General features: G+C 41.7%; 3 protein-coding genes and 2 non-coding genes across 7 annotated transcripts; all 5 read right to left on the reverse strand.

Annotated features, from left to right (window-relative positions):
- Nucleotides 1-10,889: 10,889 nt before the first annotated feature.
- Nucleotides 10,890-10,996, reverse strand: LOC138831238 (U6 spliceosomal RNA). Its single transcript, XR_011373184.1, has one exon. It is a non-coding gene; the product is annotated as a U6 spliceosomal RNA (small nuclear RNA).
- Nucleotides 10,997-11,810: 814 nt separating this feature from the next.
- On the reverse strand, nt 11,811-11,917 carry LOC138831234 (U6 spliceosomal RNA). Its single transcript, XR_011373180.1, has one exon. It is a non-coding gene; the product is annotated as a U6 spliceosomal RNA (small nuclear RNA).
- Nucleotides 11,918-14,477: 2,560 nt separating this feature from the next.
- LOC138830581 (Golgi apparatus membrane protein TVP23 homolog B) lies at nt 14,478-45,652 on the reverse strand. 2 transcript variants are annotated; one of them, XM_070026982.1, is made up of 7 exons: nt 45,434-45,652; nt 36,501-36,583; nt 33,914-34,058; nt 26,258-26,347; nt 24,340-24,471; nt 18,830-18,958; nt 14,478-15,944 (listed from the first exon to the last, which is right to left on the reverse strand). In XM_070026982.1, the coding sequence occupies exons 1-7, from the start codon at nt 45,443-45,445 to the stop codon at nt 15,924-15,926; spliced, it is 612 nt and encodes a 203-aa protein (XP_069883083.1). In that variant the 5' UTR covers nt 45,446-45,652; the 3' UTR covers nt 14,478-15,923. The 2 variants fall into 2 exon arrangements, with proteins under 2 accessions (XP_069883083.1, XP_069883084.1); XM_070026983.1 differs by lacking the exon at nt 36,501-36,583 and having other exon boundaries at nt 45,434-45,650.
- A 1,222-nt stretch (nt 45,653-46,874) lies between these two features.
- Fbxw10 (F-box and WD repeat domain containing 10) lies at nt 46,875-90,607 on the reverse strand. 2 transcript variants are annotated; one of them, XM_070026986.1, is made up of 14 exons: nt 89,936-90,607; nt 88,744-88,911; nt 85,506-85,706; nt 85,282-85,409; nt 83,271-83,393; nt 80,333-80,442; nt 77,046-77,246; nt 74,330-74,451; nt 69,616-69,764; nt 67,465-67,607; nt 59,294-59,452; nt 57,225-57,490; nt 53,222-53,353; nt 46,875-49,433 (listed from the first exon to the last, which is right to left on the reverse strand). In XM_070026986.1, exons 1-14 carry the CDS (start codon nt 90,438-90,440, stop codon nt 48,649-48,651), a joined length of 3,192 nt encoding a protein of 1,063 aa, XP_069883087.1. In that variant the 5' UTR covers nt 90,441-90,607; the 3' UTR covers nt 46,875-48,648. The 2 variants fall into 2 exon arrangements, with proteins under 2 accessions (XP_069883087.1, XP_069883088.1); XM_070026987.1 differs by lacking the exon at nt 59,294-59,452.
- Nucleotides 90,608-96,736: 6,129 nt separating this feature from the next.
- Trim16 (tripartite motif containing 16) lies at nt 96,737-118,185 on the reverse strand. The gene is made up of 6 exons (XM_070026984.1): nt 117,667-118,185; nt 110,215-110,310; nt 106,821-107,054; nt 103,739-103,904; nt 102,927-103,022; nt 96,737-99,900 (listed from the first exon to the last, which is right to left on the reverse strand). The coding sequence occupies exons 1-6, from the start codon at nt 118,153-118,155 to the stop codon at nt 99,317-99,319; spliced, it is 1,665 nt and encodes a 554-aa protein (XP_069883085.1). The 5' UTR covers nt 118,156-118,185; the 3' UTR covers nt 96,737-99,316.
- Nucleotides 118,186-144,179: the final 25,994 nt, after the last annotated feature.

The raw sequence follows: 144,179 nt of genomic DNA on the forward strand, positions 1-144,179 counted from the left end.
GGACAAGCTGATGAATGCTGTTAGATTTCTACTACAGGCTGACATTGTCACACCTATAGACACACTGGGTGTCAGATCGCCCCATCACATGACACATGACAGGTAATCCTGGAATATAATTTATGTGCTATTTCTCTGAGCTCTCTCTTGAAAAGCTGGTGACTTCTTGGGTAGCTGCAATTTACCTTTCACACTTGGTAATAATCAAGGTGCCTGATGGCCCTGAATAACATTCCTGGCTGTCAGAGCACTTCAAGGCTGCGAATTAGCATTTCAAAACCTTTTCAAGCCAAGGGGAGGGGGCTTTTCCCCTCAGCTGAAGGTTCTGCTGGCTGCACACAGCCAGTGTGAAAGACACACCTGGAGAAGCCATCTTCAGGACATTGCACAGGGGTCACAAACAATGTGTCAAAAGCCCGAGAAACATTCCAGCTCAATACTCATACAGTGGGAAGAGCCTAGTTTCACGTATTTCATTCAGTGTCCCTACACTCAATCCAGCATCCTGGGGATGCTAGCACATTGGCTTCCCACAGAAACAACTGTCTTCTAGATGGTGTCTCCAGCCAGGAAGGGGCATGAGGGGCATGACCTCCACTCTGGAGTTGGGACAACTCCATTATCAGAAAGTCTGGGATCATCAAACACAGCATTGATCTTAAAGATTCTTCCTTAGCAGGGTGAGCATCTGGGACGAAAAACCTGAGATATGAGACTGATTGAGGAAATGCAGAAGATGGGAGGGGTTACTGCTCCCCCACCCATGTCCTGTGGCCATCATGAATACTATTTACTTGGATTTTTCCCAGATAGCCATGGCTACCTATGGTTCTCAAAGCATGATTTCCAGACCAGGAGCTTTGGCCCCATCAAGAAGCCTGCCTACCAACTTGCTCACAGCACTTCTGCTCTACCCCTGGCCACACTGCTGGCTGGTTATATCCTGGAAAGGCCAGTTCCACCCTTCCACTGGAATCGTTGTCTCGACTCAGATCCTCATGTCCTCATCATCTCCTTCTACTGCCATTTCTGTCTTCTCCTTGAAAGGAAAGGTCTTAGGACTGAGGCCTCCCCTACCTTCCCTACCAGGCCTTCTCTGCCTCCCCAGGAACGGGGGTGGTGGGGTGGGATTGAGAATGGCTCCCAACACCATATCTGAGTCATTGCAAATGTCATAATTTTATAATTAATGAATCCTCTACCCCACATGCACACACAGACACATCTTTATCTCAAAGTTGAGCATGCACATACTGAATACGAAAGCCATGGATGACAGCTGTATCACCCTACACAAGTGGCAGAGATGAGAAGGGCAAAGTGGATCTACCAGCCATCCTGTATACCTGAACTCATTTTTTGCAACTGGCCTTACCACAACCTGGCAATACTTGGGTCTGCTCTGGCTTGATTAAGGGGAGTTAATGGCAGACGCAAATGTTCACACCAATGGATCTCCTTTCCTGTTGCCTAACAAAGGGCCCAGGAAGATAGCTGGCAGTATCTGATTCTACCAAACTGATAGTTTCATATCTCTTCAGAGGATTATTTATACATTTAATAAAAGCCTCACACCCCTTCCCTCCCCCTGTAATTGTTTCTCTATTGGGCGATTTACTGTTTACTACCTAGTTCCTTTTTTGGTCACTAGATGGTGCTCTAACGGCAGATACGGTACTTAAAAGATTCATGGTCTCTGGACAGCAGCTCCCCTCAAGGAGCAGAGAGCACTCCTGACACTGAAAACCTATCCACGGAGCACTCCCAAACAGACCCAGGCCACAGGATCTGTATGCAACCAACCAGTCACTTGTAAACCCGAGGATGACTGGATGAAATGATTACAGCCATATGACCTCCCACTGTCTGGTACTTAATAGTAAACCCAGTGAGGTCCAATTTAGATTGTATCAGTTGTCCCAGGACCTTTGGGGAGGCTAGGGTAGAGTGAGCAGATGACACGCCCCCATCCAGGGGATACACATGGTGCACTTTAGCCCACCTTCAATAACACCTCCAGCCATAGAAGCTAATCTTAACTTTTGCCTTATTTTCCACAGAAAGAATCCTGAGGCTAGAAACATTGGAAACCTAAATGGGGCAAGGCAGCAGCCCAACACCTTACAAAAGGGGGCTCAGCTGGGAGGGTGGAGTGCACTGCAAGGTAAAGTCTCTCTTACTGTCTCCTCTCCAGGTTTCTTCATCTTTGTACTGGCCATCACCAAGTCCCCTTTATTCCTCCTTCAAAGGACCACTCACTCGCTCCCGATGCCACCAACCCAGGCCAGAGTGCCCTCCTCCTGCACTCTGCCATTGCCTTCCAACTGGCTCTGGTCTTCCATCCGCCCCAGAGGCCCGCCACCCTTTGCACGCTCTCTGCAGATGTCAACCGTCTTTCCCTTCACTCCCAGCAGTACCGTTGCCTCTGACAGTGTTTGACAACTGCTTTTACAATTGTCTTGTGCAGGTTCTGGGCCCCTGCTTCACCACATCTCACATGCCAGAGTTACTGGTGGGTGCCCTCAGAGGTGAAGGTCCCAGGTTCTTGGCAACTCCAGGAAAGAACTGAATGATGATACACACAAAAGTAAAGTGGCAAAACATACATGTGAAGAGAAACAGCAAGCCCCAGCATTCTCTACCAAGTTTCAGTTTTGTTAGGATTTGGAGTAGGGGAGGAGAATTCCTGGCAATATGAGTGGGTTGGGAGGAGGGATCATAATTGGGCAGAGTTTTTGAAGGGATCTAAGCGTGTACACAGTTGCCATCCCATAGTTTTAAGTATATGTATGAGTTACAACCATTTGCATGAAGCCTTACAAAGAAGTTTGTTGCGGGGCTGGGAAGGTGGCTCAGTGGTAGTGTGTTTGCCTTGCATGCATGAGGCCCTGGGTTTGATTCCTCAGCACCACATAAGCAGAAAAAGCTGGAAGTGGCGCTGTGGCTCAAGTGGTAGAGTGCTAGCCTGGAGCTGAAGAGCTGAGGGACAGCACCCAGGCCCAGAGTTCAGGCCCCAAAATGGACCAAAAAAAAGAAGTTTGTTGCACAAAGATCAGGTGAAGGATGCAAGGAGTTCCACTGTCTCTGTTTGGTTAGTTTCTCTGCCCCTATGGAGAAGTCCTAACTTTAAACTAACTACTGCTTAGCCCCAAGGAGTGGCCTTGGGAGGTACTAGGGAAGAGATAAAACTCTGTGTCTCCTAGGGTGTCAGATCCTTAGGAAAGGATGTCAGTTTCAACATTCTTTCCCCATAGCTAACCTGCCTCTGTATTTCTGGATTCTGAGCAGAGCCTACATACGCTGGGCCAAGTGCACAATCGTCGCACTCCAGGAGTGTTCCCACTGAACTGGACTAATAGCCTCTCTCATTCTGGACAGGTCCCCTCACTATAGGAGCCTCTCTCCAGTCTGGAGTCATCTACAGCACTTGAACATTGCATCTAAGGCTGGCCAGGCTCCGTGTCAGAACTACTAGCCTTAAGTCAGATCCTTTTGTGTGAGTGTGTGTGCTGCTATTAAGGCTTGAACTCAGGGCCTTGAACCCTCACTTGGCTTCTTCAGCTCAATCCTGGTGCTCTACCACTTGAGCCACACCCCCACTTCCAGTTTCTTGCTGGTTAATTGGAAATAAGCATCACAGACTTTTCTGCTCAGTCTGGCCTCCATCTGAGAGCCTCAGATCTCATTCTCTTGAGTAGAATTGTAGACATGAGTAGGATTGTAGACATGAGTCACTTGTTCACAGTAAGAGGTGCCACATCCTATTTCTCTCTGTGTTATATTGCTGTACTAAATAGACATTGCTGGCTTTTTACCTTGTGAGTTACTTCTGTTCATCATGGAATTTAAGAGCCTTGAATCCAGTAGGTGTTTGAGAAATTGAGTGGTGACAGCCCTCTTTGGGGGTCAATAACTGATTATTGGCTAAATGGGTGCACTGATGAGTTAGTAAAAGAAAGAAAGAATGAGTTGTGAATGAATGCAGAAAAAAATAGCAGAAGCATCTCCGATCAGATAAGACCCAGCAGCAGCAGACCTCATCCAGAGGAGATGAACTACACCAGACTCCAGTCCAGCCTCAGTGAGCCGTTTAACCCAAGCCAGACTCTGCCAAGATGGCATGTGTGCCCTTCTCTATTTTTTCACAACAGATATAACTTTTACACTGTCCATTTTAACCACCATTGTCTGACCCTCCCCTAAGGAAACTTCCAAACTACAATTCCTTTCTCCTCTCATTTTGCCCCTTTGTTGGAACAGAAATGCTCCACTTAGCATTCCTAAAGAGCCATTAGCATCCCAAAGCCCATGTTTGCTGCCCGGCTGGAGGCTTGTGTTCCTGCTGGATGGCTGAGTTCAGCAGAGCTGCACAAGCTGAAGGGCAACCCCTGGATGCCCAGGCCACTTGGCAGAATCTCCCTCCCCTCTAGCCAACTCCAGCCCATTCTGGATATCTAGTATTTTCCTATTCCTAAAAAAAAAAAAAGTGCCATACTGGGGCTTGACTTGACCTCTTCCTTGAAGTTTTCCAATCAAGGCTGGTGTTGGCACTTTACCACTTGAGTCATACCTCTAGTTTCAGCTTTTCTGCTGGGTGAAGTTACGAATCTCACAAGACTTTTCTGTCTCAGCTGGCTTTAAATCATGATGCTCAGATCTCAGCCTCCTCAGCAATGAGGATTGAGGTGTGAGCTATTGTGGAGCCTGAACAAAATATAGCAATTTTAGGTTTGGATTCCATTTTGTCCGGAAATATGTCAGCAACTCCCCTTGATCTCCTTGAGCCCCAATTCCAGGAACAACCCTCTTTACGGTAAATTCTACTAACTACAGCTAATCAGCAGATAACAGGGAAAACCCAAAGTTCCAGATATTCCTGCAAGTGAAAGACCACTCTGTGGCGGCTCAGACCATCTGCTTTAGCCAATCATTTTGAAGAGCATCAACCCCATGAACCAGCCAATCCCCAGTACCTGGTCAGTTCCTGCCACTGGTTATGCTAATCATCTTTTAGAATTATTTTATGATTTTCCCCACGGTGTGATAGGATTTGCTAAGTATTGCAATGATGCATAGAAGTCCCTAAAAACCCTATAAAAACCCTGCTAGAGGAAGGGGTCGGGGCTTTCAACTCTGACCTGCTGTGTTGGTGATGGTTGCGAGTCCAGGCTTGAGCTTGTAATAACGACCCTCGTGTGCTTACATCGGAATCGGCTCTGGTGGTCTCTGGGGATCCTTACCTGGGCACAAGACTACCAGTACTCAGCTCACCCCCACCCCCACCCCCACCCCAGTCTTACAAAGTTTCTCTCTCCTCTTTTTTTTTTTTTTTGTTCTGTCACGGGGTTTGAACTCAGGACCTGGCCTCTGGCCCTGAGCTCTTTTGCGAAAAGTTAGTGCTTCACCGCTTTGAGCCACAGCTCCACTTCCAGTTTTCTGGTGGTTAACTGGACTTCTCTGCCCAAGGTGGCTTTAAACTGCAATCCTCAGATCACAGCCTCCTGAGTAGCTAGGATTATGGGTGTGAGCCACCACTGTAAAGCTTATTTCTGCCTTTCAACCGTACCCCACTTGAGGGAATTTGTGGGGGAAGCTGGGGATTGACTAGCACCTGGGTGCTGCCCATGAACTTTTGTGCTCACAGCTAGCATTCTACAACTTGATTTAGTGCTCTACTTCCAGCTTTTTGCTAGTTAATTGGAGATAAGAGTATCAGGGACCAGGTACTGGTGGCTCATGCCTGTAATCCTAGCTACTCAGGAGGCTGAGATCTGAGGATCTCAGTTCAAAAGCCAGCCCGGGCAGAAAAGCTGGTGAGACTCTTTATCTCTAATAAACCACCAGAAAACCAAAAGTGGTGCTGTGGTTCAAGTGGTAGAGCACTCACTTTGAGCTGAAGAGCTCAGGCCCAGAGTTCAAGCCCCACAACTGACCAAAAAAAAAAAAAAAAGTATCAGGGACTTTCCAGTCCAGGCTTGTTTCAAACTGTAATCTTCAAATCTCAGCCTCCTCAGTAGCTATGATTACAGGCATGAGCTAATGGTACCAGGCTGAGGGGATTTTTGAATGCAAATTTTAGGGCTACCTAACACTCACAAAAATATTCATGGAAGCATTATTCATAATAGTCAAAAATGGAAATAACCCAAATGCCTGCCACTTGGTGGATGGGTAAGGAAGATGTATTATTTCTATATAGTGGACTTATTTTCAGCCACAAAAGCGAATGGAATGCTGACATGAGAGATGCAGGAATGCATCCTGAAAGCATCTTGTGAAATATTTAGGGACTTATGTAAGTAAGCTCTGTCACTTATATACAGTCTGTGAGAAAATGACAAGGATCTCAGTGAATGGACATGGATGGAGCTCCAGGGCAAAGCTTTTCTGAATGGTGTCAGCATGGGGATTTTCTAAAACAAGTACATTTCTGAGAGCAACCACGGGTGTTTGTAGCATTTTTATTATATAGTAGAGTCAAAACAAGCACTGGACCTACCTGCTTGTTGGTGTTGTTAATGACTGTTCTATGCTCTTCGTGTAAGTTTGGTACTGAAATATACTAAATCACTTAAATTAAAAAAAAAAAAAGGAAGAGAGGATGAAGACATGAGCCAGCCAAAGGAGCTTATAATGGCCACAACTGAAATACTTCCAAACAATATAAAAATGCTTTTTCATCACTTAAACAGTATCCACTGTTTAATTACTGATGCAAAGAAACCTAAGAATAATGTGATATGAAAGGAAAAGACAGAGAAAGATCAGCTTTCTCTTATAGGAGAATTACAATGACAAATGTAGATTTTAAAAAAGAAAATTACAGACTGAAGTGTTACAGTGCATGTCCAGTAAGTGCAAAGCCCTGAGTTCAAATTCCATTACTATCAAAAGAACAAAACAATGCTGGGAGCCAGTGGCTCATGCCTGTAATCCTAGCTACTCAGAAGGCTGAGATCTGAGGATCACAGTTCAAAGCCAGCCTGGGTAGTAATGTATGTGAAATTCTTACCTCCAATTAACTACCAGAAAACCAGAAGTGGCACTGTGGCTTAAGTGGTAGAAAACTAGCCTTGAGCTGAAGAGCTCAGGAACAGTGCCCAGGCCCAGAGTTCAAACCCCATGACTCACCCCCCAAAAAAGTCTCATGGTCTTTTCTGCCTGTGCTGGTATCAATTGTCAGGTCCCACTGTTGCCAAGCTATTTAAGCTGAGTCTGGCATCCACGTTAACTGAAACTATTATTGTACTGTTTGAGTAACGGTGACTGATTCTACCCCTTCCCGCCCCCCTCCCCCCCATTTCTTTTTTTCTAGTCTTACTACTGTTAATTACTAACTACAGGGTCTTGCTCTGGGGAAAAACATCTTGAGAACTTAATATTAATTTATGTTTCTCTTATTGTGAATAAATTGTTTCTTTCAAGTATTTAAAATAGCTTGTAGTTCATTTGATTTGCCTTTGATTTGCCTTTCATCCATTTCTACTGGGTTTTGCTAAACAGCTTCCCTGGAGGGGCCCAGGCTTGAAAGCAACACCTGCCAGTACTGTATAAATGACTCCTGAGTATTTGAAAATGACACCAATTCTAGGTATTCTCACACAGAAATAAGCATCTATTCAAATGCAGACTTGGCAAGTCCATCAACTGAAGGGAAAGGGCTCCTCTTGACCCCGATGTGAGATGTGACTCTGGGCAGGCAACCTTCTTGACCCTGACCTTCTGATCTGGACTCAGACACACTACCTTTACGCCACAAGGTCTCCAAAGAGTGACTTTTGATCCTTTAAGGTTCTCATACTTGCATTTTCACCGCTCCTTTGCAACTGCTGGGTTTTTTTTTTGTTGTTGTTGTTTGTTTTGTATACATTTGGCATTCATCAGAGAACATGCAGGCTAGCCGGGTACAGAGCGGGCCGAGCCTGCAGGTTGTGGGATGTAGGTAGTTGACAGGTCCGGTCAGTCATCTCCCTCCTCCCCCAGATCCTTGCAGTGTCTCCACAAATCCCCAGGGGATGCTGACCCTCAGTCCCGCCCAGTGGGGCTGGCCCTGCAGTGTAGGGAGGACTGGCAGGAGTCTGGGAGAGCCTGTGTTCCCAGGGCTACCTCCACCCCGCCGCCCTCCCCCACCCCCCAGGGATCAAGAGAAACGACTCGGCTCACAGCTAGGACATGACTTTGTAGTACAAAATCACGGACTCAGCTTGCTTTCTCTTCTGGTTATAAATCTCACACTCATGTCTGAAAAGTTGAAGTGAAAAATTGAAAAGTGTAAAAAAAAAAAAACTACAGGAAAATGGATACCTGGAGATGATGTTGAGTAGATAAACCAAGCTCAGAAATGTAAATACCGAATGCTTTTCCTCCTATGTGGAATCTAGACAAAAAAAAAAAAAAAAGACAAAGGAGATAGCAGGATTGTGATAAAAGTATATTTTATATGTATGAAAATAGCATAAAGAACCTTATTAAAAACTGCTTCAAAGTGAGGGAGGGCAATGAGGGAGAGGGATAAAGAAAGGGTAATAGGATCAAAACCTTTCTTTAAGGGTTGGGTCTCTGTGCATTATTTTTGTGCCATTACTAGAGCTTAAACTCAGGACCTCACCTCTTGTCCACAGCTGGTAACCTACTACGTGTACCTGGCTTTTGCTAGTTAATTAGAGATTTGGGTTTTTAGTACTTCTCTGCCCTGGATGGCTTCAAAATCTCTTTCAGGTCTCAGCCTCCCACGTAGCTAGAATTACAGGCATGAGCCATTGGCTCCTGTTTACATTATACTTTTTGGAAAAAACAAACTATTAACTGTTCTATTAATTACATGCAGTGCATTCTTATTCTATGATAAAATGGTTGCTTTGCTTTATCTTCAAAAGAAAGAAAGGCCAGTGTGTGGCTCACACTTGTAATCCTAGCTACTCAGGAGGCGGAGATCTGAGGATCATAGTTAGAAGCCAGCCAGGAAAGTCTATGGGACTCTTAGTTCCAATTAACCACCAGAAACCTGGCAGTGGAGAGCTATGGCTCAAAGAGGACAGTGCTCAGGCCCCGAGTTCCAACCCCAATGATTAACAGAAAATGAAAATGAACAATTATTATTATTTTTTCCTGGTCATTGGGCTTGAACTCAGGACCTAAGCACTGTTCCTGAGCTCTTTTGCTCAAGGCTAGTGTTCTACCATTTTAAGCCATGGTGCAATTTTCTGGTGGTTAATTGCTGGTAAGAGTCTCATGGATTTTCCTGCCCAGACTGGCTCTGTGATCCTCAGATTTCAGCCTCCTGAGTAGCTAAGATTAAAAAGTATGGGCCACTGGTACCTGGCTGGTGCCTCTCCATGTTATCGGCTCAGTCTGCTTTATTAGTGATAAAGATTTTTTAAAAAGCAGGCAAAATCAGGCTCTGATGGCCTGTATTCCTAGCTACTGAGGAGGCTGAGATCTAAGGATTCCAGTTCAAAGCCAGCCTGGGCAGGGAAGTCTGAGACTTTTATCTCCACTAAACTATGCCCCCAAAAAGCCAAAAATGGAGCGGTGGCTCAAGTGGTAGAGTGCTAGCCTTCAGCAAAAAAAATTCAGAGATAATGTCCAGACCAAGTTCAAGCTCCAGGACCAGCACAATCAATCAGTTAGTAGACAGGTGGTGGCAGCAGTGGTAATAGCAGTTCCAACAGTGACAGCAGCAATATCACAAGAGGCCAATAAAGTTTCAGAGAGTGGGCAAAAATGATGGGAAGTGGTGGTACAGACAAGGAATGACAGAAGAAAAGGGAGGAGACATGGCTGAAGTATATATAAGGCTATAAAAAAGCTAAGAAAAACTGTAGGACTTGGTCACTAAGAGTGAGCTGCCAAGTTTCAAGGGTTGAAGATTATGAAATCCCAGCCCTAGAGCTGTACACTTATTACAAGGCTAAGGGTCCTAGGACCCAAGGCCATTTAAGAGCTGTAAGACTCTAAGACTTTGCCTATTGCCTGCTTGTTTCTACCTGTTGCCAACACTCATTGCTTTCAAAAGTAAAAGATCACAAAAATTGCCAAAAGCCCATGATTATTAGCACTGGCACTTCTCCTCACCAAGCCACAATTCCTGTCCAGGTACAGCAAAAGGACATAGTGCTATACAGTTGGGGAAAACTAATGTGTGGGGCTTAGGGCAGTGTAAGCCTAAGATAGCTGCTCAAATTTGAATCCTGAACCCATCTTATACTAAATATAATCTGACCATGGGCCAATTCCTATATTCCCTAAGACGTCACTTCCTCATCTGTAAAATGGAAATAACATCCCCTTCGTAAGATTATTGCAAGGAATTAAGGAAATTGTATTTTTGTTTTTGAGCTGTTAAGGTCACTTCAAAGCAAGGCCCCATGCTTTCACTTGGCTTTTCTGCCGAAGGCTGGTGCTGTACCACTTGAGTCCCACTTCTACTTCTAGCTACCTGGTTAATTGGAGACTGAGTCTCACAGACTTTCCTGGGCTGGCTTTGAACCTGGAACCTCAGATAGCTTCCAGTAGCTAGGATTACAGGTATGAACCACTAGTACTTTGTTGGTTAGTGTCTTTGCCATGCCTGTCTCCAGGGCATGCCCCAACCCTGTGCCTTATGACATCTTGCTTCTTGGCAATTACAGCTCAGCTGAAATTCTCTAAGTACACCGTACACTTTTTCAACAGACAACCATGGGCTGTAATGTTTTCAACTCAGCTCTACAGAGATATTTTTCTTTTTATTTCCCCTCTTTTTTTTTTTTTGGTGCAAGTACTGGGTTTTAAACTAAGGGCTTGGGTCCTTAGCTTTTTTTTTGTTCAAGGCTAATATTCTACTTTGTAGGCCACTTCCAGTTTGGTGGTTAATTGAAGATAGGAGTGCATCAGCATTTTTTTTTTTTCAAATTATGGAACAATTCACAAATTCGTGTGTCATCCTTGCGCATCTTCTCTGCTAATCTACTCTGCATCATTCCAAGTTTAGTTTATGTGCTGCTGGAGCGAGCACAGTACTGATTTCAATTAACTATACAACAGAAGATACAGGCTTACTCCTAAGTCACTATTTGCATGCTAGATGTTGTGCATCTAGCACATCATCACTTCTCATGTAAACCCAATAGTAGTGGTGTAATTTACATCAGACACTGGTATACTGCCATCTGGTGGACTAGGGGCAAGCTATAGAAAGAACAGAATTGAGAGTTTGCAGTCAACACCTTACAAGAAATGTTAAAAAAAAAAATAGGAACTCTAATACATACAGCATTGGTTGAATTCAATAACTATCTGAAAAACATAAGGGACAAAATGTGTTTCAACTATAAAATAGATTAGAAATGACACTATAGTAGGTTACTAGCTCATAGTCTCCACTCAGCTTCCCAACATCTAACATGAAAAGCATTTCAAGGTCTCACTGAAAAACCAACAAGGAAACCCCTTGAGGCTATGGGGAGAAGCAAAAGAGATAATGCATAAAAGAACCATTTTTCAGGCTTTAAAGGACCACAGCACCTACACCCTGGTGGAACTATGCCTTCAGACACTCATATACACATACACTCACATTCACCTATTTATTCAGATGGGAGTCAAAGAACAGACACAAAGGTGGCAGTAGAATGTGATTTCACTTTTGTTTTACCTGAATCATCCAGTCAACTCACCTGTATCCAAGGCAGTCCCAGGGAAAGCAAAAACAAGCAAGCAACTTTTTGTTGGTGGGGGGCTTGAACTCAGCGCTGTCCCTGAGCTATTTTGCCAAGGCTGGCAGTCTACCACAGCTCCACTTCTCATTTTCTGATGGTTAACTGGCTTTTCAAATTATGGAACACTTCACAAATTTGTGTGTCATCCTTGCACAGAGGCAGTGCTGATCTTCTCTGTATCATTCCAATTTTAGTTTATGTGCTGCTGGTGCGAGCAAAGTACTGATTTCAATTAATTATACAACAGAAGTTATAGGCTTACTTTTTGCATGCTAGCACATTTGCATGCTTTCTTGCCCAGGATGGCTTTTAACCATGATCCTCAGATCTCAGCATCCAGAGTAGCTAGGATTACAGGTGTGAGCCACTAGAGCCCAGCACAACTGTGTGTGTGTGTATGTGTGTGTGTGCGTGTGTGTGTGTGCGCGCGTGCGTGCTGGTTTTAGGGCTTCAATGCAGGATCTAGGTAGTGTCCCTGAGCTTTTGTGCTCCACCATTTGAGCTAAACAGAGCTCCACTTCTAGACTTTTGGTAGTTAACTGGAGATAAGAGTTTCATGGACTTTCCTGCCCAGGCTGGCTTCAAACTCTGATCCTCACATCTCAGTCTTCCAAGTAGCTAGGAGTGTAGGCATGAGCCACTGTGAAGGTCACAGGAGCACAAGGGAGAAACCACACAGAAGTCACAATACAGATGTTCAAACTATCTTGAGTCTGAGGCTCAAAATGACATCCATTTATCCCCCAAATCTGTAACTGAAGATACTGCAGGTGTTTCTTGCCCCAGCTGTAGGATGAAGTCCAGCCTTCAAAATTTTCCAGCTGAGCCCCAGACACTATTTGGCAGAGAAAAGCTGTCCCAACTGTTCTCCAAATTCCTTCCCCACAGAATTTCTGAGTGTAACAAAATGACTGTTATGTACACTAAGATTTGAGATCAATTTTTATGCAACAACAGCACCTGAAACAGTGGGACTTACTAGTACCTATAGTATTCAGTTAATACTATGTAGAGAGGTCAGATAGTAAGTATATCCATCTCAAATACTGTACCAGTGAAAACAATTACAGGTGATGCTCAAAGTTCACTTCATTTATAAAAATTTAGTAAGGCCAGGTATACTGGTGCATGCCTATAATCCTAGCTATTTAGGAGGAGGCAGAGATCAGGAGGATTACGTAAACTTATTTGCCTGGGAAGATTATATCTGCCCAGGCAAATGAGTTTATGAGACCTCTTTTTTGTTGTTGTTGGTCATGGGGCTTGAATTCAGGGCTTGGGTGCTATCCCTGAGCTTTGTGGTCAAGGAGTGTGCTCTACCACTTTGAGCCACAGGCCCAGGAGGTAAGAGTCTCATGAACTTTTCTGTCTGGGCTGGCTTCGAACCACAATCCTCAGATCTCAGCCTCCTGCTAGCTAGGATTATAGGCATGAGCCACCAGTGCCCAGCTGTTATGAGACCTCTTCTTAAGCAATAAAAATTGGGCCAAGTGGCAAGTGCCTATTATACCAGCTATGTAGGAATTGTAAATAGGTGGATGGAGGTCCAGGCTGTGCTGAACATGAACATCCTAAAAACGAAAGCAAAAAGGGCTAGGACATGGCTCAAGCAGGAGAGAGCCTGCCTAGAAATTTAGAACACTTTTTTGAGTTCAAATGCCATACCACCAACAATTAAAAAAAGAAAGATAGTTCAGACAAGCCATTCAAGACTGCTATACCAGCAAATTTAAACAATCTCTACTTAATTTCTCTACCATTCATATAAGGAGGTTCCCACTCCATAGTCCAAGTGGTTGCTCCAGCTTTACTTAGTGGGTCTATATTTCTGCCAGAGAAGGAAAAGAGGAGAAGGGATAGGGATGTCTCCCTCTCTCCTTCCTAGAAATGTATCCACTGAGTCATGGCCACACTAAGACACAGTGTTATCTTTCTTGGTTGCCAGGCTCCCAGCTAGTAGTTAGAAAACATACAGGAAACATGAACATTGAGTGTACCTGATAGATCCTGCCATTGCCAGTCCAAAATTAAATTCTTATTAGGCTTAGGATTGCAGGTTCAAATAACAGAGCTACCTCAAGAACTATGACTGTATTCATGTTACAGTCCCTAAAGATGTAAAGTGTAGGTGTGATCTTTCAGATTAAGTAAAAAATTGTCTTCAGGCTGCAGATCTTTGTAATTGGCCATCTGTATCCGCTAGTGCTTAAAGACCAAAATTTGACCTCTCTCTCTCTCCAAATAAAAAAAAAAAAAAAGGAACTGTCTTCAGTGCAGTACCAACTTTCCCCACCAGATGGAATGCCACCTGAAAATAAACAAAATGGAAAACAAGCACTTAAATTAATGATTCTTTTTAAAAAAAAGTAAAAACAAGCTGGGGGCCAATGTCTCACGCCTGTAATCCTAGCTACTCAGGAGGCTGAGATCTGATGATTACCGTTCAAAGCCAGCCTGGGCAGTAAAGTCCACAAAACTCTTTATCTCCAATAAACCACCAGAAAACAGGAAATGGCGCCGTGGCTCAAATGGTAGAGTGCTGGCCTTGAGCTGAAGAGCTCAGGGACAGCACCCAAGCTCAGAGTTCAAGCCCCACAACCAAAAAAAAAAGAAAAAAAAAGTTAAAAACATTTAAACACAATTATTTCTAAAAATAGTAAGTATATCCTATTACAGGCTACAAATAATTCTGCAATCTTAATTCCCCTGGGCAGGTAGTAGTCTGAAGGTTGTTTTCATCATCTATTCATGAGGATTAATGAGATGACACACATTGAATGCTCTGGAAACAGTGGCATTTTATACAAATATAAAGTTATTTACCTTTCAACCTACAACTCTAATAAAGACAATTAAACAAATATGACTCTAAAAGTATTTTAACAATATACAAATACAATCAGGACATAATCTGTTAGTTAAAAGACTTCAAGAAAGTTTACAATACCTACAACAGAATTTATAGATGCCTATAATAATTTGCAGATTGATTTAGTTACACTATTGCTTTAAGAAATACCATTAATACAAACGTATGATTTATAATATCCCCATTATAGCAAGAAAAGATTATTATTAAAATAAAATGTCTTTTAGGTATTTATTATCCCAAGTATTTAAGTGACTCTTCTCTTATGATATCAAAACACTACCGGGGCCGGGAAGATGGCTCATGGGAAGGTGGCTTAGTGGTAGAGTGCTTGCCTTACAGGCATGAGGCCCTGGGTTTGATTCCTCAGCACCACATAAGCCGAAAAAGCTGGAAGTGGTGTGGTGGCTCAAGTCATAGAGAGCTAGTCTTGAGCTGAAGAGCTGAGGGATAGTGCTCAAGCCCAGAGTTCAGGCCCCACGACTGACCAAAAAAACAAAACAAAATGAAGAAAACTACCCTTCAGTGGTAAAAGAAGAGGCTTCATTAGCTTAAAGACCAATAGAGAACTTCCAGGCAGCTCAAAGTAAAACCTAGCTATCCTGCAAAATAAAGGGAACAGCAGCAATCTCTGAGTATCCCTACACATAGTTATGAGGATTCCACTTCTGTTTATTGGGCCTTTAGTAAATTCCTTTTTACAAAATTAAAGTAAAAACACACTTTTAGCTGGATGTGGAGGTGTGGTGGGAGGTACTTATGATCCCAGGACTTGGGAAGCTGGGACAGAAGGATCATGAGTTTGAGTCCAGCTTGCATTGTACAGTAGATAAAGACAAAACAAAAACCTTAAGAAAAATAAATTAACACTACTAGCCCCATTTGGTTTTTACCTGTTTGCATGTCTCAGATAAGAAATTTTATCATTAAATATATATTAAAAATTAACTTTTTTAACTCACAAAGTGCTCATTCTTAGCATGAATAATCTACAAGAATACTATGTAAATACAGAGCTTTGAGACAGACTAACATTTCCTATGTTCTATACATCAAAATGCAAAGATCTGTTACATATATAAATGTAAGATATAGCTATTACAAGGTAATGCATATATACACCACAGAAAATTCTGACAAGGTTTCTAATAACACCATACTTCCTAACCCAACTCAGTAGAAAGAAAATAGAAACTTAATATGGAGACAATATTTCATTTTTAAATAAAGTTCTCAAGTGGAAAAACAAACCCATCATTCCACTTTGCAATAATGATTGAGCTCTAAACCATTCAGAGTCTACAATTTCTTCGGTTCTTCCTCAACACAACAGATCACATAAACTTTTTCTCTATTCAGGAAGTCTGATCAATATTCTGCAACAAAGGAAAAAAGTCATTAATATTCACAGTTAATTTTAATTCATATACCCACATACTTCCAAGTATGCAACCTAGGAAAACATTTTGTTTTTGTAAGCAGAGCCAGCTACTATATTACCTCACACTTGACAGCCCAATCATGTTAAAAGTGGACACACGGGCTGGGAAGGTGGCTCAGTGGTAGAGCGCTTGCCTTGCATGCTCAAGGCCCTGGGTTCGATTCCTCAGCACCACATAAGCAAAAAGAAAAAAGCCGGAAGTGGCTCTGTGGCTCAAGTGGTAGAGCGCTAGCCTTGAGCTGAAGAGCTGAGGGACAGCGCCCAGGCCCAGAGTTCAGGCCCCACGACCGGACCCAAAAAAAAAAAAAAAAAAAAGTGGACACACCTGAGAAGTGAAACTTTGGATCTCGTCATCAGATATCTAGCTTGTACCATTGCAAGAACCATGAGTTGGAATCATGTAAGACACTAGGCTCTATCTATGTTAGGCCAGGCTCCATCTATGTTAGGCCAGGCTCCAAGCTCAGTTTCTGTGTCCCTCTTACCTTCAGCATGATGGACAACCTAAAGAAAAATACCTAATAAGCACATACATGCCAATTATCATAAAGTGTACCACAGCAAAAGTATACTAGAGCCATGCTAAAATTCTTCAGTGAGAATGACAAGTGAGTCCTTATAAGAATACATGTTTTCTCTATCACTTCTACAGAGAATCCCTATAGTGTAATAGAGAAAACAATGAAATTCTAGTGCATGGGCTAGGTAGTGAGTACTTATTTTATGGGAAAACATAAAATAAAAAGCCAGGCACTGGTGGCTCACAGTGTTATCTTAGCTATTTAGGAGGCTGAGATCTGAGGTTCATGGTTCCAAGCCCACCTAGGTGGTAGAGCACTAGCCTTGAGTACAAGAGGCTCAGGGACAGTGCCCAAGCCCAGAGTTTAAGCAGGGGAGTAAGGGGGGGTTTCAACCAGTAGTTTCAAAGTTGACAAGTAATTTCAGTTATATTGTTTGTAAAGGTTAAAGCAGAGTCTTCTTTATCTACTTATCAGCTTTGTATTCTTTGTGGAGATTAAATAAATCACTTGGTCTTCTCAGGGCTTTAGTTATCTAGTATATAATTCTGGAACCAAAAACTTGTAATACTCCCTATAACATCTATTGAAGAACAAATGTCAGTGGTGGAACTGAGCAATCTTGTGCTCTCTGGGTGATTCTGAGCCATGTTAAGAGTTTGAAAACTAGCATCCTATATAACACAACTTATCCAACCTAACACACTCAACAGTGGTGAGATATTACCCCTAAAAACCTAATCAAGCCAAGTGTAGTGGCTTAGCACTCAAGAGGCTCAGGCAGAAGGATCACGAGCTCAGTCTGCCTGACCTATTTAGTGTGACTTGTTTTAAGCCACTTCCCCTTCCCCAACTCTGTTCTTCCCAACAGATTTAATCAATAACTGTTTATCTATGAATATCTATCCCACAATTCTGATTTCAACCTTCATATTGGAAAACTGCAGCAAAACCTTCATGTTGTGAGAGGAAAACATCAGGGTATTTAAGAACAATCCTTTTCCTAGACATCTACCCAGAACATCACTAGCCAGGATACCATAAAGACACTTTTACATTCATGTTCATTGCTGCACTATTCACAATTGTCAAGTTATGGAAACAGCCCGGCCTTACAATAGGTAGTGGATCAAAAAAATGTGATACCTATACACCATGGAATTTTACACAGCTATTAGAAAGAATAATATGTCATTTACAGGGAAATGAATAGACCTAGAACAAATTATGTTAACTGAAATAAGCCAAGCTCATAGAGACAAATGGCACATGGCACATGTTTTCTCTCATATGCAGAAGCTATATCTAAAATACATGATAAATTTTACAGAACTCTAGGCATTCACAAATAGTGAATAGCTGTTTTTTTTTCTCTTCTTTTTGTCTTGTTTACATGTGTTTGGGAGGGTAAGGGGGGCACAGAAATGGAGGGACACAAGGTAAACAAATGCAACAGTGGTACTATATTGAAAATGGAACTATACAACTTGTGGGAGAAGATAGGAGGAAAAACTAGGAGAGAGCCAGGGAAGGGGTGACACTTTCCAAAAAGAAATGTACTCATTACCTGACTCTAACTCCTCTGTACATCACTTTATAATAACAATAATTTTTTTTAAAAGCAATCCTTTTTATCATGCTTCAACATATTCATATTATGAACTCTAAAGACATGCACTGCCAGGTGCTGGTGGTTCACATCTTATTATCATACCTTCTCAGGAATCTGACTGAGATCTGAGGATCACAGTTCAAAGCCCGCTCAGGTAGGAAAGTCTGTGAGATTCTTATCTCCAATTAACCACCCAAAGCTGTTAGTAAACTTGGCTCAAGTGGTAGAGCACTAGCTTTGAGCAAAAAAGCTCAGGGATAGTACCCAAGCCCTAGTTTAAAATCTAAGACTGGCACCCCTCCCTTCCTCCCCAAAAGAGACCAGTAAAACTCTTTATCATCATTCTTAAATAATGTCGGCAATTTTCATTTAAAAAAGCTTAAAAGATAAACCTTATGGGGTAGTTAAGAGGGGGCACAGAAATGGAGGAACACAGAGTAACCTATGCAGCAGTGTTACATAATGAAACTGTATAACTTGTGGGTGGGGATAGTAGGGAAAAACAGAGAGCAAGGGAAGGGGTGACACTGTCCAAAAAGAAACGTACTCTTTACTTATGTAATTGTAACACCTTTATACATCACCTCTATAATAATAAGAATAAAACCTCTTAAGCATTTCAAAAAACTGAATGCTAAGAGAATCAGACAACATTGTATTAGTAATCAGTCACATCCAGAAAACACTTACTTGTCTTAAAAATTGCTTTCCAAGATACGAGGTAGCCATGCTAGTCAAGTTCTTCCTGCTGCCCACTTTACACCTGATGTAACCGTACAGGTTGGCACCTTGTAGTACCACACCCATAATAACCACAGCCTGGGAGAGGAGAAAAATAATCAGTGATCACACTGCTCTAAAACTGCCTTTTCTCTAAGTTCTACATGCACATAGCAGATGAATGTAAAAAAAATTAAAAAAAGAGAAAGGAAGCTGTGCCGAGGCAGGGGTTGTGCCAATGAGACTCCACAATTTGCCCAAGCAACCTAATGTATGTTCAGCACTAATCATTCACCCAAGAATTTACTGAACACAATTGCTGTATTTGCCTGGGTGCTTTCCATGGGCCCATAAGTAAAAAACATGAGGAAAGCAAGTGAGACTTTAAAAGCTCACATGTAAATTATTCCTTTAAGAATCATAAAAGAGCAGTCAAAAGATCAAATTGAATAAACAGAGCAGGCGGAAGTGAATCTGTTCCACACAAATGTATAAGTAACAACTGCCTTCAGGGAAAGCAAACAACATGGTGGCAGCAACCACCATGAGAAAGGAGGGACTATACTTCTACACAGCTTCTCCTCCTCCCTCCTCCCCTTCCTTCTTCTCTCTCCTTCCTTCTTCTGCAGTCTTGGGGCTTGAACTCAGGGCCTAAGCTTCTTTTTCTCAAAGCTAGCACTCTACCACTTGAGACACAGCGCTACTTCCAGCTTTTTCTGTTAATGTGGTACTGAAGAATAGAACCCAGGGCTTCATGTATACTAGGAAAGCACTCTAACACTAAAGCCACATTCCCAGCCTCTGCACAGCTTTTTATTCCTGGTGGCCACAAGGACCCCACAGGTTACCCTACTAAGATTACTGAGGACTGAAAATAAGAAACTCAAGCTCACTCTTTTTTTTTTGTTTGTTTGTTTTTTTGGATCCAGTCATGGGGCCTGAACTCTGGGACTGGGCGCTGTCCCTCAGCTCTTCAGCTCAAGGCTAGCGCCCTACCACTTGAGCCACAGCACCACTTCTGGCTTTTTTTTTGCTTATGTGGTGCTGAGGAATCGAACCCAGGGCCTCAGGCATGCAAGGCAAGCGCTCTACCACTGAGCCAACTTCCCAGCCAAAAGCTCACTCTTTTTATACCCCTTCCCTTTCACAACATCCATATAGCACCTATTTGGAACATAGGATTAAATGGTTGTTTCAGTATATTTATGAGTTGTACAACTGTCACCACAATCAACTTTGACACATCTTCATCACCCTAAAAGAGACTCTCCCTATACTTGTTCTGAAATAACTATAAGCAACCAATTTAAGAGCATCCTGAGAATAGCAGAATCAAAAGGTAAGATTTCAAAGTGCCAAGTGGTATTGGTGGTTCGTGCCTGTAATCCTGGCTACTCAGGAGGCTGAGATCTACAATAATTGCAGGTCAAAGTCAGCCTGGATAGAAAAGTTTGTGAGACTCTTATATCCAGTTATCTACCAAAAAGCCAGAAGTAGAGCTGTGGCCCAAGTGGTAGTGTTAACTTTGAGCAAAAAAGCTTAGGGACAGCACCCAGGCCCTAAGTTTAAGTCCCAGAGTCAGTGTATATGTGCATGTGCATGTATGTGTACACCCACACCTGCACAGAATTCAAAGAACATGGGGGTAAAATGAAAACAGAGCTTGAAAAGCTAAGGAAACACAGACTCATATCTAACCCAGACTGTGCTGTCTCTGGTACCCACTTAACCATTTCCTGGCATCATCATCTATAACCTGCCTCTAAACTTTTTTTTACTGCTTGTCTATCCTTCCTAGAACATATCCCTTTATTGGAACTGTTATCTTGTTTGTTTGGCCTTTAACTCTATCTCCAGTGCCCATAACAACTATGATGATGAATAGAAAAAGATTGAATATTAAAGCAATTAAAAAACAGTGGATAAGAAATAATACATATGTGACTGGGTGTGGCTCACACCTATAATCCTAGCTACTAAGGAGGATGAGATCTGAGGATCACAATTCAAAGCCAGACCAGGCAGAAAAGTCTGTGAGACTCTATTGTTTCCAATAAACTACTCAGAAAAAGCTGGAAGTGGTGCTGTGGCTCAAGTGGTAGAGTGCTAGCCTTGAGCACAAAGAGGCTCAGGGACAGCACCCAGGTGGGGAGGGGGAGAAAGAATACATCTATGTTCCAACCTAAGGACAACTGGTATAGAATTAGAAGAGTGGGGAAAAAATAGAAGTAAATCCAACAATTTAACAGCAGTTATTAATACTGACATGATTAGATATCTTAAAACTTCAAAAGAAAAAAAATCCCTCAGGGAGAAAATTCAACAGTTCACATGGAGACTAGGTAAGTCCAGCCTCAGATTTCTCTGTAAATTCAATATAAAAAATGATAGACGTCCATTATGATGGCATATGCCTATCATCCCAGATCCCAGTACTTGGGAAGTAGAGACAGGAGAATGGAGAATGTAGTCCAAGCCAGCCTAAGGTACACACTGAGTCAAGGCCAGTCTAAGCTATGTAGTGATATCCTGTCACAAAACAAAAACAAAAAAGTCAATGACTAGGAATGTAGCTCAGTGGTAAGGTACGAGGCCCTGGATTTGTTAGCATCCCTAGCAAGACACACACACACACACACACACACACACACACACACACACACACACACACTCTCTCTCTCTCTCTCTCTCTCTCTCTCTCTCTCTCTCTCTCTAGGCCATCATTTGCAAAATCAATAGGTTCATGTTCACACACACACACACACACAATCTACCTAAGTCATCATTTGCAAAATCAATAGTTCATGTTCACACACACACACACACACACACACAAAATCTACGTAAGTCATCATTTGCAAAATCAATAGGTTCATGTACACACACACACACACACACACACACACACACACACACACACACACACACACACACACACACACACACACACACACACACACACACACACACACACACAATCTACCTAAGTCATCATTTGCAAAATCAATAGGTTCATGTTTCTTTTTGTGTTAGTGCTGGAGCTTGAACTCAGGGCCTGATGCCTGAGCTGTTTTGCTCAAGGCTAGCACTTTATAACTTGAGCTTTTTTGGCAGTTAATTAAAAATGAGAGTCTCAGTGTTTCCTGCCTGGGCTGGCTTTGAACTATGACTCTCAGGTCTCAGCTCCTGAGTAACTTGGATTATAGGCATAAGCCACTGGTGTGCACAACTGAGAAATCTTTTTTTTTTTAATTAATTAATTAATCAATCAATTAACTAATTATTTTTTATATCTTTCTTTTGGATAGGTAATAGGGGTTGAACTCTGGGCTGTCCCTGAGCTCTTCAGCTCAAGGCAAGAGCTCTACCACTTGGCCACAGGGCCACTTCCAGTTTTCTGGTGGTTAATTAAAGTCTGGCCTGGGCTGGCTTTAAACTGTGATCCTCCTCAGATCTCGGCCTCCTGAATAGCTAGGATTATAGGCATGAGTCACTGGGTCCCAGCTGTTTTTTATATCTTTATTGTAAAGGTGATAAACAGGGGAGTTACAGTTATATAAGATAATGAGTATATTTCTTTTCAAACACTGTTACCCCCTCCCTCTTTTTCTCTTGATTACCTCTCCCTACTCTCCCTTCCCCCGAGAAATACCATTTTTAAAGGAAAATTATTATAAATCTTGACAAACAAAAGTAACACTGGAACAAACACAAAAAAAAAAAGAAAAAGAAACAACACAGGATTGCTTATTTTTATCTTTTTCTAGATACTCTACAAGTCAATAAAAAAGATCTAAGTATATTATTCAATGACATAAAGAAAATGACTAGAAAAACTAAAATAAAACTACTAACAAAAATCCAGAAGTATGGGGCTGGGAAGGTGGCTCAGTGGTAGAGCTCTTGCCTTGCACGCATGAGGTCCTGAGTTCGATTCCCCAGCATCACATAAGCAAAAAGAAAAAAAAAAGCCAGAAGTGGCACTGTGGCTCAAGTGGTAGAGTGCTAGCCTTGAGCTGAAGAGCTGAGGGACAGCGCCCAGGCCCAGAGTTCAGGCCCCACGACCGGACCCCCCCCCCCAAAAAAAAATAAAAATCCAGAAGAGAAATCATATAGTACTAATTTTCCCATCTTTCATAGCAGGAAATTCATAAATATTGAGTAAATTCCTAATTCACGAAGCATATAAATAAAGACAACTTCTGGGTGCCAGTGGCTCACACCTTTAATACTAGCTACTCAGGAGGCAGAGATCTAAGGATCATGTTTCTAAGCCAGCTTGGGTAGGAAAGTCCATGATTCGTAACTCTAGCCACCAAACAAGCCAGATGTGGAGCTGTGGCTCAACTAGTAGAGTGCTAGCTTTGAGGGGGAAAAAAAAAGCTCAGGGATAGTGACCAGACTGAATTCAAGCCCTACGATCAACAAATGCACACACAAAAAATCACTAAAGTAACTCAGAATAAACAAAAGCATTTTCAAAATCCTAAAAAGAAAATATTATTGTGTGGGCACTAAGAAAGGTGAGCCTATAAAGCAAAAAAAATACTTAAAAAAAAAAAAAGCATAACTAAGGTCACAACAGCTTACCTGTTACAAGAATAAGGACTCATAGTTTGGAACAAGTTAAGTGACCGTTCTTCCAAAGATGACAGCAGCAAATATTTTCCGTTTCACACTCTTTTCTAGGTCTTTCTAATCCTCCCCTGACCTCCTAATAGGTAGAGGCTAATTTACATTTCCTTGAATGTGAGTGGGTAGCATTCATAATGCAGTAAGGTTTTAGGCTAGGTAGTATAAAGTGATTTAGCTTGCAAGCTAGACCACCCCAAATAGGCTGCTGACCCTCCATGTAAGCAACCCAATGGGCAAGAGGCCACCTACTGTGAGGAAGCCCAGACTAAGCCACATGGAGAGGACATCAGATAGCTTGTACCCCTCCAGTCAGTCCTACCACTGTCGGACTGAAATTACTCAAGATCCTAAACCAGAAACTCCAACAGAGGCCTACCCAAGCTCACTACCATAGAAACTGTGCCATTATGCTTTTGGCTCTTCTATTTTTATTTGGCTAAATTAGTCATATAGATGGAGATATCATTGTTACACTTCTACATGTTTACAATATGGTCTAATCAACCTTACCCCCTCCCCCTTTATCACTCTCCTTTTATTCCTTCCCTAAAACAATTAGAGGTGATCCATTATGCTGCACTAAATAACAAGTCATCAACCAATGTTTTTAGAAAATATCACTCCATAATAGGCACTAATAGCATTAATACTAGTGAAATGGGATCTTTCATAAGATCTTCTCTCTAGTAACTACAAAAAAGGAAAGGTGAGAAACACAACTTGGGAAACCTAAGATGAAGCTGCCAGTTCAAAACAGGTCCCTAATCATAAGGACACAAATGACTACTAATTGTGATTACCCAGCAGACTTCCAATAGGTTATAAAGTTCAACATGGTTACTCACCAACCACTTGACTCTGAAGGAGAAAAGAGCACTAAAGGCAAATATCACCCACAGCACTGGACAGGCAATAAGTCCTAACCAAAAGATTCTTGATTCAGCTTCTGAAACAGTTTTATTATCTTGAGGAGTTGCCTACAGAAAGAAATTAATTCAATCATGACTGTTGGGAAACTTATTAGTAAAAGGTTAGTATTCTTTTCTTTTTTCTTTATTTTTTTTTGGCAGTCCTGTGGTTTGAACTCAGGGTCTGGGCCCTGTCCCTGAGCCTCCTTGTGCTCAAGGCTAACACTCTATACCATCTGAACCACAACGCCACTTCAGCTTTTTCTGAGTAGTTCATCAGAGATAAGAGTCTCATGCAGAGGCTGGGAAGGTGGCTCAGTGGTAGAGCGCTTGCCTTGCATGCCTGAGGCCCTGGGTTCAATTCCTCAGCACCACATAAGCATAAAGAAAAAAGCCGGAAGTGGTGCTGTGGCTCAAGTGGTACAGCGCTAGCCTTGAGCTGAAGAGCTGAGGGACAGCGCCCAGGCCCAGAGTTCAGACCCCACTACCGGACCACCAAAAAAACAAAACAAAAAAAAAATGTCTCATGGATTTTTCTGCTCCACCTGGCTTCAAACCCTGATCCTCAGATCTCAGCCTCCTAAGCAGCTAAGATTACAGGCATGAACCACAGATACCCAGCTGGATTTATGATTCTTAATTAAAAAAAGAAACAAACATACTACCTCAAATTCAAAGATTAACATAAAAATCCAAGTCTCAAGTTAGAATGAAAAAAAATCAACTAGTAAGTTGATTTAGTAAGTTTCAGTATATTTTATTTCAGCTCAAGCATTTTCAGTGCAGAATGGACACTTTAGCATGGCCCCAACCAGGAATAACAGGTCTTTTATAGGCTTCTACTAAATTCTTGTACTTGTATAATTCATTCATAAAGAAGCTACTCATGATACCTTTTTGGATAAGAATCAAGGAAATCACGATCACAAGTCATCCTGGACTCTTACCATATCAAATAAGTCCAGAGAACATAAATAAGGAGGGAAGAGGGAAAATCAGGGGACTTTGGAACAAGATGTCTTAGCAAAACTCAAGAAATTCCAAGGTAGATTGTATATTTAAGGAACACAGGCTCACTGAGCATAGAACTGTTTTCTGAGGCCCAAGCAGAAGGCAAGCAGCTTAATTAGGTACTTTCTCCTAGATTCTAATCTATTTCCCAAATTGATTTTCACTGGGAAATGGAATGCTCACCATAAAGAATCAAGATAAATCAAACAGGACTTTTGAAAGCATAGGCTTAAAGAAAAAGGCTGATGGACTGGACTTGTGGATCAAATGGTAGAGGATTAGCCATGAAGTCGCTTGAGTGAGTACATGAGGCCTTGAGTTCAAGCCCCGATGCCAGCACAAAAGAGTAAGGCTGAACATTTAGATATTTCTATCCAACTGGAATTCTTTTTTCTTCCCACATGTGGAACAAAGATAGAAGAAACTGACAGCAGTTATGTGCTGGACAGAAAAGGATCTAGGGTGACGCAATAAAACTGGGGGCCAACAGAAATCCATTTTTAATCAACAACTCAATACACAGTTTAGCATGCTGTCCTCTCAGGGGATTCTGTCTCTTTCTCTCTTGTTCTCTCTCTCTCTCTCTCTCTCTCTCTCTCTCTCTCTCTCTCTCACACACACACACACACACACACACACACACACACATACACACACTTCAGTCTGAACTAGTCAGAAAATTGTATTAAGTTTTGAAAGGCCATCTGGTTTAATACATGGCAAGTGATTTTAATATATGGCATACTGCTTTTAATCTTGAATACTTCATCCTTAAATATTTGAATGTAATCTACATATAATTCATCAGCTGACAGTGTTAAAAAAAAGAAAGAAGGCAGTTTACCTCTCTGGACTCAAACACCCAGTGGCTTTTTCCATCCTCATCAATATGATTCCACCAACGGAGGCCGACCATTAGTCTACCTGTAACATTCTGGGAAACAAAACATAAACATGTATTTTTTGTTGTTTTTTTTGGTGCCATCCTGGGGCTTAAACTCAGGGTCTAGGGCTATCTCTGAGCTTTTTTTACTCAAGGATAGAGTGCTACCACTTAAGTCATGGTTTCACTTCTAGCTTTTCATAGTTTTATTGGAGATGAGTCTTACAGACTTTCCTGCCTGGGCTGGCTTCAAATCCAGATTCTCAGATCTCAGCCTCAGGAGCAGCTAGGATTATAAGCATGAGCCACTAGTGTCCAGCTAACACACATTTTTAAAGCATCATATTTTAGTGTAGCATTTTCTTCAGTTTTACCTTCATAATTGGCAAAGACCACTCCATTAGCAGGCCCTGCTAAAAAAAGACCCAACAAAATGGCTTTGACATGATCAGCAGGGTAGGGTTTAGAAAGTAAGCAACAAGTCTTCCATAAACTTTACTCTCTCTCTCTTCCCTCATAAATACTTGTCTTTTGGGCTGGGAAGGTGGCTCAGTGGTAGAGCGCTTGCCTTGCATGCATGAGGCCCTGGGTTCGATTCCCCAGCACCACATAAACAAAAAGAAAAAAAAAGCCGGAAGTGGGGCTATGGCTCAAGTGGTAGAGCGCTAGCCTTGAGCTGAAGAGCTGAGGGACAGCGCCCAGGCCCAGAGTTCAGGCCCCACAACCGGACCACCCCCCCCCCAAAATACTTGTCTTTCTTCAACTACACAGTTGTTTTTTTTTTTCCCTCCTAGGATCCTTTCTCTTTGGCCATTGTGACCTACCTTTTTTCATATATGCTGACAATAGCTAAATATATTAAATATATTTTACAGCTGCATACCCCTACAAATACTAATAGGCACCGGACTTCATGCAAATGTATCTCAAATGTATCAAGTTCTTTTTGCTTGTTAGTGTAATAAATCAGTGTGAAAATTTTTCTAATGGTTTTTAAATCTATTATCAATATTTACTATGCATCTACAAACTCACAGTTAAAAAATGATGACCAATAGGCCAATTCAAGTGTGTGGAAAAGAAATATCAACAATGCATAAATGTACCAATTAGGAAAAGTGTAGTCAGCAGAAAGTATGGAATTCTTGATCAGTACAACAGTGACATAACCCTATATCTACACTGGGTATCAGAATGCCTTCCTTAGGAATATTTGGAATGAAACTAAAAGATATGTGGGAATTAATAATACAGAGAATGTTTAATTATGTTGTCTGCTAACAGACTCAGGAGTACAGAAGTTCTTGGATTGAGAATGTTTATTTTCATTAACCTCACTAATGTTTATAACATACATTTAATTTATAAGTGAAGATAACGAGGCATGAATGTAAGGTAATAAAATAGAATTAATGAAATTAAAATAGCTCAATTAAATAGGCTCATGCCTGTAATCCTAGCTATCCAGGAGGCTAAGATCTGAGGATCATGGTTCAAATCCAGCCCAAACAGGAAAGTTTGTGAGTCTCTGATCTCCAATTAATTACCAGAAAAAAACAAGAATGAAGCTGTGGCTCAAAGTGGTAGAGCACTCGCCTTGAGCAAAAGAGCTCAGGGATAGCATCCAGAGGGATAGCATCCAGGCCCTGAGTTCAAGCCCCACAACTGACTAATTAATTAAAATTAATAAAACCTGTGATCTTGTCACATACACAAAATCAGGCGACTTTTCAATTTGTACACTTGTTATAGATAATGCCAAAGTAGTATTTATGCTTTCACCCCTCTGAAAGAAGTTATAGACTTGTTGCTAGATCTTCTAGCTAAAGTTAAACAGTTAACTACAGACCCTGTGAAAGAAACACTTTTCAAAGAGGAATATTTTGGGATGGAAGGTAACATGTTGAGTTTGAGGTACCTTCAAGATAGCCACAAACAGGGGCTGGGAATGTGGTTTAGTGGTAGAGTGCTTGCCTAGCTTACATGAAACCCTGGGTTTGGGCTGGGAATGTGGCTCAGTGGTAGAGCACTTGCCTCGCATGCATGAGGCCCTGGGTTCGATTCCTCAGCACCATATAAGCAGGAAAAAAAAAATGCCGGAGGTGGAGCTGTGGCTCAAGTGGTAGGGCGCTAGCCTTGAGCTGAAGAGCTGAGGGATAGCGCCCAGGCTCAGAGTTCAGGCCCCACAACCGGACCCCCCCCCAAAAAAAAAGAAACCCTGGGTTTCATTCCTCAATACCACATAAACAGAAAAAGCTGGAAGTGGCACTGTGGCTCAAGTGGCAGAGTGCTAGGCTTGAGCACAGAGAGGCTCAAGGACAGTGCCCAAGCCCTGAGTTCAAGCTCCAGGACCGGCGCAAAAAAAAAAAAAAAAAAAAAAAAAAGATAACCACAAACAAAAAACCAGAGAATACACGAAGACAGACAGACAGACAGACAGACAGACAGACAGACAGACAGACAGACACACACACACATACACACACACACACACACACACACACACACACACACACCCCACCCCACCCCCACCCCTATCAAGCTGGGCACCAGTGGATTATGCTGGTAATCCTAGCTACTTGGGAGGCTGAAATATAATAATAAATGCTCAACATCAGCCTGGGCAGATAATTAACCAGCAAGAAGCTGGAAGTAGAGGTATGGCTCAATTGGTAGAGTGCCAGCTTTAAGCAAAAAAGCCAAGCAAGAGCTCAAGGCCCTGAGTTCAGGCCTGAACACAAAATTAAAAAAATATATATATGCACATGTATATTTCAAGCAGAAAGATAAGGAAGCTTAAACCTGGTAGAAAACTAAAGCTGAGGATCACCATAGCTTGTAGACCAGCAACTGAAACCAGAAGTATGGCACACTTAGAAAAGAAATACAGAAAGAGAAGAAGAGATTAGAAACCATTCACACTGTAGAAATACTAAGACTTAGGTTAAGTAAAAAAAGAAGAGCTGGCATAGAAAACAGCCAGTGTCTACATGGTAGCATTTTCAGAGAAAGACCTTAGAACATTTCCAAGTTTCTTCATGTTCCCATTTTCCAATCTTTCCATTGTTGCTTTATTAGTTTATTTTTCTTGATTCTCCCCTTCCCTCTCCTCCCAGTTCTGAGGTTTGAACTCTGGGCCTCAGCACCTTTTGCTTAAGACTAGTACTCTACTACTTGAGCCATAGCACCACTTCTGGCTTTTTCTGTGATTTAATTGGAAAGAGTCTTACAGATTTTCCTGCCCAGGCTGACTTTGAACCATGATCCTCAGATCTCAGCCTCCTGAGTAGCTAGGATTACAGGTGTGAGCCACTAGTGCCTGGTTTTTAAAATTTATTTTCATTAAAAAAATTTTTTATTATAAAGGTGATGTACAAAGGGCTTACTGTGTCATATGTCAGGTAATAAGTACATTTCTTTTTGGGCAATGCCATTCATTTCTTTGCTCTCTCTTTTCCTTCCTGTCCCCACCCACAAGTTGTACAGTTCACCTTCAACATGTCTACTAAGTACCACTGCTCATTTTGTTTTTAAAACTTATTAAATGTTCATCCGTTATTTCCATAAAAGTCTGCATTGGTTTTCTCTAAATTTAGTTTTAGATGCATTTTAATAACTTATGGATGACCACTGTAAATTGTAAATAATCTGTAGTTTTTGTTTCCTATTTTTTTTTTTTTTTTTTTTTGTATTGGGGCTTGAATTTAGGACCTGGTATTATCTGAGATTTTTGCTCAAGTATAGTGCTCTATCACTGACTCACAGTTCTATTTCCATTTTTTTTTTGTTGTTGTTGATTAATTGGAGGTAAGGGTCTCATGGACCCCTAACTTTAAACTGCAATCCTGCCCAAGCAGGTAAGTCCATGAGTCTCTTATCTCAAAGTAATCACTAAAAAGCAAGAAATAGAACTGTGGCTCAAGTGACAGAGTACTAACCTTGAGGGAAAAAAAGTCCAGGGCCAGTGCCCAGATCCTGAGTTCAAGTTCCAGGACAGGCACCAAATAAGTAAATACTTTTTTGAAACTATTTTTCTCTTCTTCACTTATTCATTACTATTATAAACAGTTTACATAAAGACTGCTTTTTAAAAATTTCAACTGAGATTAGAATACATCCGTTTTTTACTCGTTTCAGAACTCTGTCAACCCTCTTTTTCAAGTTCTTTTAATAACCCTTCAATTTTTTTGTTTTTGGTCCGTCTTGGGGCTTGAACTCTGGGCCTGGGCACTGTCCCTCAGTCTTTAGCTCAAGGCCAATGCTCTACCACTTGAGCCACACACCACTTCCAGTTTTCTGGTGGTTTATTGGAGATAAGAGTCTCACAGACTTTTCCTGCCAGGGCTGGCTTTGAACCATGATCATCAGATCTCAGCCTCCTGAGTAGCCAGGATTACAGGTGTGAGCCATCCCATGAGCCGCCATCCCATGAGTCACCTTCCCACTAAGCCACCTTCCCAGCCCAACTCTATTTTTAACTGCTTGATTTTGTTTCCTATTTCAATCATTTGGATATCCACAAGCAATTCTATCAATAATCAATACATGGATTTTTTTTTGAAGCCATGGTTTAAAAATATCTCATCAGTCCAGGCAACAGTGACTCACACCTGTAATCCTAGCTACTCAGGAGGCTAAGATCTAAGAATCGTGCTTCAAGGCCAGCCCAGGCAGGAAAGTCTGTGAGACACTTATCTCCAATTAACCACCAGAAAACTGGAAGTGGTGCTATGGCTCAAGTAGTAGAGCTCTTGCCTTGAGCTGAAGAGCTGAGGGACAGCACCCAGGCCAACTTCAAGCTCCATGACTGACTGGGGGACGGGGGAGAAGGAAGGGCTGGGAAGTTGGCTCAGTGGTAGAGTGCTTGCCTCATGTGCATGAGGCCCTGGGCTCAATTCCTCATCACCACATATGCAGAAAAAGCCAGAAGTGGCACTGTGGCTCAAGTGGTAGAGCACTAATCTTGAGCTGAAGAGCTGAGGGACAACTCCCAGGCCCAGAGTTGTCAATCTTAGCAGAAAATATACCATTTGGTTATGTCTTTTAAAATTCCTCTGCATACTGGGTATTGGTAGCTCATGCCTGTAATACTATCTATACTCAGGAGGCTGAGAGAATCATGGTTCAAAACCACCCCAAGCTATAAAGTCTTCGAGATGCTTATCTCTAATTAACTAGCTAAAAATGGAAAGGAAGTGTGGCTCAAGAGGTAGAGAACTAATCTTAAGCAAAAAAGCTAAAGGAGAACATAAGGCCTAAGTTCAAGCCTTAGTACCACCACAAAATAAACAAATAAATAGATAATTTAATTAAATCTCTATTCCAAAAGGATTTAATTACAGGATGAGCATCTCTAATCTAAAAACGTGCTATATTAATTTCTCTGTTCAACTATTTTCAGCTGTTTGAACATTCCAAATGTCACACTTCCAAATTAGAAATGGTCAATAAGTAAAGTCTATGCAGATATTCCAAAATCCAAACAACTCTAAAATAAAAGTTAAGGAAGAGTCTTTAAAAAAAACTCTCTTCAATCTGTCTTAGCAGTATTATATGGCTTTGCAGAAACTAGCTGCCACCAAGTTGACTGCCTCTGCTGTGTATAAGATCTAAAAATGGTTGGGGATCAGGTGCTGGGGCTTACACCTGTAAACTTAGCTATTGAGGAGACGAAAGTCTGAGAAATCTGAGGTTGGAAGCCAGCCCAGACAGCAAAGTCTGTGAGACCTTGATCTCCAATTTCAAATGATAATAGGCCAGCCTTGAATAAAAAAGCTAAGGAGCAGAACACTTAAAGACTTGAGTTCAAACACCAGTACTGGCACAAAAATAAACAAATAACAAGAAAATCAATCAATCAATAAGTAAAATGTTTAGATAGCTGAGTTTCATACTGGTCTCCTAAAATTCTAGTTTGTCTTTGATGTTTTTTTCCTTTAATTTTTTTCTCTTCCTGAATTTACTATGAAAAATTTCAAACACACAAAAAAGTAAAAATTTACAGTGAATACTCAACTATCTACCAACTAGAGTCTACACATATTATGCTTTATTATATATTCATCTATCTGTCCATGTATCTAATATTATACTTTATTATATATTCATCTATCTGTCCATCTTTGCCTGGGAATTTGAGATCCCCGCCCTCTTCTTATATCCTTTCTAACTCCCTACAGCAGTTTCTCAGCTTAGTATGACTGACTAGCCACATAATTCTTTTTTTCTGCCAGTCCTGGGACTTGAACTCTGAGATTGACCACTGTCTCTGAGCCTATTGGTGCTCAAGGCTATTGCTCTGCCATGTGAGCCACAGTGCCTCGTCTAGCTTTTTTGAGTAGTTTATTAGAGATAAGTCTCATGGGGACTTTTCTGCCTGGACTGGCTTTGAACTACAACCCTCAGATCTCAGCCTCCTAAGTAGCTAGGATTATAGGTGCAAGACATGGATGCCAGTAATTCTTTATTGTGGGGGCTTATGTGTATATTAAGATGTTGAGCAGTATATCTGGCCTGTACAAACTAGATGAAGTCCCCTGCTCTCAGTTGTGACCATCAAAAAAAAAATTACTTTTTTTTTTTTGCATGTGGGTCCTAGAGCTTTTCTGATCAAGGCTAGCACTCTATCACTTGAGCTCTAGCTCCACTTTCAGCTTTCTGGTGGATAAGTGGAGAGAAGTCTCACAGACTTTCCTGCCCTGGGGCTTTGAACCACAATCCTCAAATCTCAGCGTCCTGAGCAGCAAGGATTACAGATATAAGCCACTGGTACCCAGCCCAAAATGTTTGTTTTGTTGGTTGTGGGGCTTGAACTCTGGGCCTGCGTGCTGTCCCTCAGCTTTTCATCTCAAGGTTAGCACTCTACCATTTGAGCCACAGCGCCACTTCCGGTTTTCTGTTGGTTTATTGGAGAGAAGAGTCTCACGGCCTTTCCTGCCAGGGCTGGCTTTGAACCTTGATCCTCAGATCTCAGCCTCCTGAGTAGCTAGAATTATAGATGTGGGCCAGCAAGGCCTGACCCAGCCCAAAATGTTGTATACATTGACAAGAATCTCCTGGAGTAGAGGCAATATTGCCCAGCTGATAAAGATTGCCGTGAGTACCAATATGTACTTTGTAGATGAACAGTTCTTAAGTGTTTGTGAACATTGGAGCTTCACATAGATATTATGCACAATACACCTGAAAAATGACTCTTTGATGACCAGTGATAAATAAATGATCCAGTGATATGTAGATCATGTGGATGATAGTAATATTTTGTAGCTTGACAAAAAGCATTGTCAACAGGTGGGAGGGTGGATAAGAATGTTAAAAGGGATGACACTTATCAAGAGCCGCTGTATTCATAAACTGATCTGTTGAATGGCAACTCCTTTGTACAACTACTTAAAGAAAATAAAATATAAAAATATATAAGAAAAAAAATTTTAAAGTAGATAACTCACTAGTATAACAACCTACATATGACCATATGTACTTTAACACAGAGAAATCCTGAAGAAACAAAGACAACTTTATAGCAATCTGAAATACTGATCTCACATTTTTTAATTGCTTATACATTACTTGAACTCACAGTAAATATAATTTTTAAATAACAAACATTGAACCTACCTTCACAGCCCAAAAGTCACATGACAACAACAAGATAATTGTCACCATACAGGCAATAAAGCTGCTGCTGAGGAATTCACAGAGAAGATAGACTACAATTGCACTGACTCGAAAGAACAAATGGAAAAAGGATGCTACTGGATGTCTGAAAACAAAAACACAATAAAAGAAATAGTTAAATTTTACAAATTCTAGCAGAGGCAGATGAAAAATGTTTTAGTCATGGTACAACTGTGAAGAGTTTTGTCAAAATACAAGAGATGAGGGGGAAAAATTGCCTACTTTACTGTTTCTTAAGTCCCTACTATTTAAGAAGAGCCTGTTGTCACAAAAAGTACACTATGAAAACATGATGTTAACATCCCACTGAATATAAACTTTCACAAAACATCTAATAAGAAACTTTACCTAGCTTTATCAATCATGCCAAAAGAATTTCAAGGCCCTGAGGAATCACTTCAGGAAGACAGGAAAGGTGGGTGAATCTAGTCACTATATTCAATGTAGACATGTGAAAATGGGTAACTTGGCAGTATGTGTAGAGTTGGGAAAGATGGTGGAGAACAATAGACGGGGCCACATAGACCAAGATACATTGCACTTATAAACTGATTTGTTGAACTGTATCTCCTTTGTACAAATACTTAAAGATGTCCCTCTAGTTCAGGCTTTTTGCTGGTCAACTAGAAATAAGCCAGATTTGTCAGCCTAGGCTGGCTTCAAACGACCATCCTGATTTTGGCCTCCCAAGTGCTATGATTATACATATGAGCCATCAGCACCCAGTCAATTCTTTTTGTTTTTGTTCTTTCTGACTTGAGACTAGATCTCAGTAGTAGCCCAAGTTGGCTTTGAGCTCATGATTTTGATAGCCACCTGAATGCTGATATTATAGGCTTCATGCTCACTAGGCAATCATTCTACCACCTAAGCCATACCCCTACCTTTTTTTGCTTTAAATAGTTTTGAGATAAGCTGTTTCTTTTGTTTGTTTTTTATTGTTGAAGCCAACTTGGGTGGGCCACAATACTCAGCTTACAGGGTTAAGATAGGGTCTTACTAGCATTTTTGCTTTAGCTGTTCTCAAGCTGAAATCCTACAAACTTCTACCTTCTGAGCAGCTGAGGTTACAGCTGTTAGCCACTGTTCTTTAAGCTTGGTTTTACCAGTCCTATTACATTTTGATTCAAATACTATACAATTCACCTGCTAAGTACAATGTACTGGAGATTATATATATATATATATATATATATATATATATATATATATATATATATAAGACACTCTGCTTATAGCAATTACTTTTTATTTGCCCCCAATCCCTTGCTCTTAGCAATTAATACTTTTTGTCTCTAGTCCTAAACTACTTTCAATCTCTTTTATAAAACCAATATTTGGTTTTTGGTGGATGGTACCTTTTGCTTAAAATAATGTTTCAAAGTTCAAGCAGAATTTTATTGTACAAAGGGAATTTCTTTAGAGAAATAAATTTATAATAATAATATCCTTGTATTGTAATTTCATGCCATTTATACAAGACAATTCTGAGCTAGTCACCAGTGGCTTACTCCTGTAATCCTAGCTACTGAGAAGGCTGAGATCTGTGATTATGGTTTAAAGCCAGCAGAGTCAGGAAAGTCACAAGACTCTTATCTCCAATTAACTGTCAAAAAGCCATAAGTGGAGCAGTAGCTCAAATGGTAGAGTGCTAGCAATGAGCAAAAAAAGATAAGGAACAGCACCCAGGCTCTGGGATCAGCCCATATACTCACACATATAAAATTCTAAAATTTGCATAATAAATTAGATGCAATGCATATATAAATTACATAAAATAGCACAAATTTAGAAAATAGCTGGCAAGGAATTTAAATTTAAAACAAATAGTTAGATTTGCTAATTTGAAAACAATATTGAATAACATTCTACATGTCAAGAAAATAAAATTATTCCCCTCTGTACAGTATTTTCACAATAAAAATAAAATAAAATAAATAAAAATTAAACATCATAGTTTATATATGGGTACAGGCTTAACCTATAAAAAAAAAAAAAAAGAAAATCAAAATGATTCCCAAGAAAATCAGAAGTTAGCTTTGCCACATACTAAATTAGAAAAGTAATACATAATTCACTACTTTACCTTAAAACCCATTATGGTTTGACTATGAAGTGTCCCCACAGGTTCATGTATTAAACCAAGGTCCCCAGCTGGTGACACTATTTTAGGAGGAGCTGCAAACTTCCAGAAGTGGGGACTAGCTGGAGAAAGCTGGTCCCTGCAGGTATGTCTTTCAGGATGTACCTTGCCCTGGCCTTCTTCTTTATTTCTGTTTCCTGGCTTCCATGAGGTAAGAGAAGCCTTCCTCTTCTACACCCTCCCATCTGTATCACTTCAGGTCCCCAAACACAAAAGCCAATTGACCCTGAACTGAAACTTCTGAAATGACAAACCAAAATAATTTTTCTGCCCTTTAAGTTGCTTTCTCAGTGATGAAAAGTCTAACATCAATCCCATCAACTGGCACCAACATACACAAAACAGTCTGAATACTAACGTAACTCATATAACTTATCACCATACCTGACTTTAGATTTTTTTGGTCTATTAGCTGTCTCCTCTTCTGCGTCAAACAGTGAAACATCTTCAGTGTCATCATTACTGTCCTATAGGAAAATTAAATGTCCATGAAGCAAAAAACCCATGGTTTTTAAATGCCTATTATGGGCTGGGTATGTGGCTTAGTGGTAGAATACTTGCCTACCATGCATGAAGCCCTAAGATCAATTCCTTAGTCAGTATCACATAAACAGAAAAAGCTGAAGTGGTGCTATGGCTAAAGTGATAGAGTGCTAGCTAGCCTTGGGCAAAAGCAGCTCAGGGACAGTGCCCAGGCCCTGAGTTCAAGCCCCAGAACTGGCAAAAAAAAAAAAAAAAGCCTATTATATGCAAAGCTGTACTTATCAAAACGGAATATGAAATTACAGCATGGTCATATCCACCAGGACCTTACATCCTAAGAAAAAGGCACTTGTAAATCCTCACCCCCACACTAATCATCTGCAAATACCCCAAGGTAATCCAAGAATCAATTGTCTCTCCTCTCCCTGGCCCCTAGACACCTGAGCCCTTGAGAGAACATTGGTACAGATCTCCTACACATTGACATCTATTCTCTATTGCTTTCTCCCAAATCACAGAGAAAGCTGAAGCTACTGGATAAACTGAATTATTTTTAGCTCCTTCTCAAAACTATGTTACATCCTTGTTTCCATGACTTCTCACAATGCTTTTTCTTTTTGTTAAGCAAAACCAAAAAGAATTCTCCTTACCTTTTTTCCTTGCTGATCCTGGGGCTTGAACTCAGGACCTATACACTAATCTCGTAAGTGTTTTGCTCAAGGGTAGTGTTCTACCACTTGAGCCATAGCTCCACGTCAGGCTTTTTGGTGGTTAACTAGAGTTAAGAGTCTTATGAACTTTCTTGCCCCAGCTAGCTTCCAACAATGATCCTTAGATCTCAGCCTCCTGAGTAGCTAGGATTACAGGCATGAGCCACTAGTGCCTAGCTTCAGAATTCCTTATCATAGTACTTCAGGGGCTTGTTCTTTTTATTTTTTTCTCACAGCATCTTTGATCTGGTCTTTACTCAACTAAGCTGTCCCATACTTTTATATAATTAAACTGATTGTAACAGTTTATGCAGCAGGCTTCTTTTCTTCTATGGTAGCTTGCTTTCAGCTGGTTTTTTGGTAGCAGCTGTCTTTTCTCCTAAAGGCTGCTCTGCTTTTTTAAAAATAAGTTTTTTTATTGTAAAAATACTGTACAGAGGGGTTACAGTTACATGAGCAAGGTAATGAGTACATTTCCTATCAAGCATTGTTGCCTCCTCCTTTGTTTTCCCCCTCCCATCCCTTCCCTCCCACCTCCACAACAACCCTCCCCTTCCTACATTGTAAAGTTCGTTTTTCAAAATAGTGTCTTGTACATCTCATGTTACAATGGGTCAATCTGTATCCCTATTTAAACATTTTGTTTTTTCCCTTCCCAACATCAAATACAGTGAAAGCAGGGGTTATACTGTGGTGAAGGAACATACAAAGCAACAAAAAAATTACATGGTACATTATAAATACATTAGAAACAATAGCAAGAAAGAAGAAATCCACTTGTGTTCCTATCTTGGGGTTCATTCCGCTTAACATCATCTTATGTGGTCATATGTACATAGCTTCTGACCTTTTCTGCTTGTCCTAGACATATACTAGTTATGGCAAATAAGGGAAACCATGGGACCTATGTTTCTTTGGGCCTGGCTTACTTCACTTAATTTTTTCCAAGTCTTTCCATTTCCTAACAAATGGGGTGATGTCATCTGCTCTGCTTTTTAACATCAGCAGCCTTCTTTCCTTTCTTACTCACAGTGGGCTTCTTCTCTCCAGCCTTCTTTTCTGCAGCTGCCTTCTCATCTAATGGCACTCATCTAATTTGGCTGTCAATGTTGCTGCTTTCTTCACTTTGATTTTGTGATTTCTTGCCTGGCAAAGAATGGTGTTTTGGTGCATGGTCTTTAGTATGGGTTTAGTTTCAACATGATTCTCAAGGTGTGATTAATCTTCCTGCGTGGTGCTCTAAGAGCTCTTTGGATCTCCAGGCTTTTCAAAATTCTGTCTGTATTCATCATCTTGAGCATAGGAAGGTTATAGTTACTCTCGAGGGAAGCATCTTCATGCCCAGTGCCATACAATTCATCCGACTTCTGGAAAACACTTTCAGTCCAAATGCAGAAACGTACCACATGACCACCAGGAGCAAGTTTTCAAATGTTCAGTTTGAAGGGATAACAACGATGGACAAGTAATGTATTCATTGCTTTACTCATGTAACTGTAACCCCTTTGTGCAATATCTTTACAATAAAAATAAAAGGAAAAAGAAGGAAAAAAAAGTTCAGTTTGCTGACATTAAACAAAGTAATTCCAGGGATGTTTCTGAAGGCCTTGATGATTCCATTGTCTTCATTATAGATGATACAGGGGCCCTTGTGCTAGATACGCTAGCAGTTTCTCATTTTGCCCTTGCCAGCTATCATTCACTGAGAGGAACAGACCTTCTTGATGTCACTTCTTAAGAAACAAAACAGCCTCCATGGTCTTCTTGTAACTCTCTTGTTCCTTTTTTTAAAAAAAATTACATTTTCTTGACCTTTCTACTAGATCTTCTAATAAACATATATAAAAGTTTTCAAAGCCGGGCGCCGGTGGCTCACACCTGTAATCCTAGCTACTCAGGAGGCTGAGATCTGAGGATTGAGGTTCAAAGCCAGCCTGGGCAAGAAAATCCAATAAACCACTAGAAAACCGAAGTGGTACTGTGGCTCAAGTGGTAGAGCACTCACCTTGAGCTGAAGAGCCCAGGGACAGCGCCCAAACCCAGAGTTCAAACCCCACGACCGACCAAAATAAAAAAGTTTTCAAGCTGGGCTCCCGTGGCTCATGCCTGTAATCCTAGCTACTCAGTTTAAATTTTAGTTACTGGCTTAAAGCCAGCTGGGGCATGAAAAATTTTTGAGACTCTTATCTCCACTACAACTGCCAAAAGTCAGTCAGAAGTGGAGCGGTAGCACAAGTGGTAGAGCACTATCCATGAATACAAAAGCTCAGGGACAGGACCCAGACTGAATTCAAGCCCCAGGACCAGGAAAAAAAAAATCGAGTGTATCTCACTGCTCAAGAGACTTAAAAACCCTGTGTCACCACCCCAATGTCCTATCTTGCCATAGTATTCCATCCTCTAGGCTTTGAACCGTTGGCTCAAAATAACCCATTCCCTTCATCTCAACCACAGCTACCCTGATCATTGTGCTCTACCTAGTTGCCACTTACCAGCCTCCTTGCCTTTTACATGGGTTTCACCCCATTCTACTCCAGCCTTTCCTGAACATTACCTACCATAATAGTCCCACTATGGAAATGGTACCATGTCACTCCCTTGCTCAAAAATTATAGTGCTCCTGCACATACAGGATCATACAGAGCACATTTCACATGTTCTGATTCCCTACTTACCTTTAACATTCCCTCCAGGTGAGCACTGCAGCAGTGTTGTTACTAATGGTCTCTCTTACCTTCCTGCCTTTTGTATTTTCTCTTCAGCTGGCTATTCCCTTCCAGGCTCCCTACCTAGCTTAATGTTTCAACTTAAATATTAAAGCAGCTGAGATTTTCCCTAAAATGCCTTTGTTCTCAAACAACTCAGACGAATCTCCATTTCCATTATTGTAGGACTGCCTGCACTATAAGAAGTGATTAGCAAAACACCCAGTCAAGTGGCACAGAATTTGTTGAATGTAAGAGAATAAACAAAGGAGGCCATTTCCTGGAATACAATACATAGTGAGCTAGGAGAAACTTAGGTGTACATGTAAACACAGGGCAGGAAGAGAATCATTTTCCATGAGAAGGTTCCAGAAAAGCTTCCTGAAAGTCTATTGGCCAGGCTTCTCTGATACACTACATTGGCCTCCTACTTACCCCAGTCCCTTACTAGGTATATTTTCAAAAGCATAGGTGGGGAATATACAAAGTACACCTAAGAACAGCCAAGCTGTCCACATAATAAGGTCAGTGGTTTCCAACTTTTAACTACTGAAATGCTTAAAAAACAAAACAATAAAAAAATCAAGTTTGAATGTAATTGCTCTCAATCAGAAATTTGGATTTATTAGTAATTTATTATTTTAACTCAAACCCCAGACCTCACACACACTAGGCAAGTGATATATCACTGATTTATAGCCCCAGCTGGATGTTTAAAGCTTCCCAGATGATCAAAGCATGCAAAGTTGAGATCCACTGTATGATTCTATGTAATAAAAACTGTCCTTGACCGAGTGGTCCAATTCTTCATCCAGCAGATAGTATTTTCCTACTTAAAACTCACAGCATTCTAAAAAACAGATTCCTTATGAGGAACTATCATGATCTGGCCCTAGTCAGCCTCCAGCAGCTTATCTAAAGCTACAACCCACTTGCCTACTAGTATAGAGTGAATGGTTCCTCTTATTTTTGCCAAAAAATACAGCCACCCTTCAATCTGAGAATATGTTAATTTATGGGGCAAGAAAAAAAGGCTTTGTGGAAGTAATTAAGGGTCTTCAGATGGAATGATTTTGAAGGGCCCAGGGATATTATCACACTGGTAGCTCATGGGCTCAATGATATAATATTTTAAAGAGGGACAGAAGAGGGTCAGTCAAAAGTGATGAAACAGGCCAGGGAAAATTTGAATGTGTTTGGGGCTGGGAAGGTGGCTCAATGGTAGAGTTCTGATCTTGCATACATGAGGCCCTGGGTTTGATTCCTCAGCACCACATACACAGAAAGTGGCATTGTAGCTCAAGTGGTAGAGTGCTAGCCTTGAACTGAAGAGCTGAGGGACAGCACCCAAGCCCAGAGTTCAGGTCCCACGACCGACAATAAAATAAATAAAAAATAAAAAAATAAGGCTCCTATTACACTGGTGTTATTATTAGTTCCTTAAACTTGTCAAATTTGTGCCGCAAAGAGTCCTTTTATGCTCATGGTTCAGTCCACCAATACCATTCTTCCTTCTTCCTTTGCTCATTGGAAAACTAAATTCCTCTTCTCATAAGCCCAGTAAATATTGAGTGCTACTAAGTTCTAGGCACTAGCATAAGAGGCACAGATGAAAAACTTTTTTTGGGTGTTGGTCCTAGGCTTGACCTCAGGACCTAGGTGCTGCCTCTGAGCTTTTGTGCTCAAGGCTAGTGCTCTATCACTTAAGGCACAGCTCCACTTCCAGTTTTTTTTGGGTTTTTTGCCAGTCCTGGGCTTGAATTCAGGGACTGGGCACTGTCCCTGAGCTTCTCTGTGCTCAAGGCTAGCACTCTACCACTTGAGCCACAGTGCCACTTCTGGCTTTTTCTGTGTATGTGGTACTGAATATTCAAACCTAGGGCTTCCTGCATGCTGGGAAAGCACTCTACCACTGAGACACATTCCCAGCCCCTCTACTTCCAGCTTTTTGGTGCTTAATTGGAGATAAAAAGTCTCATGGACTTTCTTACTTGAGTTGGCTTCAAACCTCAATCCTCAGATATCAGCCTTCAAAGTAACTAGGATTACAGGCATGAGCTACCAGCACCTATTGAAAACCAAGTTTTAAAAATACAAATTTTTTTTGGGTCCGGTTGTGGAGCCTGAACTCTGGGCCTGGGCACTGTCCCTCAGCTCTTCAGCTCAAGGCTAGCGCTCTGCCACTTGAGCCACAGTGCCTCTCCCGGCTTTTTTCTTTTTGCTTATGTGGTGCTGAGGAATCGAACCCAGGGCCTCAGGCATGCAAGGCAAGCGCTCTACCACTGAGCCACCTTCCCAGCCCCTAAAAATACAAATATTTTTATGAAGCGTATAGGCACAAAAGCTTTTGGACAAAGTCAATAGTTTGGTTTGAGTATATGAAGATGCTTGCAGAAGAAGTCTAACAAGGGTGAATAAATGCAGCAACGGTATTCACTGAACACTATATTGAAAATTAATATACAATTTGTGGGTGGGGATGGGAGGGAAAAACTTGGAGAAGCAAGGAAAGGGGTAACACTGTCTAAAACGAAATGACTTATGTAACTATAACCCCTCTGTATGTTACCTGTATAATAACAATAATTAAAAATTTTAATTAAAAAGAACTCAAAAAATTGAGAGGGGTAATCAAGAAAATTCTGGCTATTATATTAAGAATCTAGATGGGGGGAGGGACTTGGAAGGTGGCTCAGTGGTAGAGTGCTTGCCTCGCATGCATGAGGCCCTGGGTTCGATTCCTCAGCACCAAGCAGAAAGTGGTGGAGCCCTAGCTTTGAGCTAAAGAGCTGAGGGACAGCTCCCAGGCCCAGAGTTCAGGACCCACAACTTGCAAAAAAAGAAAAAGAAAAAGAAAAACAGAAAAAAAAAGAAAAAAGAATCTAGATGGGCTAGGAAGATGGTTCAGTGGTAGAGGGCTTGCCTCCCACGTATGAGGCCCTGGGTTTGATTCCTCAGCATCATATAAACAGAAAAAGCCGGAAGTGGCACTGTGGCTCAAGTGGTGGAGCACTAGCCTTAAGCTGAAGAGCTGAGGGACAGTGCCCAGACCCAGAGTTCAAACCCCATGACCAACAACAACAACAACAAAAAAGAAGAAGAAAAGAATCTAGAAGGTAATGAGGACAGGGAGGAGAAACAAAGGCACCAAGCTAGGAGACTACTCTGATACAAAGTTGGTCCAGGGTAAATGCAATAGAGATGATGAAAGTAGAGATTTTGCATCTTTTAAAGTAGATCTGACAAGATTAAATGTGGAGGTAAGAAAGTCAAAAGATTCCAAAGTTTTTATCCCAAGTAGGTAATAAGATAAAGATGGCAAAGACAGACTCTGAGCACTCCAATATTTAGATTAGAAAGGTGAGAAAGAATAAACAGTGGGAACTAGAGGATGATCTGGGGAGTGGAGAGTAACAGAAAAGAATGGTATCCTAGAAGCCTATGAAGTGTTTCCCAGAAAAGGAGCCCATTGTGTCAAATATGGCTCATGTAAAATGCAAACTGAAAAGAGACTTGTATTTTTAGCAAGTTACCACTGGCTTCAATAAAAGGAGTTTCAAAGAAGCAAGGAGAGAGGGAGAAATGTTGACCAGAACTGATGAGAGAAGACTGAAGACCAAGTATGGGCAAGTCTTTAAAAAGAAACAAAAAATAGATGGTGACTGCTAAAAGGGCATGAGGCACAGTTTTTTTTTCTTTTTTTAAATTTATTTTTATTGTGAAAATACTGTACAGAGGGGTTATTAATTACATGGGCAAGGTAATGAATACATTTCTTATCAAGCATTGTAGCCTCCTCCTTTGTTTCCCCTTCCCATCAGTTTTTTTAAGACAGAAAAATTAAAGTATGTTTACATGCCTGATAAAAACAAGAGTTTTAAAAGGAAAATGGCTCAATGCTTTCCTGTAGGCAAGTAATGGAAGCTAACATAGGAGGGGGTGACAAGAATGGAGCACATTAAGTCCAATTATAATTGAAGAATATATGGGTCACTATGAGCAAAAATACAGACAGGTAGGCAGGTGGCATGGACATTCCTTTCGGATGGCTTCCACTTGGCTGACAGAGGCAAGGGAAGAAAATGTTGCAGGTATGACAAGTTTTAATATACTAGTGGCCTAACAAGGTGTATGGGGACTATAGAAATGAAGTTTGTGATCACAAACTTAGAAAGTAGCAACCATGACAATGTTGTGTGTTCCTTCAGCCCCATTCAGCCCAGGTGAACATTCAGAGATGAATTTAAACCACCGGTGGGTTTTCTCTATTCAGATCACCTCCTTACGGTGGTCTTTTCTGAGGCTATATCCTAATCACTCCAATCTTAGGTACTTGTTAATTCACCTATCGGATTCTTTTAGTTATATAACTCACGTGTATCCTCCTCATTCCCTTTGCACCTCCTCAGGTGTTCTTCCCCCAACTGCCCAATGGAAGGCAAGAAACGTGTCTGTATTCTCCAGCCCTACTCCTGAACCTAAAACAGTGGCTTAATCATACTAATGTGTTTGCGAAATAACATTTAATTATGGAAATCCGTATGGAGATTCATCAAATCCGTAAAAAAAATGATGTAGGGGATATTATTTAAGGTAATATAAGCAAAAATACTCTATCAAGGGTAAATATCTTTTACAAAGGAAGAAAGCTTGTGCAATACAGACATACAGACACACAGACACACAGACACACACACACACAATTGGTGTAGGTCCTGGGGCTTGAACTCGGGGCCTGGCAGCGCTGTCCCTGGGCTTTTTGCTCAGGGCTAGCATGCTACCATTGGGCCACATTCTACCATTTGAGCCACAACTCCACTTGCGACTTCTTTGGGTGTTTAATGTGAAAGAGAGGAAAAAAAAAAGTCTCTCGGGCTTTCCTGCCCAGCCTGGCTTCGAACCATGATCCTCAGATCTCAGCCTCCTGAGTAGCTAGGATAGCAGGCGTGAGCCACCAGCGCCCGGTTCCCGTAATTCGTGACAACGACCCTCCAGTGTTAATTTTGGGGACAGAAACTCGAACGCAAGGCTCCGGCAACGTTTCTAACCCTGAGGGCCACGCCTTCCAAGCCAGGGCCGCAGGCTCTCCACCCCGACCCGACCCGCGCCAAGGGCTGGGGAGAGGGGGACCCCGACCGCACACCCGAGCTTTTCTGCAGTGCGGCACGGGTCCGGCCGGCTCTAGCTCCCGAGCTTCCACCGCTCGGGGCCACCGGAGTCATCCTGCTACCTGAGCCCTTGGAGCCCGCCCTTGGAGTCCCTCCACGCCCGCTAGTCCACCCCACTCCGCCTCGAGCTCAGGCGGCGAGCGGGGACACAGACACAGCGAGCTCCCGGACGCTCGCTCCTCGCCCCACGACCCTATCAGGCCGGTCCCCTCAGCGCCGCTGCCCACTCCCGACGCCCAAGTGCCCCTCACCTGCGATAACATGGCGGCCCGGCGCCAGCCTCACTTCCGGGAGCCACGTCAGCGCAGCCGCCTCCGAGTCCGGTGTGCAACTGACGCAGCCTCGTCACCACTGGTCGGGAAGGGGCTACCTACAAGCTCCAGCCCGGCCCCGCTTCCTCGCTACACTTCCGCTCCGAGCAGCGCAGCAGCAGGAACAACTCCACAGAGCTAGAAGAGCAGCCACGAGGTGGTTCCGGGGCGAGGCAAATAGTGCGCGGGGCCTTCCGGGGGCGGGGCGGGGCGAGGGCGGGGCGAGGGCGGGGCGAGGGCGGGGCGGAGGAGTGCAGAATCTATAGGAAAAGAACTCTGTTCCCAGAGAAGACATGAATCCGCTAGGAGAGGAACAACTGTGTTGAATGAGTGTCATTCATTCCTCTAGCATGGTCGTTCTGAGTGCGAGAGATGGGGCTTGAGTCCATCCTTTTCCTTTTGTTTTCTTTTGCCAGTCCTGGGGTTTGAACCCAGGGCCTGGGCTCTGTCCCTGAGCTTCTTTTGCTCAAGGCTAGCGCTCTATCACTTGAGCCACAGTACCCCTTCTGGCTTTTTCTGCTTCTGTGAACCCAGGGCTTCATACATGCTAGGCAAGCACTCTACCACTAGGTCACATTCCCAGCCCACCGTCACATTCCCAGCCCACCATCATTTAACTTTTTATATTTTATAATGACATGTATCTCTGTACAGTATTACGTTTTGCGCTTTATTTTTATTATTTTTTGGCTGAGAGTGGGACTCAAACTCGGCACCTGACGTTTTCGCTCATTAGCTGGCCCTCTACCATTTGAACCACGCCTCTAACCCCTATATTTTTTTTGGTCCGGTCGTGGGGCCTGAACTCTGGGCCTGGGCGCTGTCCCTCAGCTCTTCAGCTCAAGGCTAGCACTCTACCGCTTGAGCCACAGCACCACTTCCGGCTTTTTTCTTTATGCTTATGTGGTGCTGAGGAATTGAACCCAGGGCCTCAGGCATGCAAGGCAAGCGCTCTACCACTGAGCCACCTTCCCAGCCCCAGTCGTGGGGCTTGAACTCTGGGCCTGGGCTCTGTCCCTGAGCTCTTCAGCTCAAGCCAAGCACTCTACCACTTGAGCCACAGTACCACTTCTGGTTTTCTAGTGCCTTATTGGAGATAGGAGTCTCATGGACTTTCCTGCCCAGGCTGGCTTTGAACCATGATCTTCAGATCTCAGCCTCCTGAGTAGCTAGGATTACAGGCATGAGCCACCATCGTCCGGCTAGATTTAATTTTTTAATCAGGTAACTTAAAGAGATAGATGGAATTGGAGAGATCAAGAGAATGATGGGAGGGGTGATATTGATCAAGATGCATTGTTCTTATACATTGATACATTGAAATGAAACCCTTCCGTACAACTAAAGATAATTTAAAAAATAAGTACTGATGAACCCCCTCAAAAATTAACATTTCTTTAATGTGCTCTTGGGATGGGGTAGAAAGTTAATACAAATAAGGCAAGAGCAGTCCAGCATAAACAATGGAGATCATTCTTTTGGGAGGGAAATAACCTGACACTCCAGGAAACTAAAGAATAAAAATTGATACTGGCTAATCCAGCATTAGGGTATCTAGGTTTCAGCCCTGTCTTTTTTTTAACCAATTATATTCACCATGATATACTCCTTGATTCCAAAGTGAGGATAATGATGCTATTTTTTGCAAGATATTTAGTAAATGGGAGTTATCTTTATTGCTAATGGTATGATCATGTCTGAACCTCAAATTCAGGGACTTCAATCTTTGGAATTGTGATAATAGCAATATTCTATCTGTTCAACATAAGTCTGACTGCTGTTGGAGTGAAATAATGTGTTTTCTCACATTTCCTCAACTGGAGGACTCTTTTAATTAAAACACAGATTTTATAGCACTATTTCAGATAGTGAAGAAACAAACAAGCATACAACTACCCAAAGAAAGAAAGCTTGGTAAGGCAATTGCATGTTTGTGCTTGAAAGTAGACAGCTGAACTATTTTTTGGTGTCCTACTCAGTGTTGCAGGGTTTTATAGAGTTGTGGGAATTTTAAAAAACCTTTTATATGCATTAAATTTGTATTCATTGCCATCCTTTAAATTTTTAGAGCACTTGATTTAAAAAAAAAAAAGGCCTGAATTTCAGACTTTTGGCTTTTTCAGTAATAGAGTTTAAAAATAGCCCAGACTGGCCTCAGGCTCACCATGTAATCCAGGTTGGCCTTCAACTTTCAATTCTCTTATCCCCTTACTTTAGCCTCTCAAGTGGAGTGCAGGATCAAAAATGTATACTGTCATGCCAGGGTCTGGCCTATGTATGTGTGTTTCCATTCAGTGCCTGGCCACTATCCCTTACCTTTTTGCTCAAGGCTGGTGCTCTGCCACTTGAGCCATAGCTCTGGCTTTTTGCTGGTCATTGGAGTTAAGAGTTTCATAAGCTTTCCTGTTCAGCTGTCTTCAAACTTCAGTCCTCAGATCTCAGCCTCCTTGGTAGGTAGGATTATAGGTATGAGCCACCAGCACCTGTAGTTAGCTTTTTTTCTGGGTTAACTGAGCCTCTGAGTAGGAGATATGACTTTAGTATGTGGCTTGAGCTCTCCAATCTGCCACAGTCCCTGTGGTTGGCTACTCTCTAATAAGTTACCTGCCGGGTCCCTAACACTGCTCTTCAAGAATTTAAGTAAACTTTTGTACACTAGGTATTAGTGGCCTTCTTTGTAGAGAGGATGAATATGCTTTATTCTCTTCCAAAGGAGTTAGTTTTGACAAGGCAAAGCTCACAAAATACAATAGGTCAACCTGTTGAGGCCTTCCTACTTTTAGAACATTACCCAAACCATAGACTTCTATGCAAAAATAACAGGAAATACCAATGGGTTACCTTGCTGGTATTGATGAAAGGCAACATCTAATTTCCAATAATCACCTTCTCACTCCCTCATCAATGAAATTGGACTTACCTGAATGAGACCTGTGAGGATACAGGTGCCAATTTCTTCCTGTCTCCTTCTGTTTTCTTCCTTTAATAATTTTTTTTAGGTTCATGGGAAAATGATTAGGAATTTCTATGTTAATAACCAAGGAACTGTCAAAGAGAGAGAGAGAGAGAGAGAAAGAAAGAGAGAGAGAGAGAGAGAGAGAGACCAAACACTAACACATTTTTTTTGTAAGACATGGTAATTTCCCAAGGCTAGTTTAGATAAATACGTTTTCTCCAAGTTCAGGGGCTGCTATTTTCCCTTGCTTCATGAAGTCATCAATAGGTAGACCTTTAGTCTTCAAGATCCATGCAGCTTTGCTCTTTTTTCCTGGATCTACAACTTTAGTCGACTGACTGTCCTTAAACGCCTTTATCTTGGCTTCCTCATACTCTTTCTCTTCTTTCACAGTCATCAGCATGAATTCCGTGTTTGTGCGAAGAGGATCTAGGTTTGTGTAGAAGCGAGGCCGTTCTTTCTTGAGAGGCAGGGTGCTAGTACTTATTTGTGGAACTAGTATTCGGTTGGATTTAATGACCTGCATGCTGGTCAGAGGGGCTATACTACGGACTGCCCCGTCGATTGAACTGGTCAATGATTCTTTACTCAAGCTGCCATAGAACCTGGAGATAATCATGGGCTGGGGTATGGTAGACTGAACACTGGGACTGTGCAAAGAGTTTTTCAAGTTGGGCTGCAGTTTCTGGATTTTAAGGGGTATATTGGTTTGTTTCATATCTAGAAAAGGATTGCTTGACTTCAACTTATCAACTGCATGTTGAATTGATTTTCCTTTGAAATTTAGGACCTTCCTTGGATATGAAATTGAAGATTGCAAGTCATCAATGGTTTGGATTTGGGGCCTGTGAGGATAAGCAAATTCCTCAGAATTGTGGGCTTTTTGCAGAGCATTGACAGTCAAGAGGAACCGGTCAGGTGTCATCGGGATTTTCCACGACTTTTTCTTTGACTGATTGATCAGGTCAATGGAAGTTTTCATATCTGTATTTTCAGACAGAAAAGAAAAAAGGAAATCAGCATTCTGTAAAATATATTAAGTAATTAGTCATGAAAACTGAAGCATTCTAATTGCCTCTCATCTTGAGGTCTTGGTGCTGAACGGACATGGATCAGAAGGGCAAAAATCCCTGAAGATGTTAGACGTGAGCAGAAGAATGATCGAACAAAGTAAGTTCTTAACAAATATGCTAGCACTTATGTAAAGACTAGCCTCTAGATGTACTTTGTTTTTTTCAGTCCTGGGGCTTGAACTCAGGGCCTGGGCACTGTCCCTGAGCTCCTTTGTTCAAAGCTAGTGCTCTACCACTTTGAGCCACAGCTCTACTTCTGGTTTTTAGGTGGTTAATTGGAGATAAGATTCTCATGGACTTTCCTGCCCAGGCTGGCTTTGAATGGTCATCCTCAGATCACAGCCTCCTTAGTAGCTATGATTACAGGCATGAACCACCAGTACCCAGCTTAGATGTGCATAATTTTTTTTTTTGGTCCTGTTGTGGGGCCTGAACTCTGGGCCTGAGCACTGTCCCTCAGCTCTTCAGCTGAAGGCTAGTGCCCTATCACTTAAGCCACAGTGCCACTTCTGGCTTTTTTCTTTTTGCTTATGTGGTGTTGAGGAATCGAACCCAGGGCCTCAGGCATGCAAGGCAAGCGCTCTACCACTGAGCCAACTTCCCAGCCCCAGATGTGCATAATTTTGAAAAATCTTTCTGAAACTTCCCATGGAAATGACTTTCACATTTCATTTATGATTCACACAAAACGGACCTTTTTTTTTTTTTTTTTGTCAGTTATGGGCCTGAACTCTGGGTCTGGGTGCTGCTCCTCAGCTCTTCAGCTCAAGGCTAGCGCTCTACGACTTGAGCCACAGTGCCACTTCCGCTTTTTTTTTTCTGCTTATGTGGTGCTGAGGAATTGAACCCAGGGCCTTATGCATACAAAGCAAGCACTCTACCACTGAGCCACCTCCCCAGCCCACAAAACAGACCTTATAGATTTATAATAACATGTCTAATTTCTAACAGTAATTATATCACAAAGTTTAGGTCCCATTGGCTCATTGATTTCTTACATGTTTCAAAACTCAGACCTGCCTTTAATGAGTATGTTATACCTAGATAGTGCAGAACATAGCAACATGACTAAAGTAAGTTTTTAGAGATGAATTCCCACAATGTTTTGAGCAATAGCACTGGGTTCAAAATCAACTAGCGAAAACAAGAATTCTTTTAGTATATCACTTCATGGTCAAGGCTTCCATAATATCTAAGACCATTAAGTTAACAAGGATATCTTCACAGGTAAGCAAATCTATATTATTATCTCTGTCTCTTAGGCTCTCAATCCCTACAATAGCTCACAGAAACTCTGAAAACATTTTCTTCATTTCCAAATAGAGTTAAAAAAAAAAGTAAAAGTCATTTGCCTAAGCTGAACCCCAAGCTATGCCAGCAAATATAATGTAGCAGTGAATTATGCATATAAACTCCTTTGGCTAAATGGGTTTTATCCCAAGGTGGACAGATTAGGTGGAATGAAACTTCAAACCACCCTTCCCTGACATTTTATTTTTAATTAAACAATCATATATATGTATATATATACACGCATGAATATATACATATATATGAGTAAATTAAGATGACAACAAATTCTTATCCTCAAACACCTAGGTGTGGCCCAAGTGGAAGAGCTCTTGCCTAGAAAATGTGAGGCCCTAGGGAGCTGGGAATGTAGCTTAGTGGTAGAGTGCTTGCCTAGCATGCATGAAGCCTTGGGTTCGATTCCTCAGTACCACATAAACAGAAAAAGCCAGAAGTGCCACTGTGGCTCAAGTAGTAGAATGCTCGCCTTGAGCAAAAGAAGCTCAAGGATAGTGCCCAGGCCCTGAGTTCAAGTCCCAGGCCTGGCAAAAAGAGAAAAAAAAGGTGAGGCCCTGAGTTCAATCCCTAGTACCTCCTTTCCAAATCCCCTCTGCTTCCAAACCTGAAAAACACAGAACTCTTTTTAATGAAAAAGGAATTTTACTGAGTTATTTGGTAATTAATTTGTCTTTTTTCACAAGCTAATAAATCTTATATCTCTTTCCAAGTCAATACATAAATAGATATTAATCATTCAATTGTTAGCTGTCTTGTAATATTCCATATCCACTGATAAGCATTTATTCTTTTTTGTTGTTGTTGTCAGTTGTGGGGCCTTAACTCTAGGCTTGGACACTGTCCATCAGCTCTTCAGCTCAAGGCTAGTGCTCTACCACTTGAGCCACAGCGCCATTTCTGGCTTTTTCTGCTTATATGGTGCTGAGGAATTGAACCCAGGGCCTCATGCATGCAAGGCAAGCACTCTACCACTGAACCATCTTCCTAGCTCGATAAACATTTATTTTGTTGATGATCAACCTTAAATAAGTATAAATGTCATTACTTGATATCATTTTTACTGTTATTTTTAGATGATTATATTAATGATAGCCAGTGTTGGCATGGATGTGGGGGGGGAGCATTCCCATGCATTTTTAGTAGGAGTGTAAATTAATAACTACACTTTAAAGAACCACAGCAATATCTTTCTAGTTCGTGTGTGTGTGTGTGTGTGTGTGTGTGTGTGTGTGTATGTGTGTGCACGCGCACACGCGCCAGTCCTGGGAGTTGAGCTCAGGCCTGGGTGCTTTCCCTGAGGTTTTTTTGCCCAAAGCTAGAGTTCTACCACTTGAGCCACAGCTCCACTTTCAATTTTTTTGTAGTTAATTGGAGATAAGAGTCTCAGAGGCTTTCTTGCCCAGGTTGGCTTCAAACCACAATCCTCAGATCTCAGATTCCTGAGTAGCTAGGGTTGCAGGTTTGAGCCACTGGTGCCTGGCTTTCGTTTTTGGTATGTGTGCTGGTCCTAGGGCTTGAACTCAGGGCCTGGGCACTGTCCCTATGATTTTGTGCTCAAGGCAAGTGTCTATCACTTGAGTCACAGCTTTTTTTTGGTAGTTAATTGGAGATAAGAATCTCATGAACTTGGGCTGGGAAGGTAGCTCAGTGGTAGAGCGCTTGCCTTGCAAGCCTGAGGCCCTGGGTTCGATTCCTCAGCACCATATAAGCAAAAAGAAAAAAAAAGCCGGAAGTGGTGCTGTGGCTCAAGTGGTAGAGTGCTAGCCTTGAGCTGAAGAGCTGAGGGACAGTGCCCAGGCCCAGAGTTCAGGCCCCACGACCGGACCCCCAAAAAAATAAACAAACAAACAAAAAAAAGAATCTCATGAACTTTTCTGCCTGGGCTGGCTTTGAGCCATAATAGTTAGATCACTACCTCCTGAGTAGCCAGTAATACAGGTGTGAACCACAGGCAAACAGCTCATTGGTACTTTAAATAAAATCCCCATTGCCTTCACCCTTTCCCTTATAACAACCACTACAAATCGTTTCTCCTTTCTCATGAAGTCCCCTGTAATGAGTCTGACCCCCTTGTCTCTCTTCTACTGTGTCATTTACTCAGACCGATGATACAAAGTGGCGCCAGAAGTGAGAAGACAGGATGACAGGAAATAGAGGCAGGCTATGAGCCAGAAGCTAGAAAGGAAAGTTTTGCTGCGTGATCTCAAGCTTGTATAGGGACAAGAAACCAGTTTCTGTTAGGATAAGCGGATGGAAACCAGTTACTCTTAGAATCAGGCATTGTATACATTCTAAAAGATAAGGTATTAGTGTTGAGAACCAAGATTAAAGGTGTGAGAGGATAAAAAGGAAGAAATTAGATTTTGTTATTAATTTAGAATAAAGCATCACCAAGAATACTATCTTCATCCTTGCATTCTGCTCCCAAATTCTCTTGCACAATATCCTTGACACCTGTTTTCTTGCCATATTTAAGAGATGATTTGTCTTTTCCTTGGCTTTCAGTTGTCTCTGTTGACACAGCTAAATTAGGATAGAACAAACAATAGTCATTATATAATTCAGTTATGTCTGAACAATAGGGTAACCACTAATACAATCAGTAATACTCGGGGTTCTTAACAATTGATACTTTTACCCCAAATATCACTGGATCACTACTGTCACATGAAATTAAGTAGTAACCTAAAGTCTATGCTCTGGGTCACATCCTGACTCACCTCTCACACACTTTTCCTACTGATTATTATGTCTTAAACATCCTCCAAAACTCTTGGTTCCTCAAGTAACAGCTGACTACTTATAGTGTGATATGCTTGCAGATCATCTATTAGTGTTTTCTATAGATCTGTGGATCCAATTTCATGCAGTATATAGGGCAGGTCAAAGGAGAAACTCTTGGTAATGTAAGCCACATATAATTCAGTTGTGTGTGTGTGTGTGTGTGTGAGAGAGAGAGAGAGAGAGAGAGAGAGATTCAGAGTGACAGAGAGACAAAAGACAGAGAGACACAGTGTGTGTGTTCTTTTTTTTATTGTGAAAATACTGTACAGGGCTGGGAAGGTGGCTCAGTGGTAGAGCGCTTGCCTTGCATGCATGAGGCCCTGGGTTCAATTCCTCTGGCACCAGATCAGCAAAAAAAAAACAACGGAAGTGGCGCTGTAGCTCAAGTGGTGGAGCACTAGCCTTGAGCTGAAGAGCTGAAGGACAGCACCCAGGCCCAGAATTGAGGCCCCATGACGGGACCAAAAAAAAAAAAAGAAAGAAAATACTGTACAGAGGGGTTACAATTACATGGGCAAGATAATAAGTACATTTCTTATCAAGCATTGTAGCCTTCTCCTTTGTTTCCCCTTCCCATCCCTTCCCATCCTCCCCTCCCCCTCCCCACCCAATCCTCCTCCCCCTCCCCCACCAAAGTTGTAAAGTTCGTTTTCGACATAACAACTTGTACATCTCATTGTTGCAATGGGTCCATCTGTATCCCTATTTAAACGATTTGTTTTTTCCCTTCCCCTCCACAAATTATACCAACATCAAATACAGTGAAAGCAGGGGTTATACCTTGGGGGAGGGACATACAAAGCAACAAAGAGATAATCTTATAAATGTGTTAGAAACAATTGCATGAAAGAAAAAAAAACATTTGAATACATATGTTAGGGTTCATTTCCCTAACATCAATTTATCTGACCTTTTCTGCTTGACTCAGACATATACTAGTTATTGCAAATAAGGGAAACCATGGGACCTATGTTTCTTTGGGCCTGGCTTACTTCACTTAATATAATTTTTTCCAAGTCTTTCCATTTCCTAACAAATGGGGCAATGTCATTCTTTCTGATCGAGGCATAGAATTGCAATGTGTATATATATCACATTTTCTTGATCCATTCATCTACTGAGGGGCATCTGGGTTGGTTCCATATCTTAACTATGGTAAATAATGCTGCAATGAACATAGCCGTGCTGGTAGCTTTAGTGTGGCCTTGTTTGTGAACATTTGGGTAAATGCCCAAAAGTGGGATTGCTGGGTCATAGGGGAGCTCTATATGGAGTCTTCTGAGCAACCTCCATACTGCTTTCCAAAGTGGTTGAACAAGTTTACACTCCCACCAACAATGCAGTAAGGTTCTCTTCTGTCCACATCCCCTCCAGATTCTGTTGTTATTGGAGTTCTTGATTATAGCCATTCTAACTGGGGTGAGGTGGTATCTCAGTGTTGTTTTGATTTGCATTTCTTTTATGGCTAGGGAGGTTGAGCATTTCTTCATGTGTCTATTGGCCATCCTTCTTTCCTCTTCAGAGAAGTTTCTCTTTAAGTCTTTAGCCCACTTATTTATTGGGCAGTTGTTTCTTTGAAGATTTGTTGTTGGGGGATTTAATTTTTTGAGTTCCAGGTATATTTTAGATATGAGACCCTTGTCCGTTGTATGGCTAGTGAAGATTTTTCTCCCAACCTGTGGGCTGTCTATTGATCTTGCTAGCTATGTCCTTTGCCATGCAGAAGCTCTGCAATTTCATGCAATCCCATTTGTCAACCTTTCTTTGATTTGTTGTGTTTCTGGGTCTCTATTAAGAAAATTTCGGCCTGTGACAGTGTGTGTGTTCTGAGGCTTACTACTTGAGCCACAGCTCCACTTTTGGCTTTTTAGTGGTTAACTGAAGTTTAGTGTATGGACTTTCCTGTCCTATCTAACTTTGAACTGCAATCCTCAGATCTCAGCTTCCTAAGTAGCTAGAATTATAGGCATGAGCCACCAGCAGCCTTGTTAATTCATTCTTTAGATGCCATAAATGGAATAAATCATGTGGTCAAGACCTTAGCCCTGACCTTCCCTATACATTCACATACATACACACCTGTTTTATAACTGGTATCTTCCAGGTACATACATTATGTTTCAGAGATACAAAGAGAAAACATTCTCTAATACATTCTTAGAGCATGTTTTAACCTACAGTTTTCTGATTTTGCCTTTTGTGGTACTAATATGTGAACTCAAGGCTTTATGCTTGCTAGGCAAGTAGTCTACTATTGAGCCACACCTCCAATCTTATATTTTCACCTACTTCTTTTCTTTATCTTGAGGAAAAACTCTATGTATCTATATATAGAGAGAGTTGAATTTTGGATACGGTATTGGTTGCTTAGGATTTTAAAAATTATCTTCAAGAAGTAATATAAAGGAGGACTGGGAAGGTGGCTCAGTGGTAGAGCACTTGCCTTGCATGCCTGAGGCCCTGGGTTCGATTCCTCAGCACCACATAAGCAAAAAGAAAAAATCCGGAAGTGGAGCTGTGGCTCAAGTGGTAGAGCGCTAGCCTTGAGCCGAAGAGCTGAGGGACAGCGCCCAGGCCCAGAGTTCAGGCCCCACGACTGGACCCCCCCCCAAAAAAACCCTTATCCCATTTGAAAGAAATAAAGTTTATTAAAAAAAGAAGAAGTAATATAAAGGAGTTGCCATCCAAACGAAGAAGTTTATGGTTGCTTTTTTTATTTTGTTATTGTTTTAATGGTAAGCATTAAGGCTATTCTTATCTAACATATAAAGATTTGAATAAACTTGAAAATCTAAGGTGTGAAAATCAGATTTCCTTTAGCTACAAATTAATGGGAATGACGCCTGCTTTCCTAAAAGATTAAGATTTATAGTGCATATTCACAATAGCTAGGATATGGAAACAACCCCGATGCCCCACCACAGATGAATGGATCCAAAAATTGTGGTATCTATACACAATGGAATATTATGCAGCCATTAGAAATGATGAAATAATGGCATTTGCAGGGAAATGGATGGAGCTAGACGAAATCATGTTGAGTGAGGTAAGCCAAGAGCAAAGAGACAAACGGTACATGGTCTCCCTGATAAGTGGATGTTAAATCCAAAATGTTAGGTGATACGACAAAATTAACAGGACTTAAGAAACAAAGAACTTCCACTCATCTGGTCGAATCACTACTAAATATCCCCATGCTGCTGATCACATGTATGGTGTATATGTGTACACCGTTATATGTTATAGACCATGACAGACAATTTGCGCCAGGAAAGTTAGAATGAGCTTGTGACTTTAAATGAGCATCATTATTCCACAATACTGTGAAATTTGGGAAATTATGTAATCACTTAATCACAATTTAAAAAAAAAGAACCTCGGGGAAGGTAGGGAGGGAAGGGATAGTAGGGGGGGAAAACAATTGAGGAGGCAACAATGCTCAATAGGAAGTGTACTCATTACCTTACTCATGTAACTGTAACCCTCTGTATAGTATCTTTACAATAAAAAAATTTTTAAAAAGATTTATAGTGCAAAGAAACCCTCAGTCAATCTATACAACAAAGAAACCAATCTATCCTACTTGATAGCTATCACTAATCTCCTTTACCTGATGCTGACTTGGATAGCTTCTCCAGACCACGGGACTTAGAAGTCTTTTTTGACTGTAACTCCTGGATCTCTGTGTGTTTACTAGGTCCAGACTCTTTTAGGTTATGAAGACGAATGTTAGACTTGGAAACAATATCAAGGTTGATTTCTTCCTTTTCTTCCTCTTTCTCCTTCTTCTTCAGTTTAGTTCTTTCCTGGGCGTACTGCCACTTCACATTCTCAAAGTGGAACATGAGGATATTGTTCACTGTGTTTACCACCATCCTAGAACCAAAACAAGTTGCCCATGAAAGAGAAAGGCACATGGAGCCCTCCAAAATGTAAATTGCAAAGAGATAGAGAGAGAGAGAGAGAGAGAGAGAGAGAGAGAGAGAGAGAGAGAGAGAGAGAGATTGAAATATTATAGCTAAGTTACTTTCCGTTCCAAAGGCTGAAGTTTGAAGACCTGAATGTATACCCCAGTAAAGTTTGTATTTAGGTTGGAAACTCTGGAATAAAGGAATTGAATCCAATAAAGAGATCTCTTTCAGACTTATTTGTACTTTAGTATAAAGGAAATCATCCCGGGTGGGAGTATAATCCAAATTGAGAGGCAGAGGCTAAAGCAATAGGATTGTGAGTTAAAGGTTAGCCTGGAGGTATATACTGACACTTTGTCTCAAAAAAAAATTTTTTTGCCAGTCCTGGGGCTCGAAGTCAGGGCCTAGGCACTGTCCCTGAGCTTCTTTTGTTAAGGCTAGCATTCTACCACTTGAGCCACAGTGCCACTTCCAGCTTTTTCTGCTAACGTGGTAGGAATCGAACCCAGGGCCTCATGCATGCAAGGCAAGTACTCTACAACTGAGCCACCTTTCTAGCTCTCACTTGTGAGTTGTCAGTTGTCAGTTGTGAGGCTTGAACTCTAGGCCTGGGCACTGTTCCTGAGCTCTTCAGCTCAAGGCTAATGCTCTACCACTTGAGCCACAGTGCCACTTCTGGCCTTTTCTGTTTATATGGTGCTAAGGAATTGAATCCAGAGTCTCATGCATGAGAGGCAAGCACTCTACCACTGAGCCACCTTCCCAGCCCCCACCCATTTTTTGTTTTTGTTTTTGTTTTTTTAAGACAAATCATTTCTCTGGATGAAAAAGGGTGAGAACCAAGTGTTTTTGTTTTCATTTTGTTTGGGTATTGGGGATAGAACCGGGGCCCTCAGACATGTAGGCATGCAATATACCACAACCCTTTGTAGGATTATCACTTCTTAAATGAAAAGCAATCATTTGCTGAGCCTTATTGCCAGCATCTTGTTTTCCTTTAAGATGAACTTATAATGAACTTCCATTAAAGGTTAGGCAATATGGTTCAGAGACATTAAATGATGACTCAGGTGAGCCTGGAGAAGAGTTTGTAATTCTGTTTGGTTATTTTCTATACTGTCATGCTAAACCTATTCTTTTTTCTCTCTTTTTGTGCTTCACTGTCCCTGAACTTTTTTGCTCAAGGCTAGCACTCTACCACAGCTCCAAATCTGGCTATTTCAGGATTTTCCTGGGAGAAATCCTAGACACTCTCATCTCCAATTTGAACTGCTATTCTCATAACTCAGCCTCCTGAATAGATAGTATGACAAGTGTAAGCCACTGGTATCCTGGCTTGTAAAAGCTATCCTTATAAAACAAACACAGAAGCATATACAAGTTCAGCCAGTGTACTGGTGCACTTACTTGCTCAGCTCACCCTCACTAGACTCCCCGCTACTGTGACACAACTAGAAATTACATCAGAGACAGTTGATGGCACTCAGAGCTATTTGATATGTGATCAAATAGTATTCAGAGGCTGAGCAGAACTATGGTCTTTAAAGAAGAACTATATTATACACTCATTGATTGAACACCCAGAAAGAATTCAGAATCAAAAATGAACTCCAGTAAGTTTTGTGCAAAGCACAATAGTCTCCCAAATGACAAAATCAACAGGAAACATTGATACCTTGCTTCAGCTGATGATTCTACACTAGTGTCCCAGAAGAGAAAAAAATCACCCAGAATTGATCATGGCTTTGACCTTTGCACTACCACTCACCTGTTGCCATGATAAAAGAAGGACAGCACAGGATCACCTTTGGCTTCAACTTTTATCAGTTTCAGACAGTTTCCATTGAGAAAATTGTAAATGCGTATCTTGCCATCTGCACAGGCGCTGATAACCCGGAGATAGAGAAGGGACACTTGCAGTACCTCCCTGGCAGGGAACAACACATTTAGGCAGTACCTACCTCTGGTAAGCTTCTTAGGTTTGCTTCTACTTTGAGTATTTTTTTATGTGGCTGGGAGACAGTGGCCACAGAACTGGTGTTTCTCACATTCTACAAACTAGATATAAACCATTAACATTCAGACAGCCCTTTTCTTGTTCTGTAGTTACCGCATTTCTGCAAACTTAGTCATAGGGACACAGACGACAAAGCAAAAAAGGCTTCTGTCATTGTTTGAAGGCAAATTTGATGCCTAACTCTTTACTTACACAAAAAGTCATATGAAGAATCATTCAATAATGTTTTTGTTTTGTGCTGGTACTAGGGCTTGAACTTAGGGCCTAGACTCTGTTTCTTAGCTTTTTGCTCAAGCCTGGCACTCTACTTCAGCTACAGCTCCACTTCTGTCTTTTTCTGAGTAGTTTATTGGAGGTAAGAGTCTCAGACTTTTTTTTTTTTTTGGTTGGTTGTGGGGCTTGAACTCTGGGCTTGGACACTGTCCCTGTGCTCTTCAGCTCAAGGTAAGCGCTCACCGCTTGAGCCACAATGCCACTTCTAGTTTTCCAGTAGTTTATTGGAGATAAGAGTCTCACGGACTTTCCTGCTGGCTTTGGACCGAGATCCTTAGACCTCAGCCTCCTAAGCAGCTAGGATTACAGGTGTGAGCTACCAGCGCCTGTCTCAGACTTTTCTGCCCAGGCTGGCTTTGAACCTCTATGCTCAGATCTCATCCTTCTGAGTAGCTAGGATTACAGATAAGAACCACTGGTGCCTGTCTCATTCAGTGTTTTGATTACTTCTGAATAGGATTCCTAGAAGAAGAAATTAAAAAAGAAAACAGTAGGGAAAAGGATTATATAAAACAAAAATCTTAAACTGGGTAGTATCATTTTGGACTTAAATTATTGGCTTTAATTCTTTCAGCAAATAAATATTAATAAGAAAAATTGTACCCCAGGTTAGATTTATGGGTGTCCCCTTGACATGATCAGTAGGAAAGGGAGAGACTAGGAGAAGACTTAGAAAGATGTCTTCAATAAAATCCTTATGACAGCTGGATGCAAATTGGGACCCAGATATATGGCTTATTCAATCCTGACAAGCCTAATAACTATTTCTGGAGATGAACCCAGGTCCTCAAATATGCTAAGCAAATGCTCTACCACTAAGCTCCCCTATATTTCAGCAATATTATCACTTGTTAGCAGGCTTCAATATAACTTTACTGAGAAGGTGATTGTTTCTGTTTACAGAGTATGATCATTGGTACAGAGTGTTCAACAAAGAATGGCATCTGACTCAAACCACTGGCTTTAGCGCTAGTCAAATTTCAGAGGCAGATAAGGATTTGGCAAGGCACATACTAAGCATTCCCTGTCTTTTGCAGTCTTTGATCTTTCTCTCTTGTTAGTGGCCAAGGCCTTGCCAAATCCATATATATATATATACATATATATATATATTATATATATATATATATATATATATATATATATATATATATATATATATATACACACAGCAAGAAGCACAATGTGGCTTGAATCCTCCTTATGTAGTGGATGGATGGATGGATAAATACTTAGGTAGATAGGTAGGTAGATAGATAAGATAGATAGGATAGATAGAAATTCTGGCTTTTTCTTTTTTTTGGCAGGGTAGTTAATTTGAGATAAGGATTTCATGAATGGGCTGGGAAGGTGGCTCAGTGGTAGAGCGCTTGCCTTGCATGCTTGAGGCTCTGGGTTTGATTCCTCAGCACCACATAAGCAGAAAAAAAGAAGCCGGAAGTGGCGCTGTGGCTCAAGTGGTAGAGCTGAAGAGCTGAGGGACAGCACCCAGGCCCAGAGTTCAGGCCCCACGACCGGACCCCCCCAAAAAAAAAAACCAATTTTATGGACTTTCCCGCCCAGGCTGGTTTTGAACCATGATCCTCAGATCTCAGCCTCCTGAATAGTGAGGATTACAGGGGTGAGCTACCAATTCCCAGCAATTGGTACCTTTCCTAAGGACAGCTTATTCTTCCTATGAGGTAGTCATGTACTAGGAAAGAGACACCCTGGGAAAGAAGGGTTAACCTCTTTGTGTGTCTCTTTCATCTTTGTTGAGCTGGGCCTATACTTTACATAGGATCTTGTGACATTTGGTCATTTAATTTCTATCATTGAAAAGACTACTGATGAAAAGAACAGGCTTTGGCATCAGAAAATCTTCGATTGAGCCAGGCATGGTGGCTCATGTCTATAATCTCATCTACCAGGGCATTATTGGAACAATCAAGGCTTAAGTCCAGCTTAGGAAAAACGTAGCAAGAATCCATCTCAACCAATAGCTGGATGTGGTGGTACATACTGTCATCCCAGTTACCCAGGGAAGAATTAATAGGAATGTTGGGCTCTGGTGGCTTATATGTGTAATCCTACTCAGAAGGGTGAGATATGACAATTCAAGTTCAAAGCCAGTACAAGCAGAAAGTCCATGAGACTTTTTTTTAATTGGTTGTGGGGCTTGAACTCTGGGCCTGGGCACTGTCCCTCAGCTCTTTAGCTCAAGGCAAGCACTCTACCACTTGAGCCATAGTGCCATTTCCTGTTTTCTGGAAGTTAATTGGAGATAAGAGTCTCACAAACTTTCCTGCCCAGGCTGGGTTTGAACTGTGATCCTCAAATCTCAGCATCCTGAGTAGCTAGGATTATAGTTGTGAGCCACTGATGCTAGCATCTATGAGACTTTTATCTCTAACAAACCAGCAAAAAGCCAGAAGTAGAGGTCTGGCTCAAGTACAATGTCGGCCTTGAGCAAAAAGTGCCAAGTGAGAGCTGGAGACCTTGAATTCAAGCCCTAACACACACACACACACACACACACACACACACACACACACACACACACACACACAGAGAATTAATAGAAAGATTATGATTTGGGATAGCCAGAGCAAAAATGCTAGGCTCTATCCCTAACATAACTAAAGCAAAACTTAAATGGCTCCGGTGGTAGAACCTGTCTAGCTAGTTTGAGCCCCTGCGTTCAATTCCTAGGACCATGAGGAGGAAGAAAACCAGATCTTGAAATATGACTCTGTTATTTACAGTTAAACCTCTCAGTTTTCTCTTTCTATGAAAAGGAACAGTGACTTCTGCCTTACAAGATTGCTGACAGGATTAAAGTAATGAACATATTTTGTAAGCAGCTCAGTACCTGACACAATAGTGTTGGAATAAACTGGTCTCCTTTCAGGTTTTATCTGTCCTAGAAATAAGTTGACTCCTTCTTTGCCTTTTGTTTATCAAAGATACCTAAGAGGATGATGTTAGTGAAAATGTTGGAGTAAAGAACTACAAAATTCTACCATCAACAGCAACAAAAACGGACAAAAACTGCCAGAATAAACTTCTTCAGAATTCTAGAAAATAACTGAAGGCTTGCAACAAGTCAAGGAGCATTTAGACAGGCAAAATGGTCTTGGTGTCAGTGAAAACAGTATGTATAGGCCAATTGCCAGTGGCTCACACTTGTAATCCTAGCTACTCTGGAAGCTGAGATCTAAGGATCCCAATTTAAAGCCAGCCTTGGCAGAAAAGTCCATGAGACTTTTATCTTCAGTTACCCACCAAATTTCTAGAAGTAGAGCTATGGCTATGGTAGAGGGCCAGCTTTGAGCAGATAAGCTTTTGAGCATTTTTAAAAAATAGCACTCAAGGGGCTGGGAAGGTGGCTCAGTGGTAGAGCGCTTGCCTTGCATGCCTGAGGCCCTGGGTTCGATTCCTCAGCACCACATAAGCAAAAAGAAAAAAGCTGGAAGTGGCGCTATGGCTCAAGTGGTAGAGCGCTAGCCTTGAGCTGAAGAGCTGAGGGACAGCGCCCAGGCCCAGGCCCAGGCCCAGAGTTCATGCCCCACGACCGGACCCCCCCCAAAAAAAAAGCACTCAAGCCCTGAGTTCAAGCCCCAATACAACACACACACACACACACACACACACACACACACACACACACACACACACACACACACACACACAACCAGTATGCTTTGTGTGGCCTGTTAATTGACTGAATCCCATATACCACTTCCAAGTTCAATGGTACTGTGAAAATAAAACCCACATTCCTAGCTCCAGACAGAGCAGAACAGATCCATTCACAATGAGTTATTTGTTCTGTCTGGTGGCTTCTTGGAAGACTGGCTCAAAAGGTTTGTCTTTGTTTTGCCTAAGAATTGAAACAGTGTTCAAGCTGCTACCTGAAGGGCATGTGTTAAATAACAGGCAAAGTTTCAGTCCCTGTTACCTAAGGCAATAGAAATCTACCTGGGCAAATACACCCAACAGAAATCTTTGGAGGAAATACTGGGGAATGAAATGTACATAAATGCTATGAAAATCTCAGATATATTCCTAAGAATCTAGACAGCCAACATATATCCAAGGACGTGAACATGTTTAGGAAAGATCTGAGGAAGCCATAAACTGTCACCCCTGCCTAACCTTGATGTTCTGAGCAGGTAGGAAGGGAGGGCTAAAGCAGGTGAAAGGAATCAGAAAGATAATTAGTGAATATTTTCAGACAAAGATAAAGAAAAATAGAACATATCAAAATGTACTGACTGACTTCTGTAATCCCAGTACTCAGGAAGCGGTGGCAGGAGGATCTTGAATTCAAGACCAGCCTGGGCTACATCACAAGATCCTGTATCAAAGACAAACAAACACACACAGACACAGAATACAGTTGCACTAGTACTTGGGTAATTTTATAGACTCCAATCAATAACTTCTTACCTTAAGAAACTAGAAAAGAAGCTGGGCACTGGTGGCTCAAGCCTGTAATCCTAGCTACTCAGGAGGCTGAGATCTGAGAATCATGGTTCAAAGCCAGCCCAGGCAGAAAAGTCTGTGAGACTCTGATCTCCAATAAACCACTAGAAAACCGGAAGTGGCACTGTGGCTCTAGAGGCAGAGTGCTAGCCTTGAGCTGAAGAGCTGAGGGACAGCGCCCAAGCCCAGAGTTCAAGCCCCAAGACTGACCAAAAAAAAAGGAACTAGAAAAGATAGATCTATGGGGCTGAGAATGTGGCTTAGTGGTAAGAGTGCTTGCCTAGAATGAAGCCCTGGGTTTGATTCCTCAGTACCACATAAACAGAAAAAGCTGGAATGATGCTGTGGCTCAAGTGGTAGAGTGCTAGCCTTGATTGAGCAAGAGAAGCTCAAGGACAGTGCCCAGGCTCTGACCTCAAGCCCCAAAAATGGCAAAAGAAAAAAAAAAGGAAAGAAAAGATATATCCAAGCCCAAATCAAGAAGATGTTAAGAAATGATACAGCTTATAGCAAAATAAACAAAATAGAGAGTATATAAAATCAATGAAACGAAATGTTGATTCTTGGCCAGGCACCGCTAGCCCACACTTGTAATCCTAACATATTCAGGAAGTTGAGATCTGAGGATTGCAGTTCAAAGCCAGCCTGGGCAGGAAGTCCATGAGACTCTTATCTCCAATAAACCACTCAGAAAACTGGAAGTGGCATTGTGGCTCAAGTGGTAGAGCACTAGCTTTGAGCTGAAATGCTGAGTGACAGTGCCCAGGCCCAGAGTTCAAGCCCTACAACCAACAACAACAACAAAATGTTGATTCTTTGAAAAGGCCAACTAATCTTTAATTACACAATTGAGAAATCTTTATTTAAACTGACCAAGAAAATAAGAGAGACAAGTCTGGCTCTGGTAGCTCACGCCTGTAATTCTAGCTAATCAAGAGGCTGAGATGTGAGGATCATGGTTCAAAGGCAGCCAGACTAGGAAGAAAAGTCTGTAAAACTCTTATCTCCAATTAACAACCAGAAAATCTGAAGTGATGCTGTAGCTCAAAGTGGTAGACTGCTAGCCTTGAGCAAAATAGCTCAGGGCAGCTGGGAGCTGGTGGCTCATGCTTGTAATCCTAGCTATAGCTACTCAGGAGTCTTTGATCTGAGGATAGCAGTTCAAAGCCAGCCTGGTCAGGAAAGTCCGTAAGACTTTTTTTTTTTTTTTGGTCATGGGTCTTGAGCTCTGGCCTGGGCGCTCTCCCTCAGCTCTTCAGCTCAAGACTATTGCTCTACCACTTGAGCCACAGCTCATGCCTGTAATATCAGCTACTCAGGCATTGAGATCTTAAGGATGACAGTTTGAGGCTAACCTGGGTAGAAAAGTCCCTTAGACTCCATCTCTAATATAACCAACAGAAAGCTAACTTAGAGTCATAGCTTAAGTGGGAGAATGTAAGCTAATCAAGCAAACCAAGCAAATAGGAGGTCCTGAGTTCAAACACCAATACTATTGTAAGAAAAAAAGTTCCTATGAAGACATCTAAAGCTGTACTATATTAAACAACTGTCCTCTGGTACATTCTCCTGGGAAATCCACATATTCTTGTCATCAATGAATATACATTTAGCTTCCTAGAACTTTTTTTTTTTTTTTTTAATCGGTGGTGGGGCCTGAACTCTGGGCCTGGGCGCTGTCCCTCAGCTCTTCAGCTCAAGGTTAGCACCCTACCACTTGAGCCACAGCACCAATTCTGTTTATGTGGTGCTGAGGAATCAACCCTAGGGCCTCATGGATGGGAAGCAAGCACTTTACCACTAAGCCACCTTCCTAGCCCTCCTGGAACTTTTTTTTTTTTTTTTTTTAATTTTTTTTATTGTAGAGATACTATACAGAGGGTTACAGTTACATGAGTGAGGTAATGAGTACACTTCCACTTCCTCTTGAACATTGTTACCCCCTCCATTGTTTCCCCCCTACCATCCCCTCCCTCCCTCCCTTCCCCAAGGTTCTTTTTTTTTTTTTTTTTGATCGTGATTAAGTGATTACTTAATTTCCGGAAATTCACAGTATTGTGGAATAATGATGCTCATTTAAAGTCACAAGTTCATTCTAACTTTCCTGGAGCAAATTGTCTATCACAGTCTGTAATATATAACGGTGCTCATATGTTATATACCATATATGTGATCAGCAGCATGGGGATATTTAGTAGTGGTTCAACCAGATGAGTGGGAGTTCTTTGTTTCTTAAGTCCTGTTAGTTTTGTCATATCACCTAACATTTTGGATTCATCATCCACTTATCAGGGAGACCATGTACTGTTTGTCTCTTCGTTCTTGGCTTACCTCGCTCAACATGATTCCTTCTAGCTCCATCCATTTCCCTGCAAATGCCATTATTTTGTCATTTCTAATGGCTGCATAATATTCCATTGTGTATAGATACCACAATTTTTGGATCCATTCATCTGTCCTCCTGGAACTTTTTATAATGCACTCAGGGTAAGACGTATTATTCATATAATCTAAGAATAGCATAGAGCAGAGCCTATGAAATGGTGTCCATGACAGATTCATAACATCCTTTCTAAACAAACCAGGCTATGACCTCTGAATATTTCTTAATTGGTTCCAGGCAGCTACCACCACTAAATTTAAACTGGAATGAAAAATGAAATCCATTTGCTCTGCTGAAATAGAATCTAGTCCCCAGACTTGTAAGTATGACCTTTTCAAAAAACCTCTGTTAGCCAGGCACTGGTGTCTGATTCCTGTAATCGTAGCTATCCAAGAGTGAGATCTGAGAATAGCAGGTCAAAGCCAGCCTAAGCAGGAAAGTCAGTGAGACTATTATCCCAAGCAGGAAGATTATGAGTTCTGGATTAGCTCTAGATTAGCCTGAGTGACATTAGCAAGACCTTGTCTCAAACCCCCCACCCCCCAGGTCCTTTTTAATAACTTCTCCATATTATTTCTTAAAAGTATCAAATGAGGGTAAGAGAGAAAATGGCTGGAAGAGTGGGAGAGGAAAGAGGGTCAAGTGGAAGAGGAGGAAAGCAGAAATATATGAAATGAGCAGAGAGGACCAGAGAGCAGCCAGAAGCCACAGGGACTATTCTGCTGAAGACTTCAGTCTAAGGCACACTGGGAAAGATAGGGAATGTCACTTTGCCGGTCCCCACTTCCCTGGCACTTACTTTGGATGCTTGAAGGCCATCAGACACCTCTCGTACTTCCCCACCATGCTCCAGGCCATGACCAGGCCATCAGCACCTCCCGAGACGAGATGCCACTCATCAAAGAACAGGCACCTGACAATTCCCTCATGCCCCATGAGAGTCTAGGAGAAAAGAGGACACTGTTTTCAGACCCTCTTTAACTTGGATTTTAACTCCTCCAAGTTCAGGCCCTTTGTTCAATGAATCCCAAAGCCACCCTACCCATCAGGACTGCTACTTGCTTGGCATGTCCCTGAGCTGATTATTTCTGCTCAAAGAAGGCCAGAGGAGTCAGTCCCTGACTCCTCTCTGCAGAGCTCTCTCCCCAGCTCAGAAGGAATAGGACCAGGAAGGGGCTGGGGCAGAAATCCCTCTCTTTTGTTCTCAAGGGGTGAAGTATGATAAGGTGTCCCACCCTGGGCTCATCCTTGCCCGGGCCTAGTGGGTTCAGGGGATATTACTGTTCCTGCAGCTGAGGTTCAACCACAATGACAAAAACCCACAAGCCAAGCCAACCACTTTTTTACTGTGATCCTACATTCCTAGTCCACCAAGATCAAGGGGTTCGAATCCAGTAAAAGCAAGGTAATGAATGTCTGCAGTTGTCTGGTGTGTCTTCTGGAATTCCTGTGTTGAAAATTTAATCTCATAAGTCATATGCTAATGGTGTCTGGAGCTAGTAGGGCCTTGGGGAGATGGCTGTAAGTGAAGCTCTGTCCCCACCAGTGAATTAATCCATTCATGGATTATCACAGCAGTGGGTGGCTTTGTTACCAAAAAAAAAAGAAAGCAGTGCTGTCTCATGTGTTGTTTTTCTATCTCACTGTCTGGTGTCTTCCTCCATGACATGACCTAGCAGGAATCCCTCAAGCAGGTGCCAGTGCTGTGGTCTTGGTCTTCTATGACCCAAATAAACCTCCAATTTTTATAAATTACCCAAGCTCAGGTATGTTTTTAATGCAAAAGGAAATTATCTAGGGCTGGGAATGTGGCTCAGTGGTGGAGTGCTTGGTTCGCATGCATGAGGCCCTGGATTAGATTCCTCAACAACACATACACAGAAAAAGCTGGAAGTGGCACTGTGACTCAAGTGGCAGAGTGCTATCCTTGAGCAAAAGCAGCTCAGGGACAGTGCCCAGGCCCTGAGTTCAAGCCCCAGGACTGGCAAAAAAGAAAGAAAATGATCTAAAGTAATTTCCAATCACTTTAAGGCAGCCAATGTTCTTTCTTCATTAGAGGGTAGTGAGGAAATGATCCAATCATCCAATGTTTTCTCCTTATCAAAAGAGTAAAGGAGGGCTGGGAAGGTGGCTCAGTGGTAGAGCGCTTGCCTTGCATGCCTGAGGCCCTGGGTTTGATTCCTCAGCACCACATAAGCAAAATGAAAAAAGCCGGAAGTGGCGCTGTGGCTCAAATGGTAGAGCGCTAGCCTTGAGCTGAAGAGCTGAGGGACAGCGCACAGGCCCAGAGTTCAGACCCCATGACCAGAAAAAAAAAAAATTAAAAAAAAAAAAGAGTAAAGGATGTTGGGTACCTGTGGCACCTAGCTACTCAGGAGTCTAAGATTTGAAGATCATGGTTCATAGTTGGTCTGGGCAGGAAAGTCCCGTGAGACTTTTGTATCAAACCAGAAAACCAGAAGTGGTGCTGTGGCTCAAAGTGGTAGAGCACTAGGCTTGAGTGTAAAAGGTCAGGGACAGTGCCCAGACTCTTGAGATCAAACCCCACAACTGACCCCAAAAAAAAAAAAAAAAATGTAAAGGGAAAGAAGACAACAACGATGAAGAAACCTGTCCATCTTCTCCTTGCCCCAGCTAGGGTTAAGGTAGAATATTCTGGAAAAGAAAAAGGTACTTTACCTGTGTGACTGGAAAAAGCCCTGCGATTCATATAGGGTGCTGAGTTATAATGTAGCCTCCTCTACTTATTCCATGCCAATATGGTCATAATGGAGAGGGGACTTGTACTACTAACTGAGAATAACCCCCTGGGGAAGCTTTGTTGTTGGCTTTTGTTAGTGGCTGTAACTCAGTTGCTTCAAGTTGGTCTGGGGAGCTCCAGGGAGGAGGACAGATGATCCATCTCTTCTCATCATTCACCACCAGTGCTCCCAGCCTTCTGCCTGCTCACCTTTACCAGCTGGGTGTTAGCAATGTGCCACACTTTGATGAGCCCTTTCTCACAGGTGCTTACAATGTAGGTTTCACTTATCTTGATGGCTGAGATGGGGTCTTTGTGTTTAAATGTCTTCAGGCACTTCCCAGAATCTAATTCCCACTCTGAATGGAAGAGGGAGAGAGGGAAGGTAAGGAGGAAAGGGATAAGGGAGGGTTAGAGTGGTATTTTCCTATCACAAAAGCAAAGGCTAAGCCCAGTGCCGTGGCTCTCGCCTATAATCCTAGCTACTCTGGAAGCTGAGATCTGAGGATAGCAGTTCAAAGCCAGCCCAGGCAAGAAAGTCCGTGAGACTCTTATCTCCAATAAACCACCAGAAAACTGAAAGTGGCACTGTGGCTCAATTGGTAGAGTGCTAGCCTTGAGCTGAAGAGCTGAGGGACAGCACCCAGGTCCAGAGTTCAAGTCCCATGACTGACAAAAAAAAAAAAGAATAGACTTATTAGACATAAACCATTTATCAATTAGGTCCCAGGACTAAGTTACAGAGTCAGAGCTCCAAGGATCCAGGGAGTTCTGTGTGAGCCTGCAGAGATGGTCTTTGGGGTCTGGGCTCATCTAGACTTTGCTTTTTGGTGTTGTTGTTGTTGAGCTCTTCAGCTCAAGGCTAGCACTCTACCACTTGAGCCACAGTGCCACTTCCAGCTTTTTCTGTTTATGTGGGGCTGAGGGATTGAATGCAGGGCCTCATGTATGCAAGGCAAGCACTCTACCCCTGAGCCACCTTCCCAGCCCAATAAGCCTACTCTTTAAGCCTAAATGGAATTCATGGGGGATGTCTAGTGTTATTTCTTCCTTATCCATACCTAAGATCGCCAAAAGATACAAAAGTGGTTTATCTTCACTGGGGTTTGAATTTGTAATGCAGGTATTCTGCCACTTGAACCATGCCTTCAAACCCTCACCTGGGATATTTTCACCCCAGCTGTTGCATTCCCTAAAGCAATCAGGGAGAAGGATAAGAAATTCAAGGGTAGGATTTCCTCAGCAAATCTGATCATTTCCTATTTTTCCCCCATCTGCCTCTGACATACTGTAGCTTCCCAGGTCCCTGGCTTCTCTTCTCTTTTCAATCTTCCTTCCTGCTCTTCTGGAGGAACCCATACACATGAGTTCCACATGTTTACATTTTTTTTAACGGTTGTTGAGACAGGATCTCATTATGTAGCCCATATTAGCCTTGAATGTATGATCTTCCAGCTTCATCTTCTAGAGTGCAGAGACTATAGGTGTAGACTCCCAGGTTCAGATCACATCCTCCAATACAACCAAGCATAGATTTTAAAAAATATTGGGGGAAACAAGACAGTATCAGGCTGAAGATGTGGCTCAAGTGAAAGAGTACTTGTCTAGCAATCATGAGGCCTTGAGTTCTAATCCTAATACCACACACACACACACATGTGTATGTATATGTATATAGTATAGTGTAGAACCTATTCAAAAAGTATTTGCATTGTATTCAGCATTGTAAGTAATTTAGAGATGTTTAAATTATAGGAGAAAAGTGAATGTGTGAATGTGGGTACACAAATACTATGCCATTTTATAGAAGGGCTCTGAGTATTTATGGAGTCCTGAACACAGAGGGATGACTGTGTTTATATACTAACTGCCAAATGCATGTATCTGGAGCCCTGGATGGGGATATTCACACCTGCATCGGCTTCCAGGATACTCTTCCCTGTGTGTTCTCAGAACTTCATGCTCCTTGTGTGAGTTGTCTATGGATACGAGGACAAATTACCACAAGCATAGCAACTGAAGACAACACAAATATACCATCTTACAGAAGTCTGATATGATGCCAAAGGGCTAAAATCAAGATGTCAGTAGGACTTTGCTCTTTTATGAGGGTGGAGGTTAATTTCTTTGTCCTTCCATGTGACTTTCTGGAAGGCCCACATTCCCTGGCTCGTTGCCCCTTCCTTTACTTTCACACACAGTCAGCAATGTTGTGTATCTCTGAACATTCTTCCATAGCTACATTTCACTTTGTTCACATCAAGAATGGTTCTCTGAGTACCAAGTAAACACACAGGGCTCACCCCAATAATAATACAGGGTAATCTCCTCATTTTAGCGTTTTAGATTTAATCATATCTGTAAAGCTTCTTTTTTTTTTTTTAAATGACAACCATTGTGCTTCCCTGTAGCTTAGGGTGTCAGGGGCACACTACCACATTCAACTATAGCTTGTGAAGGAATCTGAACTTTTATGTCTTGGCTAGCCTTAAAAAATAATCCCCAAATCTCCACCTTTCAAGTAGCTAGTATTAGAGACCTAAGTCACCTTTTCAAAGCTCTTTTTGCCATGGAAATTATGTTAGTCTATTTTGCTTTACATTAACAATGTATCTGAAGAAGTCTAATTTATGAAAGTTTGGAAGTTCAAGGACATGGTGCCAGCATTGGCTCAGCTCTGATCTCTTGCTGTGTCACATGACCTTTACATGTCATGTGTGGCAGGCACACTGCCAAACCAGGAAGTCAGAAAAAGACTGGGGTCTAGAGGCAGTGCTCCAACTGGCCTAAGGACTTCCCACCAGGGGCTGGGAAGGTGGCTCAGTGGTAGAGCACTTGCCTTGCATGCCTGAGGCCCTGGGTTCGATTTCTCAGCACCACATAAGCAAAAAGAAAAAAGCCAGAAGTGGCACTGTGGGGCCTGAACTCTGGACTTGGGCACTGTCCTTCAGCTCTTCAGCTCAAGGATAGTGCTCTACCACTTGAGCCACAGCGCCACTTCCCGTTTTCTGAATGTTTTGTTGGAGATAAGAGTCTCACGCCTTTCCTGCCCAGGCTAGCTTTGAACCACAATCCTCAGGCCTCAGCCTCCTGAGTAGCTAGGATTACAAGTGTGAACCACTGGTGCCTGGCTGTAAATCAATTTTTATTAGCATATGTTAGTTATACAAGGAGGTTTCACTTGTGACATTCTCATACATGCACACAATGTATATTGATCAACCTTCTTCACAACCCCTTCTTCACTCTCTCCCTTCTTAAAACAATTTCAACAGGTTTCACTGTTCTATTTTCATACATGCAAGTAACGCACATCAGCCATATTTATCCTCATTAACCTTCTTTTTTTTTTTTTTTTTGTCGGTCGTGGGGCTTGAACTCTGGGCCTGGGCGTTGTCCCTCAGCTCTTCAGCTCAAGGCGAGCGCTCTACCACTTGAGCTACAGCGCCACTTCCGGTTTTCTGGTGGTTTATTGGAGATAGGAGTCTCACGGTCTCTCCTGCCCGGGCTGGCTTTGAACCGCGATCCTCAGATCTCAGCCTCCTGAGTAGCTAGGATTACAGGCGTGAGCCACCAGCGCCCGGCTTTCCTCATTAACCTTCTTCATTAGCCCTCCCACTCCCACTTTACCCACCCTGTATCTGAGCCTGTTTTCTTTTCCTGTCCTTCCTTCCTTCCTTCCTTCCTTCCTTCCTTCCTTCCTTCCTTCCTTCCTTCCTTCCTTCCTTCCTTCCTTTTTGCCTGAAGTTTTGAACTCAGAGCCTGGGCACTGTCCTTGAGCTTCTTTTGCTCGAAGATAGCACTCTACCACTTGAGCCACAGCACCATTTACAGTTTTTTCTGTTTATGTGGTACCAAGGAATGGAATCCAGGGCTTTATGCGTGCTAAGGAAGCACTCCACCACTAAGCCACATTCCCAGTTCCTGGCATTCATTTCTTTAGTATGCATTAAAGTACACCAAGGGTTTTTGCCTTGATATTTCAGACATGCACATATATTTCTCAGAATAATACTCTCTATTGCTTTCTCATTTCCCTTCCCTCTCAATCCTGATCAACAGTTTCCATTAAGGTTCTTTGTGCTATCTTCATAGGTAGTCATAATGTATTTCAAAATTTGTTATGCTCAATTTTTCTCTTTTTGTCTTCCCTTCCCCTCAGCCTGCTAAACAGTCACATAGCTAGCATCATGTTCTGTGTGTTTATATATATGAGAGAGTTGCCTGTCATAAAATTGATACTCCAAAACAACTGTTTTCATTCACATAATTACTATACCCTCATCATACAGTTATATGTTTTCTACCATTAAAACTCCAAGAGCCTTTGAGGAAATAAAATTTCATATTTAAAGAACCATATAATTTTTTCCTCAACAGCCCTTAGCACAAAGTCTAGTATGTAGATCTTCAATGGAATGAGTAGATTGATAGATCTATAGATGGATGAAAAAAATAAAGCAATAAATTACTACACAAGGAAATGAGCAAAATGCAAGCCAAGAGTGATGGCATACACCTGTAATCTTAGCTCTCAGGAGATTGTATGCAGGAGGATCATAAATTTGAAGCCAGCATACTAAGTTTGAGGCTAGCCTCAACTAAGTCTGAGGCTAGCTTGGGTTATGTAGGAAAACCTTATGTACAGAGAGAGAGAGAGAAAGAGAGAGAGAGGAGAAAAAAGAGAATGAAGGAGAGAGAAAGGAAGGAAGATAAGAAGGAAAAAGAAAGAAGGAAAGAGGAAAAGAGAAGAGATGGAATGAGGGAGAGAGGAAGGAAGGAAAAAAGGAAGGAAGGAAGGAGGGAGGAAGAGGAGGGAGGGAGGGAGGGAAGGAGAGAAAAGGAGAGAAAAAGGGATGGAGAAAGGGTTTTGATAACTCACAGTTTTGGAGACATTTTTTAGAAAATTTAAAGCAGTTCTCACCTTTCACCTGGCCATCTTTTGCTCCAGATGCAAGCTTGTTCTTATAGACATCCATGCAAGTGATTGTCCCCTGGTGGCCATAGAAGATTTTTATGCAACTCCCAGTTTTCAGATCCCAGTATCTGCAGGAATTTTTTTTTTAAATATTGAGAATTTTCTGAAAGCCCAAAAAATCCTTTAGATCAATAGTTGCTTAAAAGGCAGCCAAGTTCCCTGTTGCAGCACTATTTGTCTAATTTCTGTGTCAACTCCATGTCCACATTGGTAATGATAGTAGTAGTAGTAACATTATAGTTTTTTCTGTGAATAATTAAATGCACAAATAGTGGTTGTCAATCAGAGATGATGTCTATTCTCAGGGGAAATTTGGAAGTAGGTAAAGAGATTCTTGGTGGTTACAAGCAGGGAGAGAAAAGCTAGTCCAGAATGCTATTAAACATCAGCTAAAGCACAGAACAATCCCCCAAATGCTGCCAAAACCAAAACCAACCAACCAACCAAAAACATCCTCATGCATGTGGCTACCAAATGACTCAGGAAAGAACAAGCATCCCTGGAAAGAATTATAAACTAGAAATGATGTAAATGTCCAAAAGCAGAAGAATGAGTGAACTATGACATATTCATCTAACAAATTACTGTATCTCTAGAAAATAAATTAATGACTGTTACTATGTGATAGGGAGGTATGTCAACAACAGGATTCAGTGGAAAAATTAGGTACTGATAACTTCTTTTTTTTTTTTTTTTTTTGGTCAGTCGTGGGGTTTGAACTCTGGGCCTGAGTGCTGTCCCTCAGCTCTTCAGCTCAAGGTGAGCGCTCTACCACTTGAGCTACAGCACCACTTCTGGTTTTCTGGTGGTTTATTGGAGATAGGAGTCTCACAGTCTCTCCTGCCCAGGCTGGCTTTGAACCGCGATCCTCAGATCTCAGCCTCCTGAGTAGCTAGGATTACAGGCATGAGCCACCAGCGCCCAGCTTGATAACTTCTTTTTCTTGTGCTGATATTGAGGTTTGAACTTACAACTTGGGTACTGTCCTTTAGCTTTGTTGCTCAAGGCTAGCACTCTACTTCTTGATGCACAGCTTCACTTCTGGATTTTTGGTGGTTAATTGGAGATAAGAGTCTCATGGACATTCACGCCCAGACTATTTGAACCATGATCCTTAGATCTCAACCTCCTGAGCTAGGATTACCGATTAGTGCCACCAGTACCCAGCTTTTTTATATTTCTTTATAGTTTTCTCAAAATATATGAGCTACTTTTGCCTTTTTCTGAATTTAACATAAATGAAATAATATTTTATTTTATTTATTTGTTTTTGTCAGTTGAACTCTGGGCATGGGCCCTGTCCCTCAGTTCTTCAGCTCAAGGCTACTGCTCTACCACTTGAGCCACAGCGCTACTTCCAGTTTTCTGGTGGTTAATTAGAGATAAGAATCTCACAGACTTTCCTGCCTGGGCTGACTTTGAACTTTGATCCTCAGATCTCAGCTTCCTGAGTAGCTAGGATTACAGGCTGGTACCCAGCTGGAATCATATTTTAAAAAGTTATCAGGTCAGGAATCAGTGGCTCAATATGCCTTTTTGTGTGTGTGTTTTTGCTTTTTTTTTTTTTTTGGTTGTGGGGCTTGAACTCTGGGCCTGGCACTGTCTCTCAGCTCTTCAGCTCAAGGCTAATGTTCTGCTACTTGAGCCCAGCACCACTTCTGGTTTTGTGGTGGTTAACTGGAGATAAGTCTCATTGACTTTCCTGCCCAAGCTGGCTTTGAACCATGATCCTGAGACCTCAGCCTCCTTAGGAGATAGAACGTGAGTCACAAGTTCCTGGCTCAGTCTGAGATCTGAGGATCATAGTTCAAAATCAGCCTGGACAGGAAATTTCATGAGACTCTTCTCTCCAATTGACTACCAAAAAGCTGGAAGTGGAGCTGTGGTTTCAAGTGGTAGAGTGTCAGCCTTGAGTAAAAAAATTCAGGGACAGAGCCCAGGCCCTGAGGTCAAGCCTCAGTACTCGCACTAAAAAAAAAAAAAAAAAAAAAAAAGCCAAGAGAATAAGAGTATGAAATTTAGGGCAATTTTACAAGGTGTTGGAAGTAAGAAAGAAGCAATGAGGGAAAGAAACTGGGGATTAGGGTGAAGGAATGTTACATGTATTGGTCTGAGCAAAGGGAAGATGGGTGTTTATTATATTGTATATAATGTATAAATGTATACTGATTAGCATACCATTTTGTTCTACGCTATATTATGTTTCATACCCATAAAAATTACTTTATGCTGGAGCAGGGGAAGAGGAGGAGGCAGAAGAGGGAGGAAGTAGAAGGGGGAGGAGGAGGAAGAGGAAGAAGGAAGAGGAGGAAAAGAGGAAGATGGGGAGGGGGGAGAGGAAGGGGGAGAGAAGAGGGGAAGGGAGAAAATGGAAGGGGAGTGGGGAGGCAGGAGGGGAGAGTGGGGGGAGAAAAAAGAAGAAGAAAAGAGGGGGAGGGAAGGAAAGGAAGAAGGAGGAAGAAAAGGGGGAAGAGGGGAGAGGAAAGGGGAGGGGAGGGGGGAGAAGAAAGAAAAGGGAAAAGAAACCATTATACATATTCTAGAAGTAATGTTTAGGATAACTTTTCAACAAATACAAAATGGAGGAAGTAGACACACTTCTGCCTTGAACTGATTTTTGGCCCCAGGTGGGAAGACCATCCTGACTCCTTGGACTGCTCACCTGATACTTAGGTCATAACTCCCACTTAGGAGAAACATTTCCTTTTCAGCGAGGAAGATGGTCCGGACGCTCCCAGCATGGCCTCGGAACTCGATGCGCAGCTCCTTGACTTGTAAGATATCAAGAAGGTACATCTTCCGATTTGATGCCACAGCTATCAGATTTCCCCCCGAATAGTGGATGATTCTGTTTCGGTCCCACCTGAGTTTGGAGGGTCGGGGAGAGGTGGATAGCACAAGTAAAAAGAGTTGCCAGAACTTAACCTAGTACCTGACTTTCCCTGCAGTAATGAAATAATGGAAAATTCTATTCTTTTCCATGAGTGAGACTGCAGAAAAGAAAACCAACTATTAACAGGTCACACACCATGACAAAAGTCCATTTCAGGTAGACTAAAAATCTAAAAAATGGGCTGGGAAGGTGGCTCAGTGGTAGAGCGCTTGCCTTGCATGCCTGAGGCCCTGGGTTCGATTCCTCAGCACCACATAAGAAAAAGAAAAAAGCGGGAAGTGGCGCTATGGCTCAAGTGGTAGAGCACTAGCCTTGAGCTGAAGAGCTGAGGGACAGCGCCCAGGCCCGGAGTTCAGGCCCCACAACCGGACCCCCCACCAAAAAAAAATCTAAAAAATATGTAGGTAAATAAAGTAATTTAAAAATGGGCAAATAAAAATAACACAAAGTGTTGCTGGGTGCCAGTGTCTTAACACCTATAACCTTAGCTACTCAGGAGGCTGAGATATGAGGATCATGCTTCAAAGCCATCCCAGGCAGGAAAGTCCATGAGACTCTTATCTCCAATAAACTACCAGGAAACTGGAAGTGGCACTGTGGCCCAAGTGGTAGAGCATTAGCCTTGAGCTGAAGAGCTGAGGGACAAGCCCAGAGTTGAAGGCCCGCAACCAACAAAATAATAATAGTAATAATAATAATAATAATAGAAAGTATAAAGAGGGGCTGGGAAGGTGGCTCAGTAGTAGAGCGCTTGCCTTGCATTGCTGAGGCCTGGGTTTGATTCCTCAGCACCACATAAGTAAAAAGAAAAAAGCCCGAAGTGGCGCTGTGGCTCAAGTGGTAGAATGCTAGCCTTGAGCTGAAGAGCTGAGGGACAGTGCCCAGGCCCAGAGTTCAGGCTCCATGACCGGACCCCCCAAAAAAAAAAAAGAAGAAGAAGAAAAAAAGAAAGTATAAAGAAAATAATGTTTTACTAATATATAGTTTTTTTTTTTTTTTGCTGGTTGTGGGGCTTGAACTCTGGGCCTGGGCACTGTCCCTGAGCTCTTCAGTTCGAGGCTAGCATTCTACACTTGAGACACAGTGCCACTTCTGGTTTTCTGGTGATTTATTGAGATAAAAGTGTCACGGACTTTCCTTCCAGGGTTGGCTTTGAACTGCGATCCTCAGATCTCAGCCTCCTGAGTAACTAGGATTGCAGGCCACCAGCACCTGGCTTATGCTAACCTTTGAGGGTAGACTATATGGCACACAGAATATTTGGCCACAGAAATCTTTATTCACGTAAAACCCCAGAGGAACTTAGATGTAAAGCCTATGTGCACTGCATTTCTTTTACTTTTTCTTCCTTTCTTTTCTTTTTTGCTTAACCAAGATCCAAGTTGCCTTCTGTAGGTTCAAAGGTCTGTGCTAGTTGGTTTTATGGGAAATATAAAGATGAATAAAATATGGACCTTGCTCACAATAAGCTTGTAGTCCAATAAAACCATGTGAGTTGACTTAATTTTCCAATCATAAGATTATATGTAATCCTATGCAAATAGGTAAAATATGAGCAGGAAAACCAAACGATTTATTGTCTGAATTGAGACTTTTTGTTGTTGTTGTTGTTGATCTTGGGGATTGAACTCAGGACATGGGCATTGTCCCCAAGCTTTTTCACTTAAAGCTAGCATTCTACCAGTTCCAGTTTTCTGATGGTTAATTGGAGATAAGAGTCTCACAGACTTTCCTGCCTGTGCTGGCTTCAAACTGCGATCTTCAGATCTCAGCCACCTGACTAGCTGGAATTATAGGCATGAACCACCAGTGCCCAGCTAAACTGAGACATTTTTATTGTAAAGGGGGATACTACTACTAAATACATTATGACCACAGAGGAAAGTGGAATTGTTCCAGGAAGCAGGAATGTACAGTCATTCCAAACATAAGGAGAAATGCTTGTTATTTTGTTCTCATCCCATGTGTTATATCTAGAATTTAACTATTCATCACCTAAAGAGCAGTTACCACCCTATAACCCGTAAGACTTCCCCATAGCAACTGGTCCATAACCAAAACTAAATAATCTTGTGAATAAACAATGAAAGTCAGGTAGACACTAGTGCCTTATGCCTGTAATCCTGTCTTCTCAGAAGGCTGAGATCTGGAGGATTTGAAACCAGCCTAAGACAGAAAAGTCTGATAAACTTCCTCTCCAAAATAATCAGCAAAAAGTCAAGCTGGAGGCATGGCTCAAATGGTAGAGCCAGGCAAGCAAGTTAATTGAGCATAAGGCCCAGTACTAAACAAAAAAGCCAATTATTACAGACAATTTTGCTAGTTTGAGTAATTAAGATGCATGGTCAAACCCCATTTCTGCTTAAAATATGAGAGTTCTAGAGGGTAGACCTCAATGTTAAGGGTGTTTAGCTCTAGCTGACAGAGTTATAGAAGATCTTTGCTTTTCTCTACATATTTTCTAGCATTTGTACTCCTCTCCCCCCATAAGCATATATTAGTTTTCAAACTGGAATAAAAAAACAAAAAATGTTTCAAAAAAAGAAAGATTTTGGGCATGATTACATGTGTAAAAAGTTCTTAGTCCAGAGGCTGGGAAGTTGGCTCAGTGGTAGAGTGCTTGCCTTGCATGCCTGAGGCCCTGGGTTCGATTCCTCAGCACCACATAAGAAAAAGAAAAAAGCAGGAAGTGGTGCTGTGGCTCAAGTGGTAGGGCACTAGCCTTGAGCTGAAGAGCTGAGGGACAGCGCCCAGGCCCAGAGTTCAGGCCACACAACCGGACCAAAAAAAAAAAAAAAAAAAAAAGTTCTTAGTCCAAAACGTATAAGGGGCAGAGGTGTCCTCTTCTAGCTGTAGGGGATGATGCTAAATTAAACCCCTGCTGTCCAATCAGGACCCTGTCCTAGTTCCCAGAAGGATCTTGAGGACAAGGGAGGGATGGGATGCCTTCCTAAGTCAGTGGCAGGGGGCTGGGAGGAATGTCAGGAGAACCCTAAATTGCCAGTGAGTGTGACTCAAGAGTTCTTGATGCCCTAGCTTCTGAGCCTGGTACCCACGTGTCAGAGATAATGCGGATATTGTAGGTGCCACAGAAAACATTTCTCTCCTCCATCTGGACCATCTGCGTTTCCTGGTTCTGGTAGGCAGTCCACAGGCTGTAGTCACTCTAATGAGGGAAAACATGAAGTCAAGTGTGGCCTCAACTTTACCCAGGGTACCAACCATATACCCCCATTAGGCTCCCCTGGCATGGGCACAAGCATGGTGGTTGTGTGTGTGTGTGTGTGTGTGTGTGTGTGTGTGTGTGTGTGTGTGTGTGTGTGGCAGGGGAGGATTCTTCCTTTTAATGCATTGGCTGCTGCTTTGTAGTGATGGGAATAACTCAGGAATAGGCACCAAAGTAATCTGTTCATGGTTAGCTCAATCAGAAGTCCTACTTCATCTTTTACCTCTGCATTTTCTGCACCTTCTGGTTCTATAAACCTTCAAGGCTGGATTTCAAATGATGCCCAGAACACTTTTCTGAAAACGACTTCACAAAGGGTATGTTCACAACCACAGGTACCCCATGTTCAAACCACAGGTACCCCATGCCCAGACCCATGACTGAAATCAGGTTTCATGTTTGTATACCATAGAACATAGACCTGATAGCACAAAGCCCACTGATGAGAACTTGAGCCATCAATGAGATTACTGATGCACTGGGTACACTGCATTTCAAAGTTTTCACAAAACTATAACCTTCACTTGTCCTGAAAGCTGTCTCGAAAAGGACATTACCTACCCACAAAATATTCCTATCATTTTACAAAGGACTTATCAGAGGCTTAGGGAGGGCAAGGAAATATCAAGTCTCTTTGCTGCCCAGTCTTTCCTCCCTCCCTCCATCCCTCCCTCTGTCCCTACTTCCCTTCCCTCCCTCACTCCAGCTCTTCCTTCTTCCTCCTTCCTTCCCTCCCTTATTTCTATCCCTCCCTCCATCCCTCCCGCCCTCCTTTCTTCTCTTCCTTCCTTTGTCCATCATAGTTTCTGAGCAGCTATGGCAATGCCAGACATGATAAATTCTGATCTAGATGGCTGAACCATACTTCCCAGTTTCATTCTTCCCAGCTGTACTCGACCCTTAAAGAGCCAGAAATAGCAATCACATCAAATGGCAGGAAAGAAAAGACAGCATGAGTTTCTTGAGGCCCTCATCTTGTTTGCATCAGAGTCCTGGGAACATTTCTTCTAAAGTTTCCTTCTCAACTGTAGCCTTCTCCTCCATGCCTTTGACTTGTCCTCAGATGCCCTTGTTCCTCTACTCACACTTCTTAACACTTTTTTTTTTGGTGGTGGTGGGGTGGGGTGGGGTAGAGGTTAAGACAGATCTCCCTGAATAGCTCAGGTTGGCCTCTAGCTCATGATCCTCCTGCTTCAGCTGCTCAAGTGCTGACATGAAGACATGTGTCACCACACATCATTTCTTCTTCATCTTTAACCAAGTTGAGATGTCTCCAAGAAGAATCTGCTAACCCACCTCCTCTCAAGGGTAGGAGTGGCTTTCCATATCCCAGATTGAGTTAAATGAGGCTTTCCCAGGTTCTCCTGACACAAAGGATCCTGGGAATTCTTTGTCCCTGGCTCAGCTCCCAAGTTTTAGAGATAAAGCCATAGGGGTGAAATCATTGTGAGGGAAAAGACTCTGTTGTGTCACTAACCAACTGTAAGGTCTTGGGCAGGCTTTATACCACTTGGGAGAGGAGTGATACCTATTTACTTACGGTGGAAATCAAATCAAGAGTGTACAAAACTGTACACTAATTTTACAATAAAAACCTTTAAAAAAAAAAAAAGAATGAACAAAAGACTGCCAGCACTGAGCCTGACACACTAGGAGCAATCAGTAGGAGGTACCATGGTAAGTAACACCCTACCCACCTCTACCCACCTCCATCTTTTCCTAAAAGACCCGGAACTGCTTAATTCTTGCTATTTCCAATGTTCTGCTTCAGTACCCATCCATGTCTCTCATTTTCTGTAAGTTATACATTCCTAGAAGGCCAAGTCTTGAGATTATTTTGTTGGGTAATTATAAATTCCATCACACAGGGAGGTATGATATTAGTTTTGACAGATTTGTAAAGAATGTGTTTCTGGTTAGCTTGTACCTCTGCTATTTAACTGGCTGAGAGACTCAGTTTCTTTATATATAAAATAGGTGTAGCAACTGGACCCTCTGGACAGGCTGCAAGTTCTTCAGTACTTCATACTCCACTTTCTTTTACTGATCACTGCCAACCAATCTCTTATCTGTGTGATCTGCTCAGCTTCCAAAGATATAAGAGCTAAGTGACCTTGCTCAGATTCTAAGTGTTACTACATATCTTTCTTATGGGATATTAAAATTAAACCATCCATCATTAAGTTTCCTTTGGTGACCAACCAAGAGAATACATGCCAAAGTAAAAGGATCTTCAGCAGGGAGGAGGGTGTGGGAATCTAATGGTCTTAGGAATCATTGCCATGCTGGGACAATTAGGGCATAATGTTCCAAGAGTGTACTCATTACTCTTCTTTATTACTGCCTAAGCATTGCTGGGAAGATCTACACTTAATTCATTTTTCTCTTCCATCCAATAAGCAGAATGCACTACTCTCATTTCTGAGCAGCAAACTCAAGAACCTCAAGATGAGTGGAGCTGTGTTGAAGAGAATTCCAGCTATGGTTGACATCATTCCTGGCCTCTGAATTCTCCACTAGGTATCGAATTGGTGCCTTGCACATAGAATCTTAAGAAGACAACCCAATTAATCTGCTCATCCAGCAGATGGAGACATCAAGGTTAATGGAGGGCAAGTAGATTGCATGATACAGAGCTCTCCCTAAAGGACTGGTATCTCCCATGAGCCTGTGTCCTGACTTGTGGGCTGAGTCTGGGTGTCAGCCTGAAATGACCAATAAGAACACGACACTCCCTGCTACTCACCCCAGATGCCATGGAGACCCACCTTTGTTCTCAGTTTCCACTTTGGAGTTTTCGCACGCATGCGTTTCCCATCATCTGTCATTTTAGGAACAGGGATAAGAAGCTTGTTGGCATAATTAGGATCTATTCCCTTTGTGTAGGATCCCTGGTTGGAAAAAAGAGACAGTGACTATTATGCTGGGATCGCTGCCTTCTCATATAAGTGTAGAGTGCAGCACTATTCACAATAGCCAAGGCCTAAAAGCAGCCTACTTGTCTACTTACAGAAGCATGGATAAAGAAAGCGTGGTATATGTACAAATGGAATACACTTAGCCATAAAGAGAAGGGGGTCCTGTCATGCAATGATGTGGGTGAAAGTGGAGGATATGGAGTAAAATAAACCAATGCAGAAAAACTACCTCATCTCATTCATGTGGAATCTTTTGTTTTTGTTTTTATTGTTGTTGTTGTTGGTGGTGGACATGGGGCTTGAACTCTGGACCTGGGCACTGTCCCTCAGCTCTTCAGCTCAAGGTGAGTGCTCTACCATTTCAGCCACAGTGCCACTTCATTTTCTGGTGGTTAATTGGAGATAAGAGTTTCATGAGCTTTCTTGCTTGGGCTGGCTTCAAACTGAGATCTTCACATCTCAGCCTTCTGAGTAGCTAGGATATTAGGTATGAGTGCCTGGCAACCCGCTGAAATGATTTGTCTTTATTCCTGCACTCTAGGAAGGAAAAACTCATTCTTGGCATAATCTGAAAAGATGGGTAAGCTCTGCCCTGGTAAGTTTTACCAACAATGTGTGCAGAAAAAGCAAGGAAGACAATAGTAAATTTTGGAAAAAGATTACCATGAAATGGACAGCAATTTCTAGATGGTGGCCTGCCTTCTTCTCATTCTTTGTGATCTACCTTTGCTGAGGGAAGAAAAATCCAAGCTTCCAAGGTTACTCAGTTCAGGGTTAGGCTTCAGGCAAGAAACTTAAGTTTCTTTCTGCCAGAGAAAGCCAGGTACCAGTGGCTCAAGCCTTTAATCCTAGCTACTCAGGAGGATCACAGTTCAAAGCCAGCCCAGGCAAGGAAAGTCTGTGAGACTCTTATCTCTAATTAACCACCAGAAAACTGGAAGTGGTGCTGTGGCTCAAGAGGCAAAGCACTCACCTAGAGCTGAAGAGCTGAGGGACAGTTCCAGGCCCAGAGTTCAAGCCCTATGACTGACAAAAAAAAAGCCAGAGAATATTGCATGTTAACCTAAATATAGGCATGCTAGCATTATAAACTTCTGGGTAACATGAAGCTGATTCAGAAAGTTACCCATAACTCTGTGTGTGTGTGTGTGTGTGTGTGTGTGTGTGTGTGTGTGTGTGTGTGTACATGTGTGCAATGAAGTTTGAATTCAGGCCTCATGCTCTTGCTTGGCTTCTTCTTTTTTTTTTTTTTTTGCTCAAAGCTAGCCCCTACCACTTGAGCCATAGCTCCATTTTGAGCTTTTTGCTGATCAATCAGAGATGATAGTCTCATGGATGAGATTTTACTCCCATTTCCTGCACAGAGAACATGTTTTCTGTCTCTGTCTCTGTCTTGTTCTCTCTCTCTCTCTCTCTTAAACTCTTTGCCATCAACAAAAACACTTTAGTAAGTCTCATGAATTTGTCTGCCTTAGGCTGGCTTCTAACCTCAATCCTCAGATCTCAGCCTCCTGAGTACCTAGAATTACAGGTATGAATGCATTCATAGTTTTCAGATTGTATGAGCTCTAACAGAACTCTTTATAGGAAAAGAGAGAGAATTCTCTGCTACTAAAGATTTTGTTTTGTTTGGGTTTTTGAATTTCTGGTGATGGAACTCAGGGCTATATACATGCTGGGCAAGTGGCTGTGAGGGTTTGAATAGGTTTTTCCTTTTCCTCTCTGTTCTAAAGAGACTTCTATTCCTCATCCCTGCTAGGTACACAGACAATGGGAGGACAGATGGTGAGCAATGAGAGTGCAGGCCACAAAGAGGAAATGAAGCTGGTCTCCAAACATATCCCTTCCAGATCAGAAGTACCTGCAATATGGTAATCTGGTTTTGAAGGAAGGTGTGCATGGACAACTCCATCTTGACTTGCTGGGCCAGAGAGGCCCAGTGCTGGTTCACAGAGATACATTTGTTCAGGCTGTTTTTATCCAGCATTCCTGGTAGAGGGGTAGAGGGAGAAAGATGGACCCAGAAACCTCAGAACTAGGCCAAGATGAGAGGTCTCTGAGAAGTCCCTAATCTACCCAGCATACTTAGAATGTACTTGGAGAGGTGGATGGGCAGTAGACGGATGAAGTCCCGGTATTTACTGCACCCAGAAGACAGGCGTCTGACAGCCTTCATGTCTACCAGCAGACTGCAAGGATCATCCTCTAGTTTAAGCATGCCTGGTTTTTTAGGCAGCAGCTTATTCGTCTCAGAAATACAATGGAATAATTTCTTGTGTTGTCTACCTAGAGGAAAGCCAGAGATGGTTGCGTGGTTGAGTTCTCTGCAGAAATCCCAGCACCAGAACAAATCCTCAGCAAAACTCAGTCCTCAGAAACAACGCTTCTTGAGTTTACCATTAGGTAAATTACCCCCACTGATTTTTTTCATCAATTCTCCCACATGAAAATAGAATATCCTGAATCAAATCCACAAGTACTTTTTAGCCTTCGTAGATAAAGCTATAGTAGCCAAGTCTGAAATGGCATCATGTCTGGAATTTCCTTGAAAATACTCCAACAAGAAAAAAATAATTTCAAAAGGGAAGATGGGTAAGATTGGTAGGAGTCCGGATGTGGCTCAGTGGTAGAGCACTTCCCTAGCAAGTATGAGGTCCTGAGTTCAATCCCTCACACAATAATTAAAACAATAACAATAATAATGGCATTATTATTTTTCAGTGCTGGCAACTCATGCCTATAATCCTAGCTATTCAGGAGGCTAAAATCTGCAAATTGCTTTGTAAAGCCAGCCCAAGCAGGAAAGTTGGTAAGACTTTTATTTCCAATTGATTACCAAAAAGCTGGAAGTGAAGCCGTGCCTCAAGTGGTAGAATGCTAGCCATGAGTGAGAAAGCTAAGGGACAGTGAAGAAGAAGAAGAAGAAGAAGAAGAAGAAGAAGAAGAAGAAGAAGAAGAAGAAGAAGAAGAAGAAGAAGAAGAAGAAGAAGAAGAAGAAGAAGAAGAAGAAGAGAGGAGGAGGAGGAAGAGGAGGAGGAGAGAAGAGGAGGAGGAGGAGGAAGAGGAGGAGGAGGAGGAGGAGGAGGAGGAGGAATGACAAGACACTGATTATTGTTAAAGCTGAATGATGGTTCTATAGGAAGTTATTATACTGTTTTATCCACTTTAAAAATTTGAAAATTTCCATGTAGAAAGCATTTTAGGCTATGCATCAGTTCCTCATATCTGTAACCTTAGGTACTTAAGAAACTGAGATAGGGAATATCAAAGTTTGAGGCCAGCCTGGCTAGAAAAGTTCTTGAAGACCTCCTCTGACTTGAAAGCTGTTCAAGTGGCACATGCCTGTTATCTTAGGTACAATGGAAAGCCTAAAACAGGCATATGACAGCCCAGGCATGTGCCCAGGAAGGAAGTGTGACTTTCTTAAAAACAACCACTGCAAAAAAAAAAAAAAAAAAACATAGCTTGGAGCTGTGACTTAGATATATAGCACTTGCTATCAAGTGTGAGGCTTTAACTTCAAAACCCAGTACACATAAAAACAAAATCAACAAAACCAAACAAAAACCAGTATTTTAGATTCTACATTTTGGGTTTCCTATGGTTATTTCATGAACACTCACATACCACATTTTTGTCAATCGTAAACCACATGTTTGATGGTAAGCATACCACATAGCCTAGGTTTGTAGGCATTTTCCTGTCATTAAGTAAGTCATTAGTGTATGTCTTGCCTTAGAAAACATTGAAGGAAAGCCTTGAGAGACCATGTTCCCTACTCCTTAATTTCCTCTTGAAGACTAAATCAAATGTCCCAAGTGAGGTAGACCCTAGAGGTGGCCACCATTCTGGAGCTTAGTGGATTAAGGCCTGGAGCCGACATCAAAGGGAGCTCTTGAAAGTTTCCTTTCTAATCTCTAGTCCAGGTGTACTGTGGAGGCACTATGGTAGAGAGGCAAAAACATGACCAATTTTTTTTTATCCTGCCTTTCTCCTTACCACCTGTGAGAGTTAAATGAGAAAAAGAAGAAGAAAAGAATATCAAAGAACCCAACAATTGTAGATGCCAAATGAATGGTAGTCTCCAAAATCATATACCCCCCCCAGATTGTATTGCTTTGTCAGTCCCCCTAACTCCACTGAGACTTCCCAATTTCATATATACTGAGACTTTTAGATTTACAAGGGTTATACACACTCCCCCACACAGAAAACAGAAGAAGAAGAAGAAGAAGAAGAAGAAGAAGAAGAAGAAGAAGAAGAAGAAGAAGAAGAAGAAGAAGAAGAAGAGGAAGAAGAAGAGGAAGAAGAAGAGGAAGAAGAAGAGGAAGAAGAAGAGGAAGAAGAAGAGGAAGAAGAAGAGGAAGAAGAAGAGGAAGAAGAGGAAGAAGAGGAAGAAGAAGAGGAAGAAGAGGAAGAAGAAGAAGAAGAAGAAGAAGAAGAAGAAGAAGAAGAAGAAGAAGAAGAAGAAGAAGAAGAAGAGAAGGAGGAAGAGGAGGAGGAAGAGGAGGAGGAAGAGGAGGAGGAAGAGGAGGAGGAAGAGGAGGAGGAAGAGGAGGAGGAAGAGGAGGAGGAAGAAGAGGAGGAAGAAGAAGAGGAAGAAGAAGAGGAAGAAGAAGAGGAAGAAGAAGAGGAAGAAGAAGAGGAAGAAGAAGAAGAAGAAGAAGAAGAAGAAGAAGAAGAAGAAGAAGAAGAAGAAGAAGAAGAAGAAGAAGAAGAAGGAAGAAGAAGAAGAAGAAGAAGAAGGAAGAAGGAAGAAGGAAGAAGAAGGAAGAAGAAGAAGAGGAAGAAGAAGAAGAAGAAGAAGAAGAAGAAGAAGAAGAAGAAGAAGAAGAAGAAGAAGAAGAAGAAGAAGAAGAAGAAGAAGAAGAAGAAGAGGAAGAAGAAGAGGAAGAAGAAGAGGAAGAAGAAGAGGAAGAAGAAGAGGAAGAAGAAGAGGAAGAAGAAGAAGAAGAAGAAGAAGAAGAAGAAGAAGAAGAAGAAGAAGAAGAAGAAGAAGAAGAAGAAGAAGAAGAAGAAGAAGAAGAAGAGGAAGAAGAAGAGGAAGAAGAAGAAGTTGATACCCTATAATCTATTGTAAATTCAAAAGAAATCCTAAGGCAAATTATTATGTTATATGCTTTCTGATACAGCATGTGGTTTGGTTCCAACAAGCCCATCATAAAATTAAAAAAAAAACTGTAAGTTGAACCATTTAAGTCAGGCACTGTCCACTGAAGTGTGTGTGTGTGTGTGTGTGTGTGTGTGTGTGTGTGTGTGTGTGTGTGTGTGTGTAATAGTTGGTTTGCCAGTTACTATTCCCAGATCTCCAAGCATGACTTACCAGTTACTTTTCCCACATCTGCAGGCGTGTCTTTTTTTGCTGAAGTTCTATACAAGGGGAATGACATAGTTCTGGGTTTAGTGGCCCAATACACATGTGGAAACTCAGATATGGTGGTGTAACCTTTCTTAGGGAAAAACAGCATATCAATGGAGTCTGGATGGAGCACTGGAAAACAAAAACCAAGACAAGGTGGCTTTTCTAGCAAGTGTGTGGAGGAAAATGAGGTCAAGAGAGAAATTGTTTAATTATTCCTTATTTCTTTTAAATATAGTTGCCCTTTGTATCTGAAGGTTCTATCTCCTTAGGCTCAAGCAATCACACACTGACAATATAAAGAAAAAATTCATCTGTGCATCTTCATCATTTTTCTAAACACTACAGTATAGCAACTATGACATTTGTAGTGGATTTGGCATTGTAAGTGATCTAGAGATGATTTAAAGCATATGAGGGGATTGAATATTCTAAGCAAATACAATATCATTTTATATAAGGTACTTGAGTAGCCATGGATTTTGGTATCCAAATGGAGCCCTAAAAATAATTCCTCACAACTATACATACAAAATTGATTTGGCACAACTATACATGCAAAATAAATTTGGGAAGTTGTATCTGTTTTTATTTGGGGACTTTGAGTTACTATGGAAAAATCTCAGAAAACTTCAACTGGTTAAACTTTGCCAGGCAATCCAAGATGCAAAATCCATTAGAGTTCTACATGCAAGGAGAGAAATCATGAATGGGAGCTACGAGAGGAATTGCTTCTCTGAAGTTCTCTGTGAGTTTCCTTTAAAGATATGAATTAAACCAGGCACTGTTGGCTCACAGCTGTAGTTGTTACTCCGGAGGCTAAGGTTCAAGGACTGTGGTCTAAAGGCAGCTTGGGCAGGAAAGTTAATGAGACTCTTATCTCCAATTAACTACCAAAAGGTAGGAAGTGAGGCTGTGGCTCAAGTGGCAGAGCACTAGACTTGAGCAATAAAGCTAAAGTACAACCCCCAGGCTTTGAGTTCAAGCCCCAAAGCAGCAAAACAAATACATAAATTAGTAGTAATTTTTTTAAAGGACCTAGTCTTACACTCTGAACACTTCCCAGTCATCTAAACTGGTACCCACCTGCAGTCCTGAATTCTTGCTTTCTTACCTTTGGGGGCCCTCTGATCTCACTCTCTATGAACTTGTTTACCTGAGACCTTGTTCCACTCTCTCAGAAACAGGACTCTGACCACCCTCGCAGCAGTGAGCAGTAGTTTTTCATTGCACATCTGCAGCAGGAAGACAGTAAAATTTGCCTTGGTCCAGTAGGTGCTGTCGCAAAACCAGTACAAGATCTCCTTCATCTTCTCCTCTGCGGTTTTCTCCAACAACTGGTTCAAGGAGGACTTCACAGACTTCTCCTTCTTCCTCTCCAGCCTGCTGAGGGAGATCCGGGATCTATGATAGATAAAATCCTTTCCCTGAGTGGTCTGCAGGATATTTTGGAAATAGTGTAGTAAGTATAAGCTATTTAACTGAAGTAGAATGCTAACTAGAAACCTCCTCTGTGTCATGTCGCTGACCCTTTGGAACCACTCTTTAGTAGAAAAGATCTTCCATGCTAAGATACACGTTTCACACTTCTGGCACAGAGGGATCGAATCATTTCCCTTTTGACAACGAAAATAAGGGGTTTGCTTAAGATTCGGTTCCATGTTTTCCAGGAGCCTGAGATAATCAGTTCATTTTATCCTTGCCAGTTAGCAATACCACCAAACACCAAAGTGACAGGAGAAGTGGAGAAATGTCCTAATCAAGCCTTTCTATTATAAATAAATGAGGAAAAAAAATAAGCCACGGCAATGGGCAGAAAACTTATCTGTCCTAGAAACTGCCAGTAGAAGTCTGGCTTTCTGTACAGAACTCCTTGGAAACGTAACTTTACCGTAAATCTCCTAAACTTAGCACTGTGTAATTGGAGGCAGTTGCTGTATATGCTGAAAGAGAGGTTCATCTCATTTCTAGAAGAATGTTTTTTAGTCAAATCTAAGTAAAAAAATCATGGAGACTGGTGTTGAGCTTCAGTTGCTTATCAATAACTTGAATATTCAAGAATATAAACAGATATAAGTTACTTATTTTATATGGTAGATATCCCAAAAGTCCTGAATATGTTTATATTGTCTTGTCATCAAAGTAAAATCACAAATTTTTATTATAAATTTAGGCTGGTTAACTGATTCAGAATGATAATCAGAAATCTCTGCTGATCTTTAAATTTAAAGTCTGCATGTTATTTTAGCTCCTAGCCATTGGGATATTGCTTAAAGCCCTTCTGTTGATTGTACTGGAATATATTTGATATATGTTTATGCTTGTACATACACACACATATATATGATATACTTAACAAAAGCTATTTTATACATATGCACATTTTAACATGGACATATTCCACTCATATTCTAATTCTCCTCTTCTAACTTTATAAACTCCTTCACAGACAACACATTGGAAATTTTAATCCTTAAAATAATGCCCCTGGAGCCTGGCGCTGGTGGCTCACGCTTGTAATCCTAGCTACTCAGGAGGCTAAGATCTGAGGATCATGGTTCAAAGCCAGCCCGGGCAGATAAGTCCAGGCTTGACTTATCTTATCTTCAATTAACCACTCAAAACCCAGAAGTGGCCCTGTGGCTCAAGTGGTAGAGTGCTCCCCTTGAGCACAAAGAGGCTCAGGGACAGCTCCCAAGGCCCTGAGTTCAGGCTCCACAACCAGAAAAAAAAAAAAAAAAAAGCAATGATTGTAATAACCCGTGAGGGCCCAATAATCAGCAGGGCCCCAATAGTCAGCGTGGCTCCATGGTCTGGGCCTGCTGCAGGGTGCGGGGCATCAAAAGGCCAGCCTCCTGCTCTACAAACCAGGCCACAGCGGCTGACGTCACTGCCCCAGGCATGCAGCCGAAGGGGGCGGGGAATGCCGCTGAAAGGGGCAGGGAATGCCGCTGAAAGGGGCGGGGCATACTACTGGAGGGGGTGGGGTGTTGAGCCCCACATGGCCAGCTGCCTATTGGGATTGGATGGGGGTAGGCTTGGGGAGGAGCATGGCGGTTTGAAACCATTAGTTGGGGAGCCTATCTGGGTGTATACAGGCTGCAGTGTATACACCTATCTGGGTGTATACAGCTTTGGAGGTCTGAGGTTTGGAGGTTTGCAGACCAACTAATTTGGTGGTTTTTCAGACCAACTAATCAGGGTCTGGGGCTGCCTATTGGAGGCTTAGAGGTTTGGTGGTTGAGGCTGCTCTTGGTTCTGGGTATCTGGCCCAGGACAAGGTAGTCTCAGGACCCCCTTTCTGGTGTAAATAGTGTAAATACACTTCTTTTGCTCACCTTTCACTGTGCTCGATGGATTGTCTCCCTCTCCGGAGGTCATAAGTATGATAACAAGACAATGTAATAAAAGCATATCAATTTGGTTTTTCTCTCAAAAAAATCTTCTTTTTCTACATTCACCCTTCTTCCTATGATGCTATCAATAGTTCAGACTCAGTTTGACCTGGAATGACTGACATCTTGGAAAGTAAAACTATAGACCTAAAGAACTACTATATTGTTAGTGAGATTGTTATTTTGAGCAAGCAATCCTAGTCCACTACAATATGTAGGTACTATGCATTCTATATTGAAATGGATGTAAAATATGTATGGGTATGGGTAGTTTTTAAAACAAAAAATGACACAAAAATGTAAGTCTAAACTTTTTTTTTTGGGGGGGGGGTCCGGTTGTGGGGCCTGAACTCTGGGTCTGGGCGCTGTTCCTCAGCTCTTCAGCTCAAGGCTAGTGCCCTACCACTTGAGCCACAGCGCCACTTCCAGCTTTTTTCTTTTTGCTTATGTGGTGCTGAGGGATCGAACCCAGGACCTCATGCATGCAAGGCAAGCACTCTACCACTGAGCCACCTTCCCAGCCCAGTCTAACCTGTTTTATGAGAGTTTTACTCTTTGGCTCTGGCTTATGATACATTCAGGAGTTATGTTAGGGCTACCAATGACTACCAGTCTGCAGTTTGACCAAGACTATGCATACTTCTTGCCCCTACTTCAACTCTTCTATTTAAACTTAGAGTTTGTCAGACACCAGTGGCTCATACCTGTAATCCTAACTGCTTAGGAGGCTGGGTCTAAGGATTACAGTTTGAAGTCATTCTGTGCAGAAATGTCCTCCAGCTTATCTCCAATTATCCAGCAAAAAAGCTGAATTAGAGCTGTGCTTTAAGTCGTAGGGTACAAGCTGTAGGCAAGCAAACTGAACCAGAATTTGAGGTCCCGAGTTAAAGCACCATTAGGGAGGGAAGGAGGGAGGAAGGATGTCAGGGTCATGACAGTACCCTGAAGGGCTAAACTATTCACTTTCCTTCTTCCTGTGTCCTTGTGTTATATTAACTAGATCTCCTTTCTCAGCCCTCTGTATCTTTATTGGCATGTTGGGATGGGTGATAGGAACCAAACGTGTTAGGACTCCTGAAGCCAAGGCTTTTGCTCTGAAATGTCTGTTGCAATATAGGTTAAGAGTATCCCTAAACCTTCCAAAATCTACAACATTTTGAGCATTCACATTACATCACAAGTGGAAAATTTGCATCATAAAACTTTATTTCATGCACAAAATTATTTAAAATATAGTATATAATCACTTTCAGAGTATGTGTTTAAGTGAAATCTGTGTTTGGACTTGGGCCTGTCCATAAGAAACTTCATTGTGTATGTTCAAATATTCCAAAATGTAAATATTTGAAATCTGACACACTTCTAGTTAGGAATAAGGGTCCCTCAACCTATAAGACACTTGTTGGCAAAGGTAAACAAAGAGAAGCTGTTATTCACGAGGAGACAGTGAGTTTCCAAGTCACTTATTTGTAATTTTATTATTTTTATTTTTTTATTGCACGTGGGGCTTGAACTCTGGGCTTAGGTGCTGTCCCTGTACTCTTCAGCTCAAGGCAAGAGCTCTACCACTTGAGCCACAGTGCCACTTCCAGTTTTCTAGTGGTTTATTGGAGGTAAGAGTCTCACAGACTTTCCTGCCTGGACTGGCTTTGAACTGTGATCCTCAGATCTCAGCCTCCTGAGTAGCTCAGATTACAGGTGTGAGCCACCATTACCCGGCTTGTCAGTGATTTTAAAGGAGAGGGTGGTGAAACAAAGGTATTTAAAGTCAACTTAATGGAAAACTTAATACCAAAGGAGTTATAATTTACTTAAAAGAGAAAAAAAAAGTTCCTTTGGACCATTTAGAGATTCCAGTCTAAGATCAGGCAGACTCATTGCTTTGGCCTCTGGTGGGGGCACCAGATAACAATGGTATGAAGGACCAGACAGAGCAAACTGCCCACCTCATGAGCCAGGAAGCAGAGAAAAGAAGGAAGGGGCTGGGAATGTGGCTTAGTGGTAGAGTGCTTGCCTAGCATGCATGAAGCCCTCAGTACCACAGAAACTGAAAAAGCTGGAAGTGGCACTGTGGCTCAAGTGGTAGAGTGCTAGCCTTGAGCAAAAGAAGTTCAGGGACAGTGCCCAGATCCTGAGTTCAAGCCCCAGGGCTGGTGTGGTGGTGGGGAGAGAGAGAGAGAGAGAGAGAGAGAGAGAGAGAGAGAGAGAGAGAGAGAGAGAGAGAGAGAGAGAGAGAGAGAGAGAGAGAGAGAGAGAGAGAGGGAGAGGGAGAGGGAGAGAGAGAGAGAGGGAGAGAGAGAGAGAGAGGGAGGGAGGGAGGGAGGGAGGGAGGGAGGGAGGGAGAGAGAGAGAGAGGGACTGATGCCTGATAACCCCCTTGTAGGACACCCCCCCCCCCACACACACACACAAGGACCTAGGGATCTCCCACCAGGCCCCACCTCTTAAAGGTTCTACCGCATTCCAACAGGTCCATCCTGGGGGCCAAGCCTGCAATACATGGAACCTGGGGAGGGGGCAGTCATTCAAATAAAATTGAGAATAATATTCTCAAGAAGGTAGGACATTCTCAAGGAGGTATGGTACAGCTAGGTGGCAATCAGTACAGGAAAACTTAATGCCAACTGTACGGAAGTTGGGAGGTCCATTATAAAAGTCATAAGGCTGCCCAGTTTAATCTCTCAACAATGCTTTCCCTTGTCTTTTTCCACCCTGGGTTGAGGCAGCGACAAGGCCTTTACCAGATGTAAAGTCCCTTGACCTTGGACTTCCCAGCCTCTAAATATGTAAAAATAATTAGTGTTTATTTATTTATTTATGAATAAAATAACTTTACCTTCTTTATAACTTACCCAGTCACTGGTAGTCTGTCATAGCAATACAAAATTGACTCAGATAGTGATAAGGGCTCCATGGCTGAGCCAATATTGGTATCTGGTCATTTCATTGTGAATCACTGGATAATGTAGGACTGAATGACATTCCTGGAAGAGAATTCATTTGGATTTCCAAAAGTTGGGACAAAAATAAATTAGTAGTTAAAAGTACATTCTGACTGGTTTAGTCATGGAATAAAAATAATTTGTCACCAAAGCAAGCTCCTGATGAATTCAGGTTTATTTCTATTTTTTTTTATTTTAGGCAAATCTACACAATGGAAGAGAAAATAAGAGCCAGAGGCAAATGCCAGGAAGCCTATAAAATAGGCCTTTGTTCTCTCTTTTTGCTTTTTCTTTCCTTATTTTTTGTTTTCAGTTTTGAGACAAAGAAAAAGAAAAATGATATACATGTCCATCATTTGAGGCAATGACAGAAAGAAAACAAATAGGCCCAACTCTTTTTTGTTTTAGTCCCTACTCCCTCACTTAGGCCCAACTCTTTATTTTGCCCTTGAACTATTTTATCAAAAAGGACCTATAACCTGAAAACAGACAAAAAAATAATTAAAAGGCAAATTAAGTTCAAACTAGGTAAGGAGACATCTAAATAGTTGTTCTTACATGAGCTACAGTATTCTGTCCTAACCAAATTGTACCTTAGGACACTGACACACTTTACCTTCATGATTATGTATCAAGTAGAAATCTTTGAGAAATCAGAAAATTGTAGAGAATGAGAACAGACAAAATTGCCTTGATTTTTCACACACATACACACACATACACACACACACACACACACACACAAACACAGAAACAGTTTTCTAGAAACAATAGACCAGTAAATTTGGCATTAATCCATATAAAATTCTTTCTAAGTTGTCCATCAAATATTCTGTGAAATTAAGAAAATGGCAAGCACTAACAATCCCACAGATTCAGTTAAAAACAAAGCAGGATTCCGAACGAGCCAGAAGAATCTTAAATGTTCTCACTTCTAAGAAATAAATTATCCTCATTTGATTATTATGTTTTGCATATATGTCTTAAAATATCACATTGGCCCCCATAACTGTGTATAATTATAATATATCAATTAAGGGGGGGAGTAGGAGAGGGATGAGTGGGAATGTTAAAGGGGTGACATTGATCAAGATATATTTGATTTATAAACTGCTTTGTTAAATGGCAACTCCTTTCTACAACTACTTGAAGATAATAAAAAATAATAAAAACTTGGATCAAATGTATAGAATAGCTCTTTGAAAAATCTGAAAGTTGAAACAGAAGAGCCAAGAAAGCATGGTATATTGTTAAATATACCATACTTTCTGAAAAAATAATTAAACATTTGTCAAAACAAGAAGAAAAATCAAGACAAGACAAACGAATACCATTTTCTGTTTTAAGAATATTATTTAACAGATCAAAGAAATTCAGACAGATCATACGATTGTTTCTAACACATTTATAAGATTATTTCTTTGTTGCTTTGTATGTCCCTCCCCCACGGTATAACCCCTGCTTTCACTGTATTTGACATCGGTATAATTTGTGGAGGGGAAGGGGAAAAACAAATCGTTTAAATAGGGATACAGATGGACCCATTGCAACAATGAGATGTACAAGTCGTAATGTCGAAAACAAACTTTACAACTTTGGTGGGGGTGGGGAGGATTGGGTGGGGGGGCGGGGGAGGATGGGAATGAATGGGAAGAGGAAACAAAGGAGGAGGCTACAATGCTTGATAAGAAATGTACTCATTATCTTGCCCATGTAATTGCAACCTCTCTGTACAGTATTTTCACAATAAAAAAAATCACTGGGACAAAAAAAAAAGAAAAGAAATTCAGACAGAGCATATATTGAGTTTTGCCATGTAGAAATACCCTCATTATGATCAGTGGAGAAAGGAACAAAAGGTGAACTACCACATTGTATATCATTCTATCAATGAATAACTTGTATAATTAAACCTAAAAGATATTGACTGAGTGTTGCAAGACTGGATTTAGCCCTACCCCAATCAATGTACACATCACCAAGGTTCAGGCTTAAGAAGAAAAGACTGGCTTTGGCAGGTAACACTAGGGTGGGAAGGAAAGCTAACATACTGGATGCAGAATCATGAGTCTTAAATATCTCAGTACATAACAGCAATGTGAGGAAATTAAAGTAAAAACACTGAAATTCTATACTGCATAAATCCTTAGGCATAAATGCAGGACAGAGTCTCTAGAAACAAGTCAAATAATGTAAAGAGAACACACTGTTGAGATAGATAATCAAGCTGGTTGAACAGGAAGACATTTGTCTTGACACAGATCAAAGGAAAAGACCCGAAAGTAATACTTCCAGTAAATCCCAGAAAAGATCTCAGGATATGTCCTCTGAAACTTTGTTTATTTATTTTTGCTAATACTGGAATTTAAACTTTGGCCCCCTCCCCCAAAGTTTGGGCTTCCCCCTCAACTTTTCTTGCTCTACCACTTGAGATGTAGTCTCAATGACTTTTCTACTTGGGTTGGGTTTGAACCACAGATCTTCCAGATTTCAGACTCCTGAGTATCTAGGGATACAGGTACAAACCACTGGTGCTAGGCCAGAAACATACTCTTTAATTGCTATTTTTTGAGGTGCTAGGGATCAAACCCAAGGCCTTCAGCATGCTAAGTAAGAGTTATACCTATTAATGAGCTATGTCCTCAGCCCCTTGGAAACACATTTAAAGATAGTTTGTTGGGAGCTGGGAAGGTGGCTCAGTGGGAGAGTGCTTGCCTTGCATGCATGAGGCCCTGGGTTTGATTCCTCAGCACCATATAAGCAGAAAACACCGTAAGTGGTGCTGTGGCTCAAGTGGTAGAGCCCTAGCCTTGAGCTGAAGAACTGAGGGACAGCACCCAGGCAAAGAGTTCAGGCCCCACCACTGATTAAAAAAAAAAAAAGATAGTTTGTCATTTATCTAAAGGCTTGATTGAGTGCTTGTTATTAAACTTAAGGAGGTTATCTGTCAAAAGGAGAACAAAATAATCGAAGGGAAAGGAAAAGGTACTATGAATCAAGGCAATGGGAACCATAAAGCAAAGTCAGAAAATTTAGCTTTGAAAACAGGAACAGCTCTTAACAGAGTGTGAGAGCTATCCACAAATACTTGAGATCACTCCTTTGAATGATAAATCAGATAAGTTTACAAAGTGCAGGTGATTTTAGAAAGAAATACTTCTCATTTTCCCTTCTAAGAGGTCAAAGAGGCTAAGACTTAGACTCCATTAATGCATTTGCGATAATCTTAGTAAAACTAGAAAGAGCTTTGTGAAGTGGTGAGTCCATGGTTGAATGGGTAAACCAGGCATAGTACACGTAAACTCTTAAGAGGTAGGTTTAGGACATTGTTTCTCTAAAATGTAGTCCATCATGTGGTTTAATCCTATATACAAAATATTCGTGATATAATGAAGACAATATATCATAGTGGTCAAAAGTTTAATAACAGCCCACCCAGATTTGAATCTCAGCTTTTCCCCAAGTTAAGGATAAGTTAGTTAACTACCTTGACTTCCCTGGACCACAATCTCTCTATTTGCATAATGTGTACAATATAAGCATTGCCACAATGGTTCTGGCGTAAGGAATTAATGCACAGGAAGGACTTAGTGTTTCCCATAGAAATGTACAGTAAAGCTTGCAACTTATTGTATTCCTCTGCAAACTTTTTAGGATTATGAAGAGTCCTGTTACTAATTCTGGGCCAAGTGTAGGATTCACCTGAGCAGACAGCAGACTATGTCTGATTAGAAGATTATGGGGGAGACTGATGCCTTGGAATTAATCACTTCAAATATAAATAAAGCAGTGCTGCCTGCAGCAAAAGAGAACATCAGGCGAGCCTTTACCTCATTCACAGACATTTGTTGTTGTTGTTGTTGTTGTTGATTGTGGGACTTGAACTCTAGGCCTGGGCACTGTCCCTGAGCTCTTCAGCTCAAGGTTAGTGCTCTACTACTTGTGCCACAGCACCACCTCTGATTTTCTGGTGGATTATTGGAGCTAAAAGTCTCACAGACTTTCCTGCCTGGGTAGGGTCAAATCTCAGCCTCCAGAGTAGCTAGGATTACAGGCATGAGCCATGGGTGCCTGGTGACTCATATAATTTTTAAAGCCAGCTACAAATTACAAACATTTCTGTCTTCAAAACAGCCTTAAAATGAAAGCTGCTGCTTCATCATTGTGGTTAGCAAAGACCTGCAATATGGATCCTGGAATCTAGGGAGCAGCCTCCACTGAGGAGCTTGCTGGCTTTTCAGGTTCTTCTCCCAGATCCACAATCCGAATAGCATTTTCTTTTTTGGAAAGCCAGAAGGCAGCATAGACTGGCTCTGAAAACTTGCAGTCAAACTTGTGAACCAGCGTCATAGCATCATACTCTATGCCATAGAAGGAAAGGATCCCTCCTGGGAAGTCAATGTAGATCCCGAGCCTCCGGAAAGGGCCAGCTTTGAGCGGGGTCTCTGTGTCACTGTGCCAGGCTGTGAACTCCTTCCCATTCCAATAGAGGCTCCAGGAGAAGTTGTTTCCAGAAATGCAACCGTTGCGTTCTTCCCCTTTCCGGTCAATGCCTTTGCAGGTCAGGCCAACGTAGGTGCCTGCCCCAGAGATCTCCACCTCAAAATAGTACCTGTGTAGGTACAGACTTTGTTGAGACAGCACCTGCCGCCAATACACAAACCTGCTGGGGTGGTCTGGGTAAGGATGTTCCCAAGGTGAGGTGTTGGTGACCTTCCGGTTGTCCTCCTGCAGCCGGAGATACCTGTGTGCTGTGTCAGGGTCAAATGTGATGTCACATGCATCTGGAGAAACATAGAATGCAGGGAGAGTAGTTCGGAAACTGACAGCTGATTCAGATAGAACACTTTAAGCCTAGCTGGCCTCCTAGGATGGTGGCAGTAAACATCCATCTCCCCATTCTCAGCTTTCCCAGCCCTTATTCCCCTAGCAAAAGAGATGAGTGAAGACCAGACAAGAGGGAGAATGCAAATCGCTCCCTGTCTTCCCTTTCTGAAGCCCAAATTAATTGATAGTTATTGCATTGCCTGTGAGCTGAATCAAAAACTAAATTAAATTATTTACTGTATTCATTCACTCATTCATTAACAGGTCTGCACAAAAAGCCAGACAAAAGGGCTGGGAAGGTGGCTCAGTGGTAGAGTGCTTGCTTGCCTTGCATGCATGAGGCCCTGGGTTCGATTCTTCTGCACCACATAAGCAGAAAAAGCTGGAAGTGGAGCTGTGGCTCAAGTGGTGAGCGTTAGCCTTGAGCTGAAGAGCTGAGGGACAGTGCCCAGGCCCAGAGCTCAGGCCCCACAACTGATAAAAAAAAAAAAAAAAAAAAAAGCCAGACACAATTATATCCATGGTTGACAGAGGTTTGGGGATATAGGTATTCATCTCCAACATTTGATCCATTCATTCATTTCAAAATGTTCAGCCAATATTTAGCGTTAGCATTTAGCATTAGCATAAACATTCCCCCAACCTATATTCTTCTACCAATCTCAGAATAATACTATTTCTGTTCACATAGTTGTTTAAGCTCAAAATCATTTTTTACCTTTCATTTGCCTTCATTCTTGTCCCCACCATCCCTTCCTACACACAGACAGTAGAAAGTTCTGTAGTTCTCCTATAGTTCCACTTCTCTCCAGCCTCTTAATTCAACCTCCATAATCAGGTCTTTCTTACTAGAAGCAATGGACTAGATGCAATGGATTAGGTGCAATGCCTTACTTGTTGCCTATAATAATAATATGTCCAAAGGTATTATTTTGAATATTACATTATTCATGATAATATTCAAAGAAGAAAGTTAATATGTATAAAATACTTGTAATGCAAAAGAAGTTGATATAAAAATGCATGTAATGTTAAAAGACGACAAATTAGCCAGGCACTGGTAGCTCATGCCTGTAATCCTTGCCACTCAACAGGCTGAGATCTGAGGATAGTGGTTCAAAGTCAGCCGGGGCAGGAAAGTCCATGAGACTCTCATCTCTAATAAACCACCAGAAAACCAGAAGTAGTGCTGTGGCTCAAGTAGTAGAGACTAGCCTTGAGCTGAAGAGTTCAGGGACAGTACCCAGGCCCAGAGTTCAAGCCCCACGACTGACCAAAAATATTACAGTAAGATATGTCTAATTTTTATTTAAAGTTCAGAATAAAGGGCATATAAGTTCTTATATTATGTCTGTCTATAAAATATAAATGTGCTTCTGTGAGGTAGCAAGAATAAATAAAAGAAACTGTGTGGCGCCCAAGAGGTGTTGAGAAGTAGAAAAAAAGGAGATAGTAATTGGCATCGTGGCCCCTAGTAAGATCCAAAGAAACCCAGGTGCTGATGGCTCACACTTATAATCCTAGCTACTCAGGAGACTGAGATCTGAGCATCACAGTTCAAAGCCAGCCTAGGCAAAAAAAGTTCATGAGACTCTTACCTCCAATTAAGCATCAAAAAGCTAAAAATGAAATTGTAGTTCATTTGGTAAAGTGCCAACCTTGAGGGGGAAAAAAGCTAAGCGAGAGCTCAAGGCCCAGCATTCAAGGCTGAGTACTCACCAAAATTAAAAAAAAAAAAAAAAAGTTAACAGCTCAGTCCAATGCCACATAATAACAGTACAAGGGAATCTGGTCAAGTAAGATTTATAAATGAAACATTTGGGGCTGGGAATGTGGCTTAGTGGCAGAGTGCTTACCTAGCATGCTTGAAGCCCTGGGTTCGATTCTTCAGTACCACATATACAGAAAAAGCTAGATATGGCACTGTGGCTCAAGTGATAGAGCACTAGCCTGAAGCACAGAGAAGCTCAAGGACAGAGGCCAGGCCCTGGGTTCAAACTCCAGGTCTGACAAAAAAAAAAAAAAAAAGAAGAAACACTTGGTGACTCTCTAAAGTGCCAAGGTCATGAAGGACAAAGAAAGATTGATACAATGACCCAGACTGAAGAGTTCTAAGGAGGGACTGGGAAGGTAGCTCAGTGGTAGAGCACTTGCCTTGCATGCATGAGGCCCTGGGTTCGATTCCTCAGCACCACGTAAGCAAAAAGAAAAAAGCCAGAAGTGGCGCTGTGGCTCAAGTGGTAGAGTGCTAGCCTTGAGGTGAAGAGCTGAGGGACAACGCGCAGGCCCAGAGTTCAGGCCCTACAACTGGACCCCCCAAAAAAAAGAGTTCTAAGGAGACATGGAAACACCTGGGTTCCTAGACTGAACATAGGACAGAAGAAAGGGTAATGGAAGAATAATTGATGAGATCTGAATAAATTCTCCTTTTTTTTTTTTGGTTGGTCATGGGGCTTGAACTCTGGGCCTGGGCGCTGTCCCTCAGCTCTTCAGCTCAAGGTGAGCACTATATTACTTGAGCTACAGTGCCACTTCCAGTTTTCTAGTGGTTTATTGGAGATAGCAGTCTCACGGTCTTTCCTGCCTGGGCTGGCTTTGAACCATGATCCTCAGATCTCAGCCTCCTGAGTAGCTAGGATTATAGGTGTGAGCCACAGGCGGGTGCCCGGCTTGCCTGTTTGTTAACAGTACTACAACTACACCAATTTCTTGACTTTGATTGATTGTATTATAGGTATGTACAGTGTTAGCATTTGGAGAAGCTTAGTGGAAAGTGTAAAGGAATTCTTTGTCCTTCTTTTGCAATGTTTTGATAAGTTTTAAACTATTTCAGAAAAAACTTTTAATTACAATTTTAAAGTAAATCATTTAGGGATAGACAAGAGGTGGAAACAACCTAAATCTTCTACAAGACAAGTTGGTTGTTGCTTCAGCAAAGCCCTACATTGATATCAACTACCAGGGGAAGGAATTCACAACTTACATTCGAGAAACTGTTCTCTGGTTCTAGGCTCAGGTTTTGAGGCCCGATATTTGCGCTGAACAATGGCAGACACTTGAGTTCTGATGTCATACTCTTCTAGAAAACAAAGAACTGTGAATGTACATCTATCCAGGTTGTCAGGAAAACTGAAAAAAAAAAATAGGTCACTTTTCCATGGGCTTCTAAGAAAAATAAATGTTGACCCCTAAAAATATTCAATGGGCCAGGAAAAAGCTGAAAAAGATCCCAGACTGAAGTTGGGTACTGGTGGCTCACATCTGTAATCCAGTTACTCAGGAGGCTGAGATCCGAGGATCACAGTTAAAAACCAGCCCTGGAAGGAAAGTCCCTGAGACTCTTATCTCCAATTAATCACTGTAAAGCCAGAAGTGGAGCTGTGGCTCAAGTGGAAGAGTATTATCCTTGAGCTCAAAAGCTCAAAGAGAATCACATGCCCTGAGTTCAAGACACAGGACACACACACACACACATACACATACACACACACACACACATATCCCAGACTAACTTGAATTTCACTTAGAATACAGGTACCAGCAACCTGAGAAACTAATCAAAGAATGGCCAGAAAATTGCTTGAAGCATGTATTTACTTCTCTGGGTCTCAATTATGAAATAAAATCAAGATAAGAGTCTATGGACAAGAGTCCATTTTGATACAGCTGAGCTGAAAGATGGCTTTGAAATTTAGATTTCTCCTGATGTGCATCCCTTTCCTGGTTCTCCCTTGCTTTCTGTCAATCATTCTGGATAAACATTGACCAGAGCTCATGGCCCAGAAAGTGCCTCACCTTCCTTGGCAAACTCCTGAAGCTTTTCCTTATAGTTCTCCAGCAACTGGATTATGTCTGTGGTAGAGTCTGTGATGACCTTGCGGATACCTGAGAGCTTATCCTTTAGCCCAATGTAAACACTAGGGAAAGCAGTGTCTTCAGCATTCTTAAACTTGGAGTACTCCTGAAGGAAAGAAAATAGGAGGACTTGCTTTGGGTTCCATTATTCTTACATTGGGATGCTTTCCTCATTATGTCTAAGGGGTGATAGGCATGTATGCTTCACAAAGAAAATAGATGTATAAGTTCCTACTTATGCTCTAACAAGATAAAAAGCTTCTATGCTTTTGGGCCCTAAAATAGAAATGAGTCTTTCCCAAATTAAGTGGGAAATTAGGCTTTTAAATATCAAAACTTTCCAGACCCCTGATGTTCATGCCTGTAATCTTAATTACTCAGGAAGCTGAGATTTGGGGGTGGCAGTTCAAAGCCAGCCTAAGCCTAATCTCCAATTAACGACCCCCAAAACCAGAAGTGGGAAGCCGGGCACTGGTGCCTCATGCCTGTAATCCTAGCTAAATCAGAAGTGGCACTGTGGCTGAAGTAGTAGAATACTAACCTTGAGCACAAAGAGGCTCAGGGATAGCACCCAGGTCTAAGTTCAATCCCCAAAACCAACAAAAACAAAACAAAACAAAAAAGCCCAAACCAGAAGTGATAGGTGGCTCAAGTGATAGGCCTTGAATACAAAAGCTTAAGGACAGTTGCCAGGCCTTGAATTCAAGCTTCAGGACCAGCATAAAAATATTAATAAACTGGTCACCAGTGGCTCATGCCTGTAATCCTAGCTACTTAGGAGGCTGAGAGCTGAGGATTGTGGTTCAAAGCCAGCCCAGGCAGGAAAATTCATGAGACTTTTATCTCCAATAAACCACCAGAAAACCAGAAGTGGCGCTGTGGCTCAAATGGTAGATCACTTGCCTTGAGCTGAAGAGCTGAAGGACAGCATCCAGGCCCAGAGTTCAAGCCCCACAACTGACAAAAATAAAGTAAAATAAAAATAGGGGCTGGGAAGGTGGCTCAGTGGTAGAGTGCTTGGCTGGCATGCATGAAGCTCTGGGTTCGATTCCTTAGTACCACATAAGCAGAAAAAGCCAGAAGTGGCACTGTGGCTCAAGTGGTAGAGTCCTAGCTTTGAGCTGAAGAGCTGAAGGACAGTGCCCAGGCCCAGAGTTCAGGCCCCACAACTGACAAATATAAACCATATATATATATGTGTGTGTGTGTGTGTATGTATATACACATACATATACAGCTATATATGACACTTTATATATATGTATACATACCTTTTGATATATATATATATATATATACATATATGTATATATCAAGGTATTAGCTGTCCCCAACAGATAGCCCAATATATAGCTCAAACTGGGAGCTTAAAAATAGAACATATAGCTCCAGTTCTTTTTATTCTTCTATAAATTTTTATTTTCATAGTTGCAAATATTTATTTTCTGCAGTTATTCAGCTTCCTCGATCTTCCCCACCTCCAGCTTTTCATAACTTAGACACAAGTCATGGTAATGAATGAGACACAGGTTCCTGCACTCTAAATATCCCAAACAAGTCTCTCAGACAAGAATTCAGCCTTCTCCAAACCATCCTAGGCTACATAATGAGATTCTACCTCAAAAAAGTACAAATAAACAAACACTATTATTTTGACTGGCTTACAATGTAGGAGAAAATGTTATCTTGTTAAAATTCACATCTAAGTTACACTGAAATACATACTTTTTCTTTATTTGTATGTATGTACCAGTAGTGGGGCTTGAACTCACTCCCACTCATCCAATAAATGAAAAATTTGAGACTGAGAGATGTTAAGTCACTTGCTAAAAGCTGTACCAAGCTATTTAGTGACAGATCCAGGATGGAGAAATTCACTCAGCCTCTAGTTCTTTCCCTGCAAGATTACATGTTCAGGGCTGGGAATGTGGCTTAATGGTAGAGTGCTTGTCTAACATGCATGAAGCCCTGGGTTTGATTCCTCATACCACATAAACAGAAAAAGCCACAAGTGGTGCTGTGGCTCAAGTCGTAGAGTGCTAGCTTTGAGCAAAAGAAGCTCAGGGAAAGTACAGTGCCCAGGCCCTGAGTTTAAGCCCCAGGACTAGCAAAAAGAAAAAAGACAGAAGGAAAGACAGGAAGAAAGAAGGAAAGAAAGAAAGAAAGAAAGAAAGAAAGAAAGAAAGAAAGAAAGAAAGAAAGAAAGAAAGAAAGAAAGAAAGAAAGAAAGAAAAAAAGAAAGAGAGAGAGAGAGAGAGAGGGAGGGAGGGAGGGAGGGAGGGAGGAAGGAAGGAAGGAAGGAAGGAAGGAAGGAAGGAAGGAAGGAAGGAAGGAAGGAAGAAAGAAAGAAAAGGAAAGAAAGAAAGAAAGAAAGAAAGAAAGAAAGAAAGAAAGAAAGAAAGAAAGAAAGAAAGAAAGAAAGAAAGAGAGAAGGGATTAAATGTTCCTTAGATCTGGTTCCAATGCTTATCCCTTGATGCACGATGATATATTGCAATTAAAAGTTCCATTCCCAGCCAGGAGCCAGTGGCTCATGCCTGTAATCCTAGCTACTCAGGAGGCTGAGATCTGAGGATCATGGTTCAAAACCATCCAGGACAAGGAAAGTCTGTGAGACTCTTTCAATTCACTGCCAGAAAACAAGAAGTGGTGCTGTGGCTCAAATGGTAGAGTGCTTGCCTTGAGCTGAAGAGCTCAGGGACAGTGCCCAGGCCCAGAGTTCAAGTCCCACGACCAGGAAAAAAAAATTCCATTCCCTCTACTGATTCTTATGTTTTCCCTCTACCTAAAACATTCTGCACTTTGCACCTGACTCACCATCTAGCCATCCAGCCCCTTTCCAACTCTGAGCAATTCTCCCTACCCCTCCCATACTCTGCTGAATCAGCACTCACTTCTCTCTGTTCCCACAGCTTCCTGACGGCCCCACTCATCAGTGCACTCACAGGTGCATCTCAGCCCCATGGAGCAAAGGTGCTCCATGGTGCTGCTGCATCGATGTCCCCATTCCCCAGTTCTTTACCTCCAGGAAGAGAACAGTATTGCTGATGGCTGCCAACCTGGCCAGATCCTGCTTGGTTTTCTCCATCTCTGCACTCCTGTACTCCAGATGGGTTTTAATGCTGTTAGCCTGGTTCAGGGCAGCGTGCTCCTTCTCCTCCAAGAAGAGCATGACATCAGCCTGAGCTTTCCTCACGGCAGCAAGGAGTTCTCCAAACTGCTCTTCAGCAACCACTTTGACCTCTGATACAGACACCTGGTGAGGGTGGAGTGGGAGAAAGACAGTGTGAAATTTGAAATGAGAAAGACAAAATGTGAAACGTGAAAGACAGAAATGTGAACTTGAGAAACCTATAAATTAGGCTGTCATGCTCATAAACCTCCAGACTATGAGCCAAACAAACTTCTTTTCCCTTATGAACTACTCAGCTCAGGCACTTTGTTATCATAGTAGAAGATGGATTAATACAAACACCCTTCTACACTGCCTTGAAGTAAAGGCCTGAGATGGAGATCCTACACAGCTGCCTACAGCACAGCAGCTCAGCAGGCATAACCTGGACCAATCCCTGGGGATATTGGCACACTCTTCAGTCCATGGGCTGAGCCCTGTGGGAGATTCATAAGAACATTGGAGCCTTGTCCATTACATTGATATTTTATCTGGATCAGAGAAGAGCAAGACTTAGTGCCTTATTCACTATGAGCAGCTGGTAAAGGCACATACTTTAAATGCATAGGCTTCTGTTGAACAGGTAACCAACACACACACACACACACACACACACACACACACACACACACACACACACACACACACACAAAACCTACATACCAACTGTAGTAATTCCAGAGCACTGTTCACAAGATGTTGCCTCCTTGTTATTGTAAATACTTTAAATTCTCAGACAATTAATCATAACTGGATTTAGACTTAAATGTTGAAATTGCACTTTTACTTTGTAAATATGAAAAAAATAGATGGAGAAAGCCAGGTGCTGGTGGTTCACACCTGTAATTCTAGCTACTCAGGAGGCTGGGATCTAAGGACTGCATTTCAAAGCCAGCCTGGGTAGTAAAGTCTCTGAGAAATTATCTCCAATTAAGCACCAAAAAGCTGGAAATGGAGCTGTGGCTCAAGTGACAGAATGCCAGCCTTAAGGAAAAAAAGTAAGGAATAGTTCTTAGGGCTTGAGTTCAAGCCCCAGTACTAGCACAAAACAAACAGAAAACAGAGAGAGTGAGTGAAGGGGTGACATTGTCCAAAAAGAAATCTACCCTTTGCCTGACTATGTAACTGTAACCCCTCTGTACAGCATCTTTATAATAATAAAAATATTTTTTAAATATGGAGAAAATAAGGATTAAGAAATGATGTACTAGAAAGGTAAGTTTTGCTTATTACCCTTAGAAGGTGTGGGGTATAGTTCTCTTATCCAATGGATAAGACATTTCCTGGCTTACTTACTCATCTTTCCTGCTCTATCAGATACTAGATGTTCTGGCTGTATGAATCATCAAAGTAAATGGGGCTCCTAGCCCTCATTATCACCTTCAGAATCAGGAAGTGAAGGTATGGTTTAAGTGAAAGACTGACAGCCTTGAGCAAAAAAGCCAAGCAAGAACACAAGTCCTAGGGCTGGGAAGGTGGCTCAGTGGTAGAGTGCTTGCCTTGCATGCCTGAGGCCCTGGGTTTGATTCCTCAGTACCACATAAGCAAAAAGAAAAAAGCCGGAAGTGGTGCTGTGGCTCAAGTGGTAGAGCACTAGCCTTGAGCTGAAGAGCTGAGGGATAGCGCCCAGGCCCAGAGTACAGGCCTCACAACTGGACCAAAAAAAAAAAAAAAAAAAAAGAACACACGTCCTTGAACTCAAGCCCTGTTACCAGAACAAAATAAGATAAAATAAAAAGCAGATGCAGGACAAGACATGGGAACCAACATAAGGGTATTATGGAAAAGAAAATGCCCATAATTATAATAGGAAGGTTTTTTTCAAGAAGCAGGATTCTGTGAGGCTAAGAGGAATGAATATAAAGACAAAATTAATGATTTATATCCCTCTCCCATTCCCACTAAGGTAATCTTGAAGAAGGATGGTGGAAGGGAGGTTCAAATGATGGGCATATATTGACTCCTTTTTCGGCCTTTTCTTCCTGAAACTTCCATTGGGAAATACTTACATCTAAAATGGGATGGGTGAAGAATATTATTTAGTACTTAAATGATGACAAGTAAACTGTGCAGAGAGGAGGTGCCACAAACATATCAAACTAGCCAACAGTTAATAGCCTAAACATTTGAAGGTAGTTTCAACCATCAGCAGCTAGTTAGCTGTAAACATTCAAGAGGTGTAAATTAAATGGAAATGCATATGTAGATTAGAATGGATGGATAGGTAGTAGGTGAATAACTGGGGATGGATGTGGATAAGTAAATTAGTGGGAAGGTAGATGGATTTACAGATATAAAGATGGATAAATGGGTAGATGGAGAGATAGAAGGATACAATAATTCACTCTCCGGCTACTACTAGCAGGGCGTAGATGGTTCACACCTGTAATCCTAGTTACTCAGGAGGCTGAGATCTGAGGATCATGGTTCAAAGCCAACACGGGCAGTAAAGTCCATGAGATTCTTATCTCTAATTAACTCCCAGAAAACCCAAAGTGGCACTGTGGCTCAAGTGGTAGAATTCTAGCTTTGAGCAAAAGAGCTCAAGGAAAGGCCCCAAGTTCAAGCCCATGGCCAACCAAAAAAAAAAAGATGATACTACTAACCCACTGCCATAGGTAGGTGTTCAGCACTCTTCTGACTAGTAGTTATTAGCTCAACATCAGTGAAAGGAATTTATGGAACTACTTATGTCTACTCAGAGTCCATTTGGAAAGCAGCCATAAACCAGAGAGTCCAGGCCTAAACAACCTGGCACACCATTGGCCTTATCAAGTACTACCCACTGGTCCTATAGCTCTCAACTCTTAATCCCAGTGTCCAGGACACAGGACTGGTGAGATGTACATGCAGAATGCCCTCCCTTGATGGAAGAAGCCAGAATCATGTGTAATTTGTGGAGCTCTGATTAAGTACCTTGCTTTCACACACACACACACACACACACACACACACACACACACACACACACACACACACACACACACACACGTACTTTTCTCCTTCTAGTCAAGTATGCATATGTAAAAACAAGAATGCTGTTATGCCAGGACTGGTCTTGGTTTCACTCTATATTGTAAATAGTAAATTACTTGCCTGTTTAAAAATGTAAACCACATTCACAATAAATCCTGACTGAGATAAGACTAGTATGGCCAGCTATACCTGTAATTCTCACTTGCTGATCCTGTGGTGGCATTCAGGTATGCTAGAGTCTGACAAGTGATTCACATAGCAGTCTTACCAAAACGGACTTATGGTTGGCTTGGAGCCTGGCGATGGCATTTTCATTCAACTTGAGTTTCTGCTCCAAGTTTATCTGGGTACACCGAAGGTCAGCCTTAGAAGTAGGAAGGAGAGCGTTAAGGAAGGAAGGAGCCTAGTACACACAGAAAGTCTCCCAAGGGCAATGGTGCTTTTCATCCTTGAAGTCCTATCTTTCTTCCCTGAAAGTTTGACCTTTGAAGCTGATCTCAGTAAGCCAAGGATTAGATTTGTGCCAGCCCTTTCCTGGGACTGAACTCAAGATGAATTGGCTAAAAGTCCTGAGCATCTACACTGTGCTGGTCATTATTTCAAGAATTCATAAGGAATATCCTTAAAACCCATATTAGGCAAAAATTATTTCTTACATTTTGAAGATGCTACAATTGAGCCAATTATCCAAGGTTTGAGTGTTCACCAATGGGAGTGAGCCTAGACATTGTGACCTCAAATTATCTAACATTAAGTATGGGCTTATAGCAAGTGACATAGTCAGATGGGAAACTCAGCTTTTTAACTTAGCAGCTGAGGCTTTAATCAAATTTATTTATGTATAGGAAAACCAAACTATTTTCTCACACTTACAAGCACATAAAAATCCTGCAAAACAGTCCCAATTCTCAGAAGTTTCCTTGCCTCTGATACCTCTATCTCTTAAGAATTAGCTGCCCACTGAAGTCTATCATTTTTTAAAATAGTTAACTGGAAATAAGTGATTCTCAGATTACTAAGTAGCTAGGATTTCAGACATGAGCTAGCAGCATTCGGTCAAATATATATATTTCTTATTGTTTTACAACTTAATGTCTCAAAACATCCATTTCTTTACCTGTAACATGACAATAAGGTGCTTGCTTCCTAAGATTATGAGATAATGAATTAAATAAGATATTGTTTGTTATTAAGAATTTTGTGTAGTACCAGGCACATTGTAGGTATACAATAAACATCAATATTTTATCCTCAGTGTTGTAGCCATCATCATCCTCCTCTTCCTCCTCCTCCTCATCCTTCCTGCTACCATGGTTGCTTTCCATTCATGCTTTGTGTCTGCTACTGCAGGCAGGCAGAGCTAGCCCTCCTCACTTCACCCCCATCTATTTCTTGTCCTTATCCTGGAAGGCAATTAGTCAAGGCAAGTCCCTGCCTGAGAATCTTGGGTTTGGTTGCCTTGACCCCAGTCTCCTGGGACTCATTTAACACCTTCTGCCAAGAAATCTGTCACCTCAGAAAACTTCAGCCTTTGCAAACTTCAAAGGTCCTGTCACTCTCCTACTTCTACAAGGGCATCAGATAGAAAAAGAAAAAGAAACAGGGAAGGAAGGAAGGAAGGAAGGAAGGAAGGAAGGAAGGAAGGAAGGAAGGAAGGAAGGAAGGAAGGAAGGAAGGAAAGAGAAAAAAGAAACAATAATAACTAGCTTTTAATAGCTTCTGTCTGTATTTCAAACCATGATAGCTTCTGTCTATATTTCAAACCATGAGTCACCACGCATTAATAGATCTCAAGTTATAAATTGTTTGACCATTCTTACATAAAGCTTGGTGGAATTCTAACCACCCTCCCCAGCTACCCTACCCCTCACCCTCACCCTACCCTACCCCTGGTGACGGAAGCAGCTGCAGACTTCTCTGCTGAATGAGGGTAACCTTTGTTTGAGGCCTAGGTCACTGATATAGAGCTGAAGTAGCCCCAGTGACTTCTCACTTCTAATACCTGGGAGCAGATGCTAGAGAATGGGGAGTGGAAAAGTGAGTAGAAGGAGAAAGTTAGAGGGCTTCTGGCCTATTTGCAGGAAACCCTGGAATGTTATCCAATAGCCCATTCCAGGAGAGAGGGAGGAAACATGAATTACTGATTTGAAAGTGTTAGAAGGCACAACAGAACACACCTTACAACCTAACTCATGCAGTGACTTAAGAATGTGTTAAGGCAATTACCCCCAACCAAACCCTAGAAGACACCCAGAGTATCCAGGAAAGGGCTTCTCTCCTCTGTCTGAAGAGTACCATAAAAGGAGAGAAGAATTTCTAAGCACCAAATGGAGGCCTCTTCAGAGTGAGTCATCCCAAGGGAAGGCACTCCCAATTACCACAGAAGGTGTGGCTGCTTTGGAGACTTGTATCTCCAGTTATTCTTGTTCCTAGAAAATGAAGGGTTGCCTTAGACTCTAGCTTTGGGGCTTCCCAAGAGATGAGCTATACATCCATCTCAGGCCAGGGTAGGTCTGCCTGAGAGCGGGACAGTAATACCTGGGACACAGCCTTCAAGCAAAGGAAAGAGAAGCCTTCCCTCATTCTGCAAGGTAATGACACCTTTTACACAAGGCATAGTATGTGATGTCTTAAGACCCACTGCTTGTTGCATGATACTGTCAAATCACTTAGCTTCTCTTCTGGTGCAAGGCTACATGTCTCTATATTGACAGAATTGTTTCCATCTTCTGCATCTACAGGGGAAAGGGGGCTGAGAATGGTGAGAGATACAAATAGGAACAGCAGAGGGAGTAAGAAGAAAGAACAAATCATGAGTGAACATACCCCAATATTCTCAGAACTTGGAAAACTAAGGCAAGAAGATAGCAGGTTCAAGACCAACCTGTGCTATATAATGAGATCCTGTCTCAAAGTTTTTAAAGAGGAAGAGAAAGGGGAGAGGGTAAAAGTGAGGGAAGGAAGAAGACAGTGAGGAGGAAGAAGAAAGAAGAAAATTCCAGATAGTATCAAACACAGAAGTTCACCCTTTAGAGACGTAACTGTTGGCATCATCTAAACTATGACTCCATTCTTTAGTCAATAGGTGAAAACCTATTCACTGAATGCTGGTCCAAGAATGCTGGTGTGTCAAATAAGACACACTCTTAGCTTCGTATGTTTCATAATACTGAATCAAAGATACTCCTTAGAATTTCTGGAAGAAACTCTTGTCCTCAGTAGCTCCATACCAATCCTATTGGTTACCAGTAGACTGAGTGCTGTTAGTTAACAGCTCCCCAGGCAAGCGCAAAGATTTTTGGCTCTCTGATAGTTAGCTCTTGCTCTACATAGAGACCATATTCAGTCAGCATCCAGTACTGACCTTTCTAGAACTAATAATAAAGTTGGAGGTCATGCCTGACCCTAGTGGTCTTCAAATACCTAAGACAAGCCTCAACTCAGGTCTTCCCTCCTCCTAGAGTATTGCCCTGCTCTTGCTTCCATAGCTAATTCCCTTCTTTATAGATATGCTGCCAGCCCTTTAGCATTCTATTTCTTTTTTTTGGTTGTGGGGCTTGAACTCTGGGATTGGGCACCCCTTTAGCATTCTATAGAACTATGGTATGTACTTCAGTTTCCTGATTGTAATGAAATCCTAGAGGGTAGACAGTAGAGCCTAACACTCTCACTAAATAATGTAAAAGAACCATGGAATGAGAGAAGTCAGCAGCCAGCAGGCAAAACCAAAAACTCTTAAGACCAAAGAGATCTCAGGAAGCTGAGCCATCATGCAGGGAAGTACTGAGTCCCCATTAGAAATTGCTAGATATGAAAGTTCAATGGGAGAGGGTAAAGAATACTTACTGTCAACACCACTGGCAAAGCTGGTGGCAACCATGGAAGCTTCAGGAAGGGCTTGCTAGGTTATCTTGCTAGGTGGGAACCCTAGGCAGGATCTAGCTGCTTTGCACCTTCCCACCTGGCCCCACCATTTGTAACGTCTGGTACCCAACATGCCTGCCTATTAGCCCTTAACAAGCTCCAAAGAAACCTTTAGCAAGTAACTGCAGAGGCTGGGTCTACCTGAAAAGAACACTGGGTATATGTAATAACTACTTCAAAACAATCCCTTTCAGAACCTCATCTGGGCATTACATCTCTTGGACTTGTCTCTTAGGCTCCTTGCAAGAATGTTTTGGCTCCAAAGATTTGGTGTATCTACTTTAGTATAGTAGCCCTTAGAGTAAGCTTGCTCTCTGAGCTTTATTTGTTTTTTGGTTTTGTTTTTTTTGGGTCCGGTCGTGGGGCCTGAACTCTGGGCCTGGGCGCTGTCCCTCAGCTCTTCAGCTCAAGGCTAGCGCTCTACCACTATGAGCCACAGCGCCACTTCCGGCTTTTTTCTTTTTGCTTATGTGGTGCTGAGGAATCGAACCCAGGGCCTCGAGCATGCAAGGCAAGCACTCTACCACTGAGCCACCTTCCCAGCCCGCTCTCTGAGCTTTAAACAGGGATACAGAATTACACAGGAGAGGGGTCTTCAGTGTGGGGCTGTGGCACCATACTTGTATCATGATTACTTTTCAGTATAAAACCTGCTCTAGAGCCTCTTACCCAGCTGTCCTGCTCTATTCTAAGATGTCTGCATTTGGGATTTTGCACATGACTGACACAGTCCCTCCTGCACAAATTACTATCTAAGTGGCTGAGGTGCTTTAGGTTCTCACACTTAAATTTTATATTGCATCTGGGTTGGTATAGGTAGACACATCTCTAAGGAAACAGAAATTATAGGTAGTGTTAGCTCCTGACAAGAGGAGAGAGCCAGGAGGGATCCTGGATGGGGTACAGGCCTTCTCTTCCCATTTCATTGCTTGGTAGAGATGTTTTTTTCAGTATTAAGGTTTGAACTCAGGACTTCACACTTTCTAGGAAGGAGCTATACCACTTGAACCACACCGCTAGGCTGGAGATGACTAAGTTTTTCTTTTTTGTCAACTGGGGGCTTGAGCTCAGGGTCTGGGCGCTGTCCCTTAGCCACTTTGTGCTCAAGGCTAGTATTCTACCACTTGAGCCACAGTACCACTTCTGGTTTTTGAGTGGTTAATTGGAGATATGCGTCTCACAGGGGCTTCGAACCATGATCTTCAGATCTCAGCCTCTTAAGTAGCTAGAATTAGGTGGCATGAGCCACCAGCACCTGGCTTATTTTTTTTTTTTACATGCACTGCTTTTCCAGTTAAAAAAAAACCTAACAGTAAAATTCAGGTATTATCGCCAAAGGGAATAGCATTATATGTCACTTTAATATCTCTAATATGTGCATGTAAGATTTTTGGTACAATTTTTTTTAATTAAGGTTAAAGTTTTGTGATTTTGGGGTCCTTTCTTCACATCTCTGGTGAGATAGCTTTCCAGAAGCTTCCATGCCTCACCCAAGCATCACTCAACTATATACAACTGAACAAGTGTGGTGAGATAGTAAGAGTCTTCACCTTGTAGTTGAAGATTGAATGAGAAGACCCAAAACAATTACTTTGAAAACAGCAATGTACAACGAGGTTTATTTTCCTCTGTGTGTCATTGTTTCCTTTGTTGATCTACCTACTTTCTGGGCAGGACATCCTGACACTGGAAGCACTGGAAACAGTTGCCAAGTAGTGGCTTTCTGGGCCGGAAACAGTGACACACTGGCATCTAGAATGCAAAGCTTTCCAAAGCCCCACAGTAGTTATAATCTATGTCTAGAGATAGGCACAGACAAGATGCCCAGGCAACATACTCCTTTTCCCAAAACCTCTTTGGGGGCTAGGGAAGTGGCTCAAATGGTTGAGTGGAAAAAAAATTTTTAAAAATTTTAAAAAATTAAAAAAAGGGCTAGAAATGTGGCTTGGTGGTAGAAGGCTTGCCCCGCATGCATGAAGCCCTGGGTTTGATTCCTCAGTACCAAAATACACAGAAAAAGTTAGAAATGGCTCTGTGGCTCAAGTGGTAGAGTGGCCTTGAGCCAAAGATGCTCAGGGACAGTGCCCAGACCCTCAGTTCAAGCCCCAAGACTGGCACATACACACACACAAAAAGGTTGAATGCTTATCTTGTAGTTGTTAGATACTGAATTCAATCCCCAGTGCTGAAAAATGAAAGAAAAAAAGAAAGAAGAAAGAGTTCTTTCTTTTAGTGCTCAGAAGCATTTGCCATCCATGTATAATGCAAATAGGGAACTATCCTGAGTGTGAATATAAGAAATGTGGGCCAGGGCTGGGAAGTTGGCTCAGTGGTAGAGTGCTTGCCTTGCATGCCTGAAGCCCTGGGTTCGATTCCTCAGTACCACATAAGCAAAAAAAAAGAAAAAAAAAAAAAAAGAAATGTGGGCCAGGCACCAGAGACTCACTGTAATACTAGCTGCTCAGGAGGCTGAGATCTGAGGATCAAGGTTTGAAGCCAACTCTACCAGGAAAGTCCTTGAGTCTCTTATCTCCAATTAATCACAGAAAAAGCTAGAAATGGCATTGTGGTTCAAGTGGTAGAGCACTAACCTTGAGCATAAAAGGAGCTTAGGACAGAGCCCAGGCTCAGAATTTGAGCCCAGAACTGGAAAAAAAAAAAAAAAAAAAAAAAAAAACAAAGAAAAAGAAAAGAAAAGAAAAAGAAGAAAAGAAAAAAGAATTGTGGGACAAAAGTCAAGTCTACTTTCTATTAGAAAACAAAGTGCTTTTGTAAAATCACAGAAGGAGAAACAAAGTATATGAAATTGCTAAATCAATTTTCAAGGACTCTAGATGTTCAGCTTTAGAGAAAAACAAAACAAAAATAGAAACAGAAAACTAGGTGTTCGAGAATAGGTTTCCTATCTAATGGAAATAAAATTTGAGCAAGATGCTTTTCAGTTTCTCCTGTTATCGCTAGCTGCAGAATTTTTACTTTCCGTAAATTAAGCTATCCTTGACATCATACCCGGATGTAAGTTTCAAATTCTGTTATCTTAGCCCTTTTTAAGTTCTTGGATTTCAGATTGGGCACCTAGTTTTTTGTTTTGTTTTGTTTTGGTTTTTTTTGTTGTTGGTGGTGGGGCTTGAATCCTGGGCCTAGGCACTGTCCCTCAGCTCTTCAGCTCAAGGCTAGGGCTGTACCACTTTGAGCCACAGCTCTACTTCCAGCTTTTTCTGCTTATGTGGTACTGAGGAATCGAACCCAGGGCCTCATGCATGCAAATCAAGCACTCTAGCACTGAGCTACCTTCCTAGCCCACATCTAGGTTTTTGTTTTGTTTTGTTGCAAAATTTTTACTGGCCTCTTGTTTGGGATAAAGCAAAAAAAGAGATATTAGGGATTTTACTCTTTCCCTTGGATTTCTGCCAAGGCCTGCATTTCATTACTAAATGGATATGCTTTGTAGAGTCCACCAGAGGGAAACATCACTCCCCACTCCCAATTCCCCCCACTTCTACAGCCCACTCCCAAGCACACATTACCAAAACTACATGGGAAATACTAGGAAACTCAAAAGCACAGAAACAGTGACTTCACAGTAACAAATATGGGAATAGAATAACTTCAATTTATGAAGCCAAAGGCACTAAGTATTTATACTGAACTAACTAGGTGCTAAGGCTAAATTCCTTTTCTATGCATTCAGAACACAAAAGCGATGTCTGTAGTCAGACACTGTGGTGTGACGGCCACTCCCTGGGGGTATCATCTCCCATCACCCTCCCTAGATGGTCAGATCCCAAGTACTTACTTCCTTGTCCCTGCGGGCAGCCTCCAAGGAGACTGAAGTGTGGCTCTTGTGCTCATAATGGCCACATTCCTGACAGATACACTGCTGGTCAGTGCAGCAGAAGGCAACCAATGGGTTGTGGTGGGCAGGGCAGGTACGCAGGTCTTGGTCCTTTGCTGGTTCAGTCAGCTGGTGGCTGTGTAGTTTGCTGTTCTCTTGGTGCGGCCGCAGATGTTCCTCACAGTAATTCACCATGCAAGTTAGACAGGACTTCACTGCCCTCACTCTGCTGGCACCCAGACAGAAGTCACACAGGATCTCCTCCTCCCCTTCACCATTGGAAGCTCCCGGCTGTGCCTCGTCATTGTTCTGTCCCTCACTCTTCTCTACTGGCCTCCCTAGGTAGCCCACATCCTCTTCTATGGAGCTGGCTGACCCAGAATCTGAACTGACAGGAGCCATAGGGTAAGTGGGCAGTGGCCCTGAAGCCATCAGATCCAACTCTGCCATCTGGGAGGCTCTGCTGCCTGTCTTGCTTCCTCTGCCCCTTGGCCCAGGATCTGTGCAGTCCCAGTCAGATCGGAAAGCCACGCCTAAATGATTGCAGCTGCCCCAGGATTTTAACTGTTTCCTCCCTCTTAAGGAAGCTCAGTTACTCTTGGCAGCTCTCCGGATTGGCCAGCATCCAGCTGCAGTGTTTCAGCCTCAAGACTGTGGCTCAGTAGTCTTCTCTCAAACTCAGGCTCCTCCTCTTGTTCTCAGGTCCAGCCCTGAAACTTCTATTCTTATATGAATCATTTATCCCCAATAGGCTCTGCAGGAAACCATGTGTGTTTATGATGGCTTTAAAAAGGACTACAGATTCCAGAGTTCTGCTGTAAGCCTACATAGCTTTGTGTGTTCTCATAAGCTTAACTTTTCACCCACATGTTTTAAAGGGATCTGCAAGGTAAGGACTTCAGCAATGGGACAGCAGTTCCACCCTTCTGTCTCATAGAAATGAAAATGAGGCAGCTAGTGAAACTAAAATAAAGCCAGAATAAGACCCCCAGCTTGTGCTGTGCTAGTATAGCTCAAAGGTAGGGATTTTCTTTGGTTGTTGTTAGTTGTGGAGCTTAAACTCAGGGCCTGGGTCCTATCCCTGAGCTCTTTTGCTCAAGGATAGCTAATACTCTACCACTTTGAGCCACAGCTCCACTCTGGTTTTCTGGTGGTTAATTGGAATCTCAAGGACTTTCTTTAATGGGTTGAATTTGAACCACAATCCTTAGATCTCAGCCTCCTGAGCAGCTAGGATTACAAGTATGAGCCACCAGTGCCAGGCAGTAAGGACATTTTTCTAGCATAGTGAGACCTTGGGTTCCATCCATCCATCCACACCACAACAAAACCACCAGTAGCTAAATAAAGCACTGATTTTGGAGGTCACATAGTAGTTATAGCAGTTACTGGCTACCTCCTCCCCCAAGTATGTAACTATTTTTGGAAATAGGGTCTTCAAACAAGTAACTAAGCGCTGATATAGAAAACACTTCTCGGGGCTGGGAAGGTGGCTCAGTGGTAGAGCACTTGCCTTGCATGCATGAGGCCCTGGGTTCAATTCTCAGCACCACATAAGAAAAAAGCTGGAAGTGCCGCTGTGGCTCAAGTGGTAGAGCGCTAGCCTTGAACTGAAGAGCTGAGGGACAGCGCCCAGGCCCAGAGTTCAGGCCCCACGACCGGACCCCCCCCCCAAAAAAAAGAAAACACCTCCTGTAGATCAGGATGATAATGGATATATATGTAACTTCTCAAATCTGAAGGCCATTTTTATAGAAACTGACTGTCAGGTGACCTCTGGATGCCAGAGGCCAAAACTCTAGCCTCAGATCATGCTAATGCTTCCATGTTCTTTTTTTTTTTTTTTTGTCAGTCATGGGGCTTGAACTCTGGGCCTGAGCGCTGTCCTTAGCTCTTCAGCTCAAAGCGAGCGCTCTACCACTTGAGCTACAGTGCCACTTGTGGTTTTCTGGTGGTTTATTGGAGGTAAGAGTTTCACTTTCCTGCTCGGGCTGGCTTTGAACCGCAACCCTCAGATCTCAGCCTCCTGAGTAGCTAGGGTTACAGGCGTGAGCCACTGGCACTCGGCAATCCTCTATGTTCTAAACACACAATGACGAACCACAAATGCTGATTCCTCATGCTGAGGCCCCTGACTACCTTCAATCATCTTTTCACATGTTTCATAGCACTTTGCTTCTCTCTCTCTCTCTCTGGATGTGTGTGTGTGTTGAACCCAGGGCCTAGGCCCCGTTCCTTAGCTTTTTTGCCCAAGGATGGTGTTCTACCACTTAAGCCACATCATTTCCAGCCTTTTGCTCATTAATTGGAGATGTCTTATAGACTTTCCTGCCCAGGCTGGTTTCAAACCAGGATCCTAAGTAGCTAAGATTACAGGTGTTAGCCCCCTGTACCACCTCCACCTTGCTTCTTCATCACATACAATTACCTCTACATCCTATGCTTGGGAAGGTGGATTTGAGACTTGGCTCTCCCACCACCTTTGTGCTTAGCTGCCTTGTATTAAGTTGCCTTTCACAAAATGTATTCAATGTGTGCTATATTGTGAGTAAGCAAAACAGGCCTGGTTCAGCAGCTTGAAGAATGTGTTTTTCTGACCCTGACCTTTCCATGTCACTTTGCACATTCCAGAAGCCACATATGTATAGGAGGGATCAGGTGGGTCTGGAAGACCCTGTCTCTTCCACAGGCATTTCTGTTTAGCCATTCCAGGCCACATATACTACCCTAAGACTCCCAAAGAGGGAGGACTGATGAGGACTGCCCTGTTGCCCACATAGTAAGATGGGCACTGGTGGCTCACACTACAATCCTACCTACTCAGGAGGCTGAGATCTGAGGATCACTGTTTGAAGCCAGCCTAGGCAGGAAAGTGTTTGAGATTCTTATCTCTAATTAATCACAGAAAAAGCCAGAAGTGGAGTTGTAGCTCAAGTGGTAGAGCTAGCCTTGAACAAAAAGGATCTCAGGGACAGCATGCAAACTGAGTTCAAGCCACAGGACTGGCAAACAGACAAACAAACAAACCACCACCACCACCAACAACAAAACAATAATCCTATATAGGGTGTGCTCATTTGTTCGGCTACTATAATGAAGTACAACACACTAATTGGTTCTTGTTCGAACAAAGAAAAAGAAGAAAAGGGGAGCATTCAATGTAGCTAGTTAAAGGCAGGACCTCTTTGTAGAGAGAAACTTCAGGTTAATTATTAAAGGAAATTCTCAGAAGTAGAGACTCAAAGAAAATTAGACAGTCAGACAAGCTAAGTGAGGTAAATGACAATGAAACTAAGAGCTGGGAAACCTGGAAGGTGGTTTGATTTTGGTGTGGTAAGTAAGAAGCTTGGAATGTGTTTTGGTAAATGTCAGCTAAACCCTTATTGGAAATGAAATGAAGGGGGAACCTGGAATGTGGTTTTTGCTTCAACGACTTATTGCTTTGCTTTTTTGAGACTGTAATTGCCATTTTATTGACTCCTAGTTCTGCGTCTGTAAACTTGCTTGCTATCACGTACACTGCCACCTGCTCACCTGTGTGTAGCTTTAAAACCTAGCTTCAAGAGAGCTTGGCTGTTGTTCTTCACTGTCCTGATGTAGTGGGGAACAGTCACCACAGCTAATAAAGATCCCTAGCCTGATTGACTGAGTGTTAGTGACTCCTTTCGCTGATGGTGGGTCAAGTCCCACTGGCCCCAGGAAGGTGAGATACTTCAGTTCTGTCAACAGAAATGGATTTCCTCACAGTTGAGGTTGCAAGTATGAGATCAGTATCTTCGTTTGTCAATGGCCTCCCTATTCAGGTGTCCTAAGTGCCTCTTCATAAATACTCCAGTGAGACTAGATTAGAATCTACCCTAACAACCTCATTTTACCTTTGACTTGCTTAAAGACCCTATCTCCCAAACCAGTCACATTCTGAGGAACAAGGGGTACCAGTAGTATATTTGGAGACATTTGTACCTAAACATATGAACACAATTTACCCATAACACATGGCCAGAGAATAAGATGGGAATCTCAAGTTTCTTAGAAGAAAAAAAGCTATCCTAGGCGTGCTTATGGTATACTCAACATTTGTCTCACAGATAGGAAGAAACACAGGGTTAGTGCAAGGCACCAGGCTTCCAACTTCTATAATTTGGGGAGGTGCTAAGATTTCCCCCAGGATTTGTTCAGGTCCACATTTGGACTAATGAGATAGAGAGAGACAGGGTAGAGAGGGAACAACTGGGTCTAGCTACCATCATAGATTGGGAGTTGGAATGATTCTAATCTGTTATACTCTCTGAGGCTCTGCAGCCCTGCCTGGGATGAATTCTGCAGGACTGGGATTACATTACATAAACCCAAGAATATCTTTTGTTGCTGAGTAGGACATGTCATAAATCTAAGAAATCCAGGGGTTTCTTAGAATCAGAAAGCATGAACAATAAAAATTCATCCAAGATGTAGCCTTTTTTTTCAATGACACATTGAAGGCTCTTTTAAGCAATGTTAAGTTCTTAGCATCCTGTTGTGACTACCCCTTCCACAGCTGAAGACCCTCTTGAAAAGGCTTCCTTGTATTGAATTTCATGGGTTCTATCCAACAGGGAAAGGAACTGGCTCACTGAGTCCAAACTACCTTTTCTCTGCCCTCTTGCAAAATTTAGTGCCCCAATATTCATGATGCTTGTACTAGTCTGTTTTCTGTTGCTAATACAAATATCTGAGGCCAGGTACTGAGTAAAAGGGATTTGGCTCCCAGTTTGGGAGGTGCTAAGACCAAGATTAGGCAATCTGTTGGCCTCTGGTGGGCTCCTCCTTGGCTGCAACAAAAACATGACAGAGCTGGGCACCCATGGCTCATGCCTGTAATCCTATCTACTAAGGAGGCTCAGAGGATCATGGTTCAAAGCCAGCCTAGGCAATAAAGTCTGTGAGACTCATCTCCAATTAAACACACACACACACTCACACACACACACACACACACACACACACACACACACACACACACACACACACACACACACACACACACACACACAGCGCCAGCAGTGAAGCTATAGCTCAAGTGGTAAAGCATCAGCCTTGAGCAGAAAAGCTCAGGGACAGCACCTAGGCCCTGAGTTCAAGCCCCAAGATCAGTACAAAACAATAAAACAAAAACATGGCAGAGAAGCGGAATGGGAAATACCTGTATGCAAAAGCCAACTATATGACTTAGTCTTGCTATATAACTCACTTTTGTATGAATTAACCACAGTCTTTTTCTGGGGGCAGCAACCTATTCCAAACCACTTTGTATTAAGAGCCATTTCTCAAAGCTTCTAAGTATTTCCACTACACATTGAAGGGCTATTGTCCGATATATATGTACAAGTGGAATCATATAGTGTTTGTCTTTTTTTATAACTAACTTTCCTTGGCATAATGTCCTCAAAGTTCATCAAAGTTGTGGCATGTGACTAAATATCCTAGATTTTGTATTCAACAGAAATCTCTCCCTACAAAATTATGAGCTGATAATCCCACTTCTGCCCATACCTAAAGCTCACTTGCTCTAAGAAGAGAGAAAAGGATGTCTCAGGTTCATCAAGTATCTTACTGTATCTCCCTGGCTTCATCTAGCCCCACGCATTTCAGCCTTGCATAAAGTGTCTCTCGTCTTCAAAAACAAGACCACAGCATAATTTTCATTTAGATAGATAGACGCTCCTGAACCAACCTGCCACCAGGAAATGTTCAGGCCAAGCATGGTTTGCCATTCCTCTCTAGAATCAAGGAAGGTTTCCCTACCTGGAACATTGATGATTCAGTCTACCAAGACATACAGTAACTGGTGTAATTTGTAGGTAGACAGGAAATATTAAACTTTCCTCCAGTTGAGTTCCTGAGAAATAATCTTATTAAGTAGCAAATTCTTGTTGGTTTTTTTTTTTTTTTGGGGGGGGGGGGGTCCGGTTGTGGGGCCTGAACTCTGGGCCTGGGCGCTGTCTCTTAGCTCTTCAGCTCAAGGCTAGCACTCTACCACTTGAGCCACAGCGCCACTTCCGGCTTTTTTCCTATGTGGTGCTGAGGAATCGAACCCAGGGCCTCATGCATCACAAGGCAAGCACTCTACCACTGAGCCACCTTCCCAGCCCCTAAGTAGCAAATTCTTAAAGTGCTTCAAGAACAGTATATGTCAACAGATCCTCCCCTTTCTTTTTACTCTGAGAAATCTAAAACAACTCAGGGTAAGAAGAGCTTTGTTATCTTTTAAAGTAATGTTTATCTTTAATTACCTTAAGTTTTATGGCCACATAACTTAAATTATCACCTCCTCTACATAACTTAAATTATCACCTCCTCTACTTGAACCCTTTTCTTTAAGAAGTTGACAAAGCACCATTATCAATCACACATATACAGTAGTTCCACAACTTTGTTTCTGATAGGTATTTAAAGATAAACTTGAATTATAGATTAGTCTTAGTAAAGAATTCAAAAGGATCTGAACTATAAGATCAATTATAAAATGTGAAAAATATTCTTTGACAGTGTGTTATACATAAGCCACACTAAAATGTCTTTCAAAAAGGAAAAGATAGAGTTCCGAGACAGGGAATTCTAATTAAATTGGCATAGTCAAGACCAACCATTGCCTTTAATACACTAATGATCATAAATTGAAACATAGGTGAATCTTGCTTGGTTCTGAGACAATTTAAGAAATTTCCCGGGCTGGGAAGGTGGTTCAGTGGTAGAGTGCTTGCCTTACATGCCTGAGGCCCTGGGTTCGATTCCTCAGCACCACATACGCAAAAAGAAAAAAGCCGGAAGTGGCTCTGTGGCTCAAGTGGTAGAGTGCTAGCCTTGAGCTGAAGAGCTGCGGGACAGCGCCCAGGCGCAGAGTACAGGCCCCACGACCAGAAAAAAAAAAAAAAAAGAAAAAGAAAAAGAAAAAAGAAATTTCCCCAGTATTTAAAGATGTTCTCACAACTAGTTATATAAATCTGAATATAAGGCTGGGAAGGTGGCTCAGTGGTAGAGCGCGCTTGCCTTACATGCATGAGGCCCTGAGTTCGATTCCTCAGCACCACATAAGCAAAAAGAAAAAAGCCAGAAGTGGCACTGTGGCTCAAGCAGTAGAGCGCTCACCTTGAGCTGAAGAGCTGAGGGACAGCGCCCAGGCCCAGAGTTTAGGCCCCACGACCGGACCCAAAAATAAATAAATAAATAATCTGAATATAAAACCAATCTTCAATAGATTTGGAGATGATATTATTCCCCATCTTTTTGAAAAATTGAACATTACTAAGTCCAACCATATCACAGAAAGGGAAACCAATGATAGTATTTTTTTTAAAGATCACATTCACTTAACCACAGCCAGTTTTACTTAAATCAGGACTGTTCAACAAAAGTAAGTACTTTGTCAAAAAATATTCTGTCAGCTATTAATGATCTGAATTCTGATGTTAGAGCTCAATTAAATTATGGGTACACATTTTAAAAAAGCCATGAGACATTCGTTTTGCAATAAATAAGGCAGTGACTATTACTCATTTGTAGCTTCTTTCTTTTTTTATTTTTTTGTAAGTCATGGGGTTTAAACTCAGGGCCTAAGCACTGTCCCTGAGCTTTGTCCGTTACCACTAAACCACTTCTGGCTTTTTCTGAGTACTTTATTGAAGATAAGAGTCTCAGAGACTTTTCTGCCTGGGCTGGCTTTGAACCACAGTCCTCAGATCTCAGCCTCCTGGAATAGCTAGGAATATAAGTGTAAGCCACTGACTCCTGGCTGGATTTTTAAAAATATGTGACTCTGTTGTCTCCTGCAGAGCTGTGATTCATAGAAGACTGGTAATATCCATCATGCTGCAAACAATCAGTTCATCTGAGAAAAATAAAAATAATAAGCTAGCCGTAACACTGAATCTGATTAAGTTATATTTTACTGTATCCTTTCTTTTTTTCTTTTATGAAATAATGGTAATAGTAGGAGTGAGGTTGTCTGGAAGAGTTACATCTAAGTCTTCTAAATTTACTTGCAATTTTTCCAGTGAAATATAAGTTTTATATCCCTGAACTTGAAGTTATTACATAATTTTTCTGGAAAGCAGCCCAGAATTTTCCTGGCTCGCATGAGGAGACAATAGATCCCTGCCCTAGAGTTACTATCTGCAAACTGCTCCCAAGTCCTGCTTTCCTCCTAAAATAAGAGGGCAACTTATTAGCTGGCTACCAGTGGCTTATACCTACAATCCTCAAGAAGCTGAGATCTGAGGGATCAAGGTTGGAAATAAGTCCTGAGGCTCCATTTCCAAAGATAACCAGCAAAGAAACAGCTTGGCAGTGTGGTTTAAGTAATAAGAATGACAGCAGGGCAAGCAAACTGAGCAAGCATGAAGCCCTAAATTCAAACCCTGTATTATTGGCAAAAAGAGGGAGGGGGCAGCTTCTTGAATTTCTTTGGCAATCAATTATTTCTGGAAAAATAAAAGAACAAAATGAAGAGCAGATCAAATCATTGAAGACCTAAGAGATCATTGCCCCTAAAAATCATGATTATTGTAATCATCCCCTGTCCCCAAGCCTCCCACATCTTTTTCTGCAAGTAGTAGCTGACCTCATCAGAAAGGAGGTGCCACCTTCCCATGCACCTTTCCTTTCACAAACACAGAACACACATGTAGGCACAGAAGTCAAAACTTTCAGGCTAACTGTCTTATCTTGTCTAGTATATCACAGATCCTGAAGAACGCCTGCTATTAGATGGCAAAAACTAGCTATAATCTTCAACTATGCCTTCAGCATGGACATTTACCATCTAAGGAAATAAACTGGGTTATTTCTTTCCTTATCCAGAGGTCTAGTCCTAGGGGGTTCTCAGGTTGTCTTTTGTTTGCTAGTAAGATCTGGTAGTGAGGCCCAGGTACAGTTATGATAACCTTTTCTCAAACCACCCAGGCTTACAGGGCCAAAATAAGCAGCAGCACTACCTAGGAACCTACTTGGGGAATCTGAAATGCTCTGGAAACAGAGCTTAGGAATTTAACCACATTCTCCAATTGCTCTTTATAAATTCCAGACATGAAACCATGACATTTTATATGGCAGTCAATACTACCACAGAACAGTTGAACTGAGGGCTGGGAAGGTGGCTCAGTGGTAGAATGCTTGCCTTGCATGACTGAGGCCCTGGGTTCGATTCCTCAGCACCACATAAGCAAAAAGAAAAAAGCTGGAAGTGGTGCTGTGGCTCAAGTAGTAGAGCACTAGCTTTGAGCTGAAGAGCTGAGGGACAGCACCCAGGCCCAGAGTTCAGGCCCCACGACCGGATTCAAAAAAAAAAACAATAGTTGAACTTAGTTTTGTTGACTCTTTGTATCAGTCCTTGTAAAACTCTCAAATATGGTATAATAAATCCCAAAGTAATCACCAAAATTAAGCTAAATTATCTTTAGTGATTATGATTAAAATGGCAACATACACACAAATGAATTTTGAAATATGTGATAAAAGTTCTCTTTGCACTAGGACACGAATGGTTTTCAAGGTCAGCTAAACCAATTATTGTTTTGATACTACTGGTTTACCTGGAACTTGGGCAGCTGTCCAGTCCCCAAGTCAAAATCGGCACCATTAGTCTGTTTGCTAGAACACCACACATTCCAGGCAGCTGTATTCACCTTCATTAAAGGGCAGAATTTTCTCAGGCCTCAGCCTTGCTGATATACAAGTGGGCCAAGGGTAGGTGGCTTTATGCAGAATCGGGTTATTGGGTCAGGGTGAGGGACTTCTTGCTTTTACTAGCAAAATGTAGACTTACAGAATAAAAAGGTAGTTCAGATAATCCTAACATTTATACTTAATGAAAATGAGATTTATATATTTTTATATCCAAATTTTTAAAATCTTTTTATTTTTTATTGTGATAATACTGTCCAGAGGGGTTACAATTATATGAGCAAGGTAATGAGAACATTTCTTATCAAGCATTGTTGTCTCCTCCTTTGTTTCCCCTTACCATCCGAGATTTATATTTTAAGAATAACTTTTTACACAACTTTTATTTTTTTATTAGCATACATTAGTTGTGCAAAGGGGTTGTATTGGGACGTTCCCAGATATGTATACAATGTAGACTTACCCACTCTGTCACTCTTCTATATCTCAGTCAATTATTAATTTCAGTAAGTTTCATTTTTGTATTTCCATACTTGCAAACAAACTACTTTACCCATATTGATCCTCACTCATCCTGTTAGCCTTCTCCACTACTGCTGGTACCTACCTGTTCAACAAAGCCTGTTTACTTTCCTGCCATTTGGCTTTTTTAGTGTGTATTAACTGCACCAACGGGCTTCACCATGTTATTTCAGACATGCATATATTTGCTTTCCCTTTCCCTGCCCTTCTGCAGGGAAATTCCTTATTCCGTCTTCAAACATAGTTACAATGTATTTCTGAAATTATTCACCGTCAATCTTTTTTCTAACCCCATTCCTTCCCCAGACTTTCTTTTTAAAATAAATATAGACTAGATTCAGAACCCTGAAGGAAAACACAATTTCACTCCAGGGACTATTTGTGGTTGGAATCAGAACACAATGCATCACCTTCTTTCCAAACAACATTTTCTTGCCTCACCCAAGTCTGCCAGGGATAGCTCACATCTCAGGAGCAATCAAAGCCCAAGTCAACTCTATGACTCTTGGAACACCCAAATGGTTTGGGGCACTCAAATGGTTTCAATTTCTGCTTCACTATTTAAAACCAGATGGCTAAAGAATGCTCTGTATTTATTGTTCTCTTGGTTCTCTGGGTGGATGAACTGTACATAGAAGTCTTAGTATGAGGGGCAGCCCTCCTCCAATGCATTGTTTGTAGACTTGGGAAGTATATACAACACCAAGAGTACTCAAGAAATTGTAGGGATCAAGCTTAACATGACTATAGCTATCTAATTTCTAAATCCAGAAGACTTCACTAGTTGTCAAGGAGCAATTCTCCCAGTTCAGGTGGGAGGACTGGCAATTACAGAAATCGCTCATCAAAATTTACGATTCCCATCTGGCCTTCCCCATGTCCCCTTTCTAACCAGGGATGGAGTATGTGAAGCCTAATTGAGAAATCTTTATCTTGGACTTCCTTCTTGGTACTTCCTTTTTTTTAAGTAGATTTAGTATTTAATATTAACATGAAAGGCAGATAGGAACAAACAGAAGGAATAAAGGAAAACGCTAACACAAGCATAGAGGGGGAAAACCCAAGCCAGCTTTATGTGAGTTATTTTTCTCAAACAGCATGAAAGATTTCTACTTCCTGGTAGAGGATCCTGACTGAGTCACAAAGCTACAGCTCTCATCAATGAGAGTTTGTGAAGATCCTCTTTTAAAGTACAATGTCTTTTCCAGGTCTGTTCCTGCAATCAGAGTTAAGACAGGTCCCTAACTCTGATCAAAGAATAAGAATTTCTGGACAAGTCATAATGGTAAGAAAATTTGGCAGAGCTTTATTGAGCAAGCATTCAGAAAGTAAAGACATGCTCTAAGAGGATGTTCTGAGGGAGACATGCTGAGCTAACTTTATAGTAGGTGTATAAATGGTAAAAAGTGGGGCAGGAGTTTAGCCCCTAATTTGCCTTAGGACAAATGCTCCTTTTTATTCTGAACACCTGGTTATATTGAATGTTTTTTTTTTATCAGTTTGGCCTAGAGATTTCTTATCTACTTATTAAGTTTGGGTAATACTGCGTGGCAGTAGCTCATGCCTGTAGTCCTACCTACTTAGGAAGCTGAGAACTAGGGATCATGGGATGAAGCCAGCCCAGGCAGGAAAGTCCATGAGTCTCTTATCTCCATTTAAGCAGCAAAAAGCTGGAAATGGAGCTCAATTTGGAGAGCCCCAGCCTTGAGTGAAAAACTTAAGAAACAGCACCTTCTAAGTTCAAACCTCAATACATGTCTTAGTCATTATGACATAAATGTTTGAGCATCCCTTCAAAGGACGGTTTCTGCCAAATGAGTTCAAGGTGGGTTGTCCATCCTTGCGACAAACATTTACTTTTGCAAAGCATTATGAAGCTTAAAGAAAGTATGCCTGTGTGGTATTCATTAGTACAATGCTTATCTAAATTCCTGACTGCAGTTTCCTATGCCTCATTTTCCCTGATTAAATCCTCTATCATAAATCCCTAATGTTAGAATACTTGAACCTCAGACTTCACCCATGCCCTGAAATGTCTGTCATGGGGGAAAAAAAATCTATCTATCTAGCCAGTCTGGGGATTGAACTCAGGGCCTGGGTACTATCCCTGAGCTTTTTTGCTCAAGGCTAGCACTCTACCACTTGAGCCACAGCACCACTTCTGGCTTTTTTTTTTTCATGGCACTGAAGAAATGAACCCAGGGCTTCATGCATGCTAGCTGAGCACTCTACCACTAAGCCACATTCGCAGCCCTGGAATGCATTTCTGTGATGTTACAAACCTGGTATCCAGGTTGAAGTTCTTTACAACTGTAGCATTCCCATTTGGGATACCAAAATCAACCTGCTTGTTGTGAAACCCACAGGTGTTTCTGGATGTTTTAAGAAATAAAGCTATTTCCGTATCTTATGAAAATAGTTGAACTTGGTTTTTGCCTGCAATAGTCTTTCCTTAGTTTTTTGCTGTTCTTCTACCTTGGTTGTTGAAAAAAACCCCAAAGATAAAAATTAGTAATTGATTTAATGGAGTTTATGGCCCTTTTTTTGTTTTTGAAGCTTACAATGGATATCTGAAGCTGCCTAACTAATAGTTTCTTGGGAAAATCTGTTCTCCCAAGACTTAGGACCAATATTACTTTATTTTCTCAAGAGTCTCAGCCAACAAGCTTAAGAATAATGCTGAGTTCTCATCCTTCCCTTGGGTAATTTCCCTGATCTTACCATAATTGACATGTTATCCCTTCCATGACACATGATTTCTTATTTCCAGGCCAGCATGATTAGGTTGACAGTGCCATCTAGGTCCAGCATTTGGTACTGCAATTACTTTTTTTTTTCTTCTTTTGCCATTCTCTTTCAAAAATTTCATTCCCAAAGATGTTTTTCCATAGGGTACAAAAGGTTGACATTATGACCTATAAGTCTTTCCAGGTTAAGTCAAAGATAATACGTAAGAAACTGAAATTCACTTGTCAGTTTCTCATGGTTCTTTGAGAATTTTCTGAGTTTAGATTTACATTGAGCCAAGTCTATCATGGAGAAGGACACATGGACTTGTTTCTTGCTCTGCGGCAGCCCACTTGAGAACAGCACATATTATTCACTGTTGGAGCCAATCTAGTAAGAAGCTTCTATGAATTTGCAGGGCCCAGCTCCTATTCTAAAGGCAGGTACTGAGACTGGTATGCAAGTGGAAAGACTGGGGTGAATTTGGAACAGAGCAAGATGACTTCTGAGGCAGAAGATGTGACCAGTGGAAGTGGCCTTTTCTACCCTGCAACTACCTGATGGGTTATGCTGAAGGCTCTTCAGAGTGTCCTTTATAGAATGCAGGGAATACAGCATGAAATAAACATCTCCCCCGAAGTCTAGGGTCTTAGTATAAACCCATAATAAGCTGGACATAAGAAATTTCCAATCATTACCTTTTTTATTACGGAATATGTATAGTTGGGAAATAGTATTAAAATTTACAGTACCATTTTCAGGTCTTATCTCTACACATTCTTCAGAATATATACCAAGGGGGAGTTATCAGAAATAGTAATGCTATTTCCCATATTACCATCAGGTTACAATGCTTACCTGTAAGAAAAAGAAAGAAAAAAAGGTAGGTAGGACATTTTCCTAAGTAAGAACATCTGGATAGACACTGGGCTATCCAGAATAGATAATGCTGGCCTGTAAGGATACTGGCAAGTCTTGATGAGAGGGTATCCTTGACTCCCAGGAGGCAAATGTCCTTTTGATGCCCCTAAAAGAGATGATTTAGGAATTGAGCCAATCTCTTGTCCCATCTCTTAAATAGGAAGAAAAATACTCAGAAAGAATAACTTTGTCTTCAAAACCTTTTCTCCACGCTATTTCCTGTTTTGGTGGTTCTAAATTTGAATTCAGAGCCTCCACTTGCTAGGCAGGCACTCTGTCATTGAGCCAGGCCACTAACCTTGTTTTGCACTGGTTTTTCTTGAGATAAGGTTTGCTTCCTATTCCATTGAGCATTTAGCCTTCAGAATCCTTATTTTATACTTACCATTACAGCATGGATATCAAACATGTGCCACCACTTCCAGCTTCTTACATTGAGGAGGTAACTAACAAATTTTTCTGTCCAAGCTTCCCTAGAACCAAGATCCTCCTAATCTCAGCCTGCCGTGGAGCTGGGATTCAGATGTGAACTGCCACACCTGGCTTTGAGTTGAGAAGGTATCTCATGTTGTTTTTCAGCCTGACTTCTATTCTCCCCTCTCCCAATTCTCAGCTTCCCATATAGTCAGGATTATAGTTGTGAGTTCCAGCTCAGCTACTTAGCTTTTTTATCTCCTGTAGAAAGGACTGAATACATACATTACCCTTGGAGAGTTCTTAGGGAATGTTTAAATCCAGTTCTTCTGTTCTCATTTTTCCATCCTGTAAAGTTCGAGGAACATTTTCTTTAAAAGTAGTCATATACCAGTTTATATCCTGGTTTATAAGGAAGGGGATTTCATCTGCAGAAGTGATTAGTTTCTTTTCAAAGTCACATAAAAGCAGGTTAAAACCAAATTAAGTCTAAAGTGCATTTAACAGATTGTTGTAATGAGAATGGAATTTGTACAGTTCAAAGATGGTAGGAAGAAACGTCAGTGGATGTTAAATACAAAATTGTCAAAGATACTCTTATACTAGTTACTACTCTGTAAGGAAACCCAAGTGGTAATCCAATGCAAGTTTTTTTTTGTTTTGTTTTTGTTTTTGTTTTTGTTTTTGGGTCCGGTCGTGGGGCCTGAACTCTGGGCCTGGGCGCTATCCCTCAGCTCTTTAGCTCAAGGCTAGTGCTCTACCACCTGAACCACAGCGCCACTTCTGGCTTTTTTTCTTTTTGCTTATGTGGTGCTGAGGAATCGAACGTAGGGCCTCAGGCATGCAAGGCAAGCGCTCTACCACTGAGCCACCTTCCCAGCCCTCCAATGCAAGTTTTTAAATGATTTAATGCTCTCACTGCAACTGATGTACAAGTATGGGATACAGATCCTCTTGATCACTGGATACCTATTCTTAGGGGTAATAATTCATTAACACTTTTAAGGTTACTATCAGATATGAGGTGATTATTCCTGGCTAACTCCTACTATTGGACAACTGAGTAAAGATACCCTTTGCTGGGAAGAATGAAAAGCATGACTATAGAGGTGGGTCCCCCCACCCCGCTTTTTTTTCTTTTGTCAGTCGTGGGAGCTGAACTCTGGGTCTGGGCGCTGTCCCTCAGCTCTTCAGCTCAAGGCTAGCGCCCTACCACCATGAGCCACAGCACTACTTCCAGCTTTTTTCTGCTTATATGGTCTGAGGAATCGAACCTAGGGCCTCATGCATCTGAGGCAAGCACTCTACCACTGAGCCAACTTCCCAGCCTGGGGTCCCCCTTTTAGAAGTGAGTTAAGGACACAAAATAGGACAAATGTAATTAGGCACAAGCCTGTGAACCAAACAGGTGAAGCCAGAGCTAATCAGATACTTCAAATCACAGTACAAGGAAGAAACAAGGCCCATGAAGAGTCAACCAGTGAAACACCACGTAAACTCCTTAAAGCCTGCCCCTAACACTTTATCAATACAGTGGCAGTAGCACTATATTTCTGTCTAGCTGCCTGCTGTCTCTACTTTTTTTATTTTTTTGCCAGTCCTGGGGCTTGAACTCAGGCCTGGGTACTGTCCCTGATCTTCTTTTGCATAAGTCTAGCACCCTACCACTTGAGTCACACAGCACCACTTCTGGCCTTTTCTGTTTATGTGGTACTGAGGAATCAAACCCAGGGCTTCATGCATGTGAAGCAAGGACTCTACTGCTAAGCCACATTCTCAGTCCTGTCTCTACCCTTTCGCAGCATCCTAATAAGTCTTTGCATTTTCACACTCTTCCCACTGCATATCTTTCCACCAACCCATAACCCTTAAATCCACAACAATGACCACCTGGCCTCTGTTCTTATGCCATCTGTTGGTCTGGAGGATACTATATGGCAGACACATGCAATATTTCAGCAAGTATATCCAGTAAACTTTGGATGCCACTCAAGGAATTTCATTACTAAACTCACAGGTGAAAATGAGGCAGACTAAGCCGAGTGCCAGTGGCTCATGCCTGTAATCCTAGCTACTTAGGAGGCTGAGGTCTGAGGATTACAGTTCAAAGCCAGCCCAAGCAGGAAAGTCTGTGAGACTCTTATCTCCAATAAGCCACTAGAAAACCGGAAGTGGTGCTGTAGCTTAAGTGGAAGAGTGCTTGAGCTGAAGAGTGCAGGGACAACACCCAAGCCCAGAGTTCAAGCCCCACGACTGACAAAAAAAAAAAAAAAAAAGAGGCAAACTATTCTCTAAAACTAAATGGACTTAAACTTTATACAGGATAATGTTGTGCATATATCTCAGATAAATTGGATGTTTCCTTAGGCCTTTCGAGAACTTCACACACAGATTAATACTATGTCTAACTCTGTCCTTAGTTTTAATATAAACTCCTTCATGGTTCTCCTGAGCTTTTTGGAAAAGTATGTTGCTTATCCTTATGGTACTTACATGTAGAGAATATTAATTTATTATTCATTATGTTGTTTTATGGCATATCCATAGAATACCAAATGATCTTGCTATACTATTCTTGGGCATATGTATGAAGGTATGTAAGTCAGCATATAAATACCTGCACATCCATGTACAGCAACAATATTCACAATGGTCAAACTATGGGATCAGCCCAGGTGTCCATCAATCAATGACTGAATTTTAAAAAGTGGCATATTTATACAATGGTGTATTATTCAGCCATAAAGAAAGACATTATGCTGTGTGCAGGAAAATGAGTGAAACTGGAAATCCTATTAAGCAAAATAAGCCAGACTAAGACAAAAGTATTTCATGTCTCTCTTATCTGCAAGATTTTAGACAAAAAAAAATGACAAGAATGCAAAACTAGGACCATTTGGAAGTGGAAACTAGCAGGAAGGGAGAGGGTGAAAGTAGAAGGTAAAGAAGTGACAATTGTAAGTTAAGTACTTCATATCAAAATAGAATAATGAACTCCATTAAAAGTTTTACAAAGTGCCTAGCTATTCAGGAGGCTGAGATCTGAGGATCACGGTTTGAAGCCAGCCCAGGCAAGAAAGGCCATGAGATTCTTATCTCCAATTAACCACCAGAAAACCAGAAGTGGAGCTGTAGCTCAAAGTGGTAGAACACTAGCCTTGAGTAAAAAAGCTCAGGGAGAGTGCACAGGCCCGGAGTTCAAGCCCCACAACAGATAAAAGAACAACAACAAAATCAACCTTTTACAAAGTAGAGGGATAAGAGTAACATTGAAATTTGATTTAAGTACATAACGTGCATGTATGGAAATATCACAATGAAATCTTTTTGTACAATTAATATATGCTAACACAAAATAAACTACGCTAGGCGTCAGTGACACATACTGTAATCCTAGCTATTCAGGAAACTAAGATCTGAGGATTGCAGTTCAAAGCCAACCAAGGCAGTAAAGTCTGTGAGATTCTTATCTCCAAAAAGCTGAAGGTGAAGCTGTAGCTCCAATGGTAGAATGCTTGCTAGACTTGCACAAAAAAGCTCAGGGACAACACCCAGATCCTGAATTCAAGCCCCAGGACTGGCAAAATAAATTAATTAACTGATTTTAAGAATTCCAGTTGGTATACTAAATCTGGTTCTTTATGACTTCCTTGACAAGGTTCCTTTTAAATCAAAGTATGAGTTTCACCAGATTTTGTTTGTTTGCCCATGTTTTTTTGGTATGAACATGTAATCCCGTGCTCTGGGGCTTGAGCTACAGTCAAAGTGTTCTGCTGCTTGAGCTACATCCCCTAAGCATCAGTTTTTTTCTTGAGGTATTTATCCAGAATGTTCTTACCTAGAATTCTAGGCAAATTATTACTGCAAAGTGAATAATACTATTAGTTGCTACAGCCTAATAAGGAAAGAAGAAAACTTCAAGTTACCTAGTAATTTAGAGTTCTGACATTTGTTGGCTCTACTGCAACTAAAGAAAATGTATGCTTGCTTTGGGTCAAGCTACCTACTAATAAAATGTTTATTCTTAGTTCCTGGCTCTTGGTTCCCATGCTTGTCCCCAAGACATCCTAATAATGCCTGATCACAAAACTCATTTTAACTGTTTAGGTTTTTTTTTTCTGTCGGTCGTGGGGCTTGAACTCTGGGCCTGGGTACTGTTCCTCAGCTCTTCAGTTCAAGGCAAGGGCTCTTACTGCTTGAGCCACAGCACCACTTCCGGTTTTCTAGTGGTTTATTGGAGATAAGGGTCTCACAGACTTTCCTGCCCATGCTGGCTTTGAACTGTGATTCTCAGATCTCAGCTTCCTGAGCAGCTAGGATTACAGGCATGAGCCACCAGCGCCCAGCTTAGAGTTTTTTGGTTTTTTTTTTTTAGGGGTGGTGTTGGTTGTCTTTCTTTCTTTCTTTCTTTTTTTATTCCTTTCCTTTCTTTCTTTCTTTCTTTCTTTCTTTCTTTCTTTCTTTCTTTCTTTCTTTCTTTCTTTCTTTCTTTCTTTCTTCCTTCCTTCCTTTCTTTCTTTCTTTTTAGGTACTGGGAATCAAACTTAGGACACTATATTTGCTTGGCAGGCGTTTTGCCATTGAGCTACATTTCAAGCCACAAATCTCATTATAAACACCATTGAGATTATATTAAATGTTTCCTCAGTACTCAGAATCCCTTTTCACAGACAAAATTTCTATTAGTAACATTCACTGGTACTTCTTAAACTGACTCACCTGTTATCTGCTTGGCTTCAAAGTTTTCTGCCTTCCTCACCATCGTTAACTCTTATTTCTCCTTTTGGAAAAGCTGTTAGTTCAGACTACCTGCTTCTAATGTGACCATGTAAGGTGGTTCTAGTACTGGAAATGTAACCTATTTTACATCTATAGCCATCTTGGTTATAAATAATACCTTGCCCACACTATGATACTGCCATATATTCTCATGCCTTTAAGATAAGCAAAGATAGTCAGTTGGCTGAGCATTTACTTCTGGCAACCAACCAATATTGGACATATTGGTAGCCTTTCTAAAGAAAAGTCCATGCACATTCTAGTTGCCTCCTTTTCTACTTGAACCACACCTCCAACAAGCAATTCTGGATTGATCTGCTTCTTTCTTCTATCCAGGCACTTCTACCTTTGTCAGCCAATTCTCTTCTGGACTTTCCAAATCAACCCTCTTCTCAATAAACTGGAAATTTCTGAAGCTCTTGGAATCAAGTCATCCGAGTTCAAACTTCCAGGGGGAATTCTTGGCCTGGTTTCTTCTCTGTTTTCTCAAATGGAAATAACACTGGTAGTTATTTCACAGGAGTGCTCACAGAATTAACTTATACAAAGTTATATATAGTCTTCATTTGCAACAAGTTAGCTGGTGTCAAGAGGCACATGCTTCAGCAGAATGCAAACATGGGCTAAGAAGTCTATCAGAGGCATTCCTCCAATTGTTCAGTTGCTTAGAGACCAGATTTCCTTCCTCCAGATCTCATTGTGTGTATGTGTGAACACAAGTGCCAGTACTAGGACTTGAACTCAGGGCCTGGGCGTTGTCCCTGAGCTGCTTCTGGTTCAAGGTGAGTGCTCTACCACTTGAGCCATAGTGCCACTTTCAGCCTTTTCTGCGTAGTTTATTGGAGATGAGAGTCTCATAGACTTTCCTGCCTGGGCTAGCTTCAAACTGTGATACTCAGATCTCAGTCTCCTGAATAGCCTGGTGTTCTACCACTTGAGCCAAAACTCCATTTCCTATTTTTGATGGTTAACTGGAGATAAGAGTCTCTGGACTTTCTATCCTGAGTAGGGAGGATTACAGGCATGAGCCACCGCTGTCAAGCTCAGATCTTATCTTTATACTATATCCTTAACCCTTTCTCCTTCTGCTTCTTCCTTAACAGACTTAAAGAGACACTATTATGCTAGATTTAAAGATAAGTGCTAAAGGACCATTTCTGCCTCAATTTCCCACACTCTTCCTTCCAAATATACATTCTTCACTTGCTAGCTTAAATTCCACTCCTCTTCCCCAATACCTTTGTAATTACAGATTTCCCCCTTTCATTACTGTTCATACAATTTCTCATTTATTCCAATAAGATATTTGATGAGCTACATAAAACATAAAGAAAATGCCAAATAACTGAAATGAATCCAATTAAGAACTTGGTTGTAAGGGCCAGGCAAAAAGTCAAATGTGAGCTCACATATAGCTACATCAAAACCAAGTCTAAAGTTAGACATGCAATCCCCACTACTCAGGAGGTGAAAACAGGAGGCTCAAAGTTCAAGGCCAGATGGGCACTGATAGCTCTTTTTTTTTTTTTTTTGCCAGTTGTGGGAGCTTAACTCTGGGCCTGGGCACTGTCCCTCAGCTCTTCAGCTCAAGACTAGTGCCCTACCACTTGAGCCACAGGACTACTTCTGGCTTTTTTTCTGCTTATGTGGTGCTGAGGACTCGAACCCAGGGCCTCATGTATGCAAGGCAAGTACTCTACCACTGAGCCAACTACCCAGCCTCAACACTGATAACTCTTGCCTAGCAACTCAGAAGTACTGAGATCTGAAGATCATCACTGAAGGCAGACCAGGAAAGAAAGTCCATTAATCACCCCAAAAGACAAAAGTGGAACAGTGGCCCAAGTAGTAGAGTGCTAGATTTTAGCAAAAAAGCTCAGGAACAATTCCCAGGTCCTGAGTTAAACCCAGGACCAGTACAAAACAAAAAAAGCAAGCAAAAAAGAGTTCAAGGCCAACCCCAAGAAGTCAATGAGACCCTACCTCAAAAACTACAGAAGGTCTGGATGTGTGACTCAAGCGGTAGAGTGCTTGATAAGTGGTCCTAGGTTCAATCCTCAGTTCAATACATATAACACAGAGTCTAGACTAAATACCTCCAGTTTTCATAAGAATCCCAGATTCCTTCACTTGATCTTTGGGTTTCTCAACTTTTTGTTCACATTCACCTATCTGATTACTGTTTGCATGTATCACATGCATCTTAATTTGGATCTTTGAGCCCATGGTTCTTAAATTTTACCTTTTGTAGCTGGGCTACTGGGTCTTTTCAACCTAACATTGACAAAGGGTTATACCATAAAGCTGTTTTTCTTTCTTGTATCTTCTTGAACTTGAGAGAAGATCTGTCTTGGAAACCTACCCTGGCCATGATTACCACCGTTACCAACAGCATCACTGTCACAGGGATATAACCCTGCTTGGTAGGAACTGATAAACAGTGGTTATCTATATGACATCATTTTACATTACAGAAAACAGTAGTTTAATTGGGAAATTGGACCAAATCAATATGCTGCCATATAATTGTCAGAATTTAAAACATATACTTATTACTCCAAAGCCAAAAACAAAAAAAGCAGGTAAATAGTATAGGTACCTTTTTGCTGATCCTGGAATTGGGCATGGTGACTCCTGGATGTCATCCACTAGCAGATGTGAAAAAGCATAAGTATCTTTCAACTTGGCTAGAAAGGAAGAAGCATTCTCTACACCTCAGTTGTTACATGCTCTACAGTTCTGTCTTCTCAGGAGTCTTTTCCTCCTCAAGAGAAGAAGCAATGTACACAATACTCTGAACTAGCACTTCCTCTCAATCGTAAAACATTTTTTCACACATTAACTCTTTTCTAATAACCAAGTGCCCTCAAACTGTCCATCTGTCCCACAGCCAGATCTGGCCCACATTTTTATGTGTCTGTCCTCTCTCTACCCAAGATGGTTTCATACATTTATTATTTATTCTGTATCCATTTGTTCTGAATGCTAAATACTGCATAAGTCATAAATACATTAAGATATGACAACAAGGCTCACAACTGCCAGTCTTACATGTATAACATCTCTGGAACTCCACCTTCTCTTCCAAGTTGATGGACATCTCTGCTTTTCAAGCTGCAGCACTCTTGCAATCATGAGGAGCAGTGCAATGATTAAGACAGTCAACTAAGAGTAAGAAATACAAAAGGAGAATGAGCTTCAATAACATTGTTGAGCTGTTTAACTCTAAAACTGCTAGTTTAAAAGCTTGAAGTCATAAAAGAAATGTTATTACAGCTGAAAGCAATGAAAATTATAATACATTCTGTCTAGGTGCCAGGAATGATGCCGAGTATAGACCTAAACTATACACATTGGAATTCCAACAAGAAAAGACATTCTCCCTACCAGTTTCCATACAATGAATTTCAGAAAGGGACTCTAGTTTATCAGTTACTCTGCTTGTGCACCTCTGGGACTATTTAAATGTTGTGCTGTGATCAGTCCAAATGCAGAACTGGGTTATGAGTTTCCCTTGTAGCCACAAAGAAGGGCACCATGTTTGGCAAAATCTTTCCTAGCAGGTATCCATATGGTGAATTAAGGCCACCCAAAGCAATATATCCATCAAACGGGGCTTAAGAATAAAGTTGAACTCCTGATTCTAAGAGGATCTATATATAAGATGAGCTCCAGGAGCTATATATGGTGGGAGCTATAATCAAGAAGTAGCACAAATGGACTCCATACAGTGCTATTTTTTTAAAAAGTAGGTAAAAGTAGATAGCACAGATGATATCATCTTCTTTCAACTGAGGCAAACAAGTGGGGACAAGTGAAGTCCAAAAAGGAACAGTGCCCAGTGTAAGGTCTGCTCTGGGAAGGCCTGGAAGACTCCTCCCTCCTCTTGGTTAAGTTTCTGCTCAGTACCTGCATCACCTAGGTAACTGGCACACTTGGAGGCAGTAACACCCTACCCCCACTCCCCCTCACATGCCCATCCAGTGTGGCTACACCTTCTTCTTGCCCCTGGCCTTGATTAAGTCATGGCTGGGCTGTGGTTTGACCCACCCCCCTTTTTTTTTGCTGGTCATGGAGCCTGAACTCTGGGCCTGGGTGCTGTCCCTCAGCTCTTCAGCTCAAGGCTAGCGCTCTACCACTTGAGCCACAGTGCCACTGCCAGCTTTTTCTGCTTATGTGGTGCTGAGGAATTGAACCCAGGGCCTCATGCATGCAAGGCAAGCATTCTACCACTGAGCCACCTTCCCAGCCCCTCTACCCTTTTTATCCTTGTTGTGTGGGCTTCCAACTTGACCAGAGGCAGCCTGCAGCTAGAAAATAAACCTTTCCCTTGCCTGAATACCAAGGTGCTGCTTTTTCTTTCCTTGGCTGCCAATTTAATTTATCTAAAAAGCTAGGCTTGGATTAAGCTATTAAGTAGATTCAACATCAAGTTTCAGTACAACTGGTTAGAGAATAATAAAGTACAAATAAAAACAGTAAATGAAAGTTGGAGATGAGAGCTCAGATAAATATGAAATGGGAAAGTAATTTTGTCTGTACAATTAAATTAAAAAACATCTAGATAGTTGATCACCAGTGGCTCATACCTACTCAGGAGACTAAGTCCTGAAGATGGCAGGCCTAGAAAAGTCCTTGAGACTCTTTATCTCTAATTAACCAGCAAAAACAAGTAGAGGTGTGGCTCAAATGATAAGTGCCACCCTTGAGAGAAAAAGACAAGTGAGAGCCCCAAGTTCAAGACACAGTACTTGTATATACACACATACATGAAACCCTAGATTAGTAAAATATACCTCTGGATGTGTCTCTGAGGGTGTGAATGGGGTTTAGATGTTCTTGGTTGAGGATGAAGAAACTGACAGTTATAAGTGCAAATATGTAAGCTAATATATTCCTTTACCCTCAAGAACATCACACTAGACAAACTCTTTGAGAGAATTATCTAATACTAGCCTCTGGGTACTCATACAGAATTCTTTTCATAGTTTTGGGATATTGTGAGGTTTAAATTCATCAATCAAGGGGGAGGGAGGTGGGGAGGTGGGACAGGAAGGGATGGTAGGGAAAAAACAAAGGAGGGGATAACAATGCTTGATAGGAAATATACTCATTACCTTACTCATGTAACTGTAACCTCTCTGTATCTTTACAATAAAAATATATTTAATAAAAAAATTCATCAATCAATCCATCAATCAAAGCAATAAGAAAAATTTTTGTGTGTGTGTATGTGTGCCAGTCAGGGCCTACAGGCTGTCCCTGAGCTTTTTTGTTCAAGACAAGCACTCTACCACTTCTGACTTTTCAGTAGTTAATTGGCTGGCTTCAAACTTCAATCCTCAGTTGTTAGCCTCCTGAGTAGCTAGGATTAGTGCCACTGGCACCCAGCAGAAAATTGTATTCTTATGCAGCAAATACCCAAATACCTCAAGCAGAAACCAGAAGGATATAGATCCTGGCACATATGTTCCCACTCCACTTTCAGGTCCAGGCAAAATTTCGCAGCCATCTTGTCTTGTGTTCTTAATATATGGCTACAGTTAGACACTACCACTAAATAATATACTAGGTTTCTCCTGCTTCATGTGGCATAATTATTTCCTCTGTTGTTTTAGTTTTCTGTTGAAGCAGAATACACAAGGTTCAGTACTTTATCACAGAAAAAAGTTTGTTTTGGTTCATGTTTCTGAAAGTCCAAGAACATGGTACTAGCATTAGGGATCATGCAACTCAACCCTATTATGGGCAACATAAAAGCCTTGTGTCTGTGTAAGTTGAGAATTATTTTTTGGCAGTATTAGAGTTTGAACTTTGGGTCTTACTGTCACTCAGCTTGCTTGGCTGGTGCTCTACCATTTTATCTATACCTTCAGACCAAGAAGTACTATTTTTTTTTTTTTTTTTTTTTTTTGTCAGTTGTGGGGCTTAAACTCTGGGCTTGGGCACTATCCCTGGGCTCTTCAGCTCAAGGAGAGTGCTCTGCTGCTTGAGCCACAGCACCACTTCCGGTTTTCTTTGTTGTTGTTGTTGTTGTTGTTGTTGTTTGGGTCTGGTTGTGGGGCGCTGTCCCTCAGCTCTTCAGATCAAGGCTAGCGCTCTACCACTTGAGCCACAGTGCCACTTCCAGCTTTTTTCTTTTTGATTATGTGGTGCTGAGGAATCGAACCCAGGGCCTCAGGCATGCAAGGCAAGCGCTCTACCACTGAACCACCTTCCCAGCCCCCACTTCCGGTTTTCTAGTGGTTAATTGGAGATAAGAGTCTCACAGACTTTTCTGCCTAGGCTGGCTTTGAACTGTGATCCTCAGATCCCAGCCTCCTTAGTAACTAGGATTACAAGCGTGAGCCACCAGCACCCAGCAAGAACTACTTTTTTTGTGGACTTGGCAAGCTTATATATTAATAAGGAAATGAAAGCTACAAGAAGCAATGGATGTCAGACAGAACATAGAAATGTTAGAAGGGGGGATAATCTATTACGTTAGCCAAAATGAAGGAACAACCTACTAAGTCTGACTTTTTTGTGTGTGCTTATACTTAACTGCTCTAGCATATAACCTTTTTTCCTTTAAATGCTGTTTTACTAGGCCATTACAATCAGCCTAAACTGGTTTACCTCCTCATTCTGGCTATTCTTAACATGTTTTTGGACTCTTCTTCCCTTTACATATAAACCACTTTAAATACAAAATTGGCAGTGGCAATAAAATTATATTACAATCACTATTTCAATTATTTGTGGCACCAGGTTTTGCTCTATTTCCTCCTGAAATATTACTAAAATGAGTATATATGGGGAGATACTGAATGTCTCTTATAAATCTTTTGATGTTCTTTTAAGTGATCTTATCCATTTTCTATCAACAATCATTCACAGAAAAACACTAAATCAGTACTACCAATCATATCTTTCATTTACTAACTTTTCATATCCTTTACAATCATTTACTCTCCAGCCATATCCACCTAGACCACAAGTTATTAATGAGAACACTACTGACATTTTGGCTGTGGATATTTAACAAAATCCCTGTCCTATCCTTCCTAGATTCCCACAGCATCTTCAGAAACTGTCAAGTGGCTCTATAAGGAAAAAAACTGCCCCCTATTTGCAAACCAGTGGTTCAGACCTGCGGTAGACACTTCCAACAATTGAAATTAAACAACTCCAAACTTGCTGCTACTTCCATGTTCTTTATCTTATGGAAAAACCCTTCATTCACCTACATATTCTTTATCTTATGGAAAAACCCTTCATTCACCTACATATCTACTAAAATTTGGATATTCTGTGTTCTTCAAAGTATTCCTAAGGAATGTGAATAGGCTTTGTCCCTTTGGTGACACTGAGGAGGTGACTGAGGAGGTGCTGTCTATGTAGAGAGGAAGAGTCTAGTAGAAGATCCTTAGATCACTGGAAGCACGCCTTTGAAGGAGACTGTGAGAGAC

Source organism: Dipodomys merriami, unplaced genomic scaffold (genome assembly GCF_024711535.1).
Source record: "Dipodomys merriami isolate MVZ:Mamm:240054 unplaced genomic scaffold, mDipMer1.0.p SCAF_19, whole genome shotgun sequence".
NCBI lineage: Eukaryota > Metazoa > Chordata > Mammalia > Rodentia > Heteromyidae > Dipodomys > Dipodomys merriami.

What these genes read in the sequence shown, in the direction of transcription:
- Fbxw10 (XM_070026986.1), bottom strand. Translation starts at nt 90,440, where the DNA reads ATGGAACCGAATCTTAAGCAAACCCCTTATTTTCGTTGTCAAAAGGGA. An exon ending in AGTTATGACCTAAGTATCAG is followed by an intron (nt 74,452 to 77,045) that starts GTGAGCAGTCCA and finishes AAATTCCTGCAG; the next exon opens with ATACTGGGATCTGAAAACTG. An exon ending in CTAACACCCAGCTGGTAAAG is followed by an intron (nt 67,608 to 69,615) that starts GTGAGCAGGCAG and finishes CTTTTCTCCTAG; the next exon opens with ACTCTCATGGGGCATGAGGG.
- LOC138830581 (XM_070026982.1), bottom strand. An exon ending in GGGTGTTTGAGTCCAGAGAG is followed by an intron (nt 24,472 to 26,257) that starts GTAAACTGCCTT and finishes TTCTTTCTGTAG; the next exon opens with GCAACTCCTCAAGATAATAA. An exon ending in CCTTCAGAGTCAAGTGGTTG is followed by an intron (nt 18,959 to 24,339) that starts GTGAGTAACCAT and finishes CTCCTCTCCCAG; the next exon opens with GCTGTGGTTATTATGGGTGT.
- Trim16 (XM_070026984.1), bottom strand. Translation starts at nt 118,155, where the DNA reads ATGGCAGAGTTGGATCTGATGGCTTCAGGGCCACTGCCCACTTACCCT. An exon ending in CCAACCATAAGTCCGTTTTG is followed by an intron (nt 107,055 to 110,214) that starts GTAAGACTGCTA and finishes CACCCTCACCAG; the next exon opens with GTGTCTGTATCAGAGGTCAA. An exon ending in TCAGGAGTTTGCCAAGGAAG is followed by an intron (nt 103,023 to 103,738) that starts GTGAGGCACTTT and finishes TTTGTTTTCTAG; the next exon opens with AAGAGTATGACATCAGAACT.